Here is a 132,620-nt window from a genome sequence, read left to right on the forward strand (position 1 = left end):
ATGCCAGCTGATAAAAGAGTTTGGAACAGAGACATCCAATGTGTAAATCCCACATGGCCTAAGAGGATATAGATTAGACAAAATGGCAGTGGGTAGACAGAGCTCGGGGAACTTCACTACTAAAAACTCAGATATTTATATTGCCCCTAAGTCCAAAGACTATTTTTCCTATTCCTTTCTATTAAAAGAAGCTAGTCTTCCCTTGATTAAAAAATAATTAAAAATATAAAGAGGTTTGATTGTATGAAAATGTACAAGGGTTTCCTTTGACAAGGCATGTTCACCAGGCAACTAACAAAAAGACAGCTGGTGGCTGCTAGTGGGAGGGATACAGAGCAAGGAAATAAAGTTCCTGCTCTGAACTGGCCCTCGGTGGAGGGTCAGTCATTACCTGTAACACGAGCTCACAATAACCAGTTAACCCAGGAGAGCATTCCATGTTGGCTGGGACCAACGTCAACACACAACAACCCCTCTGAGGGGGCTCAAACAGCCTCATTTTGCTTTTCTTCAAATTAGCAAAACTTCAGGAGGGGAAAATGCTGCTGAATTACACACAAGGAGAGCGAGGAAAGGCAACATGTGTTATGCCCAGCATCGAGGGGATCACTCTTACAAAGGCTCTCGCTCACCCACACCAAGCCTATAATTAGACACCGTGTGGGCAGGTCTGCACCTACTGTCGTGGGACTGATTCCAAGTGAAAAAGGCCAGCAGCCACCAGGATTTGTCAGGGAGCTGGCTGAACAGAGCCTGCAAAGCACCAACCCCTTCTGCATTCACAGTGGTAAGTGCTGAACAATTGCTGGGGTTTGGGGATGAGTGTCTGTACGAGCTGTAGGTCAGGACTTCAAGGACTCCTTGGCTTTAAAATAGCCAGGCTGAATGGTGTGGGCTGAGTGAACATGCAAAAAAGCAAACAGCAGCACTCAGACAGGGACCCTGGGCAGCAGCTAGGAGGCTTAAAACTTTTCAATTCCAGGAAACCCCAGTAGGGGATGAGAATTTCTGGGCTGCGACAATGCAATGCAGCTAGGAAAACAGGGTGGATTCAGTGGGGCTAAGGTAATTTGAGACTGAATATATCCCTGTTTTGAAAGGAAGAACAAAATTACAGTATTTGCAGATGGTAGCTGGACTTCTTTCATTTTTAAGGGAAAATGCATTAAAACACAAGTAACAGCAGAAATTAAAAAGGAGGATAAAACAGGCTACATATTTAAGCATTATTAGGGGCACAGAAAATTTAAAGGGAGAATGGAAATGGGGAAGAATTCTAGAGCTGTTTTGTGGAAGAAGGCGGAAAATTAGACTTATTTTGGTAGATTATTGTGCACAGGGGAACTTGAACTAGTCATTGGGTAGGACTATTCTGCACTTCAGAAATGGCAAAAGGACAACAGTGTTAGTCTTGGAGCTGACTAAATTTAAAAGCAGCCTAATCCTGGAGATGAACAGTGGAGATTACCTGGGGAGGACAGAAAAGTGGCCAGGTCGTGGCTGCAAGTCAGCTGAAGGCTCTCTGGTTACTCAGAATTGGCACAGTCACTTCCTAAAACTGAATCACTTTTGTTGTTGGTTTGTTTTGGCTCTTTTATGATGCTTGTAATCAGGTTCAATTATCATAATTGTCTCTGTAAACTTGAATGTCTGAATACCATGTAAGGTCAAGGTGAAAACCCTATTATTTAGGAATTCTGAGCAAATACCGCAGAGTAGGAAGCCAGACTTGTCATTAAATATGTTTTCTTCACTGTTATCCTACAATTTACTATGTTGTTCACCAGTTCTAAGCAAATGACCTAAACAACCTAAATCTTACTGCACCCTCCATCCAACATACCTACCTAACCTTTTACTGGAGCTCTTCCCACATTAAATGTCTCAAGAAAATAATTTGCATCACTATTCTGAGTCATTCAGGTCAATGTCCTAGTCCCCTGTTTCAGAATCAGTTTAAGAGGTCAATTGGCACTCAGAAAAATCTCCTACCCAGAGCAGACAATGTGTGTGAGCCCTGCCTTGCCATGGTTATTACTTTGTAAGGGGTGCTTTGGAGGAAGAAAATTTGCAAAAAGTTCTGCATATATTTTCTGTGCTACAAAATTCATTTCTCTCATATTAAATGTGTGTGTTCCAGAGCTGTTCAATTAAGGCTGCAGGACTTCACTGTAGCTAAAAGCTGGTGAGCAAACAGGAAAGGAGGCTGACCAATGCCAAGATGATTTTTACTTGTTAGTGCTCATTTGTATTGAAGCAGTGTCAAAGAGCCTTCACCCAAAATCAGGACCCTGCATTGGGCTGCTCATGGGGAGGAGCTGGAGATTAAATTAAGTCTTTAACAGCCATGCCAATTACTTTGCTGTCTTAGTTATCACAACATATCACCAGCATTTGCCTCAGTACTCTGCACACCAGTTTTGAGTATTTGATAGTTATTTAATAGTCTGCTCAAGCAAGTACTGTGCCTGAGCCACTGACTGTGATCTGTGCCTAGGAAAACTTTTGTGTGCTTGGAGTGGGCTGAAGAACAAAATTACATTCAAATAAACAACTAAAAATCATATTGTACTGTCAGGTATTCACATATATAATAAAGGATAAATATGTATATGATCCTCTTTTAAGGCCTAAAGATACTATTATAATTTTTTTTTTCTTTCTTTTACCATTTAAAGTAATGTTCAATACTTGGGTATGCAATTAGTTCTCTAAATGCCTCACACTCAAAGCCAAGCAAGAATTTGCTGGGAGAACAAGAAATTTAACTTACAACTCCAAAGCTTATATGTTAAACTCTGGATGGGTTCTCCTCCTTTGTATTGATTTACAATTTTAACTGAATGCTGAGCCAAACTGCTGAAAAACAAGAAAGAAGAAACAGTGAAAAGACATAACTGCAAAGGTATTCTTATTCTCTGCTTAAGGATAGTGCCAGTACAGGAAATAGAGGAAGTATGGCTGCAGTGGTAAGGGACAAAAAAAATTGGGGAAAAAAAAATCACACCTCAGAAAGACCTGAAACAAGGAGGTAGAGAATTTAAACTTCTGAATTGAAGGGATAAAGCAGACCTGAGAATTTGAAAGGAGTATTTTCCCAGTTTTATGTGTGGAAACAAAGAATAATAAGCTCCTTGGCACTTCAAAAGTCACTACTAACACATAAGCAAGACTTTAAAAGTCTTTTCAGCTACAGCTTCCTCAAATGTTCACGTGAGATCTGCAAACATGACACTCAGCTTGACAGCATTTAATTTCCCAAACACCAAAAAACAATCCTACATCCAAAAACTGTACTTTTTTTTACTCTACTTTAGCCTAGATATCAGCATTTTTTCAGTCTGAGCTCATGTCCAGTACTATCAGTGTTGAAAGCTGGCATTCAGTGTAATGCCAGAAACTGATTCCTCTAAAACCTTTGTCAGTGATGATCCAGCATGAGCAGTGAGTAAAAAAAAAATCCCTGAAGCTAAAAAGCTAAAAAACAAAAATCACACCTTGATCATGGTAAGCTATATGATAATGATATTACAGGTTATATGACATGATGTTTCACAGTAGTAAGAACTGTGTTTGTAAATCCAGGAGCTGCCTTCTAGTTCTTCCAACTAAAGCCTGAAATGCAATAATTACTCAATTTTAAATCTACTTAATCCATGCGTTTAATTTTAATCTACTTAACTGTTGTAGTATTGCATGTATATAATTTTACTTTCTTAATCAAAATATCAAGTGGCAGAGATCTTCCTAAAATCCGAGTATCGTGTGGCTTAAAATGTTGATCTTATAAGACTGTCAGTTAGTTTGTCATGTCATGTAAGTGAATTTAATTACACAGCTTAATCTTTTAACAGTTCTTCACAATTCTTCTTTCATGAGTGAGTGGAGAAACTCTCCTGTGGAGAACTGTTGCTGGACTGAAATTCCACAGGTCTGAAATTCCTCAGGTCATTCATTCTGGTTTTTTACCGAATATCATATTAGTTTCCTTCAAGTTATGTTTCTGGACTTTTCTTACAAATCAATAACTTAAAAAACAAAACATACCAATAGTTTTTTTATATAGTTTCTTTTTTTTTTAAGAATCTCAGCTATGAGTCGCTGAAGTCCAGTGATTTTTGAATTTCCACTTCCAACAGCTATTCTACATCAGATCTAAAATTATTGTCTGAACAGATAATTACTGTGAATTATTTTTTTCCCTGCTGTGAATTTCACCTGGTTTTGGTAAAGATAGACAAAAAGACATTGTATCCTCTTAATTCTTTCATGCATCAAATATTTTTCCTTAATTCCAATGCCCATAAATTATACATGTTGACATTGTTATTTTCCCTAAGAAATCTGTGTAATTTTAGCCATTAATCCCCATTTATCAATATTGCTCTTTTTTGCCTCCCTATTTTCTTCTAATTTCTTTCATTTTACCAATTTACTCATAGGGTTTTAATTTCTTTTCAATTCCTTTTTTTTTTCAGCATAAAGCTCTCTAAATCCTCATTAAGGAAAACAGCAGCAATTTTTGTATCCTGGTACTACCCACCAGAAAAAGAGATAACAAGGGTTGTAAGAGAATGGTGAGTAAAATTCGTAGCAATTCAATACATAACAAATGTTGCTTAAAGTGTTAAAAAAATCAATTTATGGCAGTGAAATCATTGGGTTAAAAATACTGATAATGAGAACTCCTGAGATTTAGCCCTGCTTCTCATGAAGGCTCGGTGTGCCTGCTTGTGTGCATGTCCTAAGGAAGGTGTGTGGGTGCATGTGTGGGACTTAAAAATACACTGCAGACAGTCATTATGCAAAACTTTCTCATATCTCCCCAAGCCTCCCTGTGGCCCTGAGTCACTGATTGGGCAATGGTGACCTGAAGGTGACTTGATGTCCTGTTGTGAGGAGCAACCACTGCTCCAGTGGAGCTTTTATACGATAGGATGGCAGGCTAGGAATATTTGCAATTCTTTTTTCTCTAGGTTGAACATCAATTTAAGAATATTTAGTGTGGGTTTTGCATGTCTTCTGTGCATTGAGTTGTTACCTGAGCTCAGCATTGAGCAGCCTCCTGCCAGCAGCACTGGGTAGGCTGAGCTCACATTCACAAACAAGTCCTTCCAGTTCCTCTTGTTCAGCACTACACCTCCTAGATGCCCAGTAAAAGAATTTTCAAATTGCATGCTGCCTGAACTCTTTTTACATATCTTTTTAACCTCTTTGCAATCTTTTTGTCATTAACATAGACTGATGCAGAAAGGCTCCCCACTAAAAAATTATCTTCTACCCAAACTACAACCCTCTTAATTACAGAATGAATCGACATTCCACAATTGATAAAATTTCTGCTACTCCTTTTATTTCCCTGGCCACATGTACATTTCTACTTCCAAAGGAAGATCCTTTGAAGGAAATTACAGACCATTTTTATTTGGCAATGATCTCCCACATATCCTTAAATCATTACTTGCCTTTCAAGTTTTGGGTCTGAAAAGAAATTCTACTCTCCTTCCTGCTGTAGTGTTCCTGACACTGTACATCTCCTGGCTGTGAGGGTTGTCCATAAATATTATATATCCTGTGGAGCTCTCCAATGCATTTGATGAGTCACATCAGCTGTGATTTTCCTGCCCTGTCATCAGTTTCTCATCACGATGATGGGCAGCTTGACAGACATTCCAGCTGCATGGAGCTGCTCCTTCTGGCCAACACTTGGGACCTCTCTGTTCCCGCCCTTCACCAGCTGCTTAGAATAGCTCCTGATCCTTTTCTCTCCTATTTTACTGCCAGACTTCCTCTCTGCTTTCCACTCTCCTCTAGCAGATACTTTTCTTCTCTGGTAACAACATCAATGGATAAATTAGGTTTAGGATCAGAACTGCATTTCTAAAGAAAATTCATGATTCCTCTCAGCTCTTCACTTTGAAGCTCCTGCTCACTGCTTCATCCTCACTCCTCTGCCCTAACACACAAACAAAACAAACTATTACCAAACAGGGACCTCAGAGTTTATTAGAGAGTGCTCTGACCTATCCCGTTTGGCTTTGTTAGGAAACCATGTCATTACAGCCAAGTAATCCCACTTCCATCAAAAACAAGCACAAAGGTGGATCACACCTTCCTCCTGTCTGACACGTGTCACACAAGCTTCCAGGACAAATTCTGTAAAATTCCCAATTCTTTCTGAAAGCATTTGGTAGCGTCAGGAACTTTTGGAGTGTTGTGTTTGTGGCTTTTTCATACCTGTAAAAACATCCCTTGGAGAGTGCTATTCACATAGAGGGATTATAACTACTGAAATTACCACTTTTTCTTAATATTTATAATGAGCTATCTCAGTGGCCGGGGGTGACAACTCAAATTTTTGGTTTAAAAGTAAAGCAGTATATTGGAAATGGGATGTGGGTGCCATAGGAAACATCTAAAAGAGGAAATTGAGAACAGTGAATGAGGAAAACGAGAGGGGAGGAGGTGAAATTAAAGGAAGTCCTGTCACAGAAAAGTGGCAGTGTAAGGAAAGTGTAGAGGAAAAGAACCTGATCAAAGCTTTTCTTGCAGTGAGGCGCCTAATCTGCCCAGTGTGCAGACTTCAGTGAGTTATTTGCACCATTGTGCTCGTTGTACCACACCTCTCACCTTTCCCAGCAAAGCTGGAAAAAATCAGGATCCTGTGATCTGAGTGGCCGTGCTCCCGCCCCAGGTCTCAGTTCTGGATCCCATTCTGCCCCGGCTAGCTCTCCAATGGGGCGAGAAGGGCAGAGGGAAGCACCCTGTGCTGAGCCCAGCAGGGATTTGGAGAGTGCTTTGTGGGTCTGACGGGCGCAGCTGAATCCCACGGCGTGGCAAGGAAGAGAGTCTCTTGTTAGGGGCTGAATCCAGAGTTTGTTGTAGCCCAGCAGGGCCAACAACACCTGAACAACACCAGCAAACAAGAGCACCAGCAGGGCGCTTGCAACACCTTATATACTGAGAGGAGGGAATTGTTCAGCCAATGGGAGCACAAGGGGAGTGGCTTTGTATTGACAGACACATGTGGGAACCAATGAGGGATGGATATGGGCGGGGCCTCAGGCCCTTGTCCAATCACCCGGCACCTCAGATGGAAGGTTCTGGATGTATGGGCGGGGCTACTGAGTGACGGACAGGGTGCCTGGGAGGGGCCAAGGGGGATGATTGACACCCAGGGTAAGGCGGGAAAACAGGGACAAACCAAGCTGAATGTGCGGGTACATAGGATCAAACCATCACATTGCGAAATGATAACAAAACATGCAATAACACAACTCCACACTGAGCAACTCCAGCAGCAGCCTGCATGCAGTACTGTCTGTGCAAGAAATGCAGTGAGCAGCAAATCGGAGTGGTGGGGCAGGTCCCTTCCCACATCCTGCTGTGAACACTCCCCCTCCAGCAGCCCAGGATGCTGCTGGCTATGGGACACGTTCTTTATGGTCAGTTGGTGTCTGCCAGGACCCCCAGGGCTCCTTCTGGCTGATGGGTCCCCTCTGTGAGCAGAACAACGTGTGAGGTTATTCCTCAGGTGAAGGTCTCCGCATTTCTCTTTGCATTACAATGTTTTTAAAAGGACAAAACACTCGAAATAAACTGCTTAACCTGTGTATTCAATTTGCTTCAGGTGGTTGGAATGTGGATTGTTGCATTTTATCTCCTTGGCAGAGTAGCAGGTGAGAAATTGTATCTTTAAATACTGCCACTAGACATTGAATTCAGATGAAGTGGTACATAGCAGATGATGACTGTTATTTTACTTTACATTGAAATTGCAGTATGATTTGTGGGTCATTGTAGGGCAATGTCTGTTACAGTGCACAGAACTAATGCTAAAAGGCTCTGCTATGTTTAAAATTTATTTTAAGAGTGCAAGAGACATAACTCTCTGCTGAAAAACCACAGAAAAATTCAGAGTTGTATGTCCTACTTTTATCAAGGCAATCTGTCTTTACATTGCTGTTCTGTACAAAGAACTGACCAGCAACAGGGTGCTCAGCACACCAATGCTAAAACATAAAAGATGAGTGTGAGCACGAGACCCACTTGATCTGGAAAAAACTGCTAAATTGAAGGAAATATTCACATCATTATTTGCACAAGGTTACTTTCATTCCCATGACAGCGACACATGCTTTGGAGTAGAAGGTGTGCAGGAGCAATTCTAACAAGCATTTCTTACTAGGCTGTTTTTTAAACAGGAACTGAACTGATCCTTTACAAGCCTAGAAGGTGATGTCAAAACACTCTGTGGGTTTTGACTTGGTTTATTTAGCTTTGCTTGTGTTCCCACTTGAGACAATAGACACAAAAGACACATAAATGACCTTTAAAAATTTAATTTTAACCAATCATAAAATTAAATCCTTTAGTTTTTTGCTCTTCAAACTTCTTTAGTCTCAAATACATCACCAAGCAAGAGAATCATTCATATAAACAAGTGGTTTCTTCTGCTCTAGGTAAAGAAGTTTGCTACCCCAGGCTTGGCTGTTTTACAGATGACCCACCCTGGTCTGGGGTACCAGGGAGGCTTCTAACAGGTTTGCCTGATCCTCCAGAAGAGATGAACATCACCTTCTCTCTCTACACCAGAGAAACAGGAAATAACTCACAGGTGATATTTATTTTTAACATCAAAAGCTGACTGCACCTAAAAATGATTTTAACTTGTTACAAAGTCTGTGTCAGTCACCACAGGCAAACAAGTCAGAATCAGAAGTTAGTTTGAAGGTACACCAATGAACATACTTTGGGGTAAAACACAAAAAAATTGTTATGAATGGACTGTAGGGCACAATAAGTTTCCTGGTATTTTCCTGTAAGTTTAGGATATAGGTTATTGCAGACTACTTTTTGCATGTATTTAAGTCTCTGAGGAAGGCTGAAGCACAGGGGATACACTCAGCAGCAGGTTGCTCAGCACTTCTGTTGCTGATAAAATAAATCAAAATACAGTTTCCATTACTTCTCATTATGCTTCAGCATATCTATGATCTAGGACACAGCCCTTCCACACCCAAATTCCCTGAGCTCACATCACAGCCCCTGCATTTGTCTGAAAACAATACAGGCAGATAACATTCTCAAGGAAAAATAGATAATTAAGTAGCTTGCAGCAATGTGTGAAGATCAGCTTCACCCCTGCTGTATGCAGCCCCTGCATGAGGTTCTTCAGATCTGAGTGGCTAATGAGAAAAACAGGCTGCAGCTTGGAAGCAGAGCAGCACACTGAAGCCAAAGGTCAGGTCCAAAAAAGGATAAGCTGGAGCAGGAATTGTGGAGCTGGTGGGCTGCTCCCTGGAGAAACTCATCACTCAGGCCAAGAGACACTCTGTGACCATGTGGCACTTGTAGTTGCTTCATATTCTGCTAAAGGGAGTCCTTCATGCAGAAAAGATGGGAGCAGCAAAAACCACAAGGGCACAGTTTCTGTGGAAACCATAGTGGAAATGAGAAAGATGAGATTTTTGGTCCCTGAGTTCCAGAAACCACAGACTTTGTCCTGTCAGAGTCCTTTTAGTCCTGAGGTATGGCCTAGCTGACACCTTTAAGTGTTCTAAGGTAAGAACAGATAAAACCTTTTATTTTTTTTTTTAACCTATAGGTGATCTCAGCGATCAACTCCTCAACCATCCAGAAGTCACATTTTTCCTCACACAGGAAAACCTCTTTCATCATTCATGGATTTGGCAGCACTGGAAAAACAGGCTGGGTGGTAGAAATGTGCTTGGTATGAGACAGTGTCCTCTGGTTCCCATCAGCTCTCTTGGTGTCCTTGAGGCATTAATGTCTACCATGAATTCAACAGTTCATTAGGCAGCAGAAGATACAAACCAAGAATTAAATTTCACACACACCAGTGTTCCCAATTGGGAAAATCCAGCATGTCAAGGTGCCTTGGTCCTCTCTTACACTGTTATCCTCTAAAGTTCCATTCACAAACCCTGCAGATCAGATCAAGGCAATAACTGAACAGATATACACAATAACACAATAACAGCCTCTACAGCCATGTGCAGCCATGGGATTAGGCACAAATTCACAGCTGCTCTCAGTAGCAGAAACTGAGCCTCCTTCAGTCCAAGGGCTCTCCTGAAAGGTCAAATTTCAGTCTATAAATACTCCCCTGCTTCACGACTATTCATTCTTAGAGAAAAACAAAAACCAACCCAAACAAAAACAAAACCCAAACAAACAAACATAAGAACACTACCAAAATTTTTGCTTTTTGTTTGATTTCAGAGTCCAGTGGAAACAACATTTTAAATATGAAATGTGGAAGCTCCCACAAAACCAGCAGAGTGTACCTTGGCTCTGGCAGACAAGCAAGATCTGCTCCACTTGCTGCTGCTTCTGTGCTGGCAGGGAAAAGGCCAAGCTGGGAGAAGACACCACTGGTTACTAAATCCCAAATCGGCAGCACTACTTCTGTTCATAAATCTATGAACACTTTTAATCTGAAATACTAAATTTCCTTTTTCTCTTTTTTTCAATTGAAAAGAAACAGCAATTCTTTCTGGCACTCTGCATTACAGACTTATGGTCCCCACACGAGAGGAGTGAGTCCAGGATGCATTTTTTCCACTTCTGTTTTCCTTGCCACGCACCTTTAGCTCTTTTTCATGGATTAATTTTTGTTACCACTCCTTGTTCTATCTCAAACCTTAAGTGAGCCTTATTCACAGAAAACTCTAACTGCAGACTAACACATGATTCTTCCACTGGAAAAATCACTATATCTGCAGGACTCTCACCAGTACCAAAGTGACCAATTCTTTCTTGCTGAAATAAAACCTTTCTTCTCTCCTCTAAATTTTTTTAAGTCTGACATGACTTTTATAGTTTTAAACCCAGTTGGTAAATAAGGCAGTATACTTCTTATACAATTCAGTTAAACTACCAGCATCCCTCAAAGAAAGTCACAGTACTGTACATAGAATCTACTGTGCAGTTGTATGGCATTTCAGAAGCATTTCAAATATAGAAATGGTTTATAAAGTAAAATATTTTTATTACAGTTTTCATAATTGATATTTTTTGAGGAATGGCTTGTTACATTCTGTCTTGTAAGAAGATGTATTTCAGTGGTACTGGCTACAGTGAAGCGTCCCATTTAGTAAAGAATGAGAAACTTCATTAGTATGTTACATTTTAATTCCTAATTCCAGTTTAAGTTGAACCTCTGATTGTTATTTTGTTTCTTTAAATACTTTGCTTTGTGTGTTCCCACGTCAGCTGTTACTGGAAGTGGAAAACATCAACTGCATTGCTGTGGATTGGAAAGAAGGGGCAAAAGGCACCTACGCCAGTGCAGTGAACAACATCCGCGTGCTGGGGGCTGAGGTTGCTTATTTTATAACTGCTCTGCAGGTAAAAGCCCCTGCTTCACCACCTGCAGTCCCTCACTGCACGTGCTGGGTGATGGCACTGCTGCTTTGGGTTTGAACCTTGTCCAGTACCGTCAGGCAGGGCTGTGCGGTTGAGATCCAGCTAATTATACTAATTATCAGCCCTGTGGGGACTTCTCACAGCCTCAAAGGACACAAGTGAAGCTGAGACTGGGGAGATGTGCCTATTAATTAGAGACAGTAGGTGGCAACATCTCCATATGATGTTACAGGCAAACCAGAATTCCAGGTAAATGAGGCAAGTTCAGTGCTTACCAGAGTTTCCCAGAATTATATACCCATGCCAGAAATGCATTAATATCTCAGCTTAGCACCACCAAAATGAGCAGTAGCTGCCTTCCTTGGTAATTCCATGTTTGCTGCTTACAGGCACCATGAACTGTGCAGCTCTCTCCTGGCTGTGAGCCTCCTGCTCCCAAAGGCAGGGGTTCACTGTTACACACAGAGTGCAGAACTGCTCACTTGCAAAGTTTCTGCAGCAGCATTTCCCACTGATTTCAGAAAGACTCAGGGGTACTTAGAGCAGCTGAAATTCAGAGTTTTGCCTGGCACTGGACTTGACCCTGGCCAGGAGTTGTTCATCTTAAAGTGCAGCAAGGAGAAGTTCAGAGCTCATGTGAAAGGTGCCAACCTTGCAGGAACCTGAGGCTCAAAGAATACTTCACCAAAATCTACTGTTCCTTCCCAGGAAAATCATGTGTAGCCTCACACATCTGTGTCCTGGATCTTTCTTCTCTATGTATAAATATCAGGTCATTTGAAGATGTGTTCAGTTTCTTATTTACTGTCTCCATTACTGCATCATGTGCAGTCTAGGTCACCCTTTATTCCCTTACAAAAAATGCATAAATTATGCTTAGACTTCCTTGTCTTTTCCCTAATTCAAAAATTTCTGGACTTTCATTGTCAGAAAGTTTCAGCTGCATTGTGAATGGAAGCACTGCAGTAAAATGTTTTCAGAGGAATCTGCTATTTAACAATAAAGGCAGACAGGCCCATTCTCCAGATCTGATTTAATTTTGGCACACACATTACAAAACTTAATGTTAAAAACTCAAGAAATTAGCAACTTTTATGGTTTTGGTTGCTACAAAACTCAATAAATGTGTCCCCTCTGTCTCTCTTTTCACCTTCAATGCAAGTATAACATCTCAGCAGTGCAGGGCTTGTACTGGTGAGACCTGGCTAAGAGGAGAATGGATGTCACCCCACCTGAGCCTGGCAGTGAAAATCTTATTCATTATATGATCACATATTATAAATAGATATGTGACAAAAAAGGGGCTGCAAAGTAGAGTAAATAAAGCAAAAAGTAAGATCATTTTTATGGAAGATAACATTAGGCATTGATCCAAATGGGAAAGATGGTCTGTATTTTATAATGCAGAATAATGGAATACAGCAAGCATATGCCAACACTACAACAGTGAACCCTTCATCACTATGCATGCAAAATTCCAGATGGGATCATTTTTCTGTCAATTCTTAGTGTAATTTAAACAGCAATTAACTCAAGGAACTCCCCCTCTGTTTGCTATGCAGCAAGTCAGCCTAGATGTTCCCAGAGGCCCATAATGTCAGACCTTCTCTTTGCTTGTTATTCAAAGCCTGTGTTCTTATCTCCTACCACCACCACCACCACTTTAATGATCAGAAAATGTTCGGGTACTCCCCTTATGAAATCCATTTAATTGGCCACAGCCTGGGAGCACACGCTGCAGGAGAAGCAGGAAGAAGGATCCGAGGCGTCCGACGGATAACAGGTAATGGATAACTCTGCTCACCAAGATGCAGAGCTAGCAGTGTGTGTTTATAGGAAAAAAACTTGCAACACACTGGTCTCTGTAGACTGGAATTAAATTACTGGCAGTGCTGGACATACCTGTCACGAGAGCAGACAAAATTTTATGCTTCTCAGAAACAGGGTAATTATTACATCTTTTCTGTTTAGGTGAAGTACTCTTCAGTGGAAGGACAAGCATTGCTAACATGTTTGTAGCATTACCATCATTCACTGGATTACAACAAGCCTAAGACAAAGTAACAAGAACAGCAATAGCTGTCCTATTTACAGCTTTAGAGTCCAGTAATAAATCCATGGGCAGTAAATGCCTCCTTCCTACTAACATAATATGCCATTTCCAATCAATGGAAAAAGTATTTTACTTCTCTTGGAATAAGTTTTCAGAAAGGTACACAAAACCATATTATTTGCATATTTTTTATAGTTTAGCCTGGAATTCACATAATTATTGGGCTTGCCTTTTGCAAAACTAAACATCTGGTTTCATGAGTTGGCAAAAGATATATTAACATATGCAACACTTCTTTCCCTCCCTCAACCACTAAATGTGGGGGGTTTTTTTAGGTTTAGACCCTGCAGGTCCCTATTTTGAAGGTACTCCTCCCATGGTGAGACTGGATCCTACAGATGCAAACTTTGTTGATGTTATCCACAGCAATGCTGCTCACTTTCCTGTAGCAGGTAAGTGCTCCTGTGCCAGTGGGCACCTGCAGGGATGGGCATGGAACTGAGACACTGACACCTTCCCATGCATGTCTCAGGCTTTGGAATGTATAACACCACTGGGCACCTGGACTTCTACCCAAATGGAGGAACTGTGATGCCTGGATGCACTGATTTAATTTCAGAGATGAAACAAAGTGATTTTGAAGCCATCATTGCAGGTAAACAGACAATTCCAACACACTCACTATTTTATTTTTGTTCAGTTCTGAAACATGAATGGGGAAATTGCCCACTGTTTGGGAGAAAACAGGAAAACAAAATTGTTATTTGCCTGTTTACTCCTAAGTTAAAAAGGAAGGAAGAAACAACAAAGGCTGGAACAGAACAGTCTCTGCAGTTTGGTGGGTTCTCCATGCTGTTTTAAGCCCTTAAAACTGAATCAAATGTTACCTTGCTATGACATTTCATGTATATATGTATGTATATATGCCTGTCTTCTTATAGGGACTATTACATCACAGCAAACCAATGCATCTCACTTGAAATCTTAGGGCAATGTTGCACCAGATAAAACAGCAATTTCTTATGCAACTAGAAATTCAGACCAAAAAAGAAATTATCACAGGCCCATGCTGCTGTTCTGTGCTGGGCCTGAGCTGTTTCCATGGTGAGACAAGTGCAACTCTTGCAGAGGATAACAGGAGGCTGTTTCATCAAAGCTCATAAACTTTAAACTTTTTTCCAACAGATGCTACACTCTTTGGGGGGTGCCACCACTCACGCAGCCACGAGTTTTATTTCTCAAGCATCCTCTACCCCAGTGGATACCTTGCATATCCCTGTGACTCATATGAAGACTTTAAGAAAGTAAGTATTTCAGCCCAGGAAGCGGGGAGGTGAAAAGCAAATATTCCAGGTCTCTGGAGCAGACAGCACTTGGATGCTGGTGGCTGGGGTCCCACAGTGTGGCTGGGTAGGAGGAAGGACAGCACACAGCAGTTCCATTATTCCACTCTGGAAAAGGCATCCTGAAGCATAAATGGTGTCACCAAAACATTGGAGACAAAAATGAAAGCTCGTGGAATTCTCGCCCCAAAGCTTTATGCAAAGGGAATGTAAGTTAGGTAGATGTATCCTACTAATTCCTACATTTAGAGCCTCCAGAATCCTTGACTGCTCTCAAATTTACATTGGGCACTGATTAGAGCACCTAAATATGCTTCTGAATGATGCTCCTTTCATTTTCCCCCATTTGTGAATGCAAGCAAGTTCCCCTTGACTAGGGGGATAAAACTGGCCTATATTTTGCATTAGAATCCAACTGAAAATATTTGGGCTAACAAGTTTCAGGCTATTGCCATACACAGGCATCAGACCTGCTCATTTTGCACCTTCTTGGGTGCAGGAGCCATTATCTAAAACAACTTTGTCAGGTTGTGGTGTTGAGTTATGAAGACACACAGTACTGCCACAGCTTTGCAAGATCAGAATAGCATCTGAGCCCTCATTTCATAAATGCTAGCATGAAAAATAATATTCCTCATTAACTGATGTTCTTATTTTCCCTAGGGATTCTGTTTCCCATGTCCACAGGAGGGATGCCCAATGATGGGGCACTATGCTGACAGATTCCCAGAAAAATTGAACAGAGTAGACCAAAAGTATTTTTTAAATACAGCAGCAGATGAGCCTTTTGCTAGTAAGTGGAGAAGGTTTGTTACAGTTTGAAAAGTGCCTTGATGTGATTTACAGCCTTGCACCTGTGCTGCTTTTATAAATAACTGCTAATAGTCTGACAGAAAATGCTACATTACTTGTGCAATGTAGCATTCAAGCTCACCAGTGATAGTCTGGATTTATTTTTGGTTTTATTTATGCAGCTTGGAGACAAAAAGTGTTTATCAAATTGTCTGGTATAAAGAAAACGAGGGGAGACATAAACCTGGTTTACTACGACAGACAGGGGAACTCAAAAGAATATGAAGTTGCCAGGTAAGTTAAATTAATATTTTTCTACAGTATTTAATGCTGCTAGCATTAATCTACATGCTTTCCACACATTTAAGTAGTGTTAGCACTCATCCTGCATTGCAAATATTCTGCTTCACAGCAGATAGGAAAGAAGTCATTACTTAAGTAAGAACCATGGTGGTTGTAAAAAGGAAATGGAAGGCATGTCCATTTCCAGGAGTTCTGCATTTCTGAACCCCAGGTGAGTGATCTCTGCAAATTCAGCACACTGGGGACAGCCCCAGCCTCACTCGTGTCACCTCCCCACGGGCACATTTAAAGTGTTCAGTAATGATTTTCATCCTCTCCTCATTCAGAGCCCTAGTCCAATGCCCTGTGCTCTTACAAGAACACAAAAAATGCAAATTTCTGTTTTAAAAAAAAGGGAAAACATGAAAATATGTGGAGCATGTGATTTATTTCAGTGATCTCCGAACTGTTAAACTTAGTGGTGACATTTTTCCTTCTATTTGCAGTGGAGACCTCTCTCAAGATGAGGTTTACACACAGTATCTTGATGTTGAAATCAACCCCAAAAATACTACAAAAATGGAATTTCTCTGGAACAAAGCTGTATTCTCTCTGCTCTGGGCAAGACTGGGAGCAGAAAAAGTCAATATAATACAAGGAGCAGATGGACGTAGGTAAGTGTAACCCATTTGGAGGTCAGAAGGCAAGAGAAAAAGCCCTGAGAGAAAAGATGGAGAAATGGTCTTAAATTTGACAGATTATTTGTAACCAATAGTGTGCATTTAAATATGGAAAAATACAATGCATTGCACTTTGGATGGAAAAAAATCAGAAAAATCAGATGTTTGACTATGCACCAGGGAATAACTCTGGAAAAGAATACAGCAATGAATGATTTGAAATGTTTAGCTTTTCCACAGCATAACAATTACAAACCAAGATAAAGGATATTAAACCTCAAATTTTACAGCCAAAAGAAGGAAATTCACCTTGTTACTGTTAGTGGCAGATGTTAATAATCTTTGCAGCAGGCTTTTAGGAAGCCTTCAGTGGGATTATGGGTTGGACTAACAACCCTTAAGGTGACAGCTGACAACCCTTTAATTTTTCATTGGGCAAAAAGAGATAAATCTTGATTCAAGCTTGTTGTTTTTTTTTTTTTGTTCCCAGGTCAACATTTTGTGGCCATGGAACTGTGGCATATGGAGAGCCTCAGTTACTTACACCTTGCTAGAGGTCCCCAAGGTCTGTACACGGCAGCTGAGTAAACCCTCAGACTTGTGCATGGAAATCTTGGCACAAAACTCAATTAAAGCAAATTTTAAAAAAATGTTGTTCATTTTGGTTTGGTTTTTTTTTAGTTCTTTGCAAGCACACGTGTCAATGTTTCTCATGTTTGAGCCACATTTATTGTGCTTGTAACTATGGAGCCACCAGAAATCACGGATGTTAAAATCCATTTAAAACTCTGCACAGTCTCACTCTATCTGTCCCTCAAGGCAAGAACTGAGTCCCACCACACTGACAGATAAATCTGGGCTATTATCAAACCCTCTCAAGGCAATATCTGTCCTCAGAACAGCCCTGCAGGTCTGAAACACCTCCTTTCTGCTGCTCACCTGCACCTGCCTGCTAAAGGCACACAAGGCAAACCTCAAGGGCTCCCCACTTTGTAAGCAGCTAAACACCAAATCCCAGCCCCTGGATGCTGTTTTATTTCAAACACAAACATTTGCAGTGGCCACTGAGAGTCCTGAAGAGAAACTCTGAGTAACCAGGTTTGCAAAACCTGGGACTGACTATTTCACATTTAAAATAACCATTACTGTTCTGCAACCATGAATGAGCCTCCTGCACCTGTAAGAGACCAAGGCAGTGGATTTTCCAAATATAAAACCCAAACTCTGGGCTAATGAAGAGGAAGAAAGAGTTAATAATTTATTTACTCTCATTTTCCCATTTTGATAAATGACGTACAAGCGCTTGGGCAGGTAAAGTTCTAAGAAATAGGGGTAGAAATACTATGAGAACACATTTATGAGTATAGACATCTGAATGATTTTTTTAAGAAAAACTCCAGCCCTGTTGTAGTCTTGATTAAACACAACTGTAAAAAAAATTAAAAGCATCATTAAACACAAGTGTGAGGTTCAGCCAGAGAGACCTGTAGTTCTGAGTCCTGCAAGTCTCCTGGGGAACAGACACATGGCAAGGAAAACATGAACAATGCTGGGAAGCTCCAGTGTCCCAAGAGAGAGCCACAGCATCCTGAACACCAGAAATCCAGTCCTCTCCTCTGCCTGCTTCCTATTCCACCTTCTTCAGGACTGGAGAAACATAGCTGTGCCTTAATTTATCTTTTTTTTTTTTTTTTAATCAAAACCCCTCCTTCTTCCAAAGCCTCCAGGTGTGGGGCCAGAGCATCTCCTCCAGGCACAGAGCAGCCTGCATGGCATGGAGGGACTGCATCCCAGCCCTGTCCAAAGGAGAAGCAAGCAGCTGAAATCCAACTGACCATGGCCTAAGGAATTGTGCATTTATTCTGTCTGACCTGTATTATTACAGTATTGAATAAGAGCAGCAGACTAACAGATAAAATCCTAACTCAAATCTTTTCCAGCTCTTAAATTAAGTGGGAAACACTGTTCCTCCCCTCATTTTGAACAAGTGTTAAATCTTATCAGTGCACTGGGGCATGTACTGATTCCACTGATCCAAACCTGTTTACAAACCAAAATCCCACTTCAACTAAACACAGAAGCACTGAGCTCTAAATCAGTATCAAAGGTGGTATCTTAATAAAAATAAAATTTAGCTGTTTAAAGAAATAAACTCCATTATCACTGATGATAGCAGTGGAACACCTGGTATCCATTTGGTCATTCCCAGAGGTGGAGATCAGGGAACAGAAACTCTGCAAACATGTAAGGCCATAAAGCATAGGCAAGCTGATGAAACTTTTTAAGTGGAGTCAACTCAGGTGTCATTTCTTCTTGAGTTCACTTAGAGCCTTCTCCTAGAGACAAACAGGTTCAAGGGGCTGCCAGACCAAGTCTTGTGCATTTTCACAGGCTGCTTTTCACCTGTTAGTTGATGTTTCTACTAGAATAATCTAAATATCTTTGTAGGAATTTTGTATGCTATTTGTATATATTTCCAGAGTGTTTGCTCTCAGTTTATCACTCAGAACTTCACTCAAAGTTTGTGTTACATGGATAATATAGAAAGGATCCCAAGGGTTACACAACTGTCCTTCTACATTTACTTAATTCAGCAAGGAAATTAAGCCAGGTGAAGGTCAGACTCTTTCACTATGAAAAGAATATACCAACCCAAATAAAAGTTTTCCAAAAGGGATAAGTCTCCATCAAAAGGCCCAAAAAACACAGGAGCATTTCACATCTGAAGTCAGTTGATACAGGGCAAGGAATGGGACTTAAAAATGATGTGGTTCCCTACTAACTCCCCCAGTAGATTTCCGACACCCCAGCTATTCAACACCAAAAATAAAAGCCTTCCCAGCCCAGACAGGACACACAGATCCATATAATTCTCTTTCATGGGACACTTCTGATGAGTTGCTGCCTGGGAATCACCAACTTCTGAAGCTCCTATCATATTGTGGGATCCAGCTCATTGTTCAAGAAAGCTGTATCCATGGATTTTGGAGCTATCAGAGAAACCAACAATTTAAGTTGTTTTCCAGCTTATCTATAAACAATAACTTGAAACAAATATTCCTATCTTTCTAGGAAACTTTCCAAGGATAAAGCAGGCTATAAAAGTACATGCAAAGGTCACACATTAATGCCAGGAGCTTCAAGGCTGCATCGTGAGTAGTTCATGTTTGGTTTTTTTCCCTTGTGCCTTGTCAGATTTGTGGTTTCTCACAGCACAGGAGTGTGAAGGGGAATGGCAGCTCATGTTCTCTACTCCTCATGCTAATTCTAAAGTAGCTCCTGTACATCTGATTAGAAGGAAAAAAAATCAGCCTGGATTTAAGCTATGATTTTGTATATTCATGGCTCTCAATCTCTCATGGAGCAAGCAAACAAATCAGACTCAACCTGTCTGGCACACACAGCAGTCAGGGACACATCCTGCAGAAACAACAGGCTCTCTGCTCACCTTGAGAAAATTCAGCACCAGGGGGCTGAGTCTGCTTGCTAAATGAGAGGGTTAGCAAATCCTAGCTGCTTCTTTTTCTGCTGTTCCAGATGCTTGGAATTTGGATTCTTGCCCTGTTTCTGCTCAGCACAGCAGAAGGTAAGCATATGGGGTTAGTGTTTGTATTACCTTTCTATGCTGCTGTATTTTCCACCTATTTTCTAGGTGTTACTCCACACCCTGGTGCTTTAAAGCTTGCTGATTGAGGTTAATGTGGTTCACTTTTCCATACAAGAATGATGAGATGAGAGTGTGCAGGTTGCCTTTCTTCTCCACTCAGGGAATTCTGCCCTAGGAGTGAGCAAGAAAAGCTGATGTTTCCTATATCAGAACAAAGCTACTGCTCTACTAAACATGGGGAATTGTTTCTTGTGTTCTTAGTAATGATAGAAATGAAAAAAAAAGCCAGGGCAGGTAGGGAGGCAGTCTAATGAGGGCATAGCTTTGTATTCAGCTGAAGGCTTGTGTAGTATAAAATTTCCCATGTGCAGTCAGCTGTTCAGCACAGTCTCAATTTATTGCTGATTATCTGCAGTATTTTGGCTTGGCATTAGGAGAAACTCATCAGCTGTCTCTGCCTTGGGCAAAGCAGCAGCTGGGGGAGGGTAGCCAAGGATACCACAGAGGAATCCTCTGAAGATTTTGGTGATGAGCAAGAGGGTGGTTTCTCTCCTTGGGGTAAACTGCAGCCTCTCAAGATCTAGGAAAGAGCAACTACGGGTCTTGGCTTTCTGTAGAATGTGGGATCGTCCAGGATAAAAAAAAAAGACCCCCAGAGAAGCTATGCTATGAGTTCTGACTGCTCCATTTCTCTGCTCATTCACACTTTTTTTTTTTTTTTTTGGTCTTCATGCTACAGGCAGAGAAGTTTGCTTTGAAAGGCTTGGGTGCTTCACAGATGATGTGCCATGGTCTGGGACTGTGGAAAGGCCAATCTACAAATTACCCTGGAAACCAGAGCGAGTAGGCACCCAGTTCCTCCTGTACACTCGAGAAAACACTGATGTCTATCAAGTAAGAACTGTCATGGTTTAAACATTAGTGAATCCCATGCAAAACTTGTAAATAGACACAGACTCACATTCCTGAAAAATGTTAGAAATGGCCAAACTTTCACTTTATTTAAAAGACCACCTCTTCCAGCTGCTTGGCAGGGTCCCTACTGAGAACTACTGGGAAACTGAGCATTTTGGGGTAATTTTTTTCCACAGATAAAATGAAAGCATGCTGAAATGTTGTCTGCTCTGAGTGTCAAAGCTTGCTTCAAATGGAGATACACATGAACCTTCATGTGAATTCTTGCAGATGAGTTCAGTATTGCAAAACCTTTAAATATCTGCAAGATAAGCACGGTTCATGTCTGCAATTTTGCAAGCTTATTTACAAAAAGCAGATTTAAAGGTTTATTAAGTTCTTATCTATGCTAATTTAATTAATTTTAAATCTACATTAATGTAGGAGGTGTCTGCTGTTGATAATTCAACAATCAAGGCCTCAAATTTTAATGAAAGCAGGAAGACCAGATTTATTGTACATGGATTTATAGACAATGGAGAAGAAAACTGGCTGTCAGATATGTGCAAGGTAGGTACCACAGGGGCACCCTTAGTTTGCATTTATAAACACATTAATATAAATTGTACGTTTTCTCTATTTCTTACCAATTTTTCTCATGGTATTTGTAGTGATAAGAAAGCAAAAAATAGTTCACATTTTCAGATTATTTCCACATTGAAGATGCAGCTTTGCACCTTGAGGAAATCATGAGGTAAAATTCATTGAGCTTTTCTCTTTAGTGCAGTGAGTGACAAGAAGATTTGACTCAGTAAATGTCCTTTTTTTTTGGTAAAAAGAACACAGACCATGGAGTGAGATACTGGCTAGGATTGGGGTGATTCCAGAAATAACTGCAGACTCTGCTCCTGCATCCTGTTTCTCCAGCCAAGAGAAGGTTTCTAGAAGTGGAAGGGCTTTCAGGAAGGTTTGGGCTGCCATGTGGCTGCTGGAGGCTGAGCACGTGGGCTGGCCATTGCCAAGAGCAATAAAGAATAAAAATGTACATCCAAAGGGGACCTCAAGGGGAGAATTTCAAACAAAGCTTTCAACCTAGGTCTTGCTATGAGCACTGAATGTAGTAAAGCCCTCTGCGTAATTGATTTTTGTGCTAATTCCACAAATTATTTCCTAATTCTGTCCCTATACAAAGTGCAATTCCAGCTTGTGGTTTTCTGAAGTCCTCCAAATATGCTTTTAATTGCAGCTGGAGTTAATGAAAGTCCCTGGTCATGCAGCACAGAGCACAATACCAGTTGATGGCACTTTGAGAATAAGGTTTTTCAACCAATAACAGCACAAAAATTTTTTAAAATACTGTATTCCTGTTTTACTTATGAGAACACTATGAGAAACCATGTGAAACTAAAATCAAGGTATTTCACATTTATTGCATCCCCATTGTCTGCTTCTTCTGATGCTAGATCAAAAGAAAAGAACACCAATGGATGACTGTTGGATTTGTCATTTAATAATTTGCTTCAAGTATCAGAAGCAGATTGATGTTTTTATAATTTTCTGTCTTACATGTTGCACTTTAAAATAGAGGTTTGTTTCCTGGAACTTCACAATCAATGAGGTAGCTCACAATTTTTTTTTTAGCTTGTCCCTTAAATCCATTTGATCAATTTCCAGGATGTAGAGGCATGAGATAAATCCTTAAATTCATCTATTATTGTAGGCTGTGTTTTATCACAATACTCTAGTTTATATTTAGAAACAAATTGGTCTCAGTGAATCTTTTCACTGAGCAAAGGGGATTGTGAATACATCAATCCTCCTCTGTGTATCTGTTACTTGCTTTCCTTCCAATGAGGTGATAATCCTATCTGCATATTTTTTACCACTTCTAGTATGGTCACAAACAATTTTATTGCCTTTTTTGTCCTTTGTCAGTTGTTGCCATATACTTAAGCTGCTAAAACAAAATACTTTTAGCCAAACAGTCCAGCTCAATGGAGAACAGTAAAGCTTCTGATTCTGTGGCAAAGTCTCTGCATATGCATATTTCCAAGTACAGCCATATATATGAAATTAACACCCACAGTTTGTACACCATCTTATAAAAACATTATTTTTCTTACAAATCTGCATCAGAAAACCACTATTGACTTTTACTATCAAAAATATTCTAATTGAATTTAAGTAGTACTTTTAAATCACTGAAGTGAATAAGTAGAACTCTTATTTAGTGTTACATACTAAGTTTGAAAATAAAAATTGAAAGTTTCATTATAGATTTTCCTCTCCTTTCTGTAAAAAATACAGCTCTGGGTATTTGAAATGATTACTACATTACATATCACCCTCTTTCAGCATTGTGTGATCACACAACCCCCTCTGAGCACACATCCATGCTACAGCTTTGGTTTTCAAACCATTCTCACACAAGTTCACACAGGATCTAGTAGCTGAGCCACAATGACCAACATGAACTGATCCTACATTCTATTTACCATGGATTTTACTTTTGTTTTACAAAACAGAGGATGCTTACTGTGGAGGATGTGAACTGCATCTGTGTGAACTGGATGAGAGGTGCAAGGTGTCAGTACACCCAGGCATCGAACAACGCCCGTGTCGTGGGCGCTGAGATCGCTTATTTTGTAAATGTCCTCATGGTAAGAGTCTGCTTTCTAAGCTATAGCATAATACTGATTTGAAAGAAATACAGCTCTGGAACTTTCACAGATGTGGATGTAACCAGCAGAAGATATTGTCCTCTACTCCACGATCAGTTGTGCTGAAAACAAACAGCACAATTTTTTTAAAAAGGAGAATATTGTGTGATAGCAGCAGGGCCTGCCAACTTAAGGAGAGGAAATTCTACAAGAAATTCTCATAGTACAGCCAAAGAGTTAGTCTGAAAATGTTGACAAATGCAGTGTAAAACTAAATATGCAGAAATAATGGATATGGCAAACTTCTTTCTCACGGAGACAGAACCAATGAGCTCACAAGAACACCAGAAAACCAGCTGGCAGCACTGGCTGGGGCCAGGCAGGACCTACCAGCTGCCCCAGGGAAAGCTCTGGTGGACAGTGCCCAAACCCACAGGAGGTGGCTCCTTTTGCAGCCAGCTTCACATGGGAAGTGAAGCTTGGTCTGAAGCCTTCTCTTAATCTAATTGCTTTCAACACAAATTTCCCATAAAAGAACTATAAATAACTAAAACTAGAGAGTGTGCTGGGTCTAGCAATGCTCTGACCCACATCTCATTCTCCACGTCTGCATTGCAGCCACTGAATTCCTGCCCAAAAAGGCTGAAGGAGGCTCATCTCATGACCTCCTCCAGCTTTGCGTGGTGCTTATCCCGCCAGGTGTAACTAGGAGTTCCTGCCTGGCCTATTCTTGCAAGCCAGACAAGAATTCTGTGAACCTTAATGGTCCCCCTGAGAGGCTCTCAGGACTCTTGACAGAGCTGCCTGGAGTTACAACAACCTCCAAATCAGGGCAGCAGCTGAATAAGGAGGTTTGGAAAATCTATGTGCTGGACAGAAGTAACCAGCAAAGAGACACCAAAATCCTAGAAGAATTCCTAAGCCAGCAGGCGAATTAAAAGCAGCTTCCCAACGTCTTTGAAACCTTCCCTGTTGCTGACGCACAGGGGCACAGCAGTGTTTGTTTCTGTTTTGTCAGGATGAGTTTGGCTACTCCCCAGCTGACGTCCACATCATCGGCCACAGCCTGGGAGCGCACGTTGCTGGCGAGGCCGGCCGGAGGCGCCCGGGCATCGGCAGAATAACCGGTCAGTGACCCCGGCCCCGCCAGCAGAGCCCACACAAACCCTGTGCCCACCTCCCCTCTCCTTGCACCTCTGGGCTGCAGCATAGTCAGGGGGAATGGCAATATTAAATGCAATATTATGCTCCTTTCACGCTCTACCCCAAGGAGCAGCGCTGCGCTAAGCGGAGGGGAAAGAGCGTGATAGTTATTTTCCTTGCGCACAGGTTACACAGCAAAAGGATTTTTTAAAACATGTTCAGCACTTCCATGGGGTAAAGCTGTGGGTTTGATCTCCTTATTCATCACGTAGGCAATGCCAAGGGCATTGTGCATTAAACAGAGTGGGCCTTCACGGATAAAAGAACATTTTGGACAATATTAACAAAACCCTTTTCAGTTGTTATTTTTCCTCGGGGATTTCAGGCTTGGTGAAATTTGGACTAATAGTCTACAAAATTCAGTTTAAAAGCAAACCCAAAATAAGCTGCCTAGGGGCAAGAAGAGATGCAAGTATAAGGCAGCAAATTGCAAGACTTTACAAGCATCTGAAATTGCTGCAGCAATTTGGGAAGCAAATTGATTCCATTTTCTGCTAGGTTCAAAAGCAAAGCTCACTGCTTCAAAACTAGATGTTTTTCCCAAAATCTGACTGGAGCCCGACATAGGCAGGCAGGTTTCAACACCTCCAAGCAGGGGTGGTGCTCTCAGCACAAATTCCTCTGAGTACTCTCAAGCAAGGGACTCTAGAAACCACACAGATGGATCAGTTACTTGGGATGCAGACATAGTAACCTAAGTTTGAGCAATGTTATTAAAGAGAAGTTCAATTTAAGAAAAAGTTAATTCCAAGTGTTGGCATTCAGTATTGCTGTAAGCAGATAAAGCAGTAAAATTTAATAGGCTTCCCACAGGTGACTTCCTGGGAGAAAAACTACTTGGTAACAGAGAGCACACATCCTCATTTTATTAATGCCTATATTGCCTAGATATAAGAACCATAGGCAACTATATTTGTGATATTCACTGTATACAATCAATCAATGATATCTAAAATGATTCTACACCTAAATTTCTTTATATATACATAACACTACTTTTTTTCTCTCAGGACTGGACCCTGCACAACCTTATTTTCAAGGCACTCCAATTGAAGTCAGACTGGATAAATCTGATGCAGACTTTGTTGACATTATCCACACAGACTCAGCTCCCACAATCCCCAACTTAGGTGAGTATGAAGCTCTATTCTACTGATTATTTATTATTTGCTCTACTGAATTATTTATGCCCTGTGGCACTTCAGTGTCCTGATTGTTCACCGAGGCTGTTGTGCTGGGCAGAAGAGAATGAATTCACCATTTTAGTCACTAACAGCTCCTGTCCTAAAACACCACATACAGGAAAATGTGAAACCAGCAGCTACAGGTAGGGGACAATATTAATTTAAAATATTCTTACCCCTGTTTCAAATGCTCCAGGTTTTGGCATGAGCCCAGCTATAGGACATATTGACTTTTATCCAAACGGAGGGAAGGAGATGCCCGGGTGTGGGAAGAACCCTATTTCACAGATTGTAGATCTCGATGGCATCTGGGAAGGTAAGAGTGTTGTTTGTATTTCCAGTTCAGGGGAAGCCCAGAAAGTGTAGCCACTTATCTTTCCTTAATTCACGTGTTTTACATTAGCTTTTGGTGTTTGCAGCTATGGCAGCTGCAGGCTGCAGTGAAGCTGCTAAAATGCTCAGAACACACTGCTTTTCCAGAGCTTATTAAAAAATAAACAAGACAAAGGGTTTGCCTCTGGAAAATGTGTTTCCTCTAAAGGATCTAATATCAGAAACAAAAGTTGCTGGAGCTGTGCCAAACATTTTGAAGGGTCTTTTAACAACACATTGCATTTTGTGTCTAATTGCCCAGCAGCAGCTCTGGTGGAATTGGGCAAAGATGTTCATAGCTACTCCTGGGAGAGTGTCTTCAGCTGAAACTCTTCGGAGATAGAGCAATTAATTTGATTCCTTGTTGAGTTACAGATTACAATCAGAGTTGGATTGAAGTGATGTCATTTTTTCTATTTTTAGGCAGCTAAAAAAAGATTGGCACATAGTTGCTCAAATACATTGTTCTTTGTTGTTTTATGTGGTTCTCTAAGTATCAGAGGATTCCTATGTATCTGTCTAAAATTAAATTGCACATAAGATTAAAAAAAAAAAAATAAAAACCCCCGAAGATTTCTGCTGTGGAGATTTTTCAGTACATTATCTGAGGTCTTTCTTACACTACTGCAAATAACTTAAACTCTTGTAATCCATTATCCTATTTGTGATAGCTAGCCTTTTACTCCAGGTTTTATTCAATGCAGCTGGAGGCATTACTTTTTCATTCTAACCCCTTTTTTTTTTTTTTTGATAGAGTAAACTTGTTATCAATAATGGAGAATTAAAGCACAAAGAAATAACTGCATAGTATATGGTCTTCTTTTTAACCTGAAGTCAGGAAAATTCAGGCAACACAAAGGAAAATAATATATTCATTATTTTAATTTTAAGAGTCTCCCTTTCTTAAGTACCCCCTAAATAATAATAATTTTGTTTTGAAGCCCTCAGCTGGAGCAAATCAGCAGTGCCCTAGGAAGTTCACTGTTAAATACTTTTCATTTGGTTTTCTTTTGTTATGGTAATGAAACTGTTGCCTACAAAAGACCTGCTTCAGGCAGCTCTGGTTTCTATTGTTAAACTCGGTCAGATTGCTTGAATAAGTGTTTTTTGAGGGGCAGGGGTTGGGCTGAGCTGCACAGTCGGTCTCCACGAAGCTTTTCAAGTTTTCATTTTATACCTGTTGGGCCGGTGACATTGCTTAGGGCGTGAGTGCATCAGAAGCAAGTAAGGTTCCAAAATCACCTTTGATTCTCCAGGAATCGTGATGAGGTTTTTGGGGAGGAATGATGCACGTCACTGACGTGGGTTTCTGTCCTTGAGTGGGAAAAGAAAAGGAGAATTAACCTGGGGGTATCTTTTTGTAGGAACTCGGGACTTCGTGGCTTGCAATCACTTGCGGAGTTACAAGTATTACTCGGACAGCATCATCTACCCGGACGGATTTTTAGGCTATCTTTGTCCTTCATATGAGCTTTTTCAAGAAGTAAGTATTTCTCAGAGCTTCGGGATGGGCCCTATTGAAAACTATTAAAAATAAATCCTTTGACTAATTTTTTTTTTTCCTTGTCTGGCTGGATAATGTTATTAATAGATATATTTGTTTTCACTAGGGAAACTGTTTCCCATGCCCAGAAGAGGGATGCCCAAATATGGGTCACTATGCAGACAAATTCAAGGACAAGGTTAAAAATGATTTCATGAAATTTTACCTGAATACTGGAGAGGCCAGGGATTTTCCTCGTGAGTTTCTAATGCTTCCATTGTACTTACTCCTCCTAAAAGTTTTATTTTCTTATTTGAGATTAACTTTAGCAGATGAACAGATCTCATCACAGTACAAAATCTCTTCTGTTCCTTGTGCTTTTTCCTCTTTTGTCCCACCACTAGTGCCAGTTTGAGGCCCTACAGGACAAGAAAGTTCCTCACAAACTCTGGAGTCTAGTGGAGGGTACTGAGATGTTTAGAGGACTGCAAGGTTCAAGGAGCAGGGAGGAGAGACAATGCTCAGAAGGTGCATGCAGAAAGGGAATTTCTTATTAAATAGTACGAAAATTACATCACAATGGCAGTGGTTAAATGCAGCAAGAGGGGCCCAGGGAAGCTGGGAAATCTCCATCATTGGAGATGCCAAAAACTCCATTTGACAAAGGCCAAGAACAAGCTGATCACAGCTGGTTTCAGAACTGGATGGACAAGATGAGCTCCTTTACATCCTCAGCTATCCTAAAAACCAGCTCTCACAACACACTGCTTAGTTTGCCCTTGTAAGCACAAATCAAGAATCCTCTTGAGCTCCTTTTGCTAATTGCACTCTAAAAGGAAGTTCCCACCCACAAAAATTATTTTCCTGGAGCTTCAGAATTCTTTTGTGCTGCTTAGATTCTGTATCTGTATTTATCCCTAACAGCCCTTTATTTCCAGCTCTATTCTATATGAAAACCTTCATGGTCAAAATGCTGAGATCTGTGTCATATTTACTACAATATGGACTAGTTTTGTCTTTTTTCTCTCCCAGAAAGTAACACAAAGGTCTTCCATTTCTCATGTTGATCCCATTAGGACATAACAATAGATTAACTTGCTCATGTTTTGTATTTTCTGCTCTCAACCATACTGTACAGACACAAAAAAAAAAAAAAACCACAAAAAAAAAAAAAAAAACAAAAAAAAACTAACCTACAATTTAATATTTTGGGGACTGTTTCTCCCTGGGTACAATCTAAGTCACTGTATTTCTTCTGTGTAGTTTGGAGGTACAAAGTAAACGTGACCGTCTCCGGAAAGAGCAAAGTGAGAGGATATGTAAATGTTGCCCTGTATGGCACTGGTGGGAACACAAAGCAGTACCAGATCACCAAGTAAGTTAAAAATTCACTAGAAAATAACCTTTTCTTCTAGAACTCTTAATTTGTATTTGTAATTAATAATTCTGTTTAAATTGATCCTATGAAGAGAAAGACAACAAGGCAGCATATCAGGCCCACCTGCCCTTGCTGCCTCTGAGAAAGAGTGGTTTGGGATGACTTACATTAGAAATCTGGCAATAATGTTGCTGCCATATAATAGGATAAATGTTGTCTCTCTGGTAAATTCCTACCCTCTTGCCACCACAGCAGAGCCTTTGTCAAGACTGGTAATTAACTGTAAATGTTGCCATGCCTCACATCCATAAAATGCTGTTTTTCACAGGGGTACCCTCAAACCAGGTAACACTTACACAGCCTATATTGATGCAGAAGTTAATGTAGGAGAAGTTACCAAGGTTAAATTTCTTTGGAACAACAATTGGATAAACCCAACTCTTCCTAAACTGGGAGCTTCTACTATCACAGTAGAAGCTGGACAAAATAGAACCGAGTAAGTATACCCATCGTGAAAATCTTGAAAGTTACTGGAGAAGATAGGTGACAAAATTATGAGTGGAAGCCTTTTCACAAGAAAAGCTATTTAAGAAGATAGGTGACAAAATTATGAGTGGAAGCCTTTTCACAAGAAAAGCTATTTAAGTCATTTAAAGGAAAAGATTCTCAAGGAAACCTTTTCATTCCTTCTTTTCAAGATACTGTTCATCCATAGTTCTATTCACTACTACTTCAACCCTTTGCCTTAAATAACCTCAAATAAAAACTGAAAATGTCTCCAGGCTTTAGAAGAGCAAACTTTCTGTATAACCCTTTGGATGAGAAAAATTAATGCTGGCTTGGAATATCAGCATCAATCTCGTTAAACTCCTACTGTCCCCAGAACCAGATTATTTGTGGGTTTGATTCACTCTCAGTTGGAACCAGCCAAGTATTCCATTGGTATTGGTGACCCCTAAGGTCATGACTGACTAAAGAGGATGGTGATAATAAACCCCCCCTTCCAATGAGGAACCCTGACACTTGGAGCCTGCACTGAAAGGCTACATATAAAGCTGAAGAGGCTAAAATTGATTTCTGAAGACTTTGTGAAGTATGGCTTGGATCTTCAGATTATAGAAGCATAGTTTACTGATTCAGTTTTACTAATTTTCCTGGACTTTTAAACATGAATGCTTTCATTTTCTTGATCAGTTATTTTATTTTATCCACATCATGAGTTGGTATCTAGAACAGGAGATACAGTTTAAATTTTATTTATTCTATTTTCAAATGCACGGTTAAAATTCCATCACTTAAAAGGCAACATGGGAGGTGGAAACAGTTTAAAAGAAAGTGAAATTATTACAGCCAAGCAGCACTTGAACTCCCCTTAAGCAGAGGTCCTAAGTCTGGTTGTAGTTTCCAGTCACCAAAGCATGTTGATGACAAAGTGTATTTCTGTAGATAGGAACTCACCCTTCTACTGACTTGTCACCTTTGCACAAGTAGTTGTGGCCATCTCTATGGAGATGGTAGCACAAAATCTGGGGGAAAACCCCAGAATTGTAACACTAAAGATGGGCAATGAAGCAGAATGAATACAGTATACCAATGCTTTCCCCAGCAGTAATATTTCAAATTTAGAAGCTCAAAGTTTGCTCTGTTCAGTTGCCTCAAATGACAAATCATGTTGTGTTACCATCAAAGTAAATCCACTTGTATAATTTCAACAACTGCTGGCAGCTCAAGGTGCTTTCATCTCCTTTGTCCTCAGGTACCATTTCTGTGGTTCTGAGACCGTGAGGGAGGATGTCCTGCAGACTCTGACTGCTTGCTAACAGCACACTGGGATCCCCAAATCTTGTTACCAATAAAGGCTACTCATACAGAAAACAAAATCTGCAGCTCTAATACTGATGGTGTGTGTTGTTTGGGGTGGGCTTTGGCTGGTTTGGGAGGCAGAGGTTAAGTCTGTGGACAGAATTTTTAGAGTGGCTTTAGGAGTGAATGTGCCAAAACATGTTGAAGAATTTCCCTGCTTTCAGCCTGTTCCAAAATCATTTCAAACTAGAGGAAAGGGGGCAGGTAACAGAAACAAATTTCTGTCCCCATGTAATCCTGCCTCATGTCCCTCAGTGTTTTGCTGGACAAGGGGGCCGTGTTTCCTCTGCTGCTAAAGGAAGCTCATCCTCACTGATAAAACCTCACAGAACTGCTGGGGATCTGCTGCTACACACATCTACTGCGCTGGGGACCTTCTCTCACTTTCTCCTGATGTTCCCCAGACTGGGGCAGTCTGCTCCTTCTGTCCCTCTGGGTGACCTTTCCTCACCCAGGACACCCTGTCCTGAAAGACATCAACCCCCCTGGCAAGGCTTTAGATTCTGTGTAGTGGTGGAGGAGGAAACCAATTTATTTTGTGTTGGAGCACTACTTTTCTAGTATAGAAAAAAAAAAAAAGCAGTGGGTTTATTTGGGTTGGATTTTTTTGTTTGTTTGTTTGGGGTTTTTTGTTTGTTTGTTTGTTTTTTGAGTGCATTCTGCCAGCTCTCACAGGGTGATGGAAAGGAGATAGGCGATGTAAATAATAGACAAAGAAACATTAGCACTGAAGATTAGCAACCTATGGACATGCCCTGGGCTGAAGTAAGTTCTTTATATAAAAGCCAAAGTGCTCCTTGCTTTAACACAACTGAAGAGAATATCCTCCAGCAATTTCAGATAGAGACATGAAGGCTTGCTTTTATGTTTAAAAACCTTCTAAACTGCACTTCTGCTTCTTGCTTAGATTAAAAGGTACTATTTGATTTAGATTAGATGTATGGAAGAAGTTCTGTTTTACAGGAGTGTTAAAACTGGCCCAGGTTGCCCTGAGATGTGTTAGGTGCCCCATCTCTGGAAATTTTCAACACCAGGCTGGTTGAATTTGTTGAATTCCTGGAGTATTCCCCCTGCTACATTCCTTCTCTCCCTGTGCAGCTCCTCAGGCAGCAGCAAGTGCAGCAAGCACACAGCAGAGCTCTCTTTGTATGTTTTCCTCCCAGCCTGTGCTGTCCAGAAGGACACTTAAAAGCTGGCATTTATTTTGTCTCCAGTTTTTCCCAAATGCGGTCTGTCTTATAGTGGTAGAATAATAGAGTCAGGCCTAATAAATACAAGGATTTGAGTTCTTTGTCCTGCATCAGGCTCGGCTAAGTCCAGCTCTGAGTTGCTCCTGTAATACCTTCCTTGGCTTTCCACGGCTGCACAGCTGCAGGTGGGCAGGAAGAAGAGGATCCAGCCACAGGAACAGAGGATTTCACACTTCTTCCAGTCCTGGGAGGAACACACAAACCCTCTCCAGGAAGATAAATAGTTCTGGGTTTATGAATAGCCATGGACAGGGGAGCTGGTGTCTGATGCTGGGTTTTCATGCAGCCCCCATCCCCTGGGCATGGCCTGCTTCCTCCTGCCTTCCCTGTTTGTGCCCCCTGGGATTTGGTGTCCCGATCTCAGTGCCTCCTGCTGAGGAAACCTCAACAGGGTTATTAACTTCCTAACACTGCAGAAGAGTTTCTCCTTTGTCTTTTGTTCCATTATCTTGGAATAAGCAGGTTCTTGCCTACACAATTGTTTTGACAGTTATGATATTCTCAGCATTATCCTTTGCCATAGCCACTTCAGCAGCCCGTGTAATTTTAACAAACACCTAACAGAATCAAGACGTTAAAGTTGACAATAGCATAATAAAAAATCTCCTTTTAATAATGAACTGGAGCTGCCGTCATCCTGTTTTAGCAGAGTAAAATCTCTCCCCCCCTCCCGAACACTTTACAAAGCTATTACATAAAATGCAATGTTAAATGAACAACAAATTACTTTCCCTTTAGCTAGCTTTTAATGCTAATGGTGCTATTTATTCCTGACCTTTTGAAATATTAGATTTTTAAAATGACAACATAAAAAGAATTCTTGTTTGAAAACGCGAGCGACTTTAAACCACATGTTATTACTTGTAAGTATAGCATGCACATGCATCATTCATTTCAGTGTCCCATTTAGGGCTAATTGGTATATATTTCAGTTGACATATATTGTTCTCCTGCAAACGTGTCAAATTCCTTAACGATGGCAGTGACAAAAGCAGAACGCTTGAGATATATAAATTATGCTCTTTACCATATAATCATTCTTATCTATTGGGAATGGTATTTGTGACAAACTATGGTCAAAAATACACAGCAAATTGATTTTTTTTTCTTTAAACTTTAATATCACACCATTCACGGCAAGTCTTTGATTGCATCCTTAAATGTAGAAATGTTTTGATTTTTAGCTGCATCGTTTTGTGGCTTTTGAAAAGCTCACTTTATTTATTAAAGGAAGAGTAGCACAGCGAGGATCTTAAAATGTATCTTTTGTTATCAGCATAAGAAAAAAAATTGGGCTGTAATTGTGGATATAGAGTGAGTAATTTGGTGAAAAACGCTTTGTGCTATAGTTAAGGTTTTATAATTCCTGCCATAAATTACTATTATTTTGTTGGTGGGCAGCACTGCAAGAAGAATTTTAAATATTTTAAATATGGGAACAACTTGGGCCACGTATTTCCATTACATTTTAGACTACCGTGTGCAACTCATTTTCCCCCTTTATCACAAATCATCTTAGAATTAGAGAAAAAAAATAAAAATTGAAGATTTCATGTGACTCTCATTATTACTACAATATAGCAGTGCTCATTGTTGTCTCTAGACAATGCTGTCCCCAGTCATTACTTTGCTCCATGAATCAGTAGCATAATGAGGTTCTATCTTTCAAGAAATATTTGAGCGTATCTTAATTTGGCATTGATGAATTCTCCTTCCTGAACCTCTGGAGGGTTTTTTTAATCTAGTTTGTCATGCTGGAGCTTTCATCACCTAGCCCCAGCTGACAGTGTTATGGCTGTGTATTTATTTCCATACCTTCCTGGGATGTGTCCTCGGAGGTTGCAAATAGAAATTTATGATTTTATGCCTTGAAGGCTGTTTTTTCTTGATTGGAGTTTAATTCCCAAACTGTTTTTCCCCATCCTTATCCTTCAGAAATATATACTACGTGTGGTTGTATTAAAGTGTGCAAAAACAAGGTTAAATTTGTTAACATCTTGTTGCTGGTATAAACCAGGAGCAGTTTCTTTGATAAAAGAGATATTCACTGAGAAAAAAAAAAACAACTTTTTTTTGCCAAAGAGATTATATAATAAGTTCAGATACCATTTTTCTTCTAAAATTTGAAGAAAAGAAGAAGGTAAGTCAAAATAGGTCAGCAGAGGGCAGAGGAAGAAAGGAGAAGGTTGATGTGATGCTCCACAGCTCTAAATCAAAAAATACTAATAGTGCCCTACATGACACTTCTAAACTGTGCTTGCAGACAAACAGAAACAAGAAGCAAAGTACTCTTTAAATTAGTCTAAATGTTGTGTTTAATTACACAGTAACAACTGGCTGGCTACTGCACTTGCTATCACTTTGATGACCTCTATTTGTCAGACCCAAAGACAAAAGTTGCATTCAAGTCCCTCTTTGTGCTCTGGCCCATGGAATTATTGTTGTGTGTTTATCCTAAGAAAAATATTACCTTTAATTGCATTAAGTAGATAACGGCTTCACATCTAACCAGTTAGGGAAGTGAAGGGGAAAATAAGGGGATCTAAACATCCAAAGTAATGCATTTGTTCAGCTAATAATTCACATTACTGTAATTTAGCATATTATTTATATAACCTAAGTGTCAATTCCACATGAAAAATATCAGCAATGAACATTACTGGTGGCTTGGGTGCATCAGCTTGGGGTGTGCAGTTTCAGAGGATGGATTCCCTGGGAGTCCTGATTATCCTCTTTGGAAAGTGAGTGCAGCCCTAAGTGCAGCACCATTTCTCACTCAGAAGAGGTTCTTCATGGAGGAGGAATATATACATACAGTCATCACCTTAATTATATGGGATGCAAAACACAGGATGAGCTTGTCCTGCCTGGGGTGATGGAAGAGCAGGAGCCACCCCTTCTTTCTCCCAGCACAAAGCATCATGCTGTCCTCTGGCTACAGCCCAAGTCACACTACAGAAACTACCACAGGAGCTGCTCAAAAAGAAATTAAACAAACCCTCTGTTCAAACTAACCTTTTCTGTATTGTCTTTAATTCTTTACCCAAACACCAGCCTTCTCTCTTTTGATGAGGAGGAAAAAAATCATCAGGAGGGAAGTGCACAAGGGTCCTCCACCATCCTCAGCACTCACCAAGGTGCTCTCAGTCCCTTGGGGGATTCTGTGACCTGACCTCACATTTCTTTCCAACCTTTCTCATCTCCCCCTTGCTTAGGAAATCAGGGCACCTGACCATTTTATAGCCCTGCAGAAGCACAGTGAATTTAGCAGGGAGTCAGAGAGGATGTGTTTGCCCCTCTGCCATCACCCACCTCCCACAGAACGCAGGGAAGTCTTGGCAAGGGAGGCTTCTCCCTTTCTTTAAGCCCAGACCATAGATCATCATTAAAGCTTTTGCTTTAATTCCAAACGAGCCAAAATATCTTTGCTGGGCCATGGAAACCAGCCTCTCATCCCCTCCCACAGAACCTGAATTAGGAAGTCTCTCCTGGTGGCTGTGACAGAGGGGACATTGCTCATGTGCCCTCCCTTGCTGGGTCTGAAGGGATGGCAGCACAGCAACAGAAAGCAGCATATTTGTATTGCAAAGGATCCTCATAAGGTAATAAAAACTTCCTTTTAACCAGGGAAAAATATTAAGGTGGAGAGCAGAGTGACTACACCAAAGAATAATTCTCCTTTTGACCCACAGAGAAAGAGGTGCCTAATAAAAGTATATGAGCATGGACAGTGTGAAGATAACTGTCTGATCAGATAATGGAATTGTTTTCAGTGATAAGAATGAATCCATTACTAATGCAAATAACTATAATAATTATAATTTGCAATACAGTAAAAATCACCTAGTCTACCTCCTCCTCTGACAGGAGACTGTATAATAAATTATAGGCTGAGAAAAAAAAATCAAAGGGATAAAGGTTAAAAGATTAAAAAAAATTCTGAAACTTAAATGCTTAACAGGGAAGTCAAGACCTGAAAGCAGAAATTGGTGCTATTAAATAAAGCAATTGTGAAGAATGAGATATTATGGAATTGATTAACAAACCAGAAACCAAGCATTTCCTCATATCACTACCTCTTGTCACAGATTTCAATAATTCTGAAAGAACAAAAAATTAAGAGTTGGCGTATAACAAGGAAATTAATTATTTAAATGTAGGTGAATATGCTAATAGTACTCTGGGAAGATTAACATAACTTCACACACAAAAAGCCTACAAAGAAGGTTCAATAAATTTGAGGAGTTTCTCCAGTTGCTTTTGCTTTGCTTTAGTATCCAAAATTGGTCCAGCTGTTCAGGTGTTCCCAACCAGGACTGTTCATCTACAGGGCAGATCTTTTAGGGTTTTCTGGGCACACCAAATTGCTCATGCCAGTCCCATAATCTTCTTTGTTCCTGTGAGGTATTTTGGGCATGGAGACTGTAAAAAATGCTTTATTTCAGCTTTGGAGGAGTAGAATAGAGCAGATGAAACAAATCCTGTGTGCAGAGTTTGCACTACAGTGAGCTGTTTTCTTGTTTACAGCACCTTTGTTTTCTCCACTGGTCAAGCAGAGAGGAAATAGTGATGCACAAGGTTTAGCACTCACTGTTGGCATCAAACCATTCATAGCTTTAGGTGATAGAGCATTGGGAATCTCCCAAGAGATCATGTGATTCTTCCCCAGCTACCAATTGGAGTAAAATAGCTATTAAAAAACTGAGTCTAAAGCACTGTCTTCCAAAACTCTCCATTTAGATTTTTCCAAAGTCCCATAACAGTCACAGAGAAAAGCCAGGTATTTTAATAACAGGGGTGTGTAAGGGAGATTTAGACACCCAGAGATGCTGCTGACATCTAGTCAGAAGTAGGGGTGAGTACCAAATTAAATTAATCTTTAACTCAGAGCGGAACCCGATTTTCTGTGCTTGGAGTATTTTCCTGCATTTTAAATTCAGAGTAAAAAGCTCAGTGTATCCTGCCAAAACTTCCCCCTCAAGTCATTCATGAAGTCAGAGATTTGTCACCCTCTCTGAAGTTTTTCATTGCAGCACTTTTCCTGCAGCTGAAAAGCTCAGCACACTTCAGGCCTGCGAAGCACGAACAGTTTATCAGAACCTCCACAGCACAGGAGTTCAAGGAAAATGATTTAATGATGCAAATTCTCTGAGTGGAAAACTCACAGTCTGCTTCACAACCATGACTCTTGGTTACCTCCTAAGTGCCATTTATCCAAAACACACCCAGACAATATAACATAAGCTGTAACAAGCTCCTAAGGTTTAAACACATACCTTTCAGCTTAAACACAGGAAGGCCTTTAATCAATGTTTGCAAAAGACAAAATACAATGTGCCTCAAATCTCTACATCTCATTTCATTGTTTGCTGATGCTTCACCAGGGCTGTTTTGGAGAGGGATGCTCCCAACATGAGTCCTTCACATGTGTTCCCACGGAACAACTTCAGCATCAGTTTCCAAATCTCCTCCCAGCAATAAGATGTTTATCTGCCAGAAACCACCATGCACTGCCTAATCCTCAAAGCTCCCTGGACAACAGAGCCATAAAAAAGATCACAGGTCTATAAAACACGACTGAAGGACCTGGGATTTAATTTAAAAATTAGATTCAGGGCATGCATGAAACTGGTCTCCAGATATGTCAAAAGCAGTCAGGGCAGGAATGAGATTAATTGTTCCCATGTTCTCTAGGGGAAGGACAAGCACAGAGAGTCAAAGCAGATGTTATTGAATTCAGACAGATGAGAACAGTGAAACAAACAACCTGCCCGAGCAGGTAACACCATTGCAGAATGGTCAGAAGTTTTAAACAGCAGAAGTTTTAAAACCAGATTAAACAAAAGTTGGGAGTAATTTAGGCAGAACTAATATTGTTTTGCAGCAGAAGGTGATACATGATTGATACCTGAAGTCCTTTCCAGCAGCATGAAACACCTGTGATGCCCTGACAGTGCTGCTGTTGCAGTCAGCAAAAATACTCGATGGATCTGAAGAGAGAAAAGAAAAAACCTGAATTATTATATGCTACTTGACTCTGAAGGCGAGAAATAAAATTTCCTTTGTTGGGATATTATCAGTCTAGTATTATCAGCCTCCTCAGTCCTGTAACATCCTCAATAAGTGTGTGTGGTACTTTTTGATGTTCAATCTCATGTGTTTCACCCATTAGATGAAACAAAAGAACTCCAACACTATTTTTAAAGTGTTTTGGAACATCCTCAGTGATGTTACCAGATTCTTCAGCTGCCTTACACAATTATCAGGCTGAAATGTTGACCTTGTTTCCTGAGTAGGCAAATCCATTTTCCTGCCCACTGTGTAAGGAATTTTGCATGGACAAGGCTGTGTGTTCACACCCTGCAGGCAGTACTGCTATCCAGACCTCTGCCAATACACAGAACATAGGGAGAAAATTATCTGAGGAAGCTGGAATGTTGCTTGTGGGGGAAAAAAAAAAAAAATCACATTTAGATACAACTCCTGCATACATCATGCAGAACCAACACCTTCTCTGCTGGACTCTGCTCTACTAACAGCTAATTTCCTTCTACTCCACTCATTTTGAGGAGTCAACAGCCATCTAGGCAAAGTATTGGTGGGGAGACACAGGCTGAGAAAACAGATCCATGATGAAATGAGTGTCACAAGATGAAGGATAAACCTTCTGAGCAATCCCTCCCCTGCAGTGCTGTAGCTGCAGCCCTGTGTGTGTTACCAAGTGCCTGCAGGGTGCTGCTCCCTGGACTGCAAAGGAAGAGGATGTGTTCAGTCTGGTGTCTGCTCTTATCAGCTGATGGCAGACGGAAGTTCCTACTAGAGGTGCAGAGGTTACTCCTCAAAGGGAAGGAAATACTCCTTGCTGTCCTTAGGAAAGGGAGAGTCACCTTTCTAACTCCTTAGATTGCTGCAGTTCAGCAAACCCTGGCAGTCACAGCTTTATCTCACCGCTCTCTGCTCTGAAACCATCCCTGACCTTGGAACTGCTGGAGCACTCCAATGCCTCTGCTCTAGCACATCCAGGTCCTGCTCACACTTCTCTCCAGCCAACTCCTTAATTTCCTTATGTTGCAGTAAAGTGGGAAAATTATAAGAAAAAGGCCTCATAATATCAGGCTTGCTCTGTTAGCCTGCCATTTCTTCTAAGGGAAGTTAGCACTCTGCAAGTTCCCCTGTGAAAGCAATCCTGGTGTGAGCAATTTCTTAGCATAACAATCTATTCCTGGGTGAAAACACAAGTAGCACCTGTATAAACTGTTTTTACACTGTAAAGACAGAAAAATTAAAGCTGCCTCTCACAAAACAACTTTTCCTGCATGTACACACCAGGGGTTTGAGTGGTCAATCAATACAGGGTAACAACTTGTTACTAACCCATAAAAGTAATTGGCAAGAAAGCTACTAACTAATTGGAGTCACACACAAGGTCTGTAAAACCGTATAAAAATGAGTTACATGAATAAGGAATAAGCTTTTTTCCACCATGAAGGAAATGGAGTCCTTGTGATTTATTCCCATATCCTTACACTACATCTTGCATCATCCTCCTTTGGTGTCTTGGCTCTGCTGCAGCACACAATACTCCCAGAGTGAGCTTAGATTTATTTTTCATTCCTCCATGGCTGTGTCAGCTCCCCTGTGGACACTGATAGAAGAATCATAGTGGCTGCAATCTACCAAGCTCTTTATTTTTTGCCATCACATGGTAATGACACCATGGCTTAATCCAGCAACTTCTGCTCTGGACACAAGGCCAGAGCTCCGGGGATATGACATCTAGTAAACCTTTCTCTAAAATCCCTGAAAATTAGAAAATAGGTACCACTTCAAAATCATAGCCAGTACCTAATCAATTGTACATTAACTAAAGACAATACAGAATTTCTTGGTTTGCAGAAAAATGTCTGCAGTTAACTGACTCAATACATGGCATAAGGATGGCACAAGACTGTTTTTGCTGTAAGAAATTGATCTGTGAACTGCACAGGCTGTGGTGGAAACGTCTTCCTTTTTTTAAATGCTCATGTTCAAGTCTCTAACTTGAAAGGAAAAAAGCACAATACCTTATTGTGACTCTGCATTGATTCCACCACAAAATTGCTTTTGATTGTTAGAACACAGCAAGGCATGAATGAGAATTAATAAAAGAGAATTTATTTCTGAAAAAAAAAAGGAAGTGCAAGACTGGTAACAACCAGGCCTGAATTCCAGTCACACAAAGCATCTGCACTTCTCACTAATTTATCCAGGCTGCATCTCTTGAAAACCAAGCAGTTCTTGCACTGAGTAAAGGAATTCTGAATCCATTGTCCCAGAGAGTTGGACACTGCTGTCAGGGAGGCCCTTTTGCAAGTTGTTTTATTCCGTAGCTATTCACATAAGTACAAAATCTGCAAATTTCAGTAAGGACTTAGGTGATTTCTTAGGTGGAACCAACAACTTACACAAAATCCCTTCTACCAAGATGGGGTTGTGGCTTTAAATCTAAACACACTCCTATGAGAAAGCCTTAACATTTAGAAAAGTCCAGTGTAAGGACCAAATTCTGAATGCACATACAGAAACTCCACTGGAATCTTCAGCAGTGTGGTAGAACACCGAAAGGAAAATTTGGTTCTTAATGTGTCTCTGAAGACTGTAATTATATTTCCCATTGTACTAGTAACATTAATTGAATGTTTAGCTGAAATCAAGTTCATTACAAGTTAAATACAGTACCTAGCCTATTAGGATGGTGTTTATAATTATAGTCATAAAGCACTTGTAAAACACCTTCATTGCAGCAAATAGGTGGAAGTTGGGTGTAGTGGCTGCTAAAGCATCTCAGTTCACTCTCTGCATCTTTGCAGCATTGTGGACCAAGGTCACCTGTGCCACTGATTCACCTCCACAGCTTGTGCCAACACTGCTAAATTTCAGAGGAACATGGCCTACAGCTGTTGGCACAAAAATGTAATACTGAACAAACTGCTATGCAAGGGTTTTTGCAGTGCAGCTGGACCTTACTGAACATCCCTAGGTCTATGAAGAGGCACATCCTCATGCTAATATACCTGGTTATTGGCTAGCTTATTGGCCTGATAATGCATTTTTAACAATAAAACAACTTTTAATAATAGATTAGTTCTCTTCAATATATCAGATTTTGTATTTGATTTCCTGGCTCTCTGAGAGCATCACTGCAGAAAGTACCTGATCTGCTTTTGGTATTTCCCAAAGTCTGCCTGAACTCCAACAAACACCTTACTCAGAGAGCTACACCGATTTTGCTAGAAGCTGAGTCATGAGCAGCAGTGGAGTTCCACCTTGGGCACACAAGTGAACTAAAGCTGTACAGATGGTCGGTGTCACTTCTGCTCAGTTACACACATGAAGGAGCACCCAAATTCAAGCATAACCACTTGGCCTGTCTCAATTTCATATTAAATTAGGTTTCTTTTTACAGCCATTTCCATAAGAACAGTAGCACCCAAAAAGAGAAATTAGTTTTAAGGTATTTTATTTGACATGATTGAAGACACAAGAACACTCAAGATACAATCCAGACAAGTTGTGAACAGCTCCAAGTATCAGTGAAATCTGAATTTATCTTGCACAGAGGTGAACAAGACCACAATGGTTGGTTTTATAATATAGTTTAAGACTATTTCAAGCAGGTGAGTACTGTGACATTATGCCCAACAACTTTTATACTATTCATCCGCTTAAGCCACTTCATATCATAAATATGCAGCTTATCTTGGCTATTAAGTCTCTGCAATATATAATTAGCCTTCTCATAATAATGCATTAAAACTCCTGTATATGAATATTGGTATACTCATACCAATGAAAACTGTCCTAATCACCACTGCACATTTATCATATTCTAGCACAATTAATCATTCCATCACAATTAGCTGCTAATTCAGTAACCTGGACCCAAACTTGCAAATTGCTGCTTAGAGCAAAACTCCTGCCAAGACCTTCTGCTCTCCTTATGGATAGCTGGCCTTGTTGTCTTTTCAACACTAAGTTGCACAATGTCATCTGAAACCCCTACCAAAAAAATGCTCTGCAGGGGAACGTCCTGCAAAGCATCACAACTACAATTCTAAAAATGCCTCATTTCCTAGTAAATTTCATATTCATTTTACAGCCTAACATCCTTTATAGAAATGGGCATCCACATGCCTCTTACAATGTAAAGTTGTTTAATTGGGTTACAGTCTACAGACCACAGCATAATATTCTACTTAACAATTCTAATTCCTTAGAGAGACAAGCTAATTTTCCATTCTGAAAGAGGGCAACAAGCACAGCTGGGAATTTGTTCAGTAGTTCAGTGCTCTGCAAAGATAAGCTTGATAGTGTTCTCACCAGACTGACGGAGGAAGTGCAAAAATATGTAAACCATGTTTTACAGGGATTTCAGAACAAGCCCCTGCTTGGATCCAGATGGGATCTTACAAAGGGTGACTCAGAAAGGGCAGAGGATCACTGCTGTGCAGGGAACTGTGCTTCAGAAGAGCTGCAGAAACCACCTGTAGCTTTCCCTGCAGAAAGGCTGGAATCAGCACAAAAATCAGGGGCCACCTGATCTTGCAGGTCACCTCCTCTTCACAGGGGGGACAGGGAGTGGCAGCCATTTATTAGACCAAATCCTGTGTTAAGGCCACTGAAAACAAATCTGTGCAGAACTGGACAGATTCAGCTTAACATAGCATGCAAAGACAGCAAAGCCTATTTTTCTGTCAGAATTTTGGTTTTTGGCAGGTGGAAGTGGTAGACAGAGACTGTATCTTACCTGCAGCTACAATACAAGAGTGTTGCCTGGCTTTGGGAGGTAGTTTTTCATTTGTTGTTGTTGTAGTTTTTTAAACTAGAGAAGCTCCTTATTTAAAAACCCAAAACCTAGTGAAGAAGCTGTATACCCAGATTTTACAATCTGATTTTTGGTTTTACAGGAGGATTCATCCATTATTATGAAGAATTGCTGGAGATGGAATGGTCACCATCTGAAACAAAGAAATGAAAACCCCAGCAACAGACTATTGCATTTGTGTGATGTGCTTAGCTGGTATGACTTGCATTGCAGGAACAATGTTGTATTCTCTGACACACCAACATTTCTTTCCTATTATTATAAGATCGGCCTTTTACATTTCATATCTTACCATCTTTAAAAGCCTATAATTACAGAAGCTGATTGAGAAACTGTGTTATTTAAAATTAACAGCTGAATGAAATCAACAGAGGCAAAGTGCATTTTTATACAAGAAAATAGCACTGTAGAAAGAAAGAGTCTGTACAATATTTAAATATTGTATATACATAAAATTATATTGTTCATAACTCATCTTAAAGTTTCTCTTGTTTGTAAACCATGGAAAGCAGCACACACAAAAAAATTCCCAGTATTTAGCTTTTAAAGCATTTAGCAGGCAGCAGGAAATCGACTGCTAGCAAGCACACTTTGTAATTATAGAAAGTATCCAGCAGGATACTGTGACTAGCATTCTCCATAGTCCTTTATTTATTTATTTTAAAGCTGAATGCAGAATACATTTCCCATTCAACCAGGGAATTCTGCAGGAGACACAGAAAACTCAATGACAAAATGCAGTGGATCAGTTGTCCAGCTCTCTACTGTGGCAAAACTCCAGGACAAACACAGAAAGTTTAAGTGCAGGATTGGAACATAAATTAATGAAATAACTGATAAAGCTTTAATCTCCCAAAAGTGTCCATAATGGATTTAGCTCATGCTTGACTTTTTAAAAAGGAAGGTTTAGGTTAATAATTAACATTGCAACGTTTTGAAAATGTAATGAATTCCAGCAGGTAATCAGGCAGTTCTGTATAAATGTACTGGAAAGTGTCAGCATTTTAGGGTGATTTTACAGGCTGGTACCACTCTGCTAATTTGGAGTGGAATTAGGATGTGAAAGCTGTCAGTTCATGGCAGATGCAGAATGTAGGTTTCAGAAATTTTCCTCCTGTAGCATTTTGCAAAGTAAAAACTATTCTAGTTGCAAAAGAAATTTGCCAGGTGAGCATGCTTAAGGAAACATTTCCACAAAGTGGTTATTTGGAAAACAAGATGCTATCATGGCCATCAGTGCATTTTTCCTGCTTCAAGAGCTCTGAACTCACTGCCATGTAAGGAATGTTTTATTTAATGCTATTTGTACTTTCATTCTATTGGCTTCTGCCTTCCACTTCATTGGCCATTCAACTCAACCCAGCAACATATTTTACTGAATTAAAATGTTTGCTACAAAAAAAAAATGTATTACTTTAGATCTGAATGTTTTGTCTCTTCTGAATTATTTAAATGTTTCTGGACAGCCACCATTCATCATTTGGAAGCGGTGCTTCCAGATCTTAACACAGGAACGAACAAGAAAAGAAATAAAATCACCTGGGGAGGTGCTTAATAAAGCAGATGGGATGTTGACAGGCTGGAGAAATGTGCAGACAGGAACCTGATGAAGTTCAGCAAAGGCAAGTGCAAAGTGCAAAGGCAGGAAGGAGCCCATGCAGCAGGAGCTGTGTGGGAAGCAGCCTGGCAGCACAGCAACGCCCTGGCATCGTGGCAGACACTGAGAGAGAGGCAGCAATGTGCCCCTGGCACACAGAGTGCCAGCAGCCCCTGGGCTGCACTGGGAACAGACTGTCAGGAGATCTGGAAAAGCCATCACTGCCCTCGTCCAGCCCTGCTGAGAGCAGCTCTGAGTGCCCAGTGCAGCTCTGTGCCTCCCAGGGCAGCAGAGACACGGACACACAGCTCTGAGACCAAGAAAGTGAAGGGGAGAAGGGATTGAGCTGGGGCTGCTGGACTCAAGGAGGCTCAGGGGATGCTAGGAATGTCTGAGAGCAGACAGGAAAGAGGATGGAGCCAGACTTCTCAGAGGTACCCAGTGAAGGAGCAAGAAAGAGGCAACACGCACAAATTTAAACTCAAGAAATTCTTTTTAAGCATAAGAAAGAAAACCTTTACAGCAAGGGTTATCAAACAAGTTGCCTGGAGTTCAGGGATTTTCATTTTGGAGACAATAAAAATTGGAAAAAGAAACTTGTTCTGACTGATACTGCTTAGAACACAGGTTTTATCAGATAGTCAATGGATGTCCCCTTCAAGCTCAACTACTCTGCGATTCTGTGGTTTCAGATGGAGACTAATAAAAGTAAGTTTAGAAGACCCAAAAGAGAAATAGGTTTGTTCTTAATATAATTTTCCGAAGTATAATGAGGATAATTCTAGCTAATTAATCTGACAGCTTGTTCTGAGAGCTTTAACAACAAAGGCCTTGTTTTCAACCTGAGGGAATCAATATTAGGCCCCCCAAACACACATGTATTTCCTAAATATAAATTTAAGGATTTCTAGGGATTTTCTTTACTCAGAATTTAAGTAATTGACATCCTAATTGACATTTCTTTGAGTCATTCATTTTCAGCACTTTAAATTCTGAAAGCACTGGGCAAAACCAAAAGAATACAATAAAAATACTAATTTGTTCCCATTGCCAGAGAATGGTGCTGTTTAAACAGATATCCCACACAGATACACCCCCTACAACAGCCACATGGGTTAGTGAGTTTTTCTCGGGAGGAAGAGGAAGAAGAACAAGGCAAAGAGATTACAACTTGGTATTTTTTTAACTAACCTTCAGGATCCAACAATAATCAGTGTTTACTTTATAAAGGTAGATCTTTAAGCATGCGTGAGTAACTTGGTAACTTTTACTACCTCTGGAACTTTTGCTCCCAAAACTTCAGGGGTTTTTCAAAATGCAGTCCTTGGTCACCAAAGGACACAAACACAACATACCCCACCTCACTAGCTGTTCTCATATAGCCTGCTGAAATTCAAGGTGATGACATGACAGACGAAAGTCAAAGAATGGAACAGTGGAAGATCAGTCTCACAAACAGGCTGTGGTGGGGGAAAGGGCCGTTAGTAATTTAAGAAATCAATACCAACTTTGACACTTTTAGAGGTCGCAACATCAACAGCCATGGCTTTGATTTCAGTGTCCCCAAACTGCATCAGCGTTTTGATCTCGCGCCGGTTGGGCACGGCAGCGTCAGTTCCCGTGAGATCCAAGCGCAGGGTGCCGCACTTCTTCACGCCGGGCTCGGTGATGAAGCTGACGTTGTCTTGCTCTGAGCTGTAGATATTGATCACTATTACTAACTGAGAAGGCTTGGCAGGTGTGTAACTGCGTGTCACAGTCTCTCCCAGGGCTACGGACTGGTCGGCTGAGATGAACTTGTCGAAGACGTCGGTGCACCAGCGCGTGCCGTCTTTGACCAGCAGCTTCTCCGGGGGATGCTTGCCCTCCACGAAGCGGTTGAGCACCCCGACGCCGTAGGTCAGAGGGGAGCGCCGCACCTTGATCACGGCAGGGTCGAGGCCGAAGAGAACAGCTCCTTTGAGGATGGTCAGACCCACATCCTGGGGAATGATGACCCGGCACCTCGAGCCAAAAGCGCTCTGGACGGCTTGTTGGAGCAAGGGGGATTCAGCAAAGCCACCCACCAGGAACAGGAACTTCACATTGGTCACCTCCGGCTTCTCAAACACCTCACCTGAACAGAAACAGAGAGCATGCAATAAAATCCACTTTTACAAGGCAATGCAAGTGAAAATGCCAATGTCTGAGTTCCATGCACTTGATCTGAAACTGCCACATCCGTGCCCACACTGCCACCCTCAGCATGCACCAGTCCCACTTCTGTTATCTCTAGTGTATTTCACTATTCACTATGAATTCACTCACCTTCACATTTATGAACTGGCATTTAAAACCAACCCTTTATTGCATTCCAGATCACTCAGTTTCAAATTCACTTATTTCTGACTCCAGCATCTTAACCACAATAAATATCACCTGCAAAATAATCCCTCTTTACATTTTTACAGATTTTTCCCTCTTAGCTTGACGCCACATCTCTTACTTTCAAGAAAATCATGCAGTGCTGTTGTAGGCTCATTTTTAATTTAAACAAGTGAGTTACCTGTCACAACTGTTGCAGTCCTAGGTGTCTCCCTCCCTGCTCACATATAAGCTTGCTCTATACTTGTTGTCTTATTAAGTTCTGAAATTTAGCTAATAATCCCTCAAATATGATGAACAAAGCTGGATATTTATTCCAAATAGTGCATTCTAATGTGTAGAAAGAAACACTTCTCTCACCACAAACATTATACTCTACCTGATACTAATTTCATCTTCTGCTAGGAAGACCTTAAATAGTAACTTTCCCAATAAGCACTTGTCACTTTCCATTACTGGACAAATAAATTCATTGCTGCTTAAGCCATGCCTGGAAGTACTTTTACCATGATGCATCATGTACTATTTGTGCTTTAGAGATCTCAGCGATTTGGATGGTCATGAACAAATGTGACCTTCCACTCAGCAGGAACAAACTGGAGGTCTGAATAGCTGAAATAGTCAGAAACAAGTTACAACTCTGGTATAATTTAGTTGTTGTCTGAACCAGGAAAAAGAAAGGCAGGATCTGGGCTTCCCAGTGCATGTCAGCCCTCTGAATACTTGTAGCCCTGGAAGCATAGAGAAATTGAAGCTTTAACAGAACTGAATCACACTCAGTAGCTAACCCTAGAGCTAGGCAGGGGTATGTTCTCAGGATATATCCCTTAGTTTTATTATCTTCCCAGCTGATTTGTAGAGAGCTGCAAGTTTCAGACCTGAATTTCTTATCCACAGCTGGTGCAGACCAAGAGGGTTGTTACTGGGTTGAAATGGGTGAGCAAAGCTTCAGTTTCAGCCCAGCCAGGAAGTGGAACCACACACAGATACGTACTCAGGTGCTGCACGATCTGGTCTATTGTAGGTTTGAAAAGAGCATTCATTGCATCCGGGCTCATCCTCAGCATTCCCTGGGAGGACCACTTCACAAAGTCCACACTGCAAAGGAACAGCCAGAAAGAACATTAAAGCATTGCAGCTGAGCTGTGAAACGACCAGCATTAATGAGTTTACAGAATCTCCTGTATTTTTTCTTGGCACAAAGTGCCCCACCTCACCCAAGCCCCATACCAACTGCAGTTATGTAAAATTTGAAGGGAGAATTATTATTTTGGCTTGTCTAATTGTTATTTTCTTTGCCTGATTGCCTTCTACAGCATTAGCAATGCTCAACTGCTCTCTGAAACAGCTGGCAGTCAGTGCAGGGCTCACTCATCTGAAACAGCACTGATTCATCCCCAGAAGGGCAATATTTAGATTATAGCAGTGGCAGGCCAAAGCCACTGGAAACACACAGGGAAAACAAGCAAGTTGGGAAGCCTCAGGAGGCAGAAGAGAGAATGGCATTTTAATGAGGCATAACATATATTAAGTGAACACAGGCATTATGCTATTCTACCACTGATACACATCTGTACAGCTCAGTAATCTCCCTTACATTCATGCACATTATATGTTAACGTTTACACTCTTTCTATCCTCTTATCCAATTGATTTTATTTCATTTGAAGGGAGCATTTAGCATTTCCTCTAAGATTCACCATTAAGACTACTAATAAAAAGGAGATGGCCTTGTGAGGAGAAGGATTTCCAGAAATTTTTAATTACTTCAGAACCTCAATCTCATTTAGAAAGCAACTTTTAGCTGAATTCCAAGTCACTTAAGCTTCCAGTACATTTACCAATAACTTCTGAAAGAGATGCAGGAGTTCCAGCCTGCATACTACATTCAACATTGGCTAGTTTAAAAAATTAAGGCACAGGTACTAAATATCAGGTCTTCCCTTCTCAGGTCCCAAGCCTTCTGCCCCAGGTTCACAGGTTTTCTTGTTCGTTCTCATTAAACTCCAGGCTTTCTGTAACATATAACTTCAAGAGATGCAAAATGCCCTTTTCTACTTTCTGCTCACTTCCTTTTCTACAGCAGCCCATTATCTTGTCATTTAGGGTGACTTTTTGATACTAAAAATCATGAATTAAGATCTCTGGAGGGGATTATGTCTCCCTGCCTATCAAGCAAATTATCAAACTTGTTAAATACTGTAAGAAGCAAAAGCCTGCCATCACTTCAAAAGCTGAATGTGTCCCCTTGCAGAGCTTTATGCAGTAGTGTAGTTTTCTCTAGTGATCTGATACTGTTAATAACTTCCCTCAAGCCATAAATATATTTACACATCTCACAATCTTGGACTTTTTTCTAGGATCCAGCCGCTAAAAATTAAGGTTCTAGGCAACAAATTCTGTGTTTGATCTGACATTCCTAATTAACATGCAAGACACTCTCAATATACAGTCAAAGAAAGCGATGTAGTGGTGGTCTAACAGAAGTCGTGGAAAGCAATACCTGAAAAGTGCAAATCTTGTACAGAAAAGTTCTTGCAAGAGATAGATCAGAACTTTTCATTCTGGAAACTGCAGCAGATGCAACCCCATTTTCTCATCCTTTTATGCTATTACCTTTTATGCTCCTACACTTTTACGCTGTTGCCTTTCAGTCCTAATATAATTAGGATATTTTAATTATTCGTCTTTGCTACCAGTAGTTAATTCTGCATCCATGTGGTTGTCTACTCACTTGCTTTTCCTCAAGGCATGCTCTACACTGTGCCCTCGGAACTTCTTGTAGTAGTCAATGAAGGAGAAGGGCAGGGTGATGTTCAGGGGGTTGGTCCTGTCGGGAGCTGCCGCCCGCTTGCGGGACTCAAACGCGATCATCAGATCCACCCAGGCCGCCGGGCGCTTGATCTTAAACTGCTCAATGAAATCTTCCCCAAATATTTTACACAGGAGCTTCTCGAACTCGTAGTCCACACCTAAAGAACCGTATGGCCCACCTGTAGCACAGACAAAACACAGCTTTATTATTCTATGTATTCTTAAATATTCCTATGACATTCTGAGTTGACCACATACACATCAGAACAACACTCTCAGGACTGTCATAGGATAAGGTTCACAAAAAAAGAATCTTTGCTAAATGTAACAGTTGGTCTAATCAAGATCTTACCTTTGCCTCACAGTTACTTACTCCTGTATCAACACAGCCATTCTAACACTATCACTATAAATGTGATTCAGCCAACCAGCAGCTGGGTTACACTAATTTGGTGTGCTAGTCTCACTTCAGAGAGAACTGTCAGTAAAATGCAATAAAGGCACAGACTTCCTTCACTGACAAGCCAAAACATTACATAAATATATAATACACCATCTAATTACACAAAGCAAGCAGTGGAAGTGACATTACATGAGGTGTTAGGGCACGGGTTGGACTCGATGATTTTAAGATCACTTCCAACCTAGTCATGCTGTGAATTCTGTGAATACCTGTTGCTTTGTAGAGCTCCTTCAGATGTCCTTCAGGGAGCCTGATCTGATGGACAGTCATATCCACTGTGCCTCCTCCACTGTCAACCACGATGTACCGATCACCTGGAATGCCAAGGGGACAGGCCAGGGTCATTTACACCACCGTGAGCACTCCAGCTCACTGCAGTGAGAGCTCCTGAGGCCACCAGATAAGGGAGATAAGGGCCTACAGACAGCCAGCATGGCCATGCTGAAGACTTGATCTTTGCTAGTAATTACAACACAATTACTGATAACAAATATCAAAGCTAGATGTCAAAAGCTATTAATGTAACACAGCTGAAAAGTGGGACTGGTCATGCTGCTGGTGTACATCCTAGTGGGCTACCAAATATTATACCATATTTACAAAGCCTGTTCTGAGGAAAATATTCTAGTTGCATGGCTTTCCACCATCTCATTAATAAATCTTATGCTAGAGCATACAGAATTGCAATTCAACACTTGTAACTAAGAGCAGCTCGTGAAGTTGTGGGTTTTTTCCTTTTCCCCTTTATAACCACTATGAGAACAATGCAGTGCACAGCACCTTTGTGGGAAACACAATATTTGCCTGCAATACAAAACCAAAGTTTGTTCAAGAAAGGACAGGACCTTCCTCCAGCTCAGACCAGATCTCTCCTATGACATTTTCCACCATGAAGGTCCGACTCTGCCGGTTCCGGCGCACGTGCTCCTTCCCTAGTGATTGACAGAAAAAAAAAGCATGAAGAAATAAAATCAAAAACTGCAGGGAACAAGTGCAAGCAGGCTGACAGATCTGTATGTATCATTTCTTAACAAATGTACAAAAATTACTGCACTGGGACCAGAAACATTAGGTAGAATGTCATTCCTGGAAAGAAGGAAGAATGGTTTAAAGCAAGCCTGATCTTCCTTGATATTGTTATGTATATTTATTTGTCTTTTAATCTATGCTAATTACCTAATACAAATAATGCAACTAATTATATATAGCACCAATCTGATAATAAGAAAGCTATAAACAGGTCTGACTTGCAGTTTTTCAATGCACTCTGGCTTGCAAAGCGTGGGTGGCAGCAGGGTGGGGGCTGGCAGCCAGCTGTGCTCACAGCAGCCGCCACCAGCAGATGGCAGCCCCAGCCCACGCCCAGACACCCCCCACCACCCGGGATGGGAGAACATTCCCACATTTCCAAAAACCACTGCTCATTTTGAGTGCTCAGGCAAATACGCCTCACCAGCCTCTCAGGATGTCAGTCCACCCCAAAACAAGCAGCCAGAAGCACTGCTGCTCAGATTATTCAGAATTAATCTTAAGGACAAGTAAGAATTAGAATTATCTTAAGGACACTGATCACCAGGGCTGACCCTCACAATATTTAAAATATACACCAATTAAAAATTAAGTGTAATCTTGCAAGACAATTTTAACAACCCATTAACTTACAAGACTTAACTGCTACTTAGACATTTAAAAGATGCAGAACAGTCTGTCAAGAGAAAGCAGAGTAGTGAGAACCTCTGCTATTTATGCTTCCAAATCAACTTCTATAACTGAATGATAAAAAAACCTACATTCCTTGTGTTATCATCAGTCACCTTCAAAGGCACTTCATAAAACACTACAAGAGAGGCAGCCTGCCATGGGTAGAATTTTTTTCTGAAAATACCAGCATGCAAATCACAGAATGCACTTTCCTTCCTATTTCTATAGTGCCTGTCATCAGAAAAACAGAGCATCAGCTCCACTTGCTCCTGCACCCTCCCCAAAAAGGTTCCACGATGCAGAGAAGCTGCCCCAGCCTCAGTGCCCTGACTGGGCAGCACAGGGAGAGCTCAGATGAAGCATTCCATGGCTCAGATGAAGCACTAGGTCCAAGTGAGGGCCTGTCAAGCTCACAGAAATCAATGGCAATCCTTTCATTCCCTCCTGTTGGCTAGGAGAGAACACAAGAACCAGTCTTTAACTACAGCTGAAGCAAGCTTACCCTTGCTACTATGAACACTAAAATTTCTGTTTTGACTTCACAGCAATAATATGGTCCTTGGAGTGCTTCTCTCTGTTTATATTTAAAGGGTTTTTCTCCTGAATCTGTTCTCAGCTTGTCTTGGGTGCTTGCCATGCCTTTATGAAATTTTAATTCCAACCCCAAATTAATTCACTCCAAACTTTGTTTTCATTAATTTTGACATGAAACCTTTCTTATCCCCAATAGCTTTTTACCATACAAAGTCAAGAATGAGAATGGTACCCCTACCCAAGAAAAAGCCCATTAGCAGAAATCTATGATCTGCCAGATTCTGCCCAGCTTAAAAACCTTAACCAGATAAACTCCTTTATTATTTTCCCAGAAGCAAATCCCTGTGTTGTCTGAAAGTGAGTTCATGTAAAATCACAAGGAACTGGAATAGTTCAGGGCACGAATGAGGGGGAGAGAAGCCCAGGGGCCCTGAAGGGACAGAATCCTGAAAACAGATTGTGTCCTGTACTCTGCGTGGGCCTCCAAACACTGAACACATCTGACAAGTGCTGGCTGGGAGAGCCATGGATTTGAGAGAACGATGTAGTCACTCTGCCTAACTGAAAAAGATATCCTCAGGAATAGCTCTACTAGCTTAACCTCCCACTTGCCTCTACTGTTTTGACCTAGCAAATATGATAAAATACAGAATCTTCTGAAAAACTCCTCCTAGGATAGATTGTCACACTACCATCAGTATCAGGACAACTGTTCCAATTCACAGAGATATAGAGAAATATGCACATTAAGCAGCTATCAAATCTTACTGCTGCAGGCCATTTTCCTTTTTTGTTTCCTCTATTTCCCTCCAGTTTCAGTAGGCTGCCAAGCTCAAAAGCCTCTGGTGAGGAAGGATCTTCTGTCAAGTGACTTACATTGCTCCAATCTCTGTCCCTCCCCTTCAATCAGTGACAGCAGCAACAGATCCCAGCTCAATAAATCAGAAGGGCATTATCCAGTTGCTCTTCAGCATGCAGATAAATTCATTGCTACATTCCAATGCCATGTGCTCCACTGAGTGTTGGAATGTAGTATAATGGAGGTAATTAATGATATTTCACAAAGATGAAAGCAAAAAGCATCTGCCAATACTTGGGAACACCTCCGACTAATTGTTTCATAGCAGATCCAGTTATTTAGCACTGCCTTAAGAATGCAGATAATCAAACACATAATAGCTTCCAACAAATTAAATGGAAAAAAAAAAAAACAATCCAGCATGAAGTACTAACTTAAGGCAGAAAAATACTGTTGTGAAAATACTAAAAGACCCCCACAACATCCAAATAAAGACAATACAAAGAAGCTACCTGCACGCTAAAATTCAAGTGTGTATTAGGAATACACACTTGAAAAACTTGTTCCCTGTGAGGGTGGTGAGGCCCTGGCACAGGGTGACCAGAGAAGCTGTGGCTGCCCCATCCCTGGAAGTGTCCAAGGCCAGGTTGATGGGGCTTGGAGCAGCCTGGGACAGTGGAAGGTGTCCCTGCCCATGGCAGAGGACTGGAACTAGATGATTTTTGAGTTTCTTTCCAACCCAAATCATTCTGTGATGTCTGCTGGGTCAACATATAAACAAGTCTCAATATAGTAAGCAGCAGAACAGTTTTTAAAAGCAAACTGATGCCAGCCTGAAACATTTCCAGAGAACCAGGACGAGAAGAAACGGTGAGAAACCATCCCTTGGGGACAGAGCAAATGCAGGCACGAGAATCTGCGAAGGGAATGAACAGAAATACCCTGTGTAAATCCAGTTCCAATAGTGTCACTGGGGCTGTAGCCATTGACAGGAGCCCTACTACTCAGGTCTATCATCTGGTGCAGGCGCAGCTTTCGGCAGTAGATGGAGGCAGCCTCGGGTTCCAGGGCAATGATCAGCTGCTCGGGGTTTTCGGGAGATGCCATTCCTGCCTGTGAGAGAGAAGGGATCAGAGAAGTGGGGTGGGAACCCTGCAGCCCCTCTCAGCACAAGGCTGTCCCCCAGCCCCTGGGCTCTGCTGGCTCACCCCAGCGAGGAGCTGCTGCCAGGGGGAAAGGTCTGCATCTGGCAATTGTCCTGCCCACACTGCACAGCACACGTCCACAGGCTGTAACAGGGAGGATTGCATGCACTTACCATGCTAACGTGTCTGACCGAGCATTTGTGTACATGACAGGTGGGGAAACGAAGAAAATCGCATTGAAACCTGCAATAATTGGCCTAAAACCTGAACTCAATTCTAATAAACCTGTGAATCTGCCAGCTAACAGGGGCCCCAGCCTCCTTTCAGCCTCTTTTTGCCTCTCCTCGCCACAATATTTTAAATATGTCTTTATGTCCCAGATATTCACAGTCCTTGCCAAAATGAGGTTCCTGCACCGTTTAACTCTACAGGAATATACTATACACTTCACCAGTAATGCATCTTTTATCTTACAACCAACATTTTCTATTTCAAAATCCATTGCTTTAAAGTACATTTGCTTTTTTATTATCTTAAAAATGCTCAGTATATTAAAGGAGACAAAATACAACAGGGCAAGTTCCCTAAAATGTAATGAGAACAAGCCTAAAAATAATACTACATTATAAAATCAGCCATTCTTTCTGTTTTCTTGCTGGATTTTCAGCCTTCAGACACAGATATTTTCAAAAAGCCTCGAGTTCTTATGTAACTACATCAGTCTCAGAATTGGGCTTAAAGAAAAATATTCAAAGAACAGTTCACAAAACTCTGCTTTAATTTATCTTCTCTGGTATTTCTGCCTAGAAAACAGACATCTTTCAACTCTTTCTGCCAACTTTTGGGCTACTTGCTATTACTTTTCAGTTAAGTGCTGAACACTAAAGCTTCCTAGCAAACTAATAAAACAAAATCAACAATTTTTCTTCTTCCACAATCAGTCTTCCAGCCTTCAACTCATACACACACAGACTGTGGTGTCTCTAGAGCATCCCCAAAAGAAGGACTGGAAAGGACATGGAAACTCTGCAGACCTGAACTGGAATTTGACATCTTTCATACAGCTACATTGCATGCTGTGGGAATTGCTGCCTCATTGACACCTGCAGCCAGAAACTCAACATAAAGTTGGTTTAAAAGCAGTACCAGGATAAGACTTGAGACACAAAACTGTCATTCATATTTACTGACTCATTTTACCCTCTCCACCCTAATGAGTAACATAAACAGATTCTTGAAGAAAGCATCTTCCTCACTTTTTGTTACTGTTGATAACAAAAAAAAAAAAAAAAAAAAAAAAAAAAGGCAAAATAAGTTTTAAGAGTTAAACTCTTGGTTGCTCATTATTTTACAAGCACACCATGACTGGGATTATGGTCACTTTACAGCCTTTATTGCTGTTGGGCAAACCTTTCTGCTTCAGTTACATCCACTGGACTAAACAGCATGATCCAAAATTAGCAGAACTGTTGGGAAGGAAAAGATTGTGAAAATAAATACTAGAGAATTTCAAACCTTGCCAGCTCTGTGGCAACACATATTGAAAAAAATACTATATTGAAAAGATTGCAACCAAACTTTAAACTTCGGAGAACAGAGTTACATCAGCCAGAGTAACACTAAAATGCATAAAAAGAGCATCAATTAAGCAGAGACTCTCCTGCCATCACATCACTTGCATGTGAGCAAGTTGGCAGATGCAGCCCTGGAGCTGTACTGGGGATGAAGATGTGCCTGAGGATAAACCCAGTCCCTCCTGTGACACATCTGGATGCAGCAGGCACAGGCAGGGCTGGTCTCATGCCAGCTCACTTCAGCATCACTGAGCTCCAGCTGAGCTTTTCCACACAGGACATTTTGGTTTGTTGCACTGGGAAGAGCACCATTCCAGATGTGGATCAATACTCAGGTCCCTGACAAACAGATTTGTCTGATCTGCTTAGGAATTCCACAAATGTCTGGTGTCTGCACACAACCTGTCTTTGCCTTTGGAGAGTGTTGCTAAAAGCCTGATCTGGATCTTGCTGCAGTTCTAAGGGCACCACTTCCTGCTCTGTCCAATAACAATTACTTGGAGAACAATTAGCTCCTGACTACCCTGCTTCAGTTTTCACTTGTATTAAATCCATTATCATGTCGTGTGAGAGCTCTGAATCTGAGCAGCAAGTGGGTTTTTTTCAGTATCAAGCAAAGTGGATGAACCCAAGAGTGCTCAGTCTGCTCCTGGTACTGGGCATGTGTCAGCAGCACAGACAATTCTTAGTCTCAGGCTAACCTAAGCACTAAAGACAAAACTGTATTGTAGGGAAAAAATAGTTTGTTCCCAAGGATATTAAAATCCAAAGGCTACAACACAAAGCATTTGCAGAAGTGACAAGAAGTGAGTTCCACAGACATGGAATGCACTGGTATTTCCTAACTGGAGGTGGTGGTGGGGAGAAAATTATTATTATTGTATTAATTGCTAAATCATCCATCCTAGAGGGAATTTTAGTAAAAACTCCCAAGGCTGGTGCTGCTAAAAGCAAACAGTAAACCATTAACAATAACATTTGCTTCCTCCCCTCCTCCAGCAGCAGCCTGTACCATGAACTTTTCACACTGCAGTCAGGAGAGGAAGGCAGTGACCTGCAGCGATGGCCTGGGATCTGTGTCCTCAGACCCTCCATGCTCAGCAGATGCTGTTCTTGCTCCTTTTTCTCTCTAGCTATGATTTTAACATACCCAAATTATCTCCTGAGGAAAACATGCAACAGAAGTGACAGTTTTTAACAGTTCAAAGCACAGCTGATCCTAACACAGCCTCATGAAGAAAATGCTGAAGCTTTTAGTTTAAAAGCCTTTCTTACAGTTTGAAGTTACAATGAAGACTGTGTTGTTTCACATCATAAAAAGACCATACAGAGAATCTTTTACAGTGAAAGGTACATGGCATCCAAAACATATTTTTATATGTAGACACACATATATATGTCCATATATACATACACACATATTTTTATATAAAAATATATATAGGTATATGTAGCAATCAATATTTCATACCTCGTGTATATAATATTTCCACTTAGACCATGAAAGAGAGCACATTACATCTATATCTATACATCTATACACAGCACAGAGAAAATGGAGGAAGGGGAGATGATAAAGAAACATGAGCACATAAATACTGCTGGGGAGGAATGGAGCAATGAGGTTGTTTTAATACAAGCTCCAAGAAGACTTAGGCAGTGCATCTGTCCCATCATTACGGCCAAGGGACAGATGGGAGAAAAATATTGAGCATGCAGAAAAAGAGGAGTGGAAACAGCAGGCAGCCAACATGAAGAAACAGTGATGCATTTGTTAAAATTATTAATTGCAGGCATTTGGGGATTTGCTGTATTTTACACTTTCTGCTTCCTGTCTGCCTCACTCCGTGTTCTTGCCCCACTGCTGCCCAAGCACTACTGTAATAAAGACCAGGGATTCACAAGTTAACAGGCCTGAGCAGGGCAGATCTAAACAATGTCTCAATATTCAATATTCTAGAGATCCTTCTGGCAGTGGGACAGACACACCGATTTGCTTTTGCCCAGGGCAGCTTATAGCAGAGTTTAGAACAGAGCAGTGTCTTGACTCCAGCCTGCTAAGGAGATTTTCTTGCTCCCTAGCACTCACTAGCAGTCATCACTCATGGGACATGAAGGCAGCAGAGAACAGTTTCCCCAGGAACACAAAAGTTCAAAACTCATCGTGGGATTACAAAAATTAATTTAGCACAAGAAATTTCTTCAATTAATTTGCAAGATATTGCTGCATTTATACACCTGGAAGAAGCAAAGAACACTATGAAACAAACTGCTCTAAAATTCAACTTTGCTCACATGCCTGAGGACTAGGATTTCACTTTTTGACAAGAGAACTCCCAGACCTCACCCCCTCCAGCAGCACAGCGTGCTGGTGCCAATGCATTGCTGTTCATTTGCCAAGATGCATCATGGACAGCAAACTTCAAAGTATTTCAAAGTCTCATGTACTGGAGCATAAATAATTCACGATGCAGGTGAATTCTCACCCTGGCCACCAGCTCTGTTTTTAGAGGCAGAGAGGTTCACCAGGAGAGAGCCACAGCTGACCACAGCACATTCCTGATTCCCTGAACAGCACCAGCTGCCAACTGTTAGAGTAGCTCACCACTAGCAAATATTGAGGTCTGGACTGCAGCTCACTGCAGCAGTCTGAGCACTTCAGAGAACTGTTTTCACTCACTCCACATGCAGAATCACCATTACTACAGATTAAAAAATGCTGCTTTAAAACCCAGCCTCACATGCTGCAACAGACAGAAAAAAAAAAAAAATGCATTTTTATTTCTTTTTAATATTGTAATGTATATTACATTAAAGACAGCATTATAATAGAATATTCCATGTGGTCAGTCTTTTTAAGGTAGGCCTAGTGAAAATGTCCCATCTCTGAATGCTCCTGTAATTAGAAGCATCAGCATTTACCTGCAGTTCTCCACAACCAGATAGAACATCAGTGTGTTCTTTACTTATTACACCACAGTGACCTTAAGAGAAGTACAGTGTTAGGAAACACACCGTGATTTACAAGATACCTGTTTCCTATTCCCATCCTTGCAAATTATTGAAAGAAGTGGGTAAAGTTCTTTTCTTCTTTGGTTTTTCAGAAAGATACATCAGCTGTATTTTTAAAGGGGGAAATAAAATAGCCTAACCACTGATTTGTAACACAAAGAACCTGCCTTATGTGGAGTACACCTGTTCTTTTGAGTTACAAAACTTATTAAAAGAACAATTGGATTAATTCTACTTTTGTTTCTGCTTTGATATATTTTGTAGTAATCTACGACCTGATTCACTACTGTTGCATGGCTGTAGGCACTGCATTCACAATTAAAAAAGCATTTCCAGATACAAAAATGTAGCACAGATAAATAAACAGATAAACACAGGCAAAAGAGCCACCCTCATGACACAGTTGGAAAAACAAGGCACGGAGACTAAAAGGCTTTCTGTAAGGTGGTACAGGAACCCACAACGAGGAGAGAATTCCCTCCACAACCCCAGAACTCCAGGTCAGTGTCACAGCCAAACGCTGCTGCTCCCCAGCCAGCAAGGTTCCATTTGTGCCCGTGGCATGGAGCACATGCAGAAGCAGCAGGAACAGATTCCTCCATCACCTCCACAGCCTTGGGTCCCCCCTCTCCTCTCCCTCTTTGTCACCTCACCAACTGCTGGAGCAATGCTGCAGGCCAGACAAGTGCAATGATCCACTCTTCTGGTCAGCGGGAAAAACCTTTAAAACCTGTTTTACCACTAAAGCCCCATCAGTAAGCACCAGAGATAAAATTTAGAAGTTGAATCCCATGAAACAGCCCTGTAAAGATGATGGGGTTCATTAGGAAACGAAGCTCTGCAGGACAACATCATATAGCCAAAACAAGAGAAGCTGACAATTAACAGCAACATTTTCCTATTTTCCAAGATACTTATTATAATTAGTAACAATAGGAAAGGCATGATTGCAAGTTAAGCACTGTGCAGGCTGAATGAACAAAGTATTGTGAGGCTGAATCAAGGCAAGACAAAACAGCGGCTGGAAATTAAGTGCCTTGTGAAACTTCCACTGTTTAATCAGTTCATTGTGTTAAGGGCTTCATGGTAACACCATCCACTTAGTGCCTTGGTAAGTGAGCTCCTCTAATCCTCCTCCTTTTTCACCAGCTAGCACTTTCTCCAGTCCTATGGCATCAGACTGGGATGTCACAAATAAACACTGAGATCTCATTACGGAGGCAGAGTGTGCCAGGAAAGAAGATGAGCAACATGGGAAAAGACTCCCAGCATCATCCCAAAGAGGCACTGGAGGGGAAGCAGGGCTGGCAGGGAGTGGGTACCACAGAGCTGCAGGAAAAGCACACTGCAGGCACTTTTACTGGAGCCTCAGCCTGGAGAAGGTTTAAAAGTAATTTGAAACTCACTGCACCACCACATACCCTGATGCTTTGCCCTGAGTGCTGCAGTACAGGAAATATCATGGGTAAGTAGAATAGACTGAGGTCAGACAGCCCAGTTAGCTCTGCCCTCTTATCTCTTCAAAGACAGATTCTTAAAATTGCTCAAAAGCCACAAAATAAAAAGGGTTTTCCAAGATTCCTCTTGGTGACCACAGCAAAGAGTCTGCGTTTGCCAAAGGCAGGAGGAAGAGCTACTGGGTGCTTCCCCCCTTTCAAAATTATGTATTCTGGATAGAAGAGCCTAGAAGAAAACTGAATATTGACTTATTTTAAAAAATCCAGTCAACACAATGATTGGGTGGCAGCTGATCCTGCAAAGATCTGACATCTACAATATGAGAGGCCCTTTTTGCTTCACAGAAACGAGAGCATTTTGCTTTCTCTTAACATTCACTACACATACATGCACATAGCTAACAGATATACATGAAAGCATACATTTTCACACAATTACTGATGGCTGAACTAAAATCAGGCTTGTGGCACAGGCTGTCCTTGTCCCAGTCTAATCAGGTGTCACTGATACTTTGCATTTCACAAGTGAGAACGTTGTGGATAATTATCACAGCTGCAGAATTCTTTCAGTGTCAGCTTCCTCATCTGTACAGCTCAGGGACAGGACAAAGATACTCATCTCTCTGTGAGAAAACTGCTGGAGAAAGCATAAAGGACATCTCAGGCTAAATTTTTTTTTTTAAAAAGTGACATAGTAGTAACTTCATTTTGCAGACAAGGGGAATACAAACTATGGAAGTTGAAAAAGCCACTAATGGAAGGGCACAGACTGGAAGCTAAGAGACCCCGTAATAGATTTCATTTACTCACTTTACACAAACAAAAGTAATGAAATAATATGAAAGGCATAAAAGGATGAAATTCAAAGTAAAAATCAGCCTTTAAACCTTCCTTAGGATTTTGGGTTTATCCTAAAGGGCATTTTTGGGGCCCCAGACATTTTCCCTTCTGCCATGAGGAAACAGATACTGTCACTACATATTTATACACTATTTCCCTGCTTTTAAAATACCAGGGTGTGGGCTTGGCAGTGCTTTCTGAATTCCCAGGGCTTGCCCATACCAGAAGCCTGTATAAAGGAACTTAACCTACAGAAAATTCACAAACTTCCCACAGTTTTCACCTGGGCTGAACCCACTGCTGCTATTACTTCAAACAGGGAACTCACAAGCTGTGAGCTCCTGTGAAGGGCTTTTTGGGTGAAATCCTCCCATCTGCAGCCAGTAGGAGAGATGGGAATAGGGTACCTCACACTGGCACCTGTACAGCTGGTTTGGTGACCATCACTAGACAACACAGAAATTCATTCTAGTTAATAGTTAAACCACTTCCCCTTTATAGCTGTGCATGGCCATGTGTGCTGAAGGACTAAGAGGTTTAGATTACCATTTTACATACAGTTAAAATTAGTTTTATGGTGGAAGAGACCCTTGTAAGCCAAGGAGCAATTGAACAGCTGCCTGCAGCTCTCTGAAGGGCAGGTCCAAAGCAGACACAATTCTTCTCAGTCTTGCCAGGAGATACAAGAAAGGACAAAAGCCACATACTGCAGCTTGTGGGGTCCAAACTGGGTACTAAAACCCCTTTTTTTACTAAGATGGTGGTGCAGCATGTGAACAGCTGCTCAGAAAGGCATCTCTGTCCTTGGAGAGCTTTAAAAAGTGATTCAACAAAGCCACTGCTGACCCAGTGTAGGCAAGAACCCTGCTTCAACTGGAAGGTCAGGCTAGATGATCTCCAACCAACACTCCCAATTAAAGCTTCCATGACCAAAATGCTGCAGGTATCCTACACTGAGAAAGGCCAGAACTGCAGGAAGGAATCCTTCCCAAAGGCTAAGCACCTCTCTTTGTCTTTGTGACTCTCGTGTCACATCCTTGTGTGTATCAGTGAGAGGGAGCCCATCGTGCCTGACAGGCTGGCAGCAGTACCAGACTCACTGCTCTGTTATTCAGGTTTCTGTATGGATTGGAATTAGAACTTTTGTTCAAGTGTCTTGGAATCAAAAGGAAACATTTGTCACAGCATATTTTTTTTTATTTTATTTTTAAAGCTAAAAATATATAGAGCATAACAGCCTCAAGCAGTCCTGTAATCCTAAACATCAGCCATAAGCCATATTAAAATTGATGCAACATATGGAAATCAATTAGTTCAATGCATCAGGGGTGCACAGGTTGAGTTTACAACACTAACACAATCTGCACTCAAAAAATATTATCTGCCTCAGTCCCAGAGAAGGAAATTCAGTTCTTAATTAATTCATTGGCTTTAGAGGTAAAAATGGCCTTTATGCTTAAAAACATGAGGATACAAATAGCAGACACGGACTTGAAACCCAGGTTTTGCATTCAGCTCTGCTGCAAGCTTCCCATATAACATTTTGTAAATCACTAAGAATGAATTTTGTGAAACTACCGACTAATGAAAAAGCATCAAGGTCTGAGTACCCAAATCAATACTAAGGTTTTCAGTGGAGCTGTTGCTGAAGTTTGTTGGAATGAGGGGTGCTCAGGCTCTGAATAATCACCCTGGCTGCCTCTGCATGCACATACCTGATCATGTTCCTTAGCAAGTCACTTTGGGTTAAAGCAGAATCCATTTGATATTTCAATAATCAAAGCAGCATCAATTTGATATTTGCTAACCTGTCAGTAAAGCTATTCCTGTGGTAAGAAATAACATGGAACATTTCTCCCTCTTAATGGCTGCCTAGAAACTATGGCATTATCTCACTGTGAAAAGCAAGGGAACAAATGGGGCACCTGGAACCATAATGAAGTGTGACTTTTATTTTCAGAACACTTAAAATAATGAATGTGTGGAGCTGCACTGGCTACAGCCAGAACTGCTGCATTTGTGTGGCCACTGATTAGATGAACCAGTTTGTTACAGACAGCTTGGCTGTCTGATTGAGATAAATGCCTTTGCTAAGCACAGCCAGACTGCCTCAATTTATTTTTCTTGTGTTGCTATTACCTAGCTAAGAATACAAATTGCTTTACCTAAGCATTTCTATACTTTGTATTTTATACATTACTTTTATTATCTTTTCTTTTATTTTCAAACTGAGCTTGGACTTTGTTGGAACTGCATAGCCTGTTTGATTCTATTAATAAAATTTATACTTACTGGGTCTTCTGGATTTTGTATTCCCATTTCCCCTTTTTAGTTTATAAAACCATTTTTTTTCTTTTAGGAAGAAAGACAGAAGATAAGGTAGGAAATAACTGAAATTATGACCACTGGCTACTAATCATGAAGCAGCACTTTTATTTACAATTCATGGAGAAGGTTCTAGAGTTTACCTGTGCCTATCTGACAAAAAGCTTTTATGAACTGCTCATAAGAAATATAATTTCTTGCTACACACAGGTGAGGCAAAAGATTTCTGCCTCATGAGAGAGAAAAGGATTTCTTGTATTTGTGAGACATGAAAGAATGCCAGGAATTGCAGCAGCCCTTACTTAGTAAATTAGATCCAGTGAATCACATTTTGGTCCCAGACACAATTTTCCACAGAGGGGAATCTCGGATAATTTTTTAGGTAAGGAATAACCACAAGAGACTGAAATCACCAACATTTTTCTTTGCAAACATTGCTTGTTTTCTTGCGCCCTCAAAAAGTTTCTCAGATATTGGGGCCACAAATAAATCCAAATTAGCCTTACTATAGCTGAGTTACATATTGCTGAACGATAACAAGTAGAAGTTAAGTTTTTTGATAAGCTGAAGATAAATGGAGTGGCATTTGGTCCATATTTCTCCAGGGTGATGTTGTGCAGCTCCTTCCCAAGGGACTCTTGTCACAGATCACATTTGGGCAGTAACTGAAAGCTTAGCTCCAAGTGGCATTACCAAGAATTTTTTGCTGCATTACATTATATCCCCCAAGGTGCAGGAGAACACTACTTGCAAGTTTGATGAGTAGCGTGCATTAGAAAAATTAAGCCATTAAATTCTCATAAGCTTTTCAATTTTTAATGTTATAAAACTCTAGAAATGCTTTTTGTACCCAGGGCATGCACCAGTTAGCACAACAGCAAAGCCTGACCCTTCCTATTCAAGTCTCTTCCTAATGTCTCAGGCTCTCTCCTTCCCTTTATTTAGAAACATCCTTATTGTGGGTCCTTATAGCTCAGGCTAATTTTATTAAAAGACACAAGTGGCCCTCACTGAGAAGGATCTGTACTGAGAAAAATACCTGCTTGCTATTTTCTGTAAGATGCATCTTGTTCTGTACCTCAGAATATTTTTCACTACAGTTCCAATTTCAGCTCATATTTCTTTTCTTTGTAACTGAATACTGGCATCTAAGATGTCTTTCAGAACAATCTGTTGACCTTTTCTATGAATTTATTACAATCAAAACCCATTAGTTTTAGACCCTGTCCACACTGAGTTACATTTGTGGGTTTCTAATGATTGTAGTTTACAGCCTTTCAAACCATCATTTTCTTTCTCGGCTGGTAAATGCCACCTAGCACAGCCTTTCCACCAGGCAGAATGAAAATTCTATTTTTTGGCTATTTCTGTTGCTTTCAGTCAATTTCTAAGAACTGAAAACTTTGTAACACACAGGCACAGATTGACTCTAACACAGAATGCTATGAAAACCTCTTGTTTTACTTGTTTAGCAAAAGAAAAATCTCCAAATGCTCCAATTTGTGCCACAAAAGTGGACAAACAGAAATGTACAGAACTGGATTGGCAGATGTCTCTGCCTTCATGTGAACCTGGCTGAGGAACTCAAATATATGTGCAGAGATCAATTAGTACCCATTTTCCTCTCTGTAATTTCACCCCTCAATTAGTTATTTTTTCCTAATTAAGCATAGCTATAATATGCAGATCCTCCCCAACATCACTCAATAAACAATTTAATCCTCACTATTTAAAAGCTCTTAATATCACAAAAGTGAAATCAGAGACTCAACAGACAGACCCCCCCACAAGCTACAAATAATCAGGATGGTTGATATTAACACACTTCTGCCTCATGAAGTACTGTTTCAGAAAAATAACCAGCTTCCCAGTGCTGTTTACACCTTCTTAGGCAGTTTATAGCAGAAGCCTGACACACTGTCACTACACAAATAAATTTTAGTTGCATGTGTTTTATGTACAGAACAGACTTATGAATAAGAGTATAAGACTTATGAATAATAGTAGCTTCACAAATTTCAATCTGGTTGAGCCTCCCAAGCCACCTTTTAAAAATCAAATATATTTCATGTCACATTTTTATTAGCAAAGAATTTCTTGCGCTGTCACATTATTCTTTTGTCAAGTTAGTTTATTTTTCTCTCAAGGTTTCTTCAGAGTAAAGCAGTATTGATCAATGTAATGTCATTAACCCCAGAACACAATGTGTTAAATAATTCTCATTGTGCACATTCCATGACAAAATTGATGTAAAAACAATAATAAACGCTCAGCACAGGAGCTGGTTAAAGTATCTGGAATTTTAGGCTCACATGCTTTAATCCTATAACCTAGACTGCCTCTATTTTTATGTGAGCTTACCATGCAAATTATTTTATTTGCTATTTGCAATTGCAAAATAAATCTACTTATGTACTTCAGAGTTCTAGAACTCAATTTCAAAACTCAAGAGTTCATATTAAATAGGAAAGAACCCTCACTGACTGATGTTTGAGAGCCCAGAGAATATTTTGGGCAAGCTTATGAAAATGCACCTTTCCCTTTCTTTCACCCTGCCCTGAATGCATTTGTTATGCCATGTTTTCCTTTCTTATCTTACAGCTTCTGCATTCACATATTCCTGCCACACTCCAAACTCTTCCTTAAGATTTTACTCCTATGAGGATGTTCAAGGAATTCCAGCCTGCAGATTCTGCTCTGCACTTCCTGTGCCCAAAGAATGTGAAGCAGAACTGGGACACGGAAACAAGAAAAGTTGATGCTATTTATGATGTCTTATATTTTACTAATGGGGAGAATGACAAATATGACTATAAACCCTGAAAGCATTCCTAAGGATGTAGTGAATTAGTGTGCAATGCACATTAATCCCAGCAGACATGGTTTAGAAAAGGAAACTTAAAGCTAAGGTGAGTCCTACAGAGACACTCTGCTCTCTCCAGTTCTGACCAGACCTCAACAAGTGTCCCAGAGCCCTAGACCCATCTCTGGACAGATGGGAACTAAACATGAGGCACAGGAAAAAGCATCTGTGAACTGCCATTCAGAAATAAAGTAATTTTGATTCAGCAAAATAATTTGTAAGGACATGCAACTCTCTACAACCTGCCAGACTGAGTCCCTCTGAAGGCCCCAGAGAGAATAAACAAATACCTGCTTCAAAGAGGTAGTAACTCAGCTATAAAAATTGTTAAGGATACAAAAAGCACAAAAGATTAATACAGATAGGGCAGGCAGAGTAACAGCAAGCAATGAGGAGTAGTTTACTCATGTGTAGGTTAATCACAGTCAAGTTTTTGTAGGCATGAAAAATCCAGCATTTTAAGAAGAGTTTCAGAAGAGGAAAAGAAGTAAGCAATACAGATGTTCATGCAGCTTATGTCTGAGATGAAACACACTGAGTCAAATGTGGGCTGATTCCCTGTCAAATGCAAGGCTACAAAACTCTTTAGTGGCAGTATTCTGAAGAGGTACAAACCAGGCCAGACCACAGCTGCTGAAGCCAAGGAAATGATGTTGCAATAACCAAGATGCAAAATCACTGACAGCTTGGATGAAAGCTCAGCAGGATGCAAAGACAGGAAAAGCTGTCATGCAGACAGAGTTGGCAGGATTTTGATAGGCTGGATGGAAGGACAGAGGAAGAGCTGTGAGCTGAAGGGAACAAGCAGGTTACTCATCCAGTGAGGAAGCAGCACAGCAGCTGGATGGGACAATGCAGGAGCCCTTGGACAGATGAGGAGTTCCAGGTTAGCAATGTTTTGTTTAAGGCAAAGCAGAGATGAGGGGACATCAGAGGTGCACTGAGATCGTAGGTTGGTCAAAAGCTGATGAATGTAGAGCACAGAAGCAGATTTCCAACACTTCTTATTTTATTAATTCTATTAGCTTTGCCTAGACAACTACTTAACCATTGCAGAAAGGCTGAGCTTTACACTGAACCAGTGGCTGAAGCTGTTTCAGTACTTCAGCTCTCTTGGAGCTACCTCATTTGACACAGATTGCTCAGCAGATTTCCACAGCTCATTAATATTTTCTGCAAGTTAACTCTCAGCTCAGACTGGTGGCTGTACTTCAGTGTCTCCTGTTACAAGGTTTCTACCACTGCCTTTTCACACTTTTTTCTCTACATGATGCCCCTCATTTTCAAGATGCTTCCATCTTCCAGTAGCTAACAACAAGAGCTGCAATTTCTGATCCATCCACGAGGAACATTTGGATGCAGCAATAGGAATCTGAAAAGACTGAATGGCAATTCAGAATTCTGGTTTCTGCATTTGTTTCTTCATCCCCTCTGCTTGGAAAAAAATCAGCCATGTATCAAGTTAACATCAATTATTTCCCTAAACTCGAGTTTTCCTGCAGTGGATCACACACCCCAAGTTAAAAAGCCTGTTGTCAGCCCTTACTGTTTGTCAAGCTTGCCCATAGAAGTACACAACCACAGACACCACAGACACAGACACTAATTAACAACATTCCATTGCGCCACAAATGAGAAATGCCAGGAGATCGACCTGCACCCTGCCCTGCTCCTTACACAGCTCCCACTTCACGAGCACACATGCACACAGACAGCAGGCAGACAACAATATACAGAGAAAATGAATGGGTCTCTAGTGTTTCAGATTTACCTACAACCGTGTCCTTCCATCAGAACTTTAAGAGTGTTTTGCTTCTGGCACTAGCATTAGCAATCCCATAATACAGACTGTTAAGAAAAACGTTGCTCAACATTAGAGATAGTTAGAAACAGAGAAAAATCTGGGTGCTTCCCAGGAGCACTCTGCAAATTAGAAGATATTTTACAAACTGTGCATTGCATAGCTGCTGCCAATGGGTTATGCAAGTCTCTGACCAAAAACTTAAAAAAACACCCAAACTAAAAGTGAATATCCTGATGAAAAGAAGAATGTGTACATCTCATGTATTAGAGACACAAACTGAATTTGAAATAAAGGACATGCATATGGAAAGTGCAAATATCTGAGGGGCGGTTGGGGGGAAAGAATTAAATGCAGATAAAACGCTTACTGGTGAAAATAACATTTGAAATTAATTTTATATCCAGACTATCCGGTTCACAGTCCTTTCACTCCTACTGTGGGAAAATGGGAACTGGAAAAAAAAAAGTCCCACCAAGGAGGCTCTTTCTTTCCCTCCTTTTTCCTTTTTTTTTTTTTTTTTTTTTTTCAGACTTTAAAAGTCTGTGATGTAAGAAAGTAACAAAACAAAACTTTGTCCAGTATTTTAAACTCAACTTCCCCGAGGGTCTCAAAACTGCATCTGTTCCATGTGCAGCAAATTCAGCAGGAATACATTATCCAAGATGACTAAAATATCAGAGTCTGCAGTGAGGGACACCAATATATAAAAGTAAATAGTAAGAAAAAGGTATTTAAGAGGTGAAGACATACAACCTACAGCTACTGCTTGGTAGAGTTAATTCTTCTTTCAATGTTTCTAGATTGTATTTATATAGTTTATACTAAATTGCCCCAAATACATTTTATCATTTAGCTTATAAACTAGGGCTTTAAAGGGACATTTCTACATTCAGCCTGTAATATTACCTTGTAGGCAGCTTGTCTCATAAACTGCTTTGCAGGCTGCTTCCAAATAGCAGGCACTGTAATGACCCATCTTACTTCAGTGTTTTCAAAGTCTGAGCCTCCTTGGTCACTGAGCTCCTAAAAAAGGAAAAATAAATAAAAAGGAAAATAGAGGTGAATGTAAAATGATGGGTGTCTACAGGAAAAACATTTTTTTCTGCTGCTCTGATAACAGTAACCCTCTTTTCAATTTTTTCTTGTTACATCCATGCTACAAATCAGAATTACTTCCAACCTGCTAAGAATGCTTTACTGCGCCAAAAGGTGGGGTTAAGGTTGAAGCTTTCTCAAGGAGGCCTATAGAAAAGTTTACTGCTCAAAATAAAGTAGAAAAAGTTGGCTTTTGCAAAAGCAGCAATTTACAGAATATTACAGCATGTTTATGTACATCCTTAGCCATGGTGTAGGATTTGCTGTTAGCTTGAAGAATTCACACTCACATCTTGATTAATACACAGAAAACTATTTGGAGTATCACTGGTGAACATTTATGTTTTACAATCTGGATTTTTCAATGACTTCCTTATACACAACTTACCTTTAAATCAAACTTTTATAATGCAGTTAACAAGGGGAAGTTACAGTTAACCCCTTTAAAAAAATGACTGATTGGTCCTTCAAAACTTTGGTTTAAGCAAACATTCAAGGCTAGTTTAATATTTTTATTGTACTTTTTTTCCTCCCCTTAAAAAAGAGGAAAGTCTGTACTGCATTTGAAAATTAGGTGATATACTGACATGTTTTGGGCAAGGTTCCAAGTAAAATGTCATTACCATATGTCCTATCTAAATCTCCATCCAAACAGAGAAAGGTTCAGAAAGGTGGACAACAGACCTTTATAATGTAAAAAAAAAAAAAAAGTTACTGCATATGCTGAGCCAAGGTGTTGTGTTTGTTTAGCTATGCTGCAGTTCAAAAATCCATGCTGGAAAAGGAGCACCTTTATACTGCACAGGGCACCACAGACAGACACAGTACAGTGCAAAGTAACAGCTCACTTACATGGCATGTCTAATTAGCTCCAGGATTCACTCACAAATGCCAGGGATTTAGTTATTAACATCAGGAAAAGGATGTAGCCCTGAGCAGGCAGCACAGCAAATATATGGGATTTTATCCAAGGTTCATATTTGCTAAGAATGTCCCCAGTTTACACACAGGTCCAAGTCTGTGACTCCACAACCAAACCAAAAAAGTAGTTAAAAATGTCTCTGACAAAATGAGGCATTTGAGCTGTAGTGGCAGGATTGTTTCTCTGCAGCCATAAGGAATAGACTGGGATCTCAGAGAAAATAAATTAAACCCATTCAAAAAAGTAGGTTAGCTTTTAACCACAAGGCTATTTTAAACAACACTTGCTTGGATGAATACTCTGATTTCACCCAGGAATTCTCTGCTCACACTGACATTATAGTGGCACATTGGTAGCCAATGTTTACTTAACTCACAATTGACTATTTACACGAGATTTAAAATCTCAAAGCTGCTTACTAGGGACACATATTCCACTGGAAAGCAAGAAAAACAATCTTGTGATCCAAAAACAGTGCAAGAAATGAGCAGTGCAGCATTTCAAATCAGAAATGGAAAATAATAAGCTTTTAAATTTTCTTGTCAAATGTACCTTTTTTATCTTCCCCATTAAAAATAGAGTAGAAAATACCTAAGCCACTAAAAAGCTATTCAGAACCCTGCATCACAGGGATGTTATTAGTGAATCAAGCTTGACCTGTGCAAAGAGAAATTACTTCAGGCTATTGTGAGATCTCCAGAGTCCACAGCCTGCCCAGTTTCTCCACCTGCCTTGATTTGTTTACATCAAATACAACTTAGGTCAAAGCTTGGCAAGGCTAAAAATATTAAGCTCATATTTTTACTAGTTATAAATACAGAAAATCTTGATAAGGAAGCATTACCCCACCTTTAATGCCTGTTCCTTAAAGAATTGCAGAGCATAAGCAAATATCTCAAGTGCTTTGACTTTTTTGCCATTTGCAGCTGTCAGGTCTGTCTCCATGGTAAGATTCTACATGAAAGAAAACAACTGGAAGTTATTAAAAGAAAAAGGCAAACATCAAATTAATTCCCACTGCTTGAGGACAGCGAACTCTTCATTATTCACCTGATTAGGAAAAAGTGACAAAACTATTCTGAAGAGGATTTAACTCATCACTTGAATTTCCTGGAGCATGACACTTTGCTGCTTATTTTAGACTTTGTTTTTCAACACTTATCATGCCTACAGATAACTGCAGGCAGAGAAAGAAATATGGACGAAATATTACACAACTGCAATAGATACATCTGTAAATAACTGCAATAAAATTGCATATGCAAGATACTTAATCCAAGTTAAAAGTACAGATTTTTGGTTTCCCACAAACAGATTAAATCAGAAAACACCTCAAAACAGAAAGTACTGGCCAATTCCCAAGGCTCTAAGATGGATTAAAGACAAAAACACAGTCAGGAGGAATAATGTCAAATTAACAGCCTTACTGCCACTTGCAGTTCTAATAACAAATTCTGGGTGAATTTGCTTGGCTGATCTAGAGCTCAGTCTGGCTCTTGTATCCCATTTCTGCTGACCAGATTTATTGAACAAACTAACCTCATGCAGTCTCCCCTGACAGGACATGAAGATCTAAGCAAAGCAGACACTGAACCTTTAAGATCTACAAGGAAAGCTGGCAAGATACAGTCGCCAAATGCAGTGAGAAACTAAAGGAATCATAATGCTAACTGAAGAGTTTAATTTACTCAGTTTACTCTCTAAACACAGAGATGCTTCACTTCTACTTGACAAAAATTGAGTAGTGTTCAAGGGAAAACAATTTGAATAGCAAACAGTTTGGGTGTTACTTACACCAGTGGTATGCAGCTTCATCTTAAACTTTTCAAAATACAGCCAGTGCTTTGATTCAGTGGGATCCAAGTCATGGTAGAAGTCTCTTGCTGCATAGCCAAAGCTATGGAACTTTCTCTCTGGTGTTAGCAGGATGGTGGTTGGGGTCTTCTGGCTGGAAACACCCGGATCTCCACCTTCCCATCGCCTGGCCAAAAAGTGAAACAGCTCCAGTAAGTGATGCTCCAGGTTAGAGCAGCAGGAAAAAACAAGTGTATCATGAGAAAAAGCCATGCAGTGGCAAATTGCACAGATTGCTCTTCCCTTCAAAGACAGTAATTTCAAACCTTATAATATCAAAATCAAGCGGTTTTATTCCCACCTAAGAAAAAAGGAGTGCATTTTTCATTTCAGGTAATTCAACACATTTTTGTGGTTATGTATAATTCTTAAGCATATAAGATAAGGTAAAAACACAGGTTCCCAGAACTAAGCCATACACAATTAAGGAAACAGTTTTGTACTTAAAATTTCTACCTAAGCCAACACATGTAATAAACATTGTAGAGAAAAAAAAAATCAGTAATTATCCAAGAACACTACTAATAAAACTCCAAATATGGCCTTTCCAATTGTGATTCAGACTTCAAGAATGATTAATTGCAATGGATATTTCTCCCATTTTAAATTCCCTTAAACAGGGACCTGCTTAAGTCATTTAACTTCACCAGGGGAAGGTTGATTATATCCCCATTTCTCTCCCAGAATATTCCCTGAAACAAGACAAGCCAGTTCAACCAACATCTGATCATGTGCTTCATTTCCTAGACATCTAAAACTCTGAAGGCATCCATGCCTGCAGATACTGAGCTCTCTGCACTGCACTTCATACTCATGTGAAGTTGATGGATTTTATGTTTCAAACACCCAAAATGCTGTACAAGTTTTAAACTATCAAAAATGAAGCAGGATCTTGAGGATCTCCAAGGATCTTAAAGGCAACAAAATATTTCTGTCACTACTGGTGAATAAAACTATCCTGTCTCATGAAAATTGTGAAGGTATCTTTGGGGATACCCATACTAAGACAAAAGTAAACTCAAAGCCACTTTCACAGAACGGATAAGGAAATAAATAAGGAAATAAATAAGAACATTGAATATGGGAACACCCCGCAGCAGGAACTGAAGGGAGGTATTGCAGGACAAAAAGGTCAGACAGTAGAAAGTTGTAGAATCAGCTGTGAGCATTGCTTCTCCATCACAAAAAAAAAAGGCAGAATGAAAGAAACTCACATTACTGTTCCTCCCCCCAGCATATACAAGTACTTTCTGATGAGAAGCAAACATTTACCAGAAAATAATTTCTTAAAAAGGCATCAGTGGAAAATCTGTTTATGCTCTCAGCCATAATCATAACGCAGCTCAAACAGGAGCCAAGATCACACAGGCAACCACATTCATTATTAAACTACATGTCAATTGCTTTTTCTAAAGATAGCAAAACGTACTTTCAGAACATCCTCTTGCCAAAGCCCTCGTTCTGAAGTATAAAAAGTCTGCCTTGCTCTGTGGTAGCTGTTTATGTGACATAGGAAGAGTATGTAGAAAAAATAATTTCCATTTCACCCTCAGAAACAGTTGAATCCATTGAAAATTACTTGACTTCCAGACCAAGGCAGAAAACTGACATGGCAAACTGCAATTTAAGGGGTTGGTAATTGGCAAAGTAACAAGGAATGGGATCTTCTGAAGGGCTGGGACCATTCAGCTGGATCAAACAGAGTAGTTTTATCTCTCTTTTTAGCTCAGGTAGCAGAAAATAACATGTCTGAACTTCTTTCAGTGCAGAGGACAATTCCACTGCCCTGAAAGCAGAAACAGCATGATGAGGAGTGGAATGATTTCCACATTCATCCACTCAAAAAAACTTCCCCAAGTCCACTTAGCTGAGCCCCCGAGCCACGACCAGCTGGCACGGGCTCTGCTCCAGGTCATTTCTCCTAACCTGCTGCTAGAAATGCACTTGGTCAACTCCAAAATCTTTGAGTAGGTGTTACAGCAAACATATGGTTCCAATGTGAAGAAGCTGGGATCTCACAGCTCGTGAACAGAAAACACTGCTATTCCAGCAGATTGTTAAATCCCACTCACCCGCTGCAAGCAGAGGAGACAGACTGATCCCGTTTTTGCTTGGAATCATGAATGATTCATTCTGAGCCACTGGTGGGAAATGCCATAAATAGGCTGTGGCTAATAACAATGCTTCTTTGTTTTTCATTATGGCCAAGCACATTTTCTCTTTCCGGAATAAGCACGCTTAAGGTGCAGCTTAAATGAAGACAAATTTACGTTCAATGCCACGGGATGAAATTTTCAAAGCCACCTGGAGAAGTGGATGTTTGCTTCCTGATGAGTTTCTGATGGAAACTGGACACGGGAATTGCTCAGCACATTCCACAGCCCTCAGCTTGTGTTACTGCTCAGTCACAGAAAGGACAGCAAGGAAAGGCAAGGGGGAACATGACTTTACCACCTGCAATCAGAGATTTAGAAATACTCCCCTGTGATGCTTTTCTAGAGAGAAGCAGATGCAAAAGCATGAGCATGGTTAACTCCTGGCTGCAACACTCCTGCCAGGTGGAGCCCTGGCCTCACTCCAGTTGCAGAAGGAGTTTAGTCAGTAGGACTAGGACTGCAACACTTTCGTTTGCAGTTCCCTTTCATGGTACCAAAAAAGGCAAAATCATGGTAAAAATTAGGAAAAATAAAAATAAAAAGGAAATGGCTATCAAAAACATTAATCTGTACAAGCCTGAATTGCTCTAAATATATGTGGGGGATATTTTTGCAGTGCAGAATCACACTTAAAAAAACTATTCAAAGAGAACCAAGGTAGATTTCTTCCAAATGCAGACATATGGCGGAGTATCTGAACACAAAACTAAACAATTTAGACCTGTTTATAGCCACAGAGCTAACTGTACACTAGAAGCGAAAATAGAGACAGAATCAGTGAGGAAAGCAGCATGAGGTCATACAAGTCTTAGAGAAATGCCTTTACTTGCACTTCAGTCTGGCTGAGAAAGACCAAAGAGGGACTTTTGCAGAGTGATGAGAATTTGAGCCAGAGCTGCAGCACCACAGTCAAGGAAATTAAACACTGGGGTCATCAAAATGCAGCTGAATGCCACCAGCAGTGTGCATGCAGAAAAAAGGCAGGTGTGTGCCTCCCAATAGTTACAGTCAAACAGGGAAGAGAGGGAAAGGGGAAAAACCTCAGTGCTGAAGCTGCACTGCAAAGAGACCACATTGTCCAAAGACAGACTGCCATTTGTTTCATAGCCACATGCATTTCTTCATTTATTCTTCTCCATTTGTGAAATACTCTCAATTCAGCTATCCAGCCAGTAGCCAAAACATCTGTAACTTCATGTAAGTGCATATATCAAGAGCAGTTTTTCAGAACCGTGTAATATCTCATGTATTTCCTCCAAATGAGATGTTATTAACTCGTTCTACAGCAGGAAGTTTTCCATGTGGCTCTGGCACTGCCCTGCTCACCGAAGTGCTGAGCTCATGGCCAGGCAGCTCAGATGCCTTTCCTCCAGTCTCAAGTTATGCTGCAAACAGCACTCACTGTAACACATTCACCTGCAAAAAGAACCTGAACCACAGCTGCCTGAAACAGAAGCTGGGGAAACTACCCAGACTTGTCAGTACCACCTAGAACTGATAAAACAGTAACCAGTGTTTTGAAGTCATTCACTGAACATTTACAAACCCACACCCAACTTCAAACATGCTGAGATGAGCGAGGCCACTCATACATTTAAAGATAAATATATGCTGAAAGAACTTTGTTCAGTCAATGCGTCAAACTCTTTTTTTTTTTTTTTTTTTTTTTTTTTAGCATTGGGCATGACAGCAAATAAACACAGTCAAAAATGTGACTTTGTTTACCTCCTAATTACACATCAAGAATCATGGCACTGCTGGCATTACACTCAAACCCGGTGCTAAAGCCCTGTGTGTTCACTCTTTTCCAAAGTAGGACCTTCTGAATAAACCCATCTTATCCTTTTAGAGAAAAGCAGCTTTGTTAAAAGGCAGTCAGAAATCTAAGTATCTGGAAAGAATCAACACTAAAGGAGGGAAGGTGGAAAAAAATGTTAGGAAGTAGAGAGGACCATGCATCACTGGTACCCTTTATTTTAATGTAAACATTCTCGAGTGCTGGCGGGAAGCTACATTTACTCTGCTGAAATATTTGTAAGTTATCCTACATGTAAGCCTCATTATATACAGCCCTTAATACCTCCTGAACTACTGCAGACTTACCTTAATAAATATACCATTCATTTGATTGAATTTCATGATTTTATGAGTACTAATATATAAATACATATAAAAATATTACATATATTACTTTGTAAGATCATTTCAATTGTGTCTTGCCAAAATCCTTCCCAGATAGAAATATCTATTTAAGAAATAATAAAATAATTCTTGGTATTAAAATTTGCCATTGTTTTAAGTACCTGTTGGAAATACGAACACACCCCCCCCCAAAAAAAAAGTTCCTTCCCTCTGGTTGGAAACACATGAAGTAATTTATTTAATTTCATCAACATCAGTATCTCATATCATAGCTATGCAGCTCTGAAATCACAGTCATGCTGCCATTACTGCATAAGGAGGAAAATGTCACATTTTGAACCACAAATAGCAAAATCTCAATTGAGATTCGGAATCAGCACCTGATTTCAATATCCCAGTGACTGACAGCAGGAAGCCTGGTAAGGAGAAGGGATTTCCCCAGGGAAGGAGATTCTAATCCATATTGTGAATTCAGCAACAAAACCAGGTCCTAAGGTAAAACTTGAGCCCAAGACTCAAGAACTTCAAGAGCTTCCTCAGAACAGCAGTGATTCCACACAGCAAAATCTCCAGCACTTACAGGAACATAGATTTGTTCAAACACAATTTTGGTCTGCTCAGATACAGCTTCAGAAATGTGTTCCCTCATTCCATCAAATTTCTTTAAGAACTTTAATTAATTACTTTCTGCCAAAGAGAACAGGAATTGATAAATATGTGTTCCAGTTTCCCCACCCTGAGAGCTGTCCAAGGCAGCAACACAGGGTGTGTCCTTTGACTTCAGCCTTTTGTGTGTGCTGCTCAGAGAACAAGAGATGGCTGAAATGCAGAAAAGACCTGAAAAGCATCACTTGTCCATCCTGCAAATATCACATATCTTTGCAACTGGATGGTAAAGATATAGAATACCATTTCTAAATTTGCCTTCCTTTAGGCAGTATTTTAAATCCCTGAGCTGCATTAGTTTGCAGCCATACACAAACCAACTATGCAGCCTGACTGCACAATCAATAGTGTCTGCTAAAGATTTAGGGAGCTGCATTCAGCTACCACCTTTGCTTAGAAAAAATGCAGTATGTCACACTGGACTGCAGCAAATTAGGCTATCTGACCTTTTGTTCTCAGCATTACAGCAAAGTACCTACTTCTGCAACAGCAGCATTGTTTAGAAGAACATCTATGGCTGAGCTTTTCATATATACTTTTTTATGTCTAAAGTTATCTATATCTTGCTCTCATTTACAATACAGTAATTTTAAATTTACTACAACAAGAATTAAACGTGTTTGAAGTTATAAATAACTTTTTTTAAAAATAGCATAAAATATTATAGCAATGGTTTTTAGGGAAAACCTTTCAGGTAGCTGCCATAATAGTTTTTGCATTTGTGATTGCATATTTTTATACTGTGCTGATTTAATAAAACAATAAAAAAACCCCCAAATAAACTCCCTACATCACAGCATCTTAAGTCTGTCCTTTCCATACATATAACAAAGAGAGATTTCACCACAAACCTTCATTTTCACATTCATACCTTTTGATTGCTTATTTCCCAATGTCAATGGATCATTAGCATAGATTTGATTCAGATTTAATACCACAAAGCTTACATCAGCCAAACTCACTCCCAGTGCAAGTAAACAGGTGTGGTAAACCCAACTATACACAGTGAGATTCCAGGGGATGGGCACCTCATGGATGCCATGACCCTTAGGAAATGAGTCTCTGAGATAAGGGCATCCTGACTTACTTATTAACTCTGCTCCCTGAACTATTCTGAATACTCAGATTCCTCCTTCTACTCTGTCATCTTGTAAACTCAGCAAAATAAGAAAGGGGATGTGCTCCCACTGACTACTAAAGCAAATCAGAACACAATAAGATGCAACAAAAAGTCATAACCATGAGAAATCTGCACACTGTGGTACTGCCAGACAAATCCAGACACTTCAGGCTCCTGTAGAAAATATCTTTGGCTACTGCAGGCAGCCCATGGTATCAGAGTCACAAACTAAATGCTGCATTGCAGCCCTTACCTCATTACATGAATACATTCTGGCTCCTTGGTGAAGCTGTAGGCGTAGCCACTGGATGTTGTGCCAAAATCAATAGCCACAACAACAAGAAATAACTGTTCCACAGCATCATCTGCATCAGAGTCCTTCTGTTAAACAGCAGAAGCAAAACGGACACCAAGTCACTGAGCAGGATCATCGTAACCTGTCACAAGTTTTGCTCTGCAAGACCTGCATATCTCTTCAGTGAAAATGAGGACTTCCCTAAATTTGCCCTTGGGACCAAAATTAATACCAAGAAAGCTACAAATTCCAATGGAATTGTGGAAATTCAATACATGACTCGACATATATGCTAGAGCCTTTTATACATCATTTTCTATTCAAAGCTTCCTTCACACTCATTTTTTGAATGCTTCTGATTAAATACTTCCTGTATTATTAATATAGTATTAAATAAATTAATAATAAAAGCATTTAATAATACTTCCTGTATTATTAAAACTTAAGGGTATGGGGCTGGTTTGGTTGTTTTTCTTAAACTGATCAACTGAAGAATTTGTCCATAAATGTGATGTATTTGGGACTTGGTGGTTTTAGGAGTTAACTATATCATAAGCATGCAGTGTATGTCTTACCACAATGTGTGATGGAGACAGTGGAGTTATTCCAGGGTCTCCCAAGCTTTTGGCTGGTGATGAGTAAGCAGATGTGGAAACTGCATCTAAAAGGAAACAAACACCCATCAGTGTCAGCAGGCAGAATGAGTAAATGCAACAGCTACTCTGCATACTGCTAAACTGTTTTCCAGTTGTAAAGAATCTGCTAAAACACAAAGCAAATTCCACAGCTGCCATCTAAAACATGTTTTGCCTTTAAAACATGCTAAGACACAACTGCTGTTTTAGTTTTACAATGTCTGTCTGACCATCATCACTATTACCATTCTTTTATTACATTGTCATGTACAGTCTTAAAAGTCTTCCTGAACAAATTCAAAAATCATAGCTGGTACAAGCAGCTTGATTACCACACACTGCCTAGGACTTAAATGTATGAATGCAGAAACTAAACACAAGCTGTGAGATCCAAACAGACAGACTCATTTACAGGAAAAAGAGGAGCTGACAGCAACTGCAGAAATAAGAAGAGTAAACTGCAATTCGTCCATCCTGAGCCTTTATTCTGAAACTTTCCCAATACTGTCTCTGTTTTTATCCTTCACTACACTCTGCACTGGAACATCCTGCAGCTGTTAATACTACTGCAGGACAGAATCCAGCTGGGAAAAAGGAAAGCATTATTAACAAGTCATCAAAGAAATATTTCTACCCGGCATACAATACGAAAACTTCATTTAAAGGCACAGACCAAATACTGTAATGCACTAATTTTATTTTTCATTCTTTCATTTACATTGCTGATGATAGAAAAGGAAATGGCTTAAAACAATTAAGCACTGATGGCTTAGATGGATTTTTATATAATCTGTACTCTTAAGAAGAATGCAATAGTTTATCAAAGTAGAATGTAGAAAAGGTACCACGCATCCTGCCCTTGCTCATAACCCTCTGCTCCAAAATTTAAGCCCTAAGTGCTTACTGATTTCCACAGAATACAAACTATAATTAGATGTAAAGCAGAATCATGTAATAGGCCTCTGAACATTAATAATAATAATTAAATAATAAAGAATACATTTCAACGGATTTTTATCATCTACTTGGATGCATCATACATTTATTCATGGCATGTAATTCCTAGACATGACTGACAATTCAGAGCATCACTCCAAGACGACACGGGAGCTCCTCTCCAAGACCCCAGAATTATTTAGGGAAGAATGGTAATCAAGTATGTGTTGTTTCTCAGGGAAGATTCAAAAACCCTGCAGTGGGCAAGTAGAAGATAATTCGCCTGCAGGGAAAAAAATCTTCCTCCAAATCTTAATTTTGCTCTTGAAACTTAATTTTCTTCTTGAAGTTATAACACGCATGTTCAGCCTGATTTTCAGAAGCATTTGCAGAAGCACAGTATTTGCATTTTCTACACAAGTTCTCCAGGAATATATTAAGTGACTCCTCTTGCAGTGAAGTACAAAAAGTCACAGGCCAAATGAGACAAGCACAGAATCTGTTCGGTTCATTAAGACATCTTTGGAACAGATGCTGTTATCAGCCTCCTTTGTGGCATTTTTACCTCTTAATTTTTGCACCAGCAACATGCCAATTATTTTAGAATTGAAAACCAGTATTTCAGCACAGAAAAAAAGAAATAAAATAACTAACAAAATATATCCCTTGCATCCTGCTGTAATTTCCTGAGCAGAGCAGGACACTGCAATACTGACTCAACATCTTGGGAGACCTGCACTTTACCCACACTCAGGATGCTGGTGGAAGCACAAAATGTAGACATCAAACCACGTGTTTTCAGTGTTTCACTGTGCCATTGATTGTTGTGGTTACCTGTTTCTGCACTCATGATTCTGAGATGTGCTGGGGCAGGTCCAGAGGAGGCCACAGAGATGAGCAGAAGGCTGGAGCACCTCAGCTATGGAGACAGGCTGGGAGAGGAGGCTCCAGGGAGACCTCAGAGCACCTTCCAGTACCTAAAGGGGGCCTGGAAAAGAGTCAGAGAGGGACATTTTACAAGGGCATGCAATGACAGGACAAGGGGTAAGGGCTTTAAAATGAAAAAGGGCAGATTTCCATTAGACATCAGGATGAAATTCTTTACTGTGACAGTGGAGATGCACGGGCACAGGTTGTCCACTCCTGCAAGTACTCAAAGCCAGGCTGGACAGGACTTGGAGCAACCTGGGACAGTGGAAAGCATCCCTGCCCATTGCAGGGGGTTGGAATAAGATGATCTTCAAGGTTCTTTTTCCAACTTCCCTGAATTATTCTGTGCTTCTAAGATGCATTTTCCAACCTGTCTTTAGCTATCAGCCTTGAAAAGTTATTTTTATCTCTGTGTGCAACTCAGAAAATTCTGTGTGACAGGATACACATTTTTCTATCTCAGAGAGCAGTGAATAAATATCCAGAGCAGTAAGGACATCCATCCAATGAAACCACTAGTTTGGCTGGTGTCCTACCAAGAATTGATTCAAGATAATTAATAAAAAAGACCCTTCCAAACCCATGTACTTCCTGCACTGCCTTCATGGCTCCTCCTGCAAATACCCAGCTAAATAAAATAATTCTACAATGCATCCTGGATCTAATGCCAAAACTTCTCAACAGGTAGTGAAATGACTGTTAAAAGCAAATGAAATTAGGATATTTGTAACATTATACTATCTACCCCATCTCAACTGCAAGGTGTTAAAATATATTTGTCTATGTGGGAGCTTTTGTATTTTGTTGAATTAGTGTTTCCATGGTGAAAAAAATGTGCATGTTTAACAATTTTTACAGCTGTGTTCTGGAGAGCAGTAAATGCGTGGATATTCCAGGATATTTAAAAATCCCTTATCTCTAAAGCACTGTGATTGGTTGGTCTGACAGAAACAAAAGCATCTGTCCCAAGCCAGAGAATGGGAAAAGGGTTGCCAGGAACCTGATTTGCAATCACAAAACTGAAAAATGATGCCTAGAGTGTCCTGGATAGGATCAGGGTATTTGGAACAGTTCTTAAAAGCAGAATGACTTGTTATGACTTCTGCAACCAAAAACCATAATAAAGTAATGTTCTACATAGCTCAAGTTCCAGCTTTATCTCCATGTTTACTAATGATCTTTATCTCTGTCAAACTACATGCTATGACTAAAATACAGCTAAATAGCATGCACTAAATAAACACTTAAAATTTTGCCAATTTACACACCAAATTAAATTGAGGAATCTGATTTAGAATCCAAATTAAGTAAGTCCTCAAACAAACCAGTATTTAAAATAATTTTACTCTAAATATGATGCAAACTTCTTGACTAAAAAGTCTTACATTTACTTCTGATATGAATATTAACCTTGGAATATGGTTTGGGTAATTTCAATAAATGTGTCTAGACTAAATTTGAACACATTAAGATTTCTGACTTTAGTCCTATTCTAAGCAATTGGCAAAGAACACCTTGTACATTTTTAAGGTGATCAGAAGTTGAAAGGAAAACAAATAAGGCTCCCATTTTCAGGCAGATTCCTAAACCATTACAGAATTGGTAAAATTGAGATCGTAAGATATTGTATTAATAATGAAATCATGTCCATTATCACATTAGCTCCAATTGCTGGTTTAGCAGACTTAATTTAAATTAATCCTTCTTTTCATCTAAACAGATGCAAGAGTTTATTTTCTGTGGTTTCCTGAAATGCCTAATCTGTTTAGCTCTTTCAGTTTTTCAGTAAATGATCAGCAACACTGTAGATTTTGACAAAATGCAATGAAGGATTAACCTTTAAGCGTCAAAGAATGCAGACTAAAAGCAAAGTCCAGAACATTTATAAAAACTTTGCCGATGCAGTGTGAATATTTCACTGATTGCATGTTCAGCTGAATCTGATTTTCTGACAGATCTGGAGAGCAGGACCAAACTCATTATTTAATTAGAAAGATCAGTTAATGGCAGCTGGAAGGCCATCAGTCTGTTCTGAGTATTTGAAAGCCCCTGCCACACATTCCCATTCAGGACTGGATAGATGAACTTTAGGGAACTACTAAAAAAACCAAATAAAATCCCAAATAATCAGTTTCAAGCCAGCAGGTTAAAGAAGGGTGACTGCTTCAGTCACAGGCAACTATGGTGGTACTCAACCCAGAAAGAATTCAGCAGTCACACAAAATCTTCTATTTTCTATTCAGTATTTCATCTGTATACAATTCAGCTACATAAGGCATCAGTAAAATTTTCTGCTTCACGTGTTATGGAACTTGTTCATTTCCCCAGTGAAGCAGATGCCAGCACAGTGGATTCTGTCTAAAAGAAGGCTCTCTGCAACCCAGGTGCCATAAACAATGGATTACCTAAAGTGGGCTTTGTCACCAGGTAGAATTTAACAGGACAAGTGAATCAGGAACCTGGGAATTGGTGTGGGGCTCTTCAGAAATGCCCAGAAATGCTGACACACCAGGGAAGAGGGGACATTTCTGAACGTGCCTTGTGTCACCCAATTCTGTGTATGGAAAAGAAACAACTTTTTAAAAAAGAAGAACTAAGAACTCAAGCCCCTGGTCTGCCATCAGAAACCATTTCAGGCACATTCTGCACTACTTTATAGAGTGATGGCTCCAAAAGCAAAGGCTTCACCAGAGAAGTTGCACTTCCCAAACCTTCTCAGACCTCACTCCCAGGTGACTGGATCTCTCTCCTACAGCTGTTTCACAAACCAAAGAACAAGCAAAGGAGCATCACTATGATATCACCTCTGTAAGAACATGCCTAAACACCAGTGTGTGTTATAACCCAATCAACACAAGTTAATTTATATTTCTATCCTGACAGAGTGACCATAAACCCAACAGGAACTCTTCCCACAGGATCATTCCCCATTTCAGATCACAGTTCCAGCATTTTAATGAGTGCTTTCACAACAAAGACACCAGTGGGTCCCAGCACAGCCTTTTCCAGGCTCTCCCAAACTCCCAGCTGAGAGTGGCTGCAGGACACCACCCTGGCTCAAAAGCAAAGCTGCAATAACTCTTTTTGATTTGTGTAATGGACAACCACTGCTCCAAATCCCAAATCATCCCAGTGCTCAGCTATTTGTAGGCTGCTGAACCAGGTACACAGGGGAAGTTGGGATGCATTAGACCGACTAAAAATGTCACTACTGCAGCTGATCTTTGTGGCTCCAATAAATCCATGTTAACTGAACTCACCATGAACACACTGAACATGTCACAAATCAAACACTGGCACGTATCTCATGGCCATTTCTCTGGAATTTCCAGCCATCCAGCACGTGGTAAAGGTCACATTTATATGTGCTATTTGTATACGCACTGCTCTGCTCTCAGTCAGGTTGCCAGTAATACCAAAATCTTAGCCAAATTCTTTCTTTCCCATTCAGGCACTATATCTGGATTTAAAATTTAGGAAAAAAAAGGGAAAAATAAGAATGTACCAAACCAAACATTGGTATAGAGTAGCCCACAGGCAAAAAAATAATTGAATAAACCCATTATTTTTCATTTAAAAGATTATAATCTTTTGAGCATCAAAATAATTTTAATCCAAGCAGACCTTCCTAATGACATTTGCACAAGAAAAGAAAGGTTTACTATATTGCTATTAGCTGGCAACTACTTCACTGATGAAGAAAACCTTATTCAGCTTTTCCTATTGCTGAGATTTTCCTCTGCATTAAGCACAAAATGTCAGAGCTTCCAAATGTAATGTGACAACCTAGAGCATTTTACTGTCAATACAAAGATGGCCTTTTAAAACAATTACAGAACAATAAAAAAAGAGATGGAGAGAAGGAAATAAAATCTTAAAATATTCTTATGCATAATAAAAAAACCCCCATATTTCATATCCGAAGTAAGAACCTTCTGTTCCTACTGAAAGCAATGGCACCATTGTTATGACCATCAATGGAATTACAGTTCTTTGTTTTAAAATGCCAGTAGGCTTCCAGCTGGTTTGCTGAAGACTGCAATACACTTCTCTTCCATGAATACAGCCACAGCTAATCTCTGATACAAATCCAAGTTTCCTGATACCATTTCATAATATCTAGTCCCCCAAAGAACTGGAATTCATTGCACTGATACAAATTAGAGCAAAAGGATTTCCTAAGTAAAAAGAAAAATCTCCGAATACTTTGCATTGAATTCTATAAATAGGACATGTTTGTCATTACAACTATGACCTTTTCCATTTATTGCTTTTATATTGTCTCCCATCACGATTATGCTTTGACTAGAAGAATTGCATTTTTGCTACACTATGAATGCTTTCTAAGGTAATTTTAAGGTTTTACCATTATTGTTAAGAGTGTCAAAAGCAACCCCAGCTTCATCCCATCACACTCTGTGGACAATACTAATTTTCCTGAGCCTCAGCAGCAAAGGGAGAGCAAAAGACACCACCAGTTCTCTGTGAACTTAATTTGAGATAAAAGAAACATGCACAAACTCGCAATAACCTTCTGAAAATGCCACGAGGGTTATGTTCACTCCTCCATTTCACAGGGCATTGGCTAAACTACTTTACCTAAAACTGATCTCACCTCCCTAACGCTTGGTAAGATGGACTAAAGCGGAGCAAACACACTCACTGGGTCTGTAATGCCCCAGCAAATCCTCACCAACAGCTAAGGCTGCCCTTAAGCTGCCTTCAACTCAAACCCTTTCACCATCTACACCATAAGGTCTCAAATCCAGCTCCACCCTGAATGACCTGAGCGTTTTCCAGCTTCTGTGATCAGCCAGCTCCTTTTTCCCTCCCATTTCCTTCCCCACCCTCTGATGGGATTCCAATGTGCTCAAAACCTGCTCATGCACCAGCCCTGCAGTGATGCTTCTCTTCCCACATCCCAGCTCTTCCACAGCCATGCAGTACTGCCAGGAGAGACAACTCTGATCCTGGTTTACCTGCAGCACAAGGCAGGCTACATGTTGTGATAAAGGTGGGTTAACAGATTTGGCAGCTCAGAGTGGCAGAAGACCATTCTCCATGATCTCCCTAAACATTCCCCTGACACAGTTGTGTAAGAGACACCTTCAGTGGACACAGTTGTGTAAGAGACACCTTCAGTGCACACTAAATATACTTCTCTTCCTTCAACAAGCTCGTCTTTGAACTTGCTTCCTTCACACTTCCTTGCACTATTTGCCTCTGAGCAAATGTCTCCCTGTATCTCTCACCTCCTCCCTCGTTGCTTCCAGGAACACGTAAGGAACCAAAAACAAACCACAAGATGTACAGAACTTAGGTGAAAAGATACCTTCCTGGAAAAGGCTTCCTGCTGCTTCTCCTTCATCATCATGTCTGTCCTCATCTACCTCCTCTACCTGGTTCACTGCAAGGTTGTCAGCAATGGCACTACTATGATTATGCTCTAATTCCCAGGACCATACTCATAAAACAGATCATTTGTGATGTTAATCACTCTGAGAGAAACAGCATTTTCCAGCTCAACTGGAATGGTTCACTGCTTTTTCTTTTTATAAAACAACATCAAAATATTACAGTTATAAACCTGTTTTGCTACAAGTTTCTATTTAAGAACCATGTCAAGATGCAATTGTATCCTGAAAAGAATGCAATCCTACCTTTCTCAGTCAAGATATTCAAAGAATCAGTGTTCAGCTTTTCAGATTGTGCATCCAGCACACAGGAATAAGAGCATTTTGGAGGGCATTTGTTCACTTAGAAGGCAAAAAGGTTATTTAGTTTTCAAGCATTCCTAGATTCAAACAGTATCTCGCAATGCATCAAGCTGGATGAATGTAGTGACACCTTTTTCTTAAAACATGAATGGGAAAAAAATTTGAATATGTTTGTCTTCACTTTGACAATCTTCTGGAAGTCTTAACATGATTCACACATTTACAGAGTCTTGACAAGAGAAAACCAACCAGTCTCATCAATTCACAGTAAAAAAAAAAAAAGCATAAGCAGGGGACAGGGTAGAAAGAAAGAAAAGCTAAACTAGAATAGCCATTACTTATAGTAGTCAGCAAAGCGATGCTGTATGTAAATCCCTTCATATTCTTCAACGCTATTAAACCCAATTGTGTTCAAAGATGGAAAAATAAAATAGTAACTGTGACAAAATGTCAAATATAGGTATCACATTTGAAAAGTCATTAGCAAAGTCATCTATGAAAACATAGTCTATGGCTATTGGTTTAGCTTCTGAGCAATATTTCATTACTACATGAAAAAACAGATTTTCTTTCTTTTTATTTAATGGTCTTGAAAACACATAGTCACCAGTCTTAAAGAAAAGCTTAAAGAAAAAATACCTTATGAGAAAATAAGAAGTTACCTGATTAGTATTTGTAGAGTAGATCACAAAATCATGCAGTCACCAACCAAAATCCACTTCCAGAGGTTTTTATACTAAACCCATCAGGGTTACCCTCAAGAGCCATGACAGTGCATGCACAGAGACCACAGTGACCAGCCAGAAAAGCAACTGCAAATTTACACTGTCACGGTGACGAGCCCCTGGCACAACCTTCAAAGGAGTTCCTGTGGCTAAAATCGTAACAGGAGCGGAGCTGAGTAAGCAAGAGAGCTCCTACAAAAGGTTGATTTTTGAATGCAGCACTTCCATAGTGCCAATACTGAAAGCTTTTGTAAGTGGCATGCCCTGCCGTTCTGATTGCTGCGAGTGCTCCACTCAGGTATCCATGGAAACTTGAGAAATAGATGTTAAATTTGTTGGATCTGTTTGGCATCAGGGAATGAGACTAGTTGCCAGTCAGCCCTGTCTAACCACAGGTATTCTGATCTTTATTCATTGAGATGGCATCAAGGGTCCTCAAATGATTATGAAACCCACCAAATGGTCCCATTTCCCAAACAACGACAAAAGGAGGGGGCAAGGATGCACTGAAAAACTGTTATTTTAATGGTATTGCTTTATCTTGAGAGAGAAAAATATCCCAATCCCTGTATTGAGGAAAGAGACACCCAAATATTCACTCTTCCAACGTCACAGGGAACAGGAAATAAAATATACAAATGCACAGAACCTCGCAGGGACAGGTGGACATAGAGCACACAGGACTGTAAAAACCCTTTGAGAGAAACTGCTTCAACCATAGAGATTGGTCCTGAATAGTACTGAGAACTAGGGATGTATCCAGAAATGGGCAAATGGAAGTTGTGTTCCCAGATCATTCCCTCTGGGAGAAGGAAGTGGCAAAGGGAGAACCAACAGAGAATTTATCTCTGCTTCCTTCCCCAAGGAAACTAGTGCAGGCTGGGCAGGCTCCTGCAATAGGAACTGATTTTCTTCAGAGAGAGAATGTGGCTTAACTCCCTCACATCACATGGAATTGCTATCATTGAACTGCATTCACATCCACACTTTTCTTGGACTCCAACTGGTATTGATTACTAGAAACCTCTCTCAATATTCCTCAGAAACTGCATCTGCAGAGCACAGCCTGAAAGTGTTGAGTTAAAAGCTAAAAGCAAAATCCTCTCCAGGCCTCCCATTCTTGCAAATGTAGGTACCCTTGGAACTGATCCATGTGCTCAGAGTCCAAATCTGTAAGAAGAGAGCTCCTGATCTGGACCAGGGAGCACCCAGTGAGCCAGGGCAGGGGAGCACCAACACTGCTCACAAAGCCACGCTGCTGTCCTTGACACGCCCTCGTGCAGCCCTGGGTGAAGAACAAAGGCATTCTAGGCTTTCTGGCCACCATATTCTGAGTTAGTTTATTTATTTGCTTACTTCTTAGAAATGACTGCATTTTCCTGTTCATTTACATGAAAACGTTTCTCGAATCCCTCTGGGACAGCCTTTGAAGGAATTTCCTGTTTTAATACTGATTACTGACACAAATCACCACTGCCATACTAATTTTAAAACACTGCAAAGTCGCTGTTTTAATAGCAGTTCTAGAAAAAATTTAAACTTGCATTTGTTTCTTTTAAATGCATATCACTATGATTCTTAGCAGCACAGCACACAGGCCAGAGCTGACACATTTTGAATAATGAGAGCTATGGAATGTTGTTCCAATATCAAAAATGTGCCTGGTCACTGAGGAAAGGCAGATTGGATGCAATGACCCAGGAGCCAGGACACTTGTCACAGCGAGGGAGAGGAAGCCTGCAGATCTGCCACAGGCATTTCAGATCACCAAGGCTCAGCCTTGGCAGCAGCATTCCCTCAGTGCAACACCAACATCTGTGACCTTACAGCACCAAACAGCTGCACACTCTGCAGTGGAACATCTGCGAAGCAAATGTACCATTTACAGCCACGGCCCGTGGACTTCAGAGCTCACCCCTGAAACAGACTCCAAGTCCTCCTGGCACCTCTCTCAGCACTGCAGAAACACCAATCCTTCACCCATCCTTCTTTTCAACCAGCCAGGCTGTTCAACAGAAACGTGACAAGTGCCACACAAAAAAAGCTGAGTAATTATATAAGAAGTCATCTGTGGATGGACAAAGGTTTCACTAAAGCTGCATAAAGAAAATATCAACAGCTAATTCACTTAAGGAAAATTAAAAAAAGGAACAGATGCAAACTCCCCAAAAAGGTCATGCTGCTTCAAACCAAATTAAGGTCATGACTGTTCTCATTCTCCTAATCGAAAGTAGCATTGTTTGCGTGCATTGTTTTTATTCCTTCCACATTTTCTGGGAGCCAGCAAAGCTCTTTTAAATATCCAAAAAAAAGCCAATTTGCTTCTTCACAGTACCTACAGGCTAAAACAGCCACAGGGAGAAGTTTCTAAAACCATAACTGGTATGCTCTTTGAAGTCAAATATTTGCGAAATCCCATCTGACACATCGTCAAAAGGCAGAACCAATTCAGAAAACTGACACAATGGGATCTTTTAATATTATTGTTTTAAAGTTAAAAGTACACTCTTAAGATTTTTTTAAGAAAGGGATGGTTGCTTTGTGCATTTATAGAGAGAACAGGTGAACTCATAGTAGAGGGGAGCAAAAAGGAATTAATCCCCTGGGAACAGCTTAGAAGAATAAGTAACTGGAAATTTTATGATATTTGACCAGATGTGTAGCTTGAAAAGGAAAAAAGAAAAGAAATCCAGACTTCATTGCAACAGCAGGTATTATGTCCAGAAGGGGCCTAAAAAATTTCAACAGCATTGCCATGAAAGTGGGAGAAGTTTGCCATGGCAGGTCACATCAACTCAACCAACAAAAGAATCATTTGGCAGAAAAAAAAGCACAAGATGAGACACTAGTCAAGTCCCATATAGCCCCGACCACCAGTGGCACAGTTAGAAAGCAAAACATATCCTAAACCCTGACATGTTCATGAAGGGATCAGGTCTTTTATAGCTGAGGCAGGATTCTGGTCTTGCTGCACAGAACTGGCCTCCCAGAGGCTGCTCTAACTTGAGCTGACATCCAAGGCTGCAGCATCCTCTTCCAGCCCCTGCTGACAGTTGCATTTGACAGAAACCCTGGTCACTCCCTGTGGACCAGGATAAAGCCCCTTCACCCAGAAATGCATGAGCTGAAAATGCCTCTGCACAGAACAGAGCTCCAGGGGCCTCTCTACAAGCTGACTGAAGCTTTGGGGAGACTTTGCAGGTACAGAGTAGGGCAGATCTGTTGAACACCAACTGCTGTCCCCATGGAAGTGAACTGAACATTCAGACTGAAAGCTTACAGGGTGCCTGTCATGAAGGAAAACTTGTCAGCTCAACCAGCATTACCCAATTAGAAGCCAAAGGCTTGAAAAATGCCAAAAATCAGTATAATTAGAAGCTTTACATGCAGTAGCTCCTGGGTATGAACAACTTCACTAACCAAGCTGCAGATACCGCAGTGCTGTGCTAAGTGGAGCTATAAAGATGATGGGTAGGCTCTGCATACAGCATTCAGCTATTTCACATACAGACATTTCTTTTACGCATTGTACTGTGCTGCAAGAAGTGGCTGCAGCTTCAATACTGTCAATATAACAAGCACTAAATCACACTTTATCCCTCAAGCCCTTTTTTCCCCTGACAGCCTCCACATTCCAGCGCATGGGAAGAACATAAAGATTTCTGGCATCACAAATCATTGCTTTACTACCTGGTCTTCTTCTTCTAACCAAATCCCTCCTGCACAGATTCTCCCTATGTCACAAGTTACTTCATTTCAGTATTGCATTGCACCAACCTTGCAACCTGGCAGAAAACAAAACGTGATACCTTGTCATCTGAAAGACAAATGTATCTGTCAGTCTATTCTTCCCTTTTTCAGCTGCATGCTAGAAAATTGTTACAGGTTACTTCAAAACAGACATTAGAGGCTTCATTTAGGAAGCACTGAGAGAACATTTAGATGTGGGGAGGGGGAAGAACCCAGCAGAGCATCTTGAAGATTCAACTAGCTCCTAAGCAGTGTTTTCTGGTTTAGTTTGGGGTTCTTCAATAGACACTTTATGATTCTTTTTTTCCATTTACACTGAAATTAAGCTATGTCATTCAAGATGTTCCCCAAAACCTACTATAATCAAACTTAAACTTTTAAGTTTCCTCATACATTTCTGCCAGCACCGTTGGCTCAGCACTGCAGTTTCCTCAAGCCTTTGCAGCATACAGTGAGTAAGAAGGCATGGATGAAATCAGGCTGAGTCTGCATTTCCCTTAGGGTTATTCACCCATCTCATTTGTATCCTAGGAACCCTCTTCCCGCCCCCAGCTCCGTTCCCACACAAGCAGAGACCACCCCGTCCTGCAAAGGCTGTGTCGTTTCTATCGGATACTGTAACCCCAAACGGACCAAACCCGCAGCATCCTCGTTCAGGCAAAACACGATTCAGCTCAGCTCGAGTCAAGTCTGCAGAATTGGAGACATGTGGCCCCCTTAACGTGGTCAAACGGCGCCGGTGGGGGTTTCCCCCAGCCCTACACCTCGCTGGGAGCTGCTGCTGCCAGGATGCTCAGGCGCTCGGCCACGCAGCGCCGTCTCTCCCACCCGGCTGCCAGGTCTTTCTTTTCCAGTGCATCAGGCTTCTCGCTATACAGGAGCGCTGCCTCTATGTTAGCAGCAGCCCCCGAGCTCCAGCCCGAGCCCTCCTCCTCCGAAAGGGAGAGACGCCGACCCGACCCGCGGGGAGGACGGAGCCACAAAGGCCCGTCCGGCGGGGATGCAGCGCCCCGGCGCCGGGCAGGGCGGGCCGTGCCGCCGCATTGTTCGGTCACCTGGGTCCGCCCGCGGCGCGGCGGCGGCTCCGCGGCCCCGCACGTGGAGCGGCGGCGGCGCTGCCCGGCGGGCGGGGGCTCCGCGCCGGGCCGCGGCCGGCCCTGCCCGCGGGGCATCCCCCGGCCCTGCCCCGCCTGCCGGGACGCTGTCCGCCGCCTCCCGCCGCTCCGCACGGGGCTCCAGCGGCTCCAGCCCGCTCTCCCCCACCAGCCGCCGGCAGCGCTCCCGCATTGCGGCGGGGCCCGCTCACCTGCGGCGCCGCTCCGCGCCTCCGGCATGGCCCGGTCCGCTCCCGCCGCGCCGGCGGCGGAGCTGCGCTGCCCGCCCGGGGGAGGCTCCGCTGCCCGCCCGGGGGAGGCTCCGCTGCCCGCTGCAGTCCCCGCCCCGCCGCGCCTTCCTGCGGCCGGTGCGGAGCCGGGGAAGCGCTGCCGCCCGGCCCGGCGCTGTCGGGCTGCCCGCGCCGGCTGCGGGGCCGCGCCGCCCCTCCCCGCCCGTCCGCAGCCGCACAAGGACGGCACCGGCGGGGGCGCCGCCCGCCAGCGCCGGCCCGGCCCCAGATGCGGATTTCACGGGCGCTGAAGCGGAAAGCCCTCCGCGGTGACAGCCATAGAAAGAGACCCCTGTCTGCGGCCGGAGGTGACACCCCGGCTCAGCCAGGAAAGGGTGCTGGGGTCCTGCAGAGACGGAGCGTGAGAAGGCTGCGGGGGTTACCCCACTGCTCCCCGGTTATCGGGGAGTGAGGTCCGCCTAACCCGGACAGGCAGAAATCATGAACGGGTCCCCTGACTGCACCCTGTATTACAGGGTGGCTTGTACGGCATGGGATTCTCTATACTTGTCTTCGGAGTGAACTCTCCCGCTTGGTTCTGCAGTGCTGTCATGCCAAGAACTTCTTGTTTCCAGTGATTTTTAGCTACTTGTCTCCAGGACCTGGGAGAGAGACACCCCTACTGTCACTTGATCAATGGTGAAGTTTAAGAGTTTACCAAACTAAATAAAAGCCATTACAAACACAAAAGCATAAAAATAAGGCTCCCATGAACAATCCTGAAGCCAGAAAAGGTTTTTCCTCTTGTCCACCCGTGCTTCTTGGCGTAATTGTCCTTTGCTTTCCAGCTTCAGCAGCCATTCATCTTTTGAAAGCAGTGCTACTGTTTCTTGTGAAATAAGTAAGGGCAAGAACAGCTTCAGTTCCTTGCTGACTCCTGGGCTCGGAAGGTCACCGATATCCAGGACAGTGTAAAATCCACCCAAAGTTCTCCCAAGACTCCTCACCAAAGCTGTTGCTCACACAAGGTGGGATCCCTGTGGTCCCCCCGAGGACCAGGGAATTTTGAAGCAAAGCCCCCGGCGCTGCAGGTGCTTACTCAGCACCTCCCTCTATTTGTTGTTCCCTGGTTTCTTGCTCTCATGGCACTTCCTCTGTTCCCTGTGAGCTTTATTGCCTCTGAGGACTGAAGGTGTGGCACAAAAATTAAAGCAGTAAGCATCTTTACATCTGCACACCTGACTCATCTCAAAAGCCTTCACCCACCCTGCACACGCTTAAAAGACTGATCCTGAAATCCATTGTCTCATCCAGAGAAAATGCAGAACTCATTTCTCCCACCTCCCAAAATCAGCTGCACAAAGGGATTTTCTAAACTGTTGTGGAGGAGAGAAGGCAGGAGCTGGGATGGGGGACAGCAGCTCATTCCTCTGCTCACATCGGAGTAATCTTCTGTTTTGGGGGACACTCGGTAACGTGGGGATCCCTCAGACAATTTCCAAAGGCAAGGGCAGCGTGCAGTGGGACAGCGAGCACTGGGATTGCAGCTTCCTGCTCTTCCCTCAGCTCCACGCCAGGCAACAAAGGGGAACATCTGGCCAAGAGTCGGCTTTAATTACCTATTCAGAGTCAGGCTGAATATTTATGCTGTCATTAAACAGCCTCGGAAATAAGAAACCAAACAACTCTAATACTTGGTTTCCTGACAAGAGACTTAAATAGCAGAAAGTTTTGCTTCAGATTAAATGCACTACAATAGCAATTAATGGTAGGCTTTAAACATGTATTGAGGTAATTAACAAAAGCAGAGGAAAAGAAAAGGAACAACCAAGAAACTCGTAAACACATATCCAAATCACATACTTTCTGGGAAAAATAATGTAGTACTCAGGCTAGCTTTTTGTGATCCCTCAAGCAACAAGACAACACACAAAAATAGCATTTACTGGGTACAGACATCTTTCCGAATGTCATGGCAGTGACTACATTATTCAATATCAAGCCAGGTTGCCTAAGTTACACACTCAGCTGTAGGTGTTTTGAATAATGCAGAAGGAGAATATTTGAAGGCATGTGACTGACTGTTAGTTTCAGAAATTAGACCCTTTTCCAGAGAGCTTAGTATGTCCTTTTAAAACCTAATGAAAGGGACTACATTTTTTTAAAGAAAAGCATTTGAAGTAAAATCAGATTCTTAATCTTAAATATTAAATTAAGAACTGAACCCCATTAAATTTAATTTTGTTTTATAAAGGCAAAAATTTCAGAAAAATAAATTATAGAACGATAAAATAAATTTTTTTTCTTGTCATGTCTCTCTCCCTTGGAAATGAAAAAAAAGGTACATTTCATGTAAAAGAAAAACCCTCTTTGAAAAGGTCACTGTCTCAAGTGAGCCTGCCCTGGGGCTGAAGAGGTTTCATTTTTGTCACTTACTCCATAGGAACTTTGCCATTCTTATGGTCATTTTGCAAGGTTGTTTGGAATCTGTAGTTTTAAAGATTATCTTACAAGCTTAACAGAAAATTAGTCAAAATACAGTGATTAAAATGTAAAAATGGATGGACAAATTTTAAAAGGATGCCACGAGTACTCATCTTCATCCTCTGAACACCTGTTCTTACAAATGCCTTACCTTGTCCCTTGCACAAGAGTCAATTTTAGTGGGTCTGGAAAGAGTTTCCTTCTCAGGGAGCTGACATCAGCTGGCTTAGTACACTGCAGAGGAGTAGCAGCAGAAAGAACCTTTTTTTGACCCTGAAACATCAAAGTGGTTTTGTGTCAGACAAGCAAGGCACCCATCAGTGTTCAACTCAAGCACCAACTCAGTGTTATTCTGACCAGAAAAACAAGATTTCTGCAGAAGCTTGGGGCAGTGTCTGCTGTTAATTCCTCCTTGTACTCCTTGGGAATGAGCACCTCTCAGGAGCAATCTAGAAGTGATTTCATACACTGTCCTTTTTGCAGCCTAGGTGACCCCAGGAGCTGCAGCCTCGATCCATTCCATTCATCTCACAAAGGGTTCAGACACACTGGCATAAACTGACAGTGCAAGACAAATAGCTGCTTAACCTAGCCCTGATTTTAGCAGAGCTACCACATGCATGTTATCCATTAGCATCAATAAAAATTTCATGAGAGAACTGGAGATCGGCACAGTGTCCTCTCAGGGCCATTCCCACACGTGGTAAGAGCTGCACAAGACTGTGTCTGCTCAGTGAAAAGAGCTGTGTGCTTCTCACTCCTGAGTGCAAGAGTCCAAGTGAGGCACTCGTGGGGTAGCACTGAAAATCAGTGAGCTGGAAACACCAGGCACAGAGATCTGGAAGAAATACAGTTATTTGAATATTGTTTTCAATGCACCTGGCAACAAAATGTCCAGGCATTGTCACAGGCACAGAAAGCAGTGAGCCACTGAAGCCAACACACAGTTCAGCACTGACACCAAGGAGAGTTGAATCTTTAAATAAACTATACCACACTTAAAACAAAAGAATAGAAGGCAGGTAAGCATGCCTTGCATCTTGGCAGCTCAGGAACCTCTCATCAAGCCCTGTGTTCATCTGCTCAATTAAAATTCCTAGAGTAATGGTTTCTGACTTCACAATTTCCTCCTGTGTAGTTTCTGGAGTATCACTTAACATACAATACCTGGGTTTTGTTTGTCACCTGTATAACTGTTCTTGCAGTCTCCTCCTTCATTCCAGCTGTTCAATTTTTCACTTTTACAGCACTTTAACCTCTCCAGTTCTGCTTATTCCCGAGATAAAAGCTTAGAAATTATTTTTATTACAGAGCCAAATGGCAATCTGTTTCCCTAGATGCAATTTTATCTTCCCCCTCCCTAAAACCAGCCTTTTATTTTAATACTCAAAAGATCTCTATAAAGATAAGAACGAAAACTCTTCATCACTGTCACAGCCTTTCAATAAAGAAGCTTATTGTGCACTGAGGAACATGAAGGGTTTCTTCAAAAGGAGCTGCTTATATAATTTTCACCTGTCTTTTATACATTTCACATTCCCAGTATCCCAACATCTGTTGGAAGTGTATCACTCTGGAAACACTGCCTGCAAAGAATTCTCTTGCATTTTTCAGCAGGATGGTTTTTCAGGAAAACTGCTGGGCTGGAGACACTGAAAGTGTGTTGTGCTCACAGATCTCTGGCTCACTTACTTATCTCGAGAGTACTTTCAAGTGTGACAGTTCTCACACTGTCTGGGTGTGACCAGCACTCCCAAAATATAAATGTTCTATAGTCTTCTTGTGGATCCAGTGGTCTGTGGTAGCTGCTGTGTGCACAGAACTAAAAGATAAGTTCAGTCGCAAAAATCTCCACTCATACTGAGTGGTCTGAACACCATTTTTTCCTTAAATTCATTGCCCTTCCTCTGTCTTGGATGTATTAAAGCCAAATCAAAACCAAACCAAACAAACAAACAAAACCTAAACCCACACAAACCTCAAACAAACAAACAAAATACCAGATGAAGCAGATTTATTATATAACAACATTGTCACCCTATCATTACTCTCCAAACATGCACCCATCCATATACAGTAAAATATGCTGTTCTGTCAAGGCATTTTTAAAATATCAGCCAGATTGTGCATCCATATTGGCTTGTTTCACTACTCATTTCTCATCTCTCTAAAAGAAGCAAAGCTCTAAATGCATCAAACAATTAATTTAGTTTTGTGACACGGCTCTTTTGAGCATGTACATTGCTCAAGTAAGTGATGAGCATGTTGGCTCCCACTGAAGTCAATAAAAGTGGCAGATGGCTCAGCCACCTCTAAAATCAAGGAACTACAGTTGAGTAGGACAAAATTCTGCAAAATAATCTATTTACTTCATGTTGTATTTCTCTGTTTCAGATAAAGTTTTATCACTCAGGAGGCAAGTTTAGGTATTGTTCACACCCTTGCTTTGCAGACTGCTTAACTGAATTATACAACATTAGTAAAATTATAGGGTTATTTCCAGTGTAAGGAAGGGTTCTATCCCTCAAGAATATCCTGCAGCAAGCAGCTCAAGGATACAAAATTTGCCAATGTAAAGGGGAAAGGACTCAGAAAATTATCAGGCTCATCAGGTGACATGGGAGTCCATTCTCTCTCTCACTGTGCACCTGTGACAGATAAAAATGTCATCACAGAAATACACAGAACATATGAGAGCTACCAGGCTCCTTCCTGAAGCTGCTGAAAGAAAAGGCAGCATGCTGAAAGACAAGCAACACATGATTGACATGATACCCAAAACAAATTCAATCCAAGGGGAAAATCTGAATCTAGAATTATATGTAGTCTCCACAGATTGACTGCTCATAAACAGATGTTTAGGTTTTATGGAGGGACATATCAGCTTAATGGTTTTGGGGATTTTTCCTAAGGTGTTTGAGAAACTGTGTGGAGAATATCCAAACCTAATAAAAATGTCACCCAGATCCTCCAGATTAGAACAGAATAAACTGGAAAAGTGGGAACTGGGATGCACATCATATTTCATCCATCTCACCCATCTACCCATCCTAGCAGGGGGTAGAAGAGATCCCACTGAGACACACATGGCCAGAGGAATGAAGGAACTTTAAAGGCCAACTGCAGAAATGGAGGAGAGCAAAGTCATGGAGTAAACGAGAAATAACACCAGAAACTACTTGCATTATACAGAGGAACCTGTGGGTCCACCTAAGACTGGACAAACTGATTATTTTCTGGAGTAAATCCTAAGGAATTCCACTGACCTCCAGCTTCCATCTGACATTTAAATGCAGCAGGGACATTTTAGATTTTACAGGGAAGTCTGACACTCTTAATAAGGCCTGGTAAATAATTATTTTTTTATCATTAAAAATACATCTTGATAGGTTTTACAACTTTTAACATTTCATATATATGAGCATAATCTATATGAATCTTATATAGTTTGAATTTTACTTCTAAGAATATGATTCAAAAATAAAAGGCCAAGTTCTTGCAACAGATGTTTTACAAAATATGCCTTAGGAATGCTCATGAAATATAAATCAGCAGATATAAGTGATGTTGGATATTTTCAGAGCATAACTTATTTTAAAAAATATTTGGTAGAAAAATAAATTTAGAACATCAAATGATACTATTTATTCAGTCCTGGGCAGAAATAGCACAGTAAATCACACACAGGAAGGAAAAATAGAAATGCTTCTAGACATAGTAGAGATAGATATTTTAACATGAAGTATGTTCTTACAGAACATTTGAGTAAGTTCTGATAACTAACACCTTTGTAGAAATTAAAAGGCTAAATCATCAGTCAGTCACCACTGTGAGTCATTTATTTACTCTTGGTTAGAATGTCTGAAATAAATGGTGTCATGAGCATCACCGACATTTTCTCAAAATCTTGATGTGTTGCTCCTCTCTGCACATTCTCTTTTCATGCTACATATTTCTATTTCTGGAATCTTTAATGAGGGCATACACATATAAATGGAATATATCCCAAATATCCCAAATGAACCCAGTGAGGTTCTCCACTCAATGTCTAATTTATCTCGCCACAGGTTGCACAGACCTATGATGATTTCTTTCCTCCCTAATCACTAAAGGAAAGGAAATTCTGTAAGATTATACCATTCTATCACTTTTTTTAAAATCTCCCTGGGGAGACATCAGTAGCATTTTCTTTTTTTTTTACAATTTCTAAGTGTGGAGTCTAGTATGCTAAGATGAAGGCTATGAATCAATAAGTTGTGTTACTCCTGCAAAGATGAGGGAATGCCATGAGTAATAGCAAGTGAGTAAAAAGTCAAATTATATAAGTAACAATCAAACAGTCATCTAACAAAGGCATGACTATTTTTAAGAAAATTAATTCATCCTACAAGATTAGCATCACTGAAATAGCCAATATATCTAGTTTCTATAAATGAATACTGAATTAATTACAGCAGCTATATTTAAAAATGGAAGCAAAAATAAGCCATTTCCTGTATTTACACAAATGTAAATGAGAATACAATTTGTCTCTGACTTCAGAATTCAATAATTAAAAAAAAAAAAATAGCAGAACTCTACTGCCTTAAAATGGCCTTGTAATCAGAAACCATCATTCAAATCTTGCTTTAGTGAAGCCTAAATCTGCGAGTTGAAGAATTCCTTTATTTATTAATTCTCATTTAATTACAACAAACTGCACCAAAATATTTAAACTGGCACATACAATGCAAGAAACATCCTTCCTCCTATTTAATCTGTTGGATTTGCTTGAAGTATTTTCAATAATGATTTATTATTTCAGTCTTCTTTTCCAGCAGAAAAGAATGTTGTTGACATTCCTCTAAGCGTTTAACCTGAATTATAACTAAACTCCTCAGGTCTGGTAATTCAATAAACCAAGAATTTGTTCAGGAGAAACACTAATACTTTTTTAAATATTGTCAGTTTGTTAAACCTAACTACCAGAAAAATTATACTTTAATTCCTTGAAGAAACATAATGAAATCATATTAATTTGCTTTTTCATTGGTGAAAGAAGAATCCCATAACATTAACCCCATTAGTTGAAATAAAAGATCTGGTTTTTATTTCTTGGTGAAGGTTACCATTTAGAAAAAGACACAAGTTACTGTTTTACTACTCTGTGCATGCATGTGTGCCTTCTAAAGCCAGGATTTTCACTGAGCACAGGAATACTGCAGGCCTTTTTGTACTTGACACATGACGGCAAACTTTGGTTACAGCTTCTTCCTCTGGATCCAAAGTCTTTTTAAATCAATGGAAAATCTCTCTGTGATTTTTTTTTTTAATTTTTTGATGTTAATAATTTTAAATCAAGTTAGGTGATAGCTGCCTTGGTGCTGGGAACTGTGTAATAGAGGGTGTAATATATGCTGATGTAATATACGTTTTGAATGCAGATAGCCAGCACATCCCTCACCTGTGCTGTTACACAGGAACTGGGTGTACATGTCACAGAATTTGGATTCAGGCTTTTTAAGAAGGCTGTTCCATGTCAGGAATTAGGATTTTAAGACACAGGTTATGCTGAAAAGGAGAGTGGATTCAGAATCCTGCAACAGCAGCAGATCTCAGGAAGGACCTTTGGAAACCCAGACAGAGGAAATGCACAGAGATCAATGCATTCACACCTCAGGTCATCTTTGTCCACCCAGGATCTCCTGGCTTTGAAACACAGGAGTGTTTTACTTTGAAAGTAAATGTAGGGGCTTCTTTAAATCCATTCTGCAAAAAGTATCTGTCATATGGGCAGAGTGCAGGCTCAATGAAAAAGCCATCACCACAGGAACCTGCATTTGTTTGGTTTAGAATGGCAGCATAAAATTTCTTATAAAAAGAAATGCTTGACAGTGTTTATAAATAGTGAAATATGTGTAAAAATACTCTTCAAATCTATTTGACATCTCTCTTCCAAAGGACTGTATTTTTGGCTGAGTTGTATTTTCAATCTTTTGCCTTAAACTTGCATATGACTGCTCTGTTATTTAGAAAGTAGTGACCTTCTTTTATTAATATAAAGAATGGGCAATTTTAAATTGAAATGTACAAAACTACTGCCATTAAATTATAATTTAGTGCAGTGCTCAATGCAGAAGCAGTCCTCCTCCTGGAATAGCCTTCTTCCAAAGAAATGGAAAAGAAACAGTCAGAGATGACAAGTTTAAATCATATCAAGTGGCTCACTGACATAATTCTGGTGCTAGCATAAAAGTAGGCCTTCAGATTGCATGACTAACAAAAATGGGTAGTAAACAAAAAAATAACTATGCAAGTACTGCTGAAGAAACAGAAGGAGCACATGGTGAGGAATTTACAGCAAGGAGTCATGGCCTGGAGAAGAATAAGCATGAGGAGATAAGAATAGTATTTTTGAAAACAAGGTCATTGCAGAAAAGGTTTCAGATTCCAGACGATGTTTATAGCCTTTGGTGTCAAGCTGCCTAAAAACAGATTCAGAGGGACTGACTTTGTAAAAGTAAATTTTCTCTGTCATCCTTTTTCTCACCCGAGGTGCTATCTGTCAAGGCCTATAAACCGTGCTGTAGATAGATTATGTTAATAAGACATGAAATAATGTATATGGCTACAGGGAAAAATAGGGTGCTTGTATCAAATACATTTTCCTGTTCACTGATGCAAGATCTGAGGGGCCCTTTCTGCAGATAAATGGGCCTGGAATTATGTTAATTTAAAACTGTGTTCCCAGTTATAAACAGATCATGCAGACAATGGACGTGTAAGCAATCTGAACGTGGCTATAAATAACTTTATAGTTACCCTTCCTTCTTGGAGCTATTCAATACTGGAAATCTAATCCATACAAGAGCAGTACACTTAACTCTCATCATCTCAGTTTTGCACTTGAGGTAACTTAAACAAGGGCTTATAAAGTCAGTTTTTCACAGGAATCTGCAACTCATTTTCAATAGCACTGCATGGGAGCTGGGAGGGTTCTGGGTCCCCCAAGACTTAAGGCTGGGGCAACAATAGTTCAGAAGTGCTCACTACTTCTGAATGGTTACTTTTGGATTTTCAAAGAGTCAAACTCACTGCTGCTTCCTCTGAGCTGCAGCTGCTGAACATCAGAAAGAGCATTTAGAGTCCTTGGATACAGCTAGATGCCTGTCTTGATTTTCAAGCCCACATAGGCACCTAATCCTTTGTGAAAATCACAGGAGATAATTGTAAAATTGCTTTTCAGAGCCAGCTGTAAAGTCATCTGCATTTCCAGGTCCTTTGACAACTTTAGTGGCACAAGTGTCTTTCCCTGTAGATATTTCTGTGTACTCATGCACTTGCAAGATTTTAGAGTCTGTTAGCAATCACAAGGATTTTTGCTGAAAAGAAAATGAAGTTTGCCTTGAGGTAGCACTCTTAAATCTGTGACTTCCTACAGGCATTTGCAATTTTAAGGACTTTGAATGGCTGGATACAAGCAGTTATCACAGACCAAGAAGGGGAGCAGTTGTACTTACATATGAAATTTTGTGTTTTATGTGGACACATACCATAATTTCCCGTTCAATGTGGTAACATTTATAGGAAAAAATACAATTTCAGATGAGTAATAACAATAATTATTCCTTTCAATCCACTGCTAAGTCTCCTCTTTATAGACTCTTTAGTTTGCAATATTTCTTTATGCATGGCTGGCCCTTCTTAAGCTGCACAGCTGAGCAGGAGCACCAGATAAGAGTGATGGACTGGCCTCCTTCTGGGTCCCTTTGTTCACCAGCCAGGGACCACTGCTCTCACCAAGTGCTACTGCAGCATATTTCTGAGTCTGTAGGTACCTGAATTTCTGCCAGCTGGCAGCTGCTGATACTCCTGCACAGTTAATGAGCTGCCTGCAGCCTCCAGCTGAGGCCTCAGGAACAGAAGCAGGACTTTGCAAGTGTGACTTTCTGTGTTTGCATTGCCTGTGCTTTCTGATCCTTTTAGGTGCTCTCAGCACACCTAAGCCAAAAGCTTCCAGATGGGAGAGAGGTGCCAGTCTCACAGGTGTTCTGGTGTTCTAATACTGAGACTTGAACTTGCTCTTGCTATCAAGATGTGCAAGTTCAGGAGCTTTCCAAATCATGCTGAGGAAACAGCAACATTCAGGTTTATCCACCACTTCCCTCATGGCTGCTGTTCATGCACTCACAGCGTGTTCACACAATGTGATTCTATGGTTCAGACATAGCCCTGGTTCTAGAAAATGCCCATGTGTTTAGGAATCCAAGTGGAAGTGTCTGCTTGCTCCAAGACCATCTCAGTTCTCATCTCAGTTCCTGACGTTCTTGTCTTGTCCAGTCAGATTTTCTCTGCACGCAGCTGATGCTGCTCTGGGTTACCCAGCCCTTCCCTGTAAATTCCCTGAGGGAATTCTGGAACTGAGGGCTTGGTTTAGCTACAAGGCTCTCCTTTCATGGAGAAAGGCAGTGCCAGGGACTTAAGTGTTCAAATACCTTTAAAGGTCTAGGTCGAAGCCAGCTGGATTTCTTTTTATCCCAGCAAGAGGTCTTTTCAATACCTTCAAGTAAGTAATGTCACTTGTCACAATAAATAAATCACAGCAATAAGCCTGGAAAACATTTTAACTTTTAAATCTTTAAGGGAAAGATCACCTAAACTGTCTCTAAAATAAAAAAATCTAATGAGAGCTCAGAAGAGTTTGTTAGTGTCAATGTGAGACACCCACTCTGAACATGAAAAGAGATGCAATACTATGAATCCATTGAGGGATGAATTTCTGCTCAGTATCTTTGTTTGCAGGTAACCAACAGGTAGACTCCAGCTTCAGACTTTTTTGCCTGCCACCCATCCCAACAAACCAGCAGGCATTCCACCCCCACTAAACTAAAAGCCTACAAAACTCAGCTAAAAAGGCCCAAATTTAATTCTTTGCAGAGTTTCCCCAGCAGAGGTTCCTTGCTCCTTCCTACTGAAAACAATCATTTCTGCAGGAGAATCCATGAAAACAGAAAAATATTGTGCTCTATATCAAAACCTCAAAAGCTGCACAACATGCAAGTTAAACACATTCCCACTGGTTCAAAGTTCCCTAAATCCTTGTAACCAGCTCCCTCAAGATTTAAGGTAGGGAAAGGATGCACTTGAGCCTCTAAGCCTGTACTCTTACTGTAACATCAGCTTCTGCAGCTGGAAGTCACTCAGAGAGATGACTTCAAAATGATGCTGGATTCAGCACTTTGCACACTTGAATCATTCTCTGTAAATAAGGCAGCAACAACTTTCCACAGCAGCCACAGTTCCCAGTGACTGCAGTGTGTTACTCCAGATACCTCCAGATACCCCTAATCTCCTCAGGAGGTGGTGGAGGCACAGAAAACCCTGTAAGGCCAACCTCTGAAAGGGAAGGTTGCAGACTCTTGGGCAAACAGGGATGATAAAAGCATTCCTGGCAGCTGCTGCTATCTAAGCATTCTGGAACAGTCAAGGACATTTTCAGAATGGCACAACATCATCTTTCAGAAACCCACTCCCATTATCTGTTTTGTTTGTGCAGTGCTTGTTTTGCCCCTCAGTACCCTTGCATGACCCTCTTTAAAGGATGTTAAACATACTCAGGCAAGAACAAAACCTTGCAAAACATACATACATAATCTTTGGGTTGACAGGCAAACCTGAATCCAGTAACATTTTTGGATAAACATCACTTTGATTTGCCCCTCCAGAGAATCAAAACCACAATTGCCAACATATTGGCAATGAACTGAACATATGCTAAAACCAGAAACAAAACCACACATAAAATCCAAATTCAAGATCAACAAAAATCTGAACTAATCTGAAAGAGCATAAATTTGAGACCATGTCCTGCCATTTCACAAAAGCCACAATGCTCAGACCAAACCCTCTTTGTCCCAAGGCCTGAATTTTACAATAAATTTGTATTCTTAGGTTACCTTTCCTTCTCAAACATAACTGAAGCAGCCTGGAGGTTTCTTTCAGTTTTCTCTACAAAGCCTGTAAGCACTCAGCCACTGACAAAAATACTCATGCCTTTTCAGTGTTATTCTCACTGTATCTGCTTTTGGGCATCCCCATGCATGGCATTAAACATGCCCAAAAAAGTGTTACGGCTGGAGCTCCAGAAACATAGAGCCAGGGCTTTCTGAATAGCTAATAACACTGCTCCAGCTGTGCACTAAAAAGTGATTTTTTTTCTTTCAGCCAGGTTGATATGCAAGCTTAACTTTGTGGAGGAAATCAGTCAAGTTCTGCTTAAAATTCCAGCAGTGTAAACCTGAAGCCAGTTCACTGTTCCCAGTGTTACATTTCAGACCTACAGCACTGTGAAAGGTGGTGCATATCTAGAATCAGACACTGGTAATGCAGAAAGATTACATTTCAGATAAGCAACAACATCCAGTGGTGCACAAGGAAAAAAGTGCAAGGAAGATTCAGGAAGAATAATTTTAATACCCTGTACATGGATGAGCAAGGTGTTCTCAAACAATGTAGTGAACAGCTTCCAGCTGCACATCAGTTGGACAAGTCTGACCTTTCCTTTCCCAAACTGACCCAAAAGATCTCATATATCTAATACATAAATACTTGCATAAACACACACAATTTAAGAACTGCACTGATTGCTCCTTGTTGTCTTTTCACGTAGAAAAGATGTTCAGAAGCAAAAGGACAGAGGAGCCCCAAATTCTCACCTTCTTTTGGAAAATCTCTGCTGAAATATCATCACTGGAAAGTTCATACTTTTATCACGTATTTGTTTTGCATATCTTGTTAACTATCCCATAGATTTAGCTTGTTGAAAATTCTTACTGTCATTTTGGTGCTATGAAACACATGAGCACTGGTGTTTTCTCTGGATGGCTCTTTTAATCCTTTCCTAGTGGCCCTTCAGTTTTATTTTTCTAAAGAAGTTACAGCTTATTCAGAATCATGCTGCTCTTTTAATCTCTTGCTGAACCTGCTGTTCTCTTTGTGATAACTATGTTATGTCTTGAGCTACATTAAGATGACTTAGAAATTGAGAAACAGGATTAAATCTTAGTTGTTAATCTTTATGACTGTAACAAAGCCTAATGGGAAATTGGAAGGGATTCAGAGAAGAGGGAAAATTAAGAAGGTGCTTGGGTAGTACATATTTAATTACCTTCAGAAGGCAGCAGCTCACTAACGTGGGTGTAACCAGTGTTACCCAACCTTCAACACAAATCCAAGGAATATGGAGTCAGACTCACAGGAATGGGAGATCATTTTTTACTGTTTAAAAAAAAAAAACTGTAATGGATAAAAGGATAAATGGATAAAGGATAAAAATTGTTTATACTAAATCCCAGAAAGTATTTTAAAACTTTGAATCTGATGTTATGAACAGATGATGTAATTTCAAAAGGAAATAGTTTGAAGATAGAAGTGGGTGGTTGCTGTCAACTGCCCACCCAGGCTGCAGCCTGTCCCCAAGGCACTCTCAAGAAAGGCATGGCCCAAGCAGCTCCTGGACTTTGTGACCTGCTCTGCTGCACAGCTGGTGTCCCACTGCCTGCAAATCAGCCCTCTGCTCACTGCAAAGTGCTGCACATACTGGCTGCACCTGTGCAGGCTCTCCTTAATGGCTGTGTTTGCATAATGGCCTGTAAACCCACAGAGCTGGGATTTTTCTACAGCTCCTAAAAAAGCTGGGCTACACAACCCACCAGAGTTTAAAGCCCAAACATTTTGCCCACCTTTGAAAACCTCAGCCAAAATGACCAGTTTGGTTTCCTCAGAAACAGCCCCTCTCAGCAATGTGTGTAACAGCAAAGATTCATCAGGCCTCAAGCTACAACATTTCTCCATTCAGAACTGTCTAGGGGAAGGGAAGGAGTCCTAATTGTGGAGTTTGCTTTGTGTCTAATCTAGCAGAACTCAACTATCAAACCACACTGTGACACTCCTTCATTATACATTGGAAGAAAGTTAAATTTCAACAAATGTGAGAGGAGGGAGGGATGGGCTGTTCCCCACTGAAAACCCTGCCACACTTTTTACATACTCTATTTTGCAATTGTTTTAAAACTGTGCTGAGGATTATGGATAAGAGTATTTTAGGTGAAATAAATAAATGGGAATAGCAATTTTGCAGTGTCATTCTCCCCACTCTCCTTTTTCTGTGCTTTGAACAGCTAAGCCCATTGCAGAGAGTATTTGACTTGGCAGCTAATCACCAAGGCAAAAGGTCATGTACAAAATCTTAGCTTCCAAGAAACACTCAGTTTAGCAGTTGCCACTAACTGACACCAAGAAAAGATCAGACTCCAAGCACTCAGACACTCCATTTCTCCCCAGCAGTAAGTTAATTGCTGCCTCTTTCTCCACCTCAGGAGAGGCACTGAAACCAGAGTGCCCAGCTTTTGAAGGGAGTCACACACATTGACCCAGACTTTTGCAAATGGCCCTTCAAAAGCCATTCTCTGGTGCCTCTTACAAAACACATTAAAATTGTGATCTTTCTTTGCTGTCCCTAATTATAAGGCTAATCTAATTCTCAGTAAATGTTACAACAGTTTTAATATTGGCCCCAGCAGGAGCGGAAGCATGGAGTTATATTTAGCATCCAAGGATGCTCTAGCATTCACAAGGTCACAGAGTCTGGAACTCAGAAGAAGCTGCCACTTCTTGAAGTTTCTCTCATGTTTAGGTTTATTGGAAAGAAGCTTCTGCTGTTCTTCAAAGAGCTTCTGTGTGGATATATTTAACCAGATCCCTGGGAAAGTTATCCTAGTGCTAAAATTAGGATTCGATAAGCCTTAAAGACAAAAGTTTCAGTAACCCTAGGTAAAAGTACATTCAGCAAAGTTGTTGAGCCCAGTGTAGCAGTCCTTGTCTTTAGCCAACAGCACAGTGCCATCGTGTGGTTCAGGCTCTCACCGGCAACTGGCGGAATATCGGGATGTTTTCACCAGAGCTTTCCTAGTTTTCATTTATTATGTTAATAGTGTACCAACTTTACACTTTCAGGGTATTTACTGAAGGATTGTTTTTAATGAAGCAATTAATGTGATTCCCTCTTCAGGCTAGAAGAATGTTCAGTAATATTATTCAAAATAACTGTATTTTATTTGCTTTACTTTAACTGTGGGCTATTTCTAATGTCTTCTAATGGAAGACCACTGCCATCCTTCCATTTCCTTCAATTGATCCAAAAATTGCGGGTTATTTAAATAATTACATTATTTTTTATATATGTGTCTTCACACACATAATTTTACTGATCTGTTCAGATGCTCCTCTAAACTGAGAATGAACTTTCTAATCATTCCCTCAATCAATTTGGATCAGTATTCTAATAAAAACTTGCCACTCCTCTCCCAATTTATATTCGTGCCTGGTTTTACTCCGTCCTGGGAGTCCTGGGATTGTCAAATTTCATCCCATTCATTACTGCCCAATGCTCCAATGTATCAAGATCCCTCTGCAGGGTGTCTTGTCCCTCAAGAGACTCAATGGCACCTCCCAGTTTGGTATCAGCAAATCTGCTCATGGTGCATTCCACACTTACATCCAGACCATTGGTGAGTATATTGAACGGAAATGGCCCTAAAGTTGAACTCTGAGGAACACTGATGATATTCTGGTGAGGTATTTTTTAGGAATTTGACTTTGAGAGGGAGTGTTGTCAGCAGTTGTCACTCATAGCTGTTACTGCACAGGGAGCAAGCAGCTGCTCGCTCTAAAAGGCTGGCTTTATTTATATTCACAAAGATTGCAACAGAACCTCCAAGGGACACTCAGTTGTTACCACCAAATAAACAAGTTGCTTGAAGAAGATAGCATTCAAAGCTCATACCAGGTATTTGTTATTGCATGTCCATGGAAAAAGGTCTTCCTGATTCAGTCCCTACAACGTGACATGACATCCTGGATATTTTTTTGAGGTGAAGTGAATAAAAAGTTAAATTTTCTTTCCTTCTGGCACTTCTATATTCAAATATTTAAAACTTAGTTATATGCATACAGGTATGTATATAAACATACACATTTACATCACCTTTATATATTCAGTTGGTTTTTTTTATAGTGTAGCCCTTATCTGCCATACTGGGAGGAAAGATACACTGGAATATCCCACAGGTTGTTCAATATGTTATGCCATACATTGTCATTTTCCATTATGTTCCAGGAAAAAAGAGTTTATAAAGAAGTCTTTCACAGACCCTTGTCGCTTTCTTGTCTTGTTTCTATTCGAACTCAACACCCAGTTCTGTCATTCAATTTTGGAAGCCTTCTCCACGGCCTCAGGCCAAATTTAGAGTTCTCCGGAGGGTCTGTGCCTTTGAGCACAGAAAGCCCAAAGCTCTCGGGGTCCGGGGCTCCGAGGGAGCCTCGCCCTTCCCGCGACGCTCCGGCGTCTCCGCTCCCGGGGCGCGCCGCTGGACGCGGCGATCCAGCGGAGGGCGTGCTGTGGCTTTGGAAAGGGACGTGTCCTGGTGTCCTGGAGCCCAGCCCCGCACAGGGCAGGGCAAACGGCCCCGCAGCAGCAGCTGGTGTCAGCGGAGGCGGGACAGTGCACACGCAGGGCTCGCTGTTCCCTGCGGGATGCTGCGCTCCGCATCCCGGCGCTCCCGGCGCCGGGAGCTCTCCCACCGCCCGCGCTCCCAGCCTTTCCCCTGCTCTTCCTTGGATTTCGCCGAGCGAATCATCACACAACGACCCTCAGATTTCAAGGAGTTTTGTAGCGTGGGAGGTCTGGAGTGAAAGGTGAAGATTTTAAACCTGGTCAGTTGTCTGAGATGCTAAACACCAATGGCTTCTCAGAATTTTAGGCTGAACTCACCGAAAACACATATTTAATATTGAACCTGAGCTCTTTTCCTACCAGAAAATAGCTGCCATATCCCTTTATGAGAAAGACTGCTCAGAATTGGACACTTAGCAGGTTGTACAATCATTAAAAATATCTCATTTGTAAACAGGTAGCAGAAGGGACATCCCAAAGATGAGCTCAGGTGCTGATAACACCAAGGTTGTGGTTCAATCCCTGTAGGGCCCATTCACTTAAGAGTTGGACTTGATTATCCTTGTTTTACTTGATGATCCTTGGGTTACTTCCAACTCAGAATACTTTCTGTAAAATATTATGAAATTTTGGGACAGGAACCAACATAAAAAGCTTATCAGAGGATTTGGATCTCTGAATTCCAAAGGAAATACCTGCACACTCTGCCCTCGCCAATGATTTATCAACTTTATCAATCCTATGGCTTTGGAAACCCTTAAGAATAATGAAAGAAACAAATTCTGCCTTTGAATGAAAGTTCTCTTTTAGGTTTAACATCTTTCCTATAGTAAAATAATATTTTTAAATGTGAGAAGTTAGACGTGTTTAAAAAATTTCACTCACAGCTGCCAGGAACCTTTTTCTTAAAACAGCAAATATATTTCAAACCATTTAGTGATGAAAATAAAAGAAAACATAGGAATGGTATATTAAAAGAAAATTATAATGTAGATGAATGTTGCATTTTTTAAATGTGTGAATTACTTTTAACTTCCATATAACTATTATGCAGAAATAACTATTATAGGCATTTTTAACATTTAAATTCTATTGCTTTTCAATTATTTGATTTAGTAAGGATTTCTATTAAGTGAAAGCTAGGATAGCTTTCATGCGTTGGAATGCATTCTGTTGTATTATTGAAGTCAAGGGCATTTTTCCATGGAGATGAGTAAGAACAGAACTTTACAGTTCCAGTCTGAGGGAGGGATCTTAGTTCATCTTGATGAAAGGTGGATACTTTGAATTGCTAAACATAGTTTTTGATAACTCTTGGACAAATGAATATTTTGAGGAAAGACTCCAAAGAGTGGACTTATTAAAAGACTAGACAATGCCATACTCTGCTACCCTGAAAACAGGCACTTTTAATTTTTCAAGGTCTTTTAAACCCGAATTTCCTGTCTTGACCTGTGAACTGTTATGATACACAGTTAAACAGTTACAACCATTTATTTCGTTCCACAAGACCTGTTTTTCAGCACCTCACATGCTGGTGCTGTGTCAGCAGGACAGTTTGCAAAATGCCCTGAGGTTCTTTCAAATGAAATATAGTGTGGATTTAAGATGGTCAAGCTGACCCCTGCAACACATCAGATAGCTGGCATAGTCCTTGGTATCTGACCAATGAAAAATCCTCATTCTTTCCATAACATTCAGCACGTCCTGCAATTTTTTTCTCAACAGGAGACAAAATGTTAGGTTACAGAACCCTTAAAATTCCCTGCTGGATCTCACAGAATCTGCAAGTCCCACCCCGTGGAGAATGCCACTTTGTGGCAGTCTCTGCACATTCCCTGAAAGAGTTCAAATTCTTTACACCAATTGAAGGCATTTCTGTCTCGTTTGAATGGCAGAGTGAATGGAGACACTTGAGAGTTCTTGGTCACAGACATTCTAATTGATCTCTTGGCTGCAGTATACTGTAATTTGTATGGAAATATGCATTTCTCTCTGGAGCCTGTCCTGCAGTGGACTAAGCATAGCCATGTCACCTAAAAAGAGCACTTTATGAACCATAATTTTCTCCGTTCAAATTATATCTCTCAACTTAGGACGTGCATGAAGAACCTTTCCATATACACACACACAGGAGAGAACCTGTCAAAACATGTAGCTTTGATAACATAGACTCAAAACCTGAACGCTTAACAAGAGCCCTCTATGAAATAAATGGAGAAGAGGCTAAAAATCATGTTCTCTTAGGCTAAACTGCTTTCCACACTATCCACAAGGGAGCCTCAGCTGTGGTGTCCCTGGGGCAAATCTCATTAGATAGGCTGGTAAGTTTTGCATGCAGAGACAGACTTCTAAGGATTGCTTTGCCAAGAGGGGCAATTGGCAGCACACAGAGCACTTCCCACTCGCCGTGCTGTGGATCTGGTGAGTCCCCAGCTGTTCTCTAGGGCAGAGCTGTCAGGTCCCATGCACTGGCTCACTCTTTGTATCACACTCTGTCACCTCCAGCTTTGCACATGTCTGCGTGGCCGTGCCGGGCTCCGCTCCCACTTTTGGGTCGCACACATCAGCTGCAGGTGCTCAGTGTGTCGGGGATTATGTGGCCGGCTGCAGCTGCTGGCAGGGTCAGGGAGCAGAGGGCAGGTCAGAGCCCTGGCACTGCAGCTGGGGAATGTGCTCCTCAGCAGGACCCAGGGCTGACAGAGCCCTGCTAGAAGGCTGCTCCCCTCGCAGGGCTGTGTGCTGCAGGATTTGGCTCTTTAATGACTGCACAGGTGTTTGCCACCTAACCTTGCACTGGAATCTGTGCCCCAGCACTTGGAATCTCATCTCTGAAGACCAGAGTCTTAAGAGGTTTGTTTCATAGGCTTAGCTTTCCCATGAAATTTCTGCAAGAGACACGAAGAGACCTCAGAGATCCGGCTGGTATTTCCACAAGAAACCTTTTGCTGACCTTAGCTTTACCCTTGTGCTCTCACTGATCGGCTATTGGAGACACAGAAACAACAACATGACTCTGATTTTTATTTTTTTTTTATTTACAGAATAAAAAAGGCAATAAGGAAGTACTTACTTTGAAGGTAACAGTTGTGGACTGATTTATGCTTACTTCTGAGTCTCTGTTGGTGGTAATCAAAAATTACATTTCATAAATACATGTTTGTTATACAGTTACTTAAAATGAAAAAGGCAAGTTTTTCATTCCTGAGATTTTAAATGTCATCCACCCAAAAAAAGAACTGTTAACATTTTAGCTGCCCTCAGTAGAGGAGGCCAGTGACTGACATATTAAAAGCCTCAAGGCTGTAGTTATTTACAAATTTTGATTTTCTAGATTCTTCCACATGTTTAATTTTGATCCTCACCATAAACCTTCCCACTGTATTTCATTGACTGGCATTTCAACAATAGTTTTATTTATTCCTAACATTTCTTTTTCTGGCCTGATTTTTCATCACCTTAAATACTATGCCAGGAAAGAACAAGGACTGGGAAACATCTTTATGCAGAAAACTTCAGTTTGGTCTTGTGTACCATTTATTCCACATTGATGGATGGGATACAGCAGGTTTTCACTGCTGCATATGACCCTCTGTGGTATTTCCATAAAAATAGGAATAGCACTGCCTAAAGAGAGGCATAATAAATTAGCAGAATTTAACAATTTTCCTCACAAATGTAGCCCCAAAATCCAGTGAAATAAGACTGAGGAAAAAATTAGAGAAGCTGTGCTTTACATTAATTAGAATATCATGGTTTGTTTGTCAGAAGAACTTCCAGTGGCACAGTCTCCACTGACAACTACATTTTGTTTAATGTATCATATATGTTGGAACATGGATATCTGTTTTTTAAGTTATTAAATCTTTCATTATAGATAAAAACCACAGTCCTCACATGTAAGGAGAACTTCTGATCTTAAAGATTTATAATTTCTATTACATTTCCTGAATCTCAGTTGGTAATGTGCAACCACATTTATTTTTATGCACTGAACCCTAAGCATCTGCAAGGCTGGAAAATCTTAGTGCATTTTTAAAATTGCATTTCATCTAGAGGTACAAACACAAAAAAAATCTATAATAAACAATAAACAGGCCACCCTATCTAAATAATCAAATCCAATTAAAATAATAATGTTATCTTGTATGGGACAGTGGATAAATCTCAAACAGACAATCTGTTTAAAACTTAAAAATGGTAATTCGTGGTAAAAGAAACTTTTAAATGGAATGTGTAAGGTTTCTATCCATCTTATAAGGTAATAAGTAGTGGCAAAGCAACATAGGAAAGATATAAAAACTAAGTGTCAAATACTTCAAGAATTTAGAGTATGTTTCAAAGACAGAGGTATTAATAACCCCTCACTGTGTAAGAAATCTGTATCCATCTTCAGAGGAATCATTAATTATGCTTAACCTTCGATAGCAGTCTGTCCACAATACTATTCTGCAGAACTTAATGTGTACCTGCTTTCTCTAAGTATTTTCCTCCTAGTAGTATCATTTTCAGCTACCACTGTTGACTGCTATATCTGATCAAAGTGAAATAAATATTCGGTCCTGCAGATATCATTCACCCTCCTTTTTCCTATGGTCAAATGAATCCAGATATTCAGGAGGAAAACCAGCAGTCAGAATTCCACACCAGATCTAAATCTTCAGTTGTTGGGTTCCAGCCAAGAACTTGAACCATCCTGTTCCCATACCTTTATTTGCCATATTTCACCCATTATATTCCACTTGCTGTCTTTCCATGTGCTACCACCAACTGCAAGTGGATTTGCTATTGTAATTTCACTAACCCTGAAGAAACTTAATTCTGTCTTCAAAGTCATTGTATGGGTGGAGTCTGAGGCACCTCCCACAGTGTGGCTTCAGTAAAACGAAGCAGAAGCAGATGGGAACTTGCTGGGCATTTTTTCTGTGTCTAAAGTTGTAACCTGCATGCAAGAAGATCTCAAGAAACCTTAAATTCTCCAGAACCAAGCACCCCTTCTAAAAACATTCCCACCAGTTCACTTCTTCTTCCTTAATTTTGCTCACAGTTCTAACAATAGTTGATCTTACACATCTACTTTAACACCAGTGGAAGCAAGAATAGGATCTACATTTTCTGGGCATTATTCAGTTTTTGTAATGCATCCCCATGCCTCCACTTAGAAAGGAAAATGTTATTGGAAAGGTATGGCAGATGAGCCACCTTGTGCAAAAGTCAGAGTTTTAAAAATCTGGTTGCCATTTAAATATCTAGTTGCCTTTTAAATATCTGGTTTTGCCCTTAAATATCTGGTTCCCTGCACTTCCTAGTGAGTTAATCAGTTCTTCCACACCTGCACAAAGAGCAGCTTTTTAAAAATGTCATTATTACACCGTGCAGTACATTACAAAGGGGCATCTCTATTTAGCCTTATCTGGTTTCTAGATTTCGGTCCAAAAAAAGGCTTAATTATAAGGATGACTCTTGCTACCTTCTCATTATTACATAAGATTCAGATATTAAATTTCTGTCTTTATTAACTGATAATCTATATTGCTCTGCATGTCCAGTACTTTATTTATTTCGTTTCCTGAAGAGAGGATAAACAATTTAATTCCTGAAAGATTTCTGATTTTCCCTCCTCAGTTTTTTTTTCTTTTTGTTTCATTCTGCTATTGAACACAAAACAGATGGACAAGAAAAAACAAGGACGGAAAGAGTGTTCTAATGGACAGGATTAACTAATCAAAGAAAGATGAGAATAATGTTTCCTACTGGCAGGTTTGCAACTCTGTATTTTGCTTCAGTGGATCCTTAGCAAAAATCTAGACTTAAACACAGGACAAGGAAATGCAAAGAATGCAGAAGCTGCTCTGTGTTTGGGGTTGATTCTACTTCCTCCTAGTCATTTCCTCCACTATTTGAAAATGAAGAAATAAAAGATACACACCCCATGACTTTATTTCCAGTTAAAAGAAGATTTGTGCTTTTTTTTTTTTTTTAAGATACTGTAAAGGCTGAGCACTCAACTAACCCCTGTGTTTAGGTTTCCCTGAGTGCTTCACAGAGATTTGTTAAAGATATAAAATAGCACACCAAACAATGAAAGAGCTTGTTTCCCCAACCATTTCTGTTGAAAGCTACTTTGTATTTGTTCCTATGCAACAAAAATTAACTTTATGTGTAGGTGTTCCATGTTTTTACAAACTCGACACTCCTTAGTTGTTATAAGATTAAAACAATTTTCTCCCTCAGTAAATGCTTCCCTTGAAAACCACTGGAAGCACATAATTCGTCTGTCCATTTATAGCTTCTATTTTCTTCTAGGCACTGAGAAACTACTGATTGTGATTGTTGTTTTCCCTTTTAAGAAGCTGATGTTGAACAAGTGACAGATAAGACAATTTAATGTTTTGGTGACCATACAGATCGATTTTTCATTTATTCTGAAGTTTAAAAGAAAAAAAAGACAAACAACTAAGGTATGATTGCAGGGATTTTGTTTAGCAAATTACTCTTCTATACCCAGAAAATTTAACAAGGCACTCTCATTAAACCTGCAGGGAGTTTTAAGGTAGCTTTAGTACCAATATTTTTCAAAAAACGCATTCAAAGATTTTTTTTCTCCTGAACCATTTTCTTCTCTATGGAATCTATCAGAACAGTTTGGAGATACAGTACAAGTCCTTAGGTGTGAATAATAGAAAAAGAAGAAGATAAAAAAGAAATTTATTACCACAGGCTGCAGAAGGTCTCAATAAAAAGATAAGTGAAAAGGGAACATTGTGGGGTTTCTGAATTGGACAGAGAAATGGAAAAACCATGCACATTTGGGGAAAGTGTTTGTATGGAAAAAGTAAGGATTGGATCACACTTTACATGAAGACACTAAACACTGCTGAAATCTACTGTTCTGCATGAAGAAATCCTTCTGGGGAGAGCAGGAGGCCTTGGGTATCTGACCTGGCTGTCCTGAAGAAGTTTAAGGATGAACACCTAAGTCAAAATCTTCTTCTTTCCATTTATTCTTCAGGAGTCTAAACTTGGGTGCCAGAACTGTTTATTTCTACCCAGTCCTGATGTCAGGTAAGGCAGAACTTACAGAAATTTATGAAGTTTTCATGATATTACACAAAAATAAAAACTGAGATGACTAATCAACTCTGAGTAGTCAACAGAGACATTTAAATTGCTTTCAGTAATATCCTAAATAGCTTTCAGTCATACTTCAGTAATATCCACTGTTTTCAGGTTACTGGATATTTGCAAAAAAATTTTAAATTATGTCAAGAATTTGACAGTGATATCCCAAGAACTCCTAGAAATGTCCTGGAGATACTGTGTTGTTTTCTATTCACAATTCTTACTGCCCTTGCAGTGTTAAACATCACAGAATCACTATAAAAACCCCAGAATTTTAGATTCAGAAACCCCAGAAGTAATCCTAGAGATAAGCCTAGTTCCATCTATCTATAGATAGATATAAAAAGCATGAAGTTACTAAAAATAGCAGAAAATTCCTATCTTTGTTCTTATGAAGCAATTTTTTCTGCCTGTTCATTTTACTGATGGGAAGTGGAATTTTACATCCCAGGGATATCTGTGAGAATAATTTAGAACATGTGTCTATAGATAGTAATTTTGCACCAGTATTCACTATGAGATTTTTCCATGGGCTTAACTGTTACTCTCATTGTTAAAGATACTACAAATCTTAAGTCATATTAATGAACATGTTTCTATGCAAGTTTTGCAATACAAAAGAATTACATCACTATCAGTATCCTAAAAATAACCACTGGCTCTGCTAAATGCTAGAAGCAGATTTTATTGCCTCATATACTACTCTTGGCCACTTAATTAACTACCACAAAAGCTAATTAATTAGACATCACAGTCTAATCATTCTGGAATTTGTTCTATTATGTTCAGCTGGAATATCCTCTTTCCTCAACAGACCCCCTAAAGTTTAGATGAACACAATAAAGCACTATGGGGTTTTTATTTTCATCTTTCCAGATACTCAAGATCAGGATTGAATATTTAGATTGATTTTTTTTTTTTAAGATTTTCCCTATTTAACTATGTCTTTATTACAGTGGAGGTTTTTGTGTGCTTGAAAGGCTTCAGCCCATTTTGATGCTAGTGTTCTAGCATTTTAACCTAACATTGCCAAAAAATCATTCTTGAGAAGGCAAGAATTTCATCAGTTTAACTCAATGACTGCCTACTGCTGCTCTATCACAACATGCATGTCACATGCACAGGTATTTTATCAAGTGACTTATCAATTAAACTCAAAAGCTGCACCTCCACCATTGTAAACTGTTTTGTCAACAAGATGCAGCCGCTCTGTAGAGTCAGCCAGTGTATCGTGGTGGAATGAAAGTACCAATGAGAAACAAGCTGATAAATTGGTTTGACTAATCATTAAAACCCATCCAGTATAATCGTTTTAGCTGATCTTGTTTAAGTCATTCCGTGGAGCTGCCGAGAGAGTTCAGGGACAGGTCGATCTTCTATTCACATCATGCAAGGATCAGGCAGATAAAATCCGATCAGTTACCTGACCATTCTTGCATTTATATGTAATTATTCCCTGTTGTTTTAAAGCTTCCATCTGGAGGAATGAAATCTGTTCTGCTCCTGACCTTTTCAGACCTCACGTCACTGTATTTAGCTTTAACAGATGGATTCTACTGATCTGATATGAAAATAGAAATAAAAGATTGAAAACATGAAAAGAGAGGAAAAATATAGAATCATTAAAGCCCTGATTCACTGCTAAGTGCAGGTCAGTGGGTGAATCTTCACTGGATTCATGGGTCATTGGTCAGGCCTCACAGCTTGTTCCTGCCCTAAACTGCAAAAGAATTAAAGAGACTCTATTAAGAAGGTGACTGGCACTACCTTCCTCTGAGTGGGAGAGCGCAGGAAGGACTGCCAGCACACACTGTACCCCAAGGTCATGACTACTCCTAACACAGCTCCAGCCTGAAGTGCCAGCTCTGAACAACACTCAGATCTACCTTGTGGCAGCCACAGCAATTGCCCTGAGCACAGCAGATTTCTGCTCAAGAGGAGAATTCTTCCTGCCTGTGCATGTCTTTTAGTCAAGTTCTTCCATTTCTGATTCAATTTCACTGAATGCAACAGAAAAGTATTTGTTGTCTCCAGAGTAGAATATTTTTTGAGTCATCTCTTGGATTGTAGATAAGGGCAAACAAAAAAAAAATATTTAAAAAAAAAAAAAAGGAAGTGTTTAACATCATTAATAAGAAGGGATGCAACTGTTTCCTATTTTAGTCTTCCTGTTTAAAAAAACCTTACACACCCTATCATTACAATATGGCTACAACTATCAAGTGATACAATTTCCTTTATTGTTTCCTGCCCTTAATATTATTGAGTATTATTAACCAGTTGTCTGTTATTCTCCAACTGCTGCCTTTTACTGCAGCAGTCGTTTCATTCCATAGAGGCCAGAGCAATTCCTGCACGTAGTGACTTTATGTAAATGGGGAATGGTTAAATTCATCAGCCTAAATTTAGGAGTAACAAGTCTTGGTTGTAAGTTCTATAAACCAGACACTTTCTGGAAATTATATTCACCTTATGTTAAAGAAATCCAGTAAATTATTTCACCCTTCATCAGTCTAATGCTTTGTGCCATTTCTGGGTAAACAAGTTTGAAAATCTTGACTTACTTTTACAATGGTCAGCAATGTGTTTATGTTTTAAGGGATATTTTCTCAGTTAAAAACAGTTATAAACTAGCATAACTCAGCTGAAGTCAACATGCTATTGACTAACTGAGTGCAGATTTATGTTTTAAAAGGACAGCTTTGCAATAAGTTTGTGATCCAAGTTTTCAAGACTCCTAAAAGTGGCCAACTGTTCCAAAGTATATGAAGACACATATGAAAACAGTCAGTGTGCCATGAAGAAACAGGTGAGGTCAAAAGAAAACTTTATTTATTCTATTTTTCTTGCTATTTTCAAGAAACTATTTTTTACAGTAGTAATGAAGTAAAATTTTAAACATGTTCTAGGCTTTTGATTGTGACTGCAGAAGCATTTTATATTTTTAAGTGTTACTCAGGGTGTTTATTTAATGCACATTAATCGTAAGGAATAGGTTTGCAACAAAGAAGTGGGAGGGATAATATTTATGCAAGAATCTACATTTACTCCTTTTCCTTTCCATATCTGGACTGTCCAGTGCCTGGCTGCTGGAACCTGTGCTGTTTCTGCACCAGTGCCTAAGGTTTATTTGGGGAGGGGAGGGAAAAGGGCTGCTAATGATCTCCCAGAGATAAATGAAATTGCTGATTTAGTCAAGCTCATTCTTGACCTTGACACAAGATGGGACAGGCAAAGGGAAGAGCTCAAAATAGAGCAAGTGTAAGAAAGGAAGATCAAACGAATGCTCAGGTCTGGCCAAGACCCCCCCTACATTCAGCTAACACCTGGCTGAGTTAGAAAACATGACCAGCCCAACCTTCCTGTAGGAGCCGATTGAAGCTGTCAGCTCCCGGCTTGTCACCCACTGCATCAGGAGGCCCCTGGGCTGCCACAAGAGCCCTAATTAGGCAGAAATGGCACTTCGGCAACTGACCCGCCAGGACCTTTGGCAAAGCATTTAACATCATTAGTTAACATTTTTATTAAAAAAAGTGTGAATGTAAATGAACAGCCAATGCATTTCAATAGGGTTTGTCGGTGGCATTGCACGCCCCCCCACTCTCCCAACCACACACACACTTTTTTTGCATGAATAGTTCACTTGTTTTCTCTAAAGGGGGATGGGGAGGTAGAGACTGTTTTTCAAAGGGAACAAGACACATTCAAAGCAGAAACAAGGTCTTAAACAATCAGACACAAACTCTTGCCTTTTGGGAAGCGTGTTGGGGAGTGAACAAACAGCCAGATGCAATCCTACCTGCAACATGCCTAAGGGGATGTCTGAAAGGGAAGGCAGGCATAACCCACACCTGAGCACAGACACAAAATCACATGTTCATCTCATTGTTCCAAGGGTATTCATTGTGCTCTTGTTCTTTTCTGTTACATCCAAGAATAGGTGCCTAATCCAGTAAGCCTGCAACCCTTTGCCACAGCTATCAAATACTACAGCAGTGGAAAAGAATGAACAGCTAAGAATATACTGTCCTCCTCTTTCTTTGTAATTCTTTTATTCATTGCACGTTACCTTTGACAGAAGATTGCCAAAAAATACCACTCAAGCATATTAGCGATCTACCTTAATTAAGTCCCCACTATCAGTAGTTTATCTGTGAAAAGTTATTTATTCATACAGAAGAGTATGCAGCCTTGAGGCTGTTTATTAGTACTCCATTTTTTCTGCAGGTTATTTAACTGAAGAGTTTCCATAATTTATCAATACCTGCCCAAAATCCTGGGACAGATTTTGGAAATAAGAGACAGATGAAAAATAAATTTTACAAATATGCATCCTAATAAAGAACAGGACAGGACTTAGAAATGTGTACTGCCCTGTGATATTTTATGTCTGCTTCCTATGAACATCCCCAGATCCAGGTAACTTTTATTTTCTTTGAACCCTTCTTACCTCTTCCTTCCTCCAATGGAAGCTACAAAATTCAGTTCTAGGGTTGATACCTTAGGCCAGATAAAGTCCATATAAACCTAGATTTTGGAATTTCCTGCCTTAGTCTATAAAAGCCATATGTTACCAGCAACACTTTTTTCCCAACAAAGAAAATATTTTTTCATTCCATTACATTCTATGTACATTCCATTACATTCTATCTACATGGCCTATCACTTACACTTTCTAAAATGTACAAATGTAAGAAGAAATTAAAATAGCTCTCCCACAATTGGGACTCAGGTAATGAGATATTAGTTCAAAACCCAGCTCATCAGTCTTGTTCTGAAGCCCATGGAAGTTTACACTTTTTCTTAGAACCACATTTAAAAAAAAATGAAATAATAATATGATCATTTTATAACACCTTGGTTTACCCAGCGATTCCAGCCCCTGACTGTTTCCAAGTCATGTACATGCCATATCAGGGAAAAAACCAAACCCAAAACTTGGCTATGGTCTGGGCTGGGATATAGCTCATTTTTTTCCTAGTGCTGGAAAAGCACTAGGGAAAAAATGCACTGGCACAGTGCTATGTTTTGGATTTAGCATGAAAATCATGCTGATAATGCACTGATGTGTTTAGCTGTTGCTAAGTAGTGTTTACGCTAAGTCAGGTTCAGTTTCCCGTGCTCTGCCAGTGAGGAGGTGATCAAGAAGTTGTGAGGAATTGTATTATCTTTTTAAACAAGTGTTTTAAAAGGCTACAGCCTTTGAAACAACATGGAATTCCAGATATACATTTTTAAAGCACAACACTAACTTTAGGAATCCATCTAAGAAGCCTGGCTTGATCTTTTGACACAGCTGTTGACAGCAAGCGAGCAGGTAATTTTGGAAGCACTGAAATATTTTTTACCAGTGAAGCAACAAAAACAAAATCCACTTCTTTCTTTCTAGAGCAGAAATAAGATGAGATAGATACTTTAAAAATTTATTTGCTAATGATACTCATCTGGTGACTTGTCTATCATCATGATGCAGGTTTTGGCTTGAAAGCAGTATTAGAATAGAGCAAAAAAAAAAAAAAAAAAATTCCTTGGGAATTGCCCAAAAAGCAGATTCATACAAGGCTCAGAAAGTTAGTAACTGTAAAGAGTCTATATTTTTCTTTTCCCATCATATGACTATTTTCCAGTCTAGTTCTTCAGTATGGCTGCTCCTCTCCCGCTGGGAACTCGAGGGGTGGGTGAAGGGAGAGAGAGGTGACAGCTTATTGAAAAGCCAGTGCTCCCTGCCTAGTTTTGGCACATTTTCTGCAGGTGCCTCGCACTATAGCCACAATAGGCTCTGGAAGAGAGGATTCAGACCTGTCAACAGCTACAGGAGGCAACTGCACAGCTTTGTCTTTACAGGCTAACTTCATTGTCTGCTGCTCGGAGCCCTGCAGCACAGGCACCCGTTAATGAGATGAGCCCCTTTCCCTCCATTTGTTCCTCCCTCTGTTTCTCTTGCCTTTCTCTAATGATTTCACTTGATCGCATTGGTTGCTTTCTAGTGGGGATTGCTCCAACAATCAGATAAGATAATTGCCTGTAGAATACTGCTCAGCAACAACTATTACTTCCTTTGCTGAAAATGTCAGAGCAATTGAAAGCTCTTAGTGAAGTTCAAGAACAAGGAGGCAAAGAAGAGGCAGCTCCTCTATAGGTACATATCTGTATTTATTTAGCAAGTTTGCAGTGGTCAGCTCTCCTGGTGAGAGCTTCATGAGCAACATTTTGAGCATACTTTATATTTTCATTACTTTTAAAACAACTTAAACAATGCAAACATACACACCAAGTGTTTCTCACATTTACTTCAGCTTTGGAAAACAATATTATAGAATTGCCTGGTTTGCATTTCTCCCAATTCCTATTCCATTTCCAGAGACCAAAGTAATGCAATTTCTTTTTAATCTTAAAATTTAATCTTAAAATACCATCTTCATGCAAAAGTTTCTGTGGTAAAACGACAGCTGATAGAAAAGTGACATACCAAGAGAAGGTCATTTAAATATTGCACTCCAAATGGAAGTACAATTAAAATACCAGAAATAGTTTGGGCCACTATTGAATTCACTTCTTCACCTGAAATACACACTGCCACTGCCAAAAACCACGTGATGTTATGCCCTGATGAACAATTCAAGAGCAAACCCACAGACATAAAGCTTTTTATCACTAAAGTATACAGGCTCTAGAGACTTTGTATGACATCAAGATCTCAATTTATTTGACTGACAGGACAAATAAGCAAGAAAAAACCCACACATGCAAAAATTTACGTAGAGCACAATTGGAAAAACTGCACAAAACCTCATCCTTTATCCTTTTCCATTAGCCATTTTCCTATACTGTATATGCACTGTCAACAATAATACACCATCACATAGCCATAGCCACCAATTCTTTTTACTGTGAATTTCATAAAGAATAAATAGCTTTTGAAAGCTTCTTGTAGTTCTGTGAAAAGAGCAGAGAGTTGAATCAGCAGCTGGATCATTACAGGCTATTCATATGCTGAGTTACTGAGGAACCAACATAGGGAAATTCCTTATTCTCTGGAGAGGAACTCCAGCATAGGCAGCTACAGATGATTTTTGTAGCATCATGGATTACAGCACCCAAATCAGCGACTGATATCTGGAGAGATACAGGCCCCTGCCTTGGAATATTATTCAACCAAATTTACACTAGCTTAACTATGTAGAGGGCCAGATGTACAACTAGTTTATACACTGGATGTTTCAGAAACTGAACACTACTTTAGAGTTAATTTCATAGTTATGCTTTGCTATATTCAGCTACATGCAGTAGGACTTGCTCCTCGAAAACCTGAATTAATCATAGTGTGGGTATCCAATTAAACCAAGAACTGATTTCTGAAGTCCACTTTATAACTTATTCTGAATTACTTAGACGCTTTTACTGGATGATAATTCTGCAGCACTGAAGTAAAAGGATTCTGTAGACATTGAAATATAATTTCCTTTTATTTCTTTCTTACTCTTTTCATGAGTATAGTTTGAAAGAACTGGTATACAGGAAACTGATCTCTCTTTGTGTCTAAAGCTTAGGCTAGCAGTCTGACTCTGGAGCCCTTGACAAAAACTCACACTTCTGGAGAAAAGCTGGAAGTGGTAATTGCTACTGATGCTTGTCCTGAAACAATTTGGCCTTTGAATGAACTCCCATTACAGGGCAGACTGGTGCAGGAGCTTCACAAACACTTCATGACAGTCCTGAAAAAATGACCCTTTAGAGGCAGAAAACACAAAAGAAAAGCTCTGCTATCATCTGACAAAAACCAAGGAATTTAAGATGTTCCTGTGCTCTTTTTCTTGATTCTTATCCTCACAGAATGACGGTAGAATTAAAACAAAATTGAGAGCCATGCTGTTTACTAAGATATTTTGCTGCAAGCAGGCAGTAATCCATCTCAGATTTAAGCCTAAAAGTCTTTCAACTTGTAGATCACATTCTTGATACACACATGAGGTGAGGAGGAGATGATCCAACAGCCCTTTGTGGATTTCAGCTCGTAAGTGCCAGGATACGATTTAACTTTTAAAATAGAGCAATAGAAAGCACTTCTCAAAATAATTTCATTGTGTCACGTACTTATACACAGAATGTTCCAGCCTGGGTGTGATGGCCTGCTTCTCTCCCCATGCATGAAGCAGGTAACTGAGAATTAATCAACTGGCACAGTCAAAAAACCTGAAGGTTTTACATTCTGAGAAAGACAATTGTGTACATTTGGTAAGACTCTTGGCTTAATCACTAAACATCAGCAATTGACAAAAAATACATCCTCTTTCTTTGCTGAGGAACATGATGAATTTTATGATGGATATTTGGGCACATTAGCCGTAGTGATTGTTTTCTGGTTGAAGCCTGATGAGTTTTATACACAGTCCTTCTCATTGCTTTAGGTGCATTTCACAAAACATATAAATTTACTATCTTCCTGTTCTACAGAGTCTTCTGTCAAAAATCTCTTTTCTCACTCCTCCCCTCATGTTGTTACATTAGCTATTTGTAAGAAATGGAGATTAGAATAAAGTTAAAGTTACATTCCTGTCAGTGCAACAGACAGCAAGTAGACAATATTTTCAGTGGATAACAAGCATATTTTCTAATAAATAATACATCCTGACAGAAATCTGACACTGAATTCTATTCTTCAGCACAATTCCAGTTATGCTCCATTGAACCATAACTTTTCTTACACTAACATAATGAAATACACCATATCAATACACCATAAGCAAACAGGGTTGTGCAATTCCATCAGTGCAATTAATGCAAGAAGGAGAAGGACTTACTGGAGTGAGTCCTGTGCAGGGCACAAGGAGGATTAAAGGGCTGCAGTGTCTTTCATAATGGGAGACAGCTGGAATCTAGTCAGGGAAAAGAGAAGGCTCAGGGGGCTCTCATAAGTGTGCATAAATACTTGATGGGAAGGAATGAAGAAGAGAAAGCCAGACTCCTCTCAGCAGATCCCACTGGCAAAACAAGAAGCAATAGGCACAAATTTAAAAATAGCTCATTCTGTCTAAGACAAGAATATAATTTTTGCCATGAGAGCAGTCAAACACTGGAGCAGATGGCCCAGAGAGGTTATGGAGTGTCCCTCTGGGGGCATTCCAAACCTGTCTGCACATGGTCCTGGGCAACATGTTTGAGTGGACCTGCCTGAGCAGGGATGGAGTAGATGGAGTAGGTCTCTTCCAACCTAAATTATTGTGAGTATGTCATTTACATCATGGGATAGCTTCAGGAAAGAAAGATCAAATTTTGCGAAAATTCATTTGAAAGCTGTACCCGAGTGCTCTAGGAATCTGAAATGCTGTGCTAATATTAAACACCATTTTTGTCTAAAAGTCATAATGTTAATTACCCTATTTCTTTCATAAAATTTTCAATTGTTCAGTTGAACCAAAAATATTTGCCAAAACCAAGCCACATTCAGAAGTAGAATATTTCTACATTGGTCCATATGTGTTTGAATTTTGAAGCATTTTTATCAGTGTCTGAAGATAATGAATGCAGGTTTTGTATCAGAAACAGCCACTACCTCTATGTTTATATCAGCCACTGCTTCATTTTAGAAAACAGAGATATTTGAAATCTAAACGAATCCCTTCTGTGCAAATGTACCATGCCTGGTTATTGCTCCAAAAGTCACATCTCTTCCAAAACACTACAAACCCAGCAGACTGACCTCATGGTCATGGAACTCTTTAATTTCCAGCCTTTCTGTCAGAAATGCTATGCATTTACAAGTGTCATCGATTTTCAATGGAAGTCAAAGGTGCACAGGCTCGCTCAAAATCTGCTTTGAGACAAACCACACAACAAGCTTCTAATGGGATTCTCTCAGTACAAAAATTTTATAAAAATAGTTTTTCATGGATGAGTACACCCCCAAGCATTAATGCCAGTCAATGGATTCTTTTCCTACAAAATAAGGTATATTTCATTCCATAAGCTGGGTGTCATTCAAACATGTCTGAGTGTCTTATATAGAACTGTTAATATAATGTATTCTTCAGAAGTCAGACTTGGAAAAGCTTTTCAGTTTACAATCACATCTCACTTCAAAAATGTAAGATTATTATTTCCTTTTCTTTCCTTTTTTAATTAACAAAATGAGTCTTGAAAGGAAGAAAACAATTAAAGATAACAACAGAAATAGAGGAAAATCAGGAATTTTGCCTCCACACCTCACACAGCATTTCCCTAGCCCCAGGGGAACTATTTAAAACTTGTTTGTAGCAAAAAAGGGATCAAAATCATGATAAATGTCATGACTTTCATGAAAGATCTGAAAATTTTGCAGAGCTGTATAAAAATACTGCAACAGGAAGCAAGGTTTTTGAAAAAAAACAGACCATATTTTTGAATTAAAGAAACCTAAATGAGTGAAATGGAAGAAATGAAGTCAGTTATAAATTCATATGATCTTATGGGCTTATCACGAAATGATAGTCAAGCTTTTGCTCCAGATGGTGCAATAGTGCTTGTGACATCCACTTTGAACTGCAATCTAGTTATGTGTCAGGCAGGAGAGTCCATTATTCACTGCATCAGTGCTGGGGAAAGAAGGTTAAAAGTTCAAGACATGCCCCAAGTGATTAAGGTTGTAAAAATCAGGAGATATACCATGGGGAAAAAAATGCCACTCTTCCTTTTCTTTCATACTCAGTTTGTTCCCCAAAAAATGTGTTTAAGAAAAAGAAAACCAAAATCCAAACAAAACACCATGACCCCAAAACAACAACAGAAAAAATAACAGGATGCAGGAATACCACAATTCCCTACAGTAATGTACAAATTATCTTTTCATTTGAACTCATTAAACCCTTCTGCTACCAGCTTCATTTTACCTAGAAAGAAATATAAAAGCTTCTTTTAAAATCTGTCCACAAGTTACAGGACTTTAGAACTCAGTTAACAATTTCTCACTTGTTGTGATATTCTTCTCAGCTATTACATACTGGTATGTAACTCAGATTTCAAACTTTATTTTTCATGTTCCCCACAGATCACCAGTTCATCTGATCTAGTCAGGCTTTACTTCTCAGCCATGTAAACCTTTGCTCTGCTGATCAGTAACATAACCTATGAATTGCTTCCCACCACCCCAAAAGTTTCTACATTTGAAACTGCAAGTGCCACTTCTCCAATACTTAAGCAAATTTAGATTTCTAATTCAATATAGAAAGAAGAAGATGCAAAACCTGAAAGGTAAAGCTAAAAACGTTTCAATCAAAAAAATACCTTCTGCAAAATTCTTTACAGTGAGAGTAATGAATGGAAAGTATTAAAAAAAAAGGTGCTTTAACACTCATAACCTTTGAAAATGTATGAAGTAATTATTTTCAGGAAGGTGTCTTCTTTCAACAAACAGGTAGAAAAGAGTAATCCCATTGTAATAAATTTTCTGTCTGCCGTTTTCTAACTCTCCATTTATCTCTGAGCTTGATTGCACACTTGTATAAATTGTACTATGAACTATGTACTATAAATGTATTACGGCCACGCTGCTGCATCCTCTTTGAAATTACCTTATATGCAGTAACTGATGTATTAGCCCACATTTCATGCAAAGGAAAATTCTAAATATTAATTTCACAAAGCCTGATAACATTCAGACTCCATATATATTTCTAAGTATGTTAACATTTCAGAGTAGCATACTCACAATGCAGACAAAAATCCCTGTAATCCATCACATCAGGGTCCTTGAGCTGCATAGGATTTAGTAATGCCCTAAAGTTCACAACCATTACTTCCCAATGCACACACAAGGAAATCCTGTAGCAAGCTCCTGATATCCAAGACTAAACATAGCATTCATCAACAACCTGTGCATTACATGAAAAAAACTACACACTAAAAACTATGTGTAAATTTGAAGACAACTTTCTGTAAGCTCAAAACTCATCTTAAAAACTTGTCTTTGAATCCTGTGTGTTCCAAATCACCTCTGGAGTTAGGATGATAAATGAAAGCCTGTGAGCTCTCAGCCTGCAGTTCAGCAGGCTCCTGTGGACAAGGCCAGGCTCACCCTCGCACAGCAGGAGCTGAGCAGACCCACAGGAAGGATCCTCAAAGTTTAGAAAGAAATTAGTACTAAAGCCCACTCAACTTGAAGTAACCATTGGAGCGGAGAATGATTACTCAAGGCAAATGAACTCACATAGGAGTACTTGGGAAATTAAAATAATAGTGCTGAGGGAGTTAGGGGAAGTCTTAAATAATTATTTGAAATTTCCAAACATGCCATATATATATTCCTTAAGTCCTTGCAAGTTTTTATCTGGAATAAAAGTCTAATCTAAATGTTGTGTTCAGCCATGTCCAAGGACAGAATAAGGACAGAATCTTTTGTTTAATCTTATACATAAAGTTATATTTAGCTTTGTTACTGGAGTTTTTTCGTTAGAGGATATAGAATATTAAGAATAAAAAGAAACACTATAGAAGCATTTTAGATATAAAAAGAAAAATCATTAAAAACCTTTTTTTAAAAATAATTAAAATGCTTCAAAAGCAGTGATATATCTGTAGAAGACAATTTGTATCACCGAGATAAAATGACAATCCTGATTTTATTGGAAATGCAGTTTTTATGTACTGATAGCTGACTTTAAAGAAGCCCTTGTCAGTGGAATGAGCGCATACTACTCTGTGAAATCCTACAAGAACACAGATGGCAATGAGACCATGATCTTAATTGATTTAAGGGTCAAGTGTATATCTTTAAAGAGGCATTTTAGAACAGCAAAAAACAAATGCTTCATCTGACCCTTAAGTGTGTGGTATTATAGTTGGGTTTAGAGCATTAGCACCACGTATTTATACCCAAAGGAGATGCATGTGAAAAAGGGAACACACATAACACAGTATCATAAACAAGGAATAGCTAATTGTAATTTCTTTCCTGGCACAAGAGTTATAATAAAGGCTTGAGGTAAGATAAAACTCTGTATGGTTGCTCTCAAAAGAAACTCAACCCACTCAACCCACCAACATAAGAGGCAATCTATAGAAGATTTGGGGCAAAATCTGCTGAGAAGACATCAAAATATAATGTCACCCCTAGGAATGTCATTATTGCAATTATACAGATGGGGTTTTAATGTACATGTTGATATAAGTGAAATATCTTCACTGTTTAAAAGCAAAAAAATGATAGGGTGTCACTTGTACCCAGCCATTTTTCAAAGGCCAGAGTTACAACAAGCACAGGCTTTTCCTCACTGGGTTTGTTCCTTGGCTCTTGTTACATATACTTTGATTAGAGAGTTTTTAATTACACTTTAGCCTGTTAGCACCATGGGGCCAATAAAACTAAGAGAAATAGAACTAAATTCTTTTCATTCAACACAACTGATAACTAAACACCAATTAATTACACCCACACAAGCCTAATGAAGATAATGGGGTTGCAGAGAGTTCACGGATGGTATGAAGTGGCTTGTGGTATCCTAACCTTAATCAGTTAACTACTTTGTAATAGGGAGGATCACAGGATAAGCCACCCTCTTTCTATATGCTTAGAATTACTATTACTGTTAATGGAAATTATATGACCATACAGATAATTCATGTAACATTCACTTGATCTGGAAACAAAAATGATAAATACTTGAGGGATTCCCTACTAGTATTTCCAGCAGTTTATTGAAAACAAGAGTGCAAATGAGCATCATTCTGCTTCATCTCATTGCTTCACTTAAGGCAAACCTGACAGATTTCTTCTTTTCCAGGGAGGGGGCATCCACAGCATCTCTGGGAAAGCTGTGCCAATGCCTCATCAGCCTCACAGCAAAGAATTTCTACCTAATATTTAATCTGTATCTGTTTCAGTTTGAGGCCATTGTCCTCCTCTCCTCTCCTCTCCTCTCCTCTCCTCTCCTCTCCTCTCCTCTCCTCTCCTCTCCTCTCCTCTCCTCTCCTCTCCTCTCCTCTCCTCTCCTCTCCTCTCCTCTCCTCTCCTCTCCTCTCCTCTCCTCTCCTCTCCTCTCCTCTCCTCTCCTCTCCTCTCCTCTCCTCTCCTCTCCTCTCCTCTCCTCTCCTCTCCTCTCCTCTCCTCTCCTCTCCTCTCCTCTCCTCTCCTCTCCTCTCCTCTCCTCTCCTCTCCTCTCCTCTCCTCTCCTCTCCTCTCCTCTCCTCTCCTCTCCTCTCCTCTCCTCTCCTCTCCTCTCCTCTCCTCTCCTCTCCTCTCCTCTCCTCTCCTCTCCCCTCCCCTCCCCTCCTCTCCTCTCCTCTCCTCTCCTCTCCTCTCCTCTCCCCTCCCCTCCCCTCCCCTCCCCTCCCCTCCCCTCCCCTCCCCTCCCCTCCCCTCCCCTCCCCTCCCCTCCCCTCCCCTCCCCTCCCCTCCCCTCCCCTCCCCTCCCCTCCCCTCCCCTCCCCTCCCCTCCCCTCCCCTCCCCTCCCCTCCCCTCTCATTCCCGAGGGTGCCTCAGTCCCACTATATATGTCATCAACAAAGATGGGTAACAGCCCCAGTCCCAGCACTAACCCTGAGGACACCTCTTGTCACTGGACATTGGACAATTGGTCATTGAGCCATTGACCACAGACCTTTCCATGTGATCATCCAGCCAATTCCTTATCTACCAAGTGGTCCATCCATCAAATCCATCTCTCCAGTTTAGAGAAAAGGATGTCGTGCTGGCAGTGTCAAAGGCTTAGCACAGTACAGGCAGATGGCATCAGTTACTCTTCCCTCAGGTACCAACACTGTTAACCCTTTGGTCTCTCAGTCCTTTACCTTCCTTTTGCAACTTGGGTGGCGTAGCTGCAGCACTTGGAGTGAACAGAGGAACAACAGCCATTGAGTGTATCAGCTTTCCTCATAATCCTAGGCAATCAGTTCTCCCACTCTCTTCCAGAGAAGTCTGGCATTTTCCCTAGTCTTCCTTTTATCTCCAACGTGTTCCTTCAAGATGCATTTTGTTTAGAGCCTGTGTAAGGGCAGAAGGAGGGAAACTGATAAGAGAGAGGCACCTAAACATATCAGCAGGCACAGGTCTCACACTGGGTAGTATTTCACCACATATGATCATGCTCAGAGACCACCACACCAGCACCATTTACCTTCTGTTCTTCCAGGACCATTTAATTAAACTGGAGCCTTCTGGGGCAAGCCTGTGCGTGTGACAAATATCCGACACTGTTTGACTACTGCCACCTCAGCCTCTGGCTGCTCAAGCCCTTCCTGAGGCAGCTGTGTGCCCAAAGGAGCAGCCACCCACCACATCAACTCCTCCTGAAGTAAGAAAATCTAATGAGGCATTCGCTACCACTCTCCTCAAGGAACAGGTAGTGTCACTTTAGAAACTTTTTCAGAGGAAGCAGCTTTTAAAAAAAAAGAGGGTTTAAATCTCTGGAGAGGTACCATAGTATTTCTAAAGGATGTGAAAGGAAAAGAAAATGATTCCTTAGGGATTTTTCTTCATTATCACCCCACCTGGAGAAGTGAGCACACAATGAGCAAAGGTCCACACATATTGATTTTAGAGCTAGGGAAGTGTGCAGCTAACAGCTTTTAAGTATCTCCATTTTCAGTTACTTCAACAAAATTACCAGTGAACAGCGTAAGAAAGTGAAAGTTTTTGTAGGAAATTGCGGGCTTAAAAATGATCATTTAGGTCGCGAAATGTTTCTTTTCATTG

At 40.4% G+C, this 132,620-nt stretch overlaps 3 protein-coding genes across 6 annotated transcripts; 2 read left to right on the plus strand and 1 right to left on the minus strand.

The window, feature by feature from the left end:
* Nucleotides 1-380: 380 nt before the first annotated feature.
* On the plus strand, nucleotides 381-17,241 carry LOC110474114 (pancreatic lipase-related protein 2-like). Of its 2 annotated transcripts, XM_021537263.4 has the most exons (14): nucleotides 383-787; nucleotides 4,479-4,577; nucleotides 7,631-7,679; nucleotides 8,463-8,617; nucleotides 9,608-9,733; nucleotides 11,239-11,373; nucleotides 13,066-13,174; nucleotides 13,780-13,896; nucleotides 13,977-14,099; nucleotides 14,630-14,748; nucleotides 15,451-15,580; nucleotides 15,762-15,873; nucleotides 16,368-16,535; nucleotides 17,032-17,241. In XM_021537263.4, the coding sequence occupies exons 2-14, from the start codon at nucleotides 4,575-4,577 to the stop codon at nucleotides 17,093-17,095; spliced, it is 1,410 nt and encodes a 469-aa protein (XP_021392938.3). In that variant the 5' UTR covers nucleotides 383-787; nucleotides 4,479-4,574; the 3' UTR covers nucleotides 17,096-17,241. The 2 variants fall into 2 exon arrangements, with proteins under 2 accessions (XP_085439019.1, XP_021392938.3); XM_085582893.1 differs by lacking the exon at nucleotides 8,463-8,617 and having other exon boundaries at nucleotides 381-787.
* A 2,320-nt stretch (nucleotides 17,242-19,561) lies between these two features.
* Nucleotides 19,562-44,743, plus strand: LOC110474116 (inactive pancreatic lipase-related protein 1-like). Its single transcript, XM_021537264.4, has 13 exons — nucleotides 19,562-19,693; nucleotides 20,079-20,127; nucleotides 20,888-21,042; nucleotides 21,487-21,612; nucleotides 23,568-23,702; nucleotides 24,721-24,829; nucleotides 25,916-26,035; nucleotides 26,286-26,405; nucleotides 27,826-27,944; nucleotides 28,072-28,201; nucleotides 29,208-29,319; nucleotides 29,651-29,818; nucleotides 31,079-44,743. The coding sequence occupies exons 2-13, from the start codon at nucleotides 20,079-20,081 to the stop codon at nucleotides 31,140-31,142; spliced, it is 1,407 nt and encodes a 468-aa protein (XP_021392939.3). The 5' UTR covers nucleotides 19,562-19,693; the 3' UTR covers nucleotides 31,143-44,743.
* Nucleotides 41,918-93,037, minus strand: HSPA12A (heat shock protein family A (Hsp70) member 12A). Of its 3 annotated transcripts, none has more exons than XM_021537274.3 (13): nucleotides 92,841-93,037; nucleotides 81,247-81,400; nucleotides 79,417-79,502; nucleotides 78,800-78,927; nucleotides 72,403-72,589; nucleotides 71,458-71,562; nucleotides 69,498-69,614; nucleotides 54,513-54,684; nucleotides 51,383-51,469; nucleotides 50,747-50,851; nucleotides 49,995-50,253; nucleotides 48,255-48,358; nucleotides 41,918-47,012 (listed from the first exon to the last, which is right to left on the minus strand). In XM_021537274.3, exons 2-13 carry the CDS (start codon nucleotides 81,260-81,262, stop codon nucleotides 46,378-46,380), a joined length of 2,001 nt encoding a protein of 666 aa, XP_021392949.2. In that variant the 5' UTR covers nucleotides 81,263-81,400; nucleotides 92,841-93,037; the 3' UTR covers nucleotides 41,918-46,377. The 3 variants fall into 3 exon arrangements, with proteins under 3 accessions (XP_021392949.2, XP_021392951.2, XP_077640840.2); XM_021537276.4 differs by lacking the exon at nucleotides 92,841-93,037 and adding an exon at nucleotides 92,168-92,519; XM_077784714.2 differs by lacking the exon at nucleotides 92,841-93,037 and adding an exon at nucleotides 87,722-89,153.
* Between the last annotated feature and the right edge of the window lie 39,583 nt (nucleotides 93,038-132,620).

The sequence above is a fragment of the Lonchura striata genome, chromosome 6, assembly GCF_050655825.1.
Source record: "Lonchura striata isolate lonStrDom1 chromosome 6, ASM5065582v1, whole genome shotgun sequence".
Classification (NCBI taxonomy): Eukaryota; Metazoa; Chordata; class Aves; order Passeriformes; family Estrildidae; genus Lonchura; species Lonchura striata.

Coding starts and splice junctions, on each gene's coding strand:
- LOC110474114 (XM_021537263.4), top strand. Junction 13,175..13,779: donor AGGCGTCCGACGGATAACAG/GTAATGGATAAC, acceptor GGGTTTTTTTAG/GTTTAGACCCTGCAGGTCCC. Junction 14,749..15,450: donor CATATGAAGACTTTAAGAAA/GTAAGTATTTCA, acceptor TATTTTCCCTAG/GGATTCTGTTTCCCATGTCC.
- LOC110474116 (XM_021537264.4), top strand. CDS start 20,079: ATGCTTGGAATTTGGATTCTTGCCCTGTTTCTGCTCAGCACAGCAGAA. Junction 21,043..21,486: donor AAAACACTGATGTCTATCAA/GTAAGAACTGTC, acceptor ACATTAATGTAG/GAGGTGTCTGCTGTTGATAA. Junction 29,819..31,078: donor GCTGGACAAAATAGAACCGA/GTAAGTATACCC, acceptor CTTTGTCCTCAG/GTACCATTTCTGTGGTTCTG.
- HSPA12A (XM_021537274.3), bottom strand. Junction 78,928..79,416: donor TGTCTCCATCACACATTGTG/GTAAGACATACA, acceptor GCTGTTTAACAG/AAGGACTCTGATGCAGATGA. Junction 50,254..50,746: donor GGAGCTCTACAAAGCAACAG/GTATTCACAGAA, acceptor TCTGTGCTACAG/GTGGGCCATACGGTTCTTTA.